This window comes from Salvia splendens, chromosome 1 (genome assembly GCF_004379255.2).
Source record: "Salvia splendens isolate huo1 chromosome 1, SspV2, whole genome shotgun sequence".
Taxonomy (NCBI): domain Eukaryota; kingdom Viridiplantae; phylum Streptophyta; class Magnoliopsida; order Lamiales; family Lamiaceae; genus Salvia; species Salvia splendens.
The window spans coordinates 40,748,899-40,891,445 of record NC_056032.1 but is presented as its reverse complement, the minus strand read 5'-3'; the positions used below and the strand labels follow the sequence as shown (position 1 = coordinate 40,891,445).

Genomic DNA, 142,547 nt, shown 5'->3' with positions numbered 1-142,547 from the left:
TGAATTCTATGCAAAGTTTGTCCAATCCAATCTCTTCATTTTCAATCTAGTTTGAACATTTTTTTTATAAAAACTAGACATTTACCATATACTTATGAGAGTGGATTTTTCTAAAAGAAAAAAAAAAGTAATACTAGTACTTAAAACTATAGAATAGGAATCAGTTCTCACTCCAAGCATATAGTGTGCGCGTATCTCCGGTGTATGTCTCCTAAAAATAGTTTTTTTTATTAATCTTTGTCCGTCCACCAAAATTAGTAAACTTCTATTTTTTATTTTACAATACATTATATCATTTCATTTACTAGAAATTATAAAACATAAAAAGTGAAACATGAATAGTAAATTATACATGCATTCCCAACAACCCCTCTCTCTTAATTCTAACATTTTGTGATCCATTGCCTTCGCATACCAAAAAAATTCTCTCTACAAATCATCATCCTCCAACTTTTGTTTATTGCATTTATCGTCAATCATCTAAGATGCAGGCCATGGAAATTTAAAAATAAATCAGATTTAGGTTATATTAACCTCTTGTTCGTTTTCGTATATTTATATAAAGATTTTAAAATTGTCTTCACACAAATATACTCCATATGTTAGAGGATCTAATCAAATAAAAACATCCAACCGTAGCATTACGAAGCGCATAATCTCTGCCAGTGCATCTAAATAAGTTCATACATTCTGAATAGAGTATTTAATAATTTAATTTCTGCAAACATCGACAGCAGTTAATGAATGAAACATGTTTTTAGCATCTCAACCTCATCAGTAGGCTTATCTTTCCTGTGTACATTTACATGCCATTATATATATATATATATATATATATATATATATATATATATATATATATATATAGGGTCTTAATCTACCAAAATACACCCTTAAGTCCAAAAATACAGACTAAATCTGAAGCGTTGGATCTGACTATGGGCGGCCAGGATTTAGGCTTGACCATCATAAATTTATGTCATAATAAGGTATAATGGAGTCATAAAAGGGTAAAATTGGGAAAAAAACATGCCCAGACGATCCGTTTTTCTTCGCGGATTTCATGGAATCACCACTCCATACGCCATTACGCTGATTGTTCGGTTCCCGCCTCTTCACTTCGTCTCTCCCCAAAAATATATCTAACGCCACAAAAAACCCTAATCACCAAAATCAAACATTACTTCTGTAATTTCTGAAGCGGCACAACATTTACTAGCTCCAACCACTCTTTGTTCAGTCGAAGAGGCGACCGATAGTTCACCGACATCAGCCAGCCACAATACACGCTCCAGCACATACAATCTTTCCCGAACCACCAAGCACCGAACGGGAAAATCAGACAATTAGCCACGAAAATGGTGAATACTCGAGCCAGCGGTGGTCAATTAAATATTTATATTATAAGCCTTAGACGACTTAATTTCTTATTATGGCCACATCCATATGTTATTATGACTTAGATTATTGTATTTTCATACCCTGACGTATCCATTTAATTGTTTATATTGTATCACTATTATGACCCAGCAGTGATCAATTAAATATTTATATTATAAGCCTTAAGTGGAATAGATTTCAAGTAATCCACAAAAAATAATGTAGAATAATAGACAACCATTTGGGTCATACTAATCAATGTTATGTGTCATAACAAGAGTATGTTAAAATAGGGTGAAACTATAACTAAATTCAATTCATAACACATGATTATGTTTTATAACTCAAAAGATGAATGTATTCTAATGTGTCATAACAAACAAAAACAGGTCATGGTCATATAATGTGTTTTTAGAGTAATTCCATCATACGGTTTTCTTATTAAAAGTGTTTTTTTCAAAATGTGGTGCTGTAAACAGTAAACCGTATAGATTTCAAGTAATCCACAAAAAATAATGTAGAATAATAGACAACCATTTGGGTCATACTAATCAATGTTATGTGTCATAACAAGAGTATGTTAAAATAGGGTGAAACTATAACTAAATTCAATTCATAACACATGATTATGTTTTATAACTCAAAAGATGAATGTATTCTAATGTGTCATAACAAACAAAAAATAGGTCATGGTCATATAAATGTAACATTACGCATAATAATATGCATAACTACATTCAGTGTAATATGGTATGCAAATTTAACGGAGGATTGAAGAAGAATAATTAAGGGCTATTAAAATCAACTAGAGAGCAGTTAGAGGAGAGAATACAATACAAGATAATAGGAATTAGTATAACTACCTATATAAAGTAATTTACTTAATTAGCCTTTATCGATTAAAAATGATTAAAATATTAATATCCCAAAATTAAATCAGGCCGTTCATTAATCTAATCTTAAGATTAGATTGAATAATCCAATGGACATAATTTGGTCTGCAATTCTTGGTTTAAGGACATTTTTGTTTTGATCAAATACCTATATATATATATATATATATATATATAGCTCGACAAGTACCTTTCACTTTAAAATCTATACATACAGATTCCACACACACACACACACACACATATATATATATATATATATATATATATATAGGGTCCTGTTAGGTTGAGATTATTTAGCTAAATTGAGAAATGAGATGCAATCTCAGCCACTAATCCACAAGATTAACGAAATGTCAACAGCTATCACATTATGTCAACACGGGGGTATAAGTGTCATTTCATGTTTTAATGTGTCGGATTGTTGACATAGCTTGTATGTCTAGTTGACATGACTTATAATTGTTGTTGACATGGTTTCTATGTGTAGTTGACATGGTTGTACGTGTAGTTGACATGGCTTGTAATACAGTTGACATAGCTTGTACGTGTAGTTGACACGATATGTACCGTAGTTGACATGACATGTCAATATTCTATACAATCTCATCTACCAAATTGGTATTTTATGGAGTTGTCTTACGAAGCTCAAGGTATGTTCTCATGCTAATTCCACAAATGTCAGCAAAAAACATCACATAATGTATTCATAAATTTCAAAGAAATGTCACTAGCAACGCAAATGTCAATATGTCAACAGACCTCCAAAGGCACCTACAAAATGTCATCCTAAATTTTCATCTTCAATTCACAATGTCAACAAACCAGCATCTCCTACATTTCAACATGTCAACAGCAAATGTCTACAACTGAAGTTTCAATATAATGTCAACAGCAAATTTGTTCACCCAAAAACCAACAACCAATGCCGCAGATTTTCAACAAATAAACAACATCCGAGAAACGCCGCAGAGACAGAATCAATGCTCAACTCTCCGCAAACTCATCCCTAAATTGCTCAACTCTCCGCAAACTCATCCCTAAATCTGAAAAGGTATTTTCCCTTCTTTCTCTGTCTCTCTCGAATCGAATCAAAATTCTCACGGAATTGACCGATTCCGATCAATATAGATGGACAAGGCGACGCCATTGGGGCACGTGGTGGATCACGTGAAGGAGCAGCGGTAGAGGGCGAAGGAGGCAAGCAAAATCAGCAGCGGCGTGCCGAGCGAGATCGACGAGGTAATCGTCGATCAGATTGAAGACGGATCGGAGCAGATCAAGTCGTCGATCTGTTGCGACGATCGGCCGGAGCTCTTCACGGAGATCGGGAGCGCTCTGAAAGCGCTGGAAGCCACCATTGTTGAAGCCAACATCTCGAAGCACACACACCAGCACCCTCACAATCCCTAATTAAAATATGAAATTACCATTCTGTCCTTTTATAATTAATTAATCTAAAAATATTTTTCATGTGGCAAATTCTGGACCACTCATTTAATAAAAATGAGTGGCTGAGATTGCATCTCATTTCTCAATTAGCCTAAAAAACTCAATTGATCATGGACCTATATATATATATATATATATATATATATATATATATATATATATATATATATATATACCCTATATAGGGAGATGATCAAAATAAGTATGTGTTTAAATCCAGAAATGCAGACCAAATCTCAGCCTTAGGATTAGATGATCTAATGGTCAATAATTAACCAAAAACACGGAAGGTCATAATTAAGCAGTTTTAGGTCATATTATAAGATTTGAGTTTAATGTCATGTTAAGATAATTTTAGGTCATACTTGGTTAATATGACCTAAAAATATACTAACCATGACCTAAAAATACCCTAAGCATGATATTGTTCTGCGTTTCTGTATTTAAATCTAGTTTTCATAGATCAAAACCCTATATATATATATATATATATATATATATATATATGTGTGTGAGAGAGGCATGATTTTGGGATCTGAAACCTCTATTATGAGGATCCACAGAGGAGTCGGAGCATGGTGTCAGCACCACATACATGTTTTCATGCATCAGACATAGCAAAGTCCTTATTTTACAGTGCATACACCATATCTACACTAAATTACATTTAAATCAAGAGTGGACTCCAATCTGTTTGTTTTCCCGGTCAACACTAGCTAAATATAAAAAAAACCCTACTAATTTCCACATTCAGGTACTGTATAATAATGTATTCCACACTTTAATTTAATTCATGAAGAGAGTGGGAGAAGAGAGGGTAAAAAATGAATAACATGTAAATGTAGGTAGCAAAGAGTTTGGGCCAAGGACATGCATGGTACCACCAATTGATTAAAGTGAGGGCATAATAAATGAGCTCTTTCTTCTTTTGTGCTAAGAAACTAATGGAATTCCAATTTAATGAAGGAGAATAGATTCATTCTAATTGAAGGAGTGACGCATAATGGTTGTGCGTCGTTCTTAATGAAACGCACAACCCTTATGCGTCGTTAATTAAAGACGCACAAGGATTATGCGTCGCTTAACGACGCATAAGGGTTGTGCGTCGATCTTGAACACGCACAATGGTTATGCGTCTCTAAGGCGGCTTTTAACTCCCTCCAGGCAGACGCAGATCACATAACGCACCTTCACACACTTTCATTTCCTCTCTCGGCGATTTCCGGCGTTTTCAGACGATTTCCGGCGATTTCTCCATAAGATCCGGTAATTTGTTCATCAATTTAGCTACATTCATCATTATTCATGTTTATTGTGCTTTCATTTGTTAGTTTTACCCAATTTATACAAATTAGGGCTTGTAGGAAAATGTCAATAATTGTCGTTGTTTTATATGTTTTTGATGCAGAAATCATGCAAGTATTTGTGAGTTTGTATTGGGGTGGTAGAGTAGTTCAACTACCACATATGGGTATTGGTTATGACCCACCTCGTGCGAGGAGCTCCATCATATTAAATTCAGGTGTTTCCTATTATGAGTTGGTAGCAATGATCTGTGATGCGATGGGAATAGATATGAACCAACACACAATTGAATTATTATGGAGACAATGTATAGTCTATGGTTCCGGTATGAGTTATACATGTTCTGTGATTCGCAATGATGATAGTGTAATGTTTATGTTCAACAATGCTCAAAATTCAAGTGGGTGTATTGAATTATTTGTTGAGTATTCACCGGTGAGGAGTGCAGAAATCCCACCAGTTGTTGATTATGGTATTGGAGCATCTGCGAGGTTTGAACAAATGAGTTTTGACTGTGGTATTGGATCATCTGCGAGGGTGGACCAAATGAATGAGCAGAGAGATGTTGTAGATGTTGCTGATGTTGGTGTTGGATTGAATGATGAGGTAGATGATGCAGATGATCTTGATGAGCCAAGGCCACTATCCGAGACAGAGCCAGACCCCGATCTCAGTGATGGTGATGGTGCTGATGATGTCGGTGCTAGTTCTGATGATGAGATAGTACCATGTAAACCTGTTATGCAAGGTGAACAATCACTTCCGGAATACAATCCTATTGGGTTTAGATTCTTTCGTGAATTACCAAGTCGTCCTTCTGGAGTATCGGATGATGTAGGTGGTAATGAACACAGCCTTTTGTATTGGAATGAGAATGAGCCGCATCGGATTGTGTTGGGAACAAAATTTGATTCCAAGCTACACGTGAAGACTGCTATAACTATGTGGAGTTTGTGGAATGAAAAACAGTTTAAGGTTGTCGAGAGCAAATTAAGAAGGTGGCATGTTGTATGCAAATTTCCAGCAGGAACGACAGTAACAGGGGCAGGCATCATCAGCACCACCGACGCTGAAAAGGCGAGGGAATGTAAGTGGGAGGTTTCAGTTACACAAAGGTCGCATGACGATATGTGGGAAGTTAGGAAGTGGAAGAATCGACATACCTGTATAGGCCATCGTGCTAATAGAGATCATGCTAACTTTTCATCCCCAATGATAGCTCTGTTGATTCGACATCATGTGCGACAATGTGCCGATTTCAAGGTCTTCTAAATAATAGCTGATATTCAAGACAGATTTGGTGTGTTAATCAGTTATAAGAAGGCGTGGTATGCAAAGAGAAAGGCTATAGAGTTTGTATACGGTGGATGGGAGGAATCGTTTAGGCAGTTGCCAAGCTACATGTTTGAACTCCAGTCACAGAATATGGGCACAATTGTTGAGTGGAAGCATAACGATCTGTTGAGTCAGAGGCGTACAATGGTGTTCAACTATGTTTTCTGGGCATTTGGGCCTGCAATACATGCGTTCCAGAAGGCCGCACCGGTGTTAACAGTGGACGGGACTCACCTCCGAGGAAGATTTAAAGGTAAGTTGCTTGTTGCTTGTGGTTTTGATGCTAACAAGACATGCTTGCCTATTGCATATGCTGTGGTAGATGAAGAAACCAATGACAGTTGGTCGTGGTTTTTGGATCATGTCAGAACTTATGTAGTGAAATACGAGAGGGAGGTGTGCATTATATCAGATAGGCATAAAGGACTCTTGAATGCAATGGAGTCTGAAATCATGACTAGGGCCCCGCAGATACACCACAATTTTTGTTTGCTTCATGTGAGGGCAAATGTGTTGAAGAAGCACAAGGGCCCCAATGTGAAGGCCATTATATGGAAGTTGGGGGTCAGTTCTTAGGAACGTAAATTTGCCAGAAGACGTCGAGCACTATATGATGTCAACAGTGGTGCGGTTCGAATGCTGAATAGGATTACTAAAGAATGTTGGTCACTGTGCTACGATGGTGGACTTAGGTGGGGGGTGGCCACCACAAACATGTCGGAGTGCTACAATAACGTCTTGAGGGGTGTGAGAGAGTTGCCGATTAGAGCGTTGGTTGATTTGACCTTTTGGAGGACGGTAAAATGGTGGGTGGAGAAGAAGACAACAATAGAACACACCGAAGGTGAATTAACCCCATGGGCGAGGGACAGACTTGCTAAGAATGACTCAAAGGGGCGAAAACATTACATCACTGTCATTGACCGAGATATAGGGAAGTACCATGTCCGAACTCGAGGAAGAATCGTACAAGGAGTGTCAAAGGGCAACAATGTTCAAATAGTCAGGTATTTGGAATCGAGTTGCAGTTGTGGTAAGTGGCAGATGTGGAGAATCCCTTGTTCGCATGCTTGTGCGGTTGCTAGAGACAGAGGTCATGTTATGATTGACCTCATAGATGAGAAGTACTACCTAGGTACATGGAGATCACAGTACTATAGTGAAGTTTCATTTGATGCACCAAGACATGAAGAGTATTGGGTTGCACCTTCATGGAAATTGTGCATCACCCCTCAGCAGTTGATTCCTAGAACGCGTGGCCGAGTTAGAAGAAGGAGGATACTTAATCAAATGGATGTCCAGGAGGAAGATGAACCGAAAGCTCCCCGCCGTTGCAGAAATTGCGGGATAGAGGGGCATGACCGAAGAAATTGCTCAGCCGGTGCCGTTCAGTAAAGTCATGGTAGCCATTTGCATTTGTGTTGTGTATTTGAGATGTTATGTATGTATCAACATTTGTGAGATGTTGTCGACAGTTATGATGTGTTTTATTATGTATGGACTAAAAATTTTGTAACATGTTTCAACCCGGCAAAAATGTTTCAAAAATCGACATACAACCCAGCAAAAATGTTTCAAAAACCCACATACAACCCGGAAAAAATGTTCACAAAATGTGAAACGAAATGTTTCTACGAAATTCAACCGGTGACGCATAAGCATTATGCGTCACCAATAAACGACGCATATTAGTAATGCGTCACCAAAGCAATGTCGTTAAGCACTGTTGAGTCCAGAAACTTCGCCCGGTCGGGCGATTTTACGTTCCTAAAACGCCCGGTCGGGCGATTTTACGTTCCTAAAACGCCCGGTCGGGCGATTTTATGTTTCAAATTTTTTTATCTAAATCAAAATACTGTTTTATCAAAATCATAATACTTCGCTCGGTCATATGTTGGTATTCGTTTATATTTGTTTATCAAAATCATAATACTGTTCATTCCGCCATAGAAAACATGGAGCTTTATCCTATTTTTCATCACATAAAAAATGTTCAAAAATACACTTACGACCACAACCTGTTTTTATCCTATTTTTATCCTACAGAAGCCTCGCACAAATAATGATACAGGTATGCTAAAGCAGCACTACCCCAACTGATATTAGCCACATCTTCCGGATCGTCTAAGGCATTTAACCACATAAAGGGGACCTTGCACCCTGTGGTGTCCGGTAAAATAAGCCCCCCTAACAGGATCAGAGCATGTATACGTGCTCTTTGAATGTATGCATACACAGACAGCCCATCACCCAACGGCATCGTCGCTTGGTGGATCAAAGACGTCATCAACAAACCACCGTGCTTCGTTTCGGTTTCTGAGTCAGGTATCCATCCCAACAAATCTCTACACTTGCTGGACCAATCTTCAAATCCAACAGGGTAGTCACGGCCAGTGAAAGCACGACCGTCTGCTCTCAAACCCCACAGGCTTTGCACATCCTGTAAGGTAACAGTAACTTCCCCAACTGGAAGGTGGAAACAGTGTGTCTCAGGCCTCCAGCGCTCGATCAAGGCAGTTATTAGCTCATTGTCCATCCTCATCGGTCTTCCACATTCAACCACGCCTCTGAACCCCCATACACCTAGCCAATACATCACATTTTCATGTATAGGCAATGCCCACACCTTACTCTCCGTCCTACGACTTCTCAACACATTTGCTGTGCCATTCGCCAACAAGGAGCTTGAAATGTGTTCGTTCTGATGAAACAGTAGTGATGGATCCTCAGGTCCATAGCATAACTGTTGTTCGGAACTTGCAGATGCCATCTACTTCAAAACATTCACCCATGCTTCAATTGTTTTCATAACAACTCAACAATCAACAAACTAACTAAATTGCAACTTAGGGGCACAATATATGCATATGAAATACCCAAATTACATAAAATCGCCCACCAAAAGGGGCACAATTACAAAAACTTAATCAATTGCTTCTACCCATTCAATTATATGCATATGAAATACCCAAATTACGGAAAATCGACCAACAAATCCAACAATTTCATCATAAACCCTAATTTTGCTAAATTAAATCCATATGAAATACACAAATTACAGAAAGTCGACCAAAAATTCCATCAATTTCATCATAACCCATAATTTCATCATAATCCCTAGTTATATGCAACAACACAACACAAAAATACCAAAAATCCATCAATTTAATCAAAAACCCTACTTTTACTAAATTACGGAAAACCTGCCCAAATTAAACATTAAAGGATGTATTTAGCCAAATTGAAGAACAATTACCGGAATATGGTTGCAAAATGGTGGTAATTCGCCGGATTTTGCTCGGATTCGTCGGAAATCGCTTGATTGCGTCGCGTTTGGTTTCGTCCCCTGCGAAGCTCTTTCGTTTCTGCCTGATTCTGCCTTCTGCCCGGTTTAAAACTCAACGAACGACGCATAAGTATTATGCGTCGCTAAAGAAAGACACATAAGCGTTATGCGTCGCTAATTAACGACGCATAATTGTTATGCGTCTCTAATGAACGATGCACAATGATTATGCGTCATTAGTTAACTACGCATAATTATTATGCGTAGTTCATTAAAGACGCATAATGATTATGCGTCTTTCTATTAGTGACGCATAAGAGTTATGCGTCACTCCCTGAGGCGGAATACAAGTAAATCTCTTCATTAAAATGGAATTCAATTAAATTCCTTTACCAAAAAAAGAATTTATCCCATAATAAATAGATCATTAATTAAAAGTATATCCGTGCACCTTTTTAAATTCCCATCCCTTGTCAAATGACAACAAAAGAAAAAAATAAAGTGTTTAGTGATGCATTAGCCACGTGACAGTTGTGGGCATAAAGTCATACATTCAAATATCCATCAATCTGAAGAACTTGTAATCAAATATCAATCATACATGACATGATAAGTTGGAATTGATAGTTTGTTTACCCAACTTTAACTGTTGTATATATCAAATGTCACATTGCGATTGACTGTTCCATTTACATGTGGCGATCGTGATCATTTTAGCATCTATATAAACAAAAATTGTATGTATATATTACTCCCTCCGTCCCCGAATAAGAGTCGCTAATTTCCATTTTAGGCCGTCCCCCATTAAGAGTCACTCTTCATTTTTACCATAAATGTTAGTAGGCCCCACATTCCACTAATTCACTCCACTCACATTTTATTATAAAACCAATATAAAAATGTGGGTCCCACATTCCACTAACTTTTTCAACCAACTTTTCTCTACATTTCTTAAAACTCGTGCCCGGTCAAAGAGCGAATCCTATTAGGGGACGGAGGGAGTATTGTATAGGAAATTGGGTATTCACTAAATAGTGAAATTTGATTAATTAGGTCTCCAGCCCACATGCATTTAAAACATTTGTCGTACTTGCTTACAAATAGGAGTAACTATCATTTACTGATCCTTATCAGTATCACCTTAAAGCTAAAGGTCTTTCCTACCCATACCAACACAGTAAATCCCTTACCGCAATATGTTGTTTTGCTTCAAATTTCATTCCATTCACACATGCTAGTGCCCCACATGTACAAAAACATGACATGCAATGCATTAAAAATGGCTAGTTTGATTGATTGTGTTATGAATGGAATAAGGATCTTACTTTTATGGAAGTGATTACAGATATAATTAAGGTCCAATTATAGTGTTGGTTGAGGCATTTCTTTTGGATACAAAGATTAATGAATGAGTGTGTTTAGGCCATCCGCAATGGGCGGACGATGGCACGCCCGATGGCGCGCATCGTCCGCACCCGCCATCGTCCGCCCCATTGCGGGTGCGTGACATAGGCCACGGACGATCGTCGCGCCCTATACTAAGGGCGCGTAGTATAGCGCGAAAGATGTCCATCGCCCGCGCCATCGTCCGCCCCATTGCGGCCTACGCGGACGATGGCCGCAGACGATAGGCCATCGTCCGCGCCATCGTCCGCCCCACTGTGGGCTACGCGAACGATTTCCTGGGATGCTCGGGAGCATCGACTGTATGCACTGGCAGTGGAAGAATTGTCCGACGGCGTGGAGAGGCCAATTCACAAGTGGATACAAGGGCAGCCACCCGACGATGATCCTCGAAGTCGTCGCTGACCATCGACTCTGGATCTGGCATGCTTACTTCGGCGTAGCCGGGTCGAACAACGGCATTAACGTCCTCAACTCGTCCACCCTCTTCACCGAGCAATGTAACGGCAACGGCCCGGCCATCGAGTTCACTGCCAACAGACGCCAATACCATATGGGGTACTACTTGGCCGATGGCATCTACCCACGGTGGCCAGTTTTCCTAAAGACGATCAACTGCCCAATTGGTGAGAAAAGAGGGTTTTATTTGCGCAAAAGCAGGAGTCGGCGCGGAAGGATGTCGAGCGGGCATTTGGTGTGCTCCAATCACGGTGGGCAATTGTGAAAGGGCCGGCTCGTTCCTGGTACAAGGAAGTCATCGCCGATGTCATATATGCGTGCATAATCATGCACAACATGATAGTCGAGAATGAAGGCGGAAGCATCACCGATTGGAATGAAGATGACCGTGCATCTAGCTCGTCTGGCACGTCGACCGAGACACCCGATAGAGGGTTACCGTTAGGCTTCAATGAGGTTCTATCTAGACAGGCCTCAATGCGCAACCAACAGGATCATGCGCACGCAGCTCATGAGCGACATGATTGAAGAAGTGTGGGCTCGTAACCGCCGTCGCTGAGTTTGCATTTTTTTTTAATTCGCTTTGTAATGTATTAATTTTTATTAAATGAAATGAAGTTTTTGAAATTCGTATTTTAATTTATTAGTTTTTTTAAATTCGTATGGATTTTGTAAATATAAAAAAAAATGATGATGTGGCGAGCCATAGGGCGCGCCTTAGGGCACCCCACTGCAGGTGGGGAGGTAGGAGGATAAAACTGATGACGTGGCGCGCCTTAGGGCGCCCCACTGCTGATGCCCTTAGTGAGTTAAGGACAGAATAAAATAAATTCTATAGGAAGAAGGATAAACTAGGAGAGAGAGAGAGTAAAATACAGATAATTACTAGTATGTCTTTTGATCCAAATATGGAGCTTCATACCCTCACCAGTAACCACATTCAAATCAGTGAAACCAAATTATGCCCTTTGGTCTAAATCTCTCATCCAAACACTACATATGTGAAGGCTAAAATCTCAAAGAATGCTCTTGATTTGACATGTAATAACCAAGGCAAAGAAGAAACTTTTAATGAACTCAATATGTTATGTTGAGGCAGAGGAGCTTATACCTGAAGTGAAAGTAACATGTGGGCATTGTCTTTATTAATAACACTGCATCATCTGCAGTTTAAGTGATCGAAACGCATTTCCTCTATTAATGTGAGCATTTGAATCATTGATAAAAAAAACCCATAGACTTCACTAAATATACATGTAAACGGATAATCCGTATGGAAGTCCTCTTCTCTCTCACTCAATTTTAACATAAATCTGTTCACTTTGAGAGCCAATAGATGATAAGAAAAAGCGTACAAGCAGAAATGACAGCAGATAGGATGAGTGTGTCTCTTGATCGTTTTTTTCTGATTGAACCTGTGAGGATGGATCAGGTAACAATACAATCAAGAATGGGTTTTCACGACAAAAGATACGCAGAAAAATATCTATCGAGAAAATTACCTATTAGACCACGAATCACTGGAAATTTGTCTCCCAGTACCTTGACCTTTCCTTGAACGTCTCCAAACAGGGCCCTTTGCGAGCCCAAGACTGCTCTGGTTGATTGAGCTTGACTAATAACATCATCAATCTGCAGATCAAAGATTAAATGTCTTATACAGGCTATATAGAATTTGTGCACGTCATGGCCAAACTATGACAAGAACCTTGGCAAAATCAACAAGAAATTTTTGTCTATTTTGATTAGGAGAATGATCTAAGAGTGACCAAGTCAACCAAGAAAGTTAGCTGAAGACGTACTTCATCACTGGGGAAATTTTTCCAAAACTTCCTTGCAATTAAGAAAGCAGAACTAACAGGGTGTTTGAAATTTCTGATTGCTTGATGTCAAGGAGTTCTATTCCAGTGTCATGAATTAGACAAATGAAGTATGGACTAGTCATTATCACTACCCCAAGAATACCCACACTTGGAGCTCGTGGGAAATACTGCAATGACACTTCATAAAGGACATCTAATAGTTTCCATAGGGAAATCTCTATAAACCCTAAAGAATTTCCAACCTAATCCAATGGTCCCACCAGCTCACTATAGCACAAAGAAACATTTCTCTGCAATATGTACCAAGCAAACAAAATAATCAGGAGTTTAAGTCTTACATGTGACATGCTCCCATGTATAGCAGCTCTCTCCCTTAATAATTGCATTCTTGGAGAGACGCTCCCAGAGGCCTGCATAAATTCAATTTCAGTTCAAAGAAGACCAACATGTTGTTAATATTCAAAATCAGGCGCTCTCACCTTATATTCACTGATATCATCCCGCACAGAACTAAGAAGTTCGGCATGTTCCCTCTGGGAGTTAATATTTCCCTTGATTCGCCTAAACTCCTACAGAAATATCCGAAGATAACTTAGTCGGTACAGACGTACAGTGAAGCAAAATTGCAGCTACAGAAGATACAACTTCTAATTACATTTGTCCAACTGAACTACCGTGGACACTTTTTTTATTTAATTTTTCTTTAGCCAGATTGTATCCTAACAATGCCGTGGGCTGTATTTTATCACCTAGGGCTCCCTGGCAGCAAAAATATCCAGCCAAGATGTTGTCATATGTGATGCAAGCATGCCTTACAAGGGAACTTTTGCCACTTCAGTGTGTCATTTGAAGGGGAAATCATCACATTTGGTAACAACTTGAGAATATTCCACCACTAGGGAGCTCTACTGCTTAGAAACCATTAAGGATGCAGTCCATAGACAAGAGTTTGTGTAGTATTTCCAAGTACGTCATAGAGTTAGGTGGACAGCAGCACAAGTGTAATAGCAAAAATATAATAGAAGCAGAGGCACATAGGTAGACAAAGCCTTGTTAAGATATATATACTGCAAAAGTCTTAGAAAATTTTGGTTTCATACTACATGCGATAGATTCTAACCTTTGACATCCCATATTATTAGTGAATATAAGTACAGGAAAATAACTAAGCACCGAGAAGTTTATTGCATGTGTAAAAAAAACAGAGAGCTTAATTTGGATGAAATCGAGCAACAAACGATTCAAAGAAATGAAGCAACATAACTGGCAGCTTAGCTGATATTTAACCCATTTACATAATAAACCATCATCTAAGTATAAAGATAATAATAATGACATGAATGGCCTACGGTAGTACAGTATAAAGCTTCATGAAGCAAATAATTATTTAAGAATTCTGGATACCAATGCTGCTGAGAATGATTGTAGCACCAAATTGACAAAGAGTTAAATTTAAAGTGAACGAGTCCTATGTACAAAGTATTCTGACTGGAAAATTATTACCATTTTTCTAGTTACTGGATGGAAATTTTATACCAGAAGTATCACAGAAAGAAAAGAAAAACAAAAGACTGCATACTACCTGCGTAAATTCATGCAGTATGTCTCTGTGCCTAGCAAGCTTTTGTGTAACTGAAGTAGTAGGTGCAGCAGATGTAGCACATCGACTCATTGAATCGTTTATATCAAGTAGCTTCTCTAGCAAGGACTGAATCTCCATTTCCATAGACTTCCATGACCTGCTGGATCCAAGAGTTGGTGAAACAACATCTACATTACCTGGAAGCCCATTAACCATAAGAACTGCAAGCCTTGCAGGAATTTATACTACCTATAGGGAAAAAAGACTATGGTTCCCAAATAAATGGGTTATTCAGAGGGAAAAGATCTTCAAAACCAAACATGGCTCCACTACTTTCCTAACCATGTCCAACCATTCAGAAACAGACGCTAGTGCTCAAAGATATACTCAACACGTTACCATGGAAATCCACACATCTGTCCAATATAATAATGATGAAAGCAATAACTTATTCGCATCTGCAACAGAAAAAACTTGCTGATAGTTTGGACAAACTCAGCGACTGGTTGCTAGAATACCTCACAACACCAAGAACTATTAATGTGAAGATGTTCTTTATGAATGTATGTTTATTTAGCATATTAGCTGTTTTGAACATGCTCAAGAACGCTGCGTCTTTCTATCAGAAGGAGCAGCACCAAATGCACAATAGAGTAACATGGGCAAGCAAACTACACTGCAGGCCCAGAGGCTATATGAATATAAAGGTAGTTAACTTGGTTTCACCTTCATTAAGGCTAAGATAAGGAAACAGTGGGAGGGTAACAAAGGTTTACCACATACTACTATATATTAGGCTGACAAACAAAGAGAATAGGTTTCACAAGAATAATTTCCTAAGCTCCAGTTGGGGGGTGGGGGGGGGGGGGGGTGACCTGCCCAGCAAACATGAGAAACACGCATCACACCAATATGCATCAGAAACAATATGCTCATATACAGCCCATTAAGCTCATGTGTAAACATTGCACAGGTATAGCTTCCGGCATTAGAATTTTCAGTTAAGTGGAAGTTCTAAATATCTCTCATCTAGCCAAACAGAACAGGGTCGATATATTCTTCCATCCTACATTACACTGTTAAGATTACTTAATTTCTCTGTCAGTAATTTAGCTAAAATCCTATGGCTCAAATCTCAAATTGCACATAAAATTGACGAAACTTCATCTACGAGTGCTAATAAACAGATCCCCTATCAGCAAGCATCCACAAGTACACCAACAGACACATGCAGTGCTTGCGAAAACAAACTAAGATTGTAACGAACAAATGAAAATCAACGGTGATCTGAACCACAGATCGCAGATTTTCTTCTTGTTGTCAATTTATTCCACCATAACATAGGCAGAGTTGTAAAATCCATCCATTCATAAACTTAATTTCCCAAATGCAAATACACTAAACAAGCGTATCCTCGCATTACTATCAGCAATCGCGAAAACCACATCTTAAAATCATTTCTAAAAATCAAAATGGCAGCATATCAGCCAAGGATGAAGAGAGAGTGTACCTCCGTGAGTGAAGCGAGCTCCGAGCTTAGCATAAGAGGATAGCTTGACATCGAGATCACCTTCGATCTTCCGAGCTTCTTTCCGGAGCTCCTCCCAACCCGATTCCTGCAAAGCGTCCATAATCGGATCGAAATGGATCGGAGAGAACGCTCGGTCAGTACAGCTAGTGCACGGATCAGTAATCCAAATAGGATAATCAGGAAACGGATTATCGGATCCGAGTGCGACAGTTGAGTGTCTACCACTGCAGCAGCAGTTGAATCAGAAATGGAAGAGGACGTTGGGTTTTAGCGATTTTTTTTCTTCTCCTGTTTTTCTATTAATGAGTTTTGCTTATTTACCTAATTTACTTGCTACGACTACTAATTAAATTCAATTACTACATTTAATTTGTTTTAATTGTGTTAATAAGGGCAAATTTATTTTCAAAATATTTGGTCAAGATCAAGATCAAGGAGGTCTCAGCGGAGCTGCTCAGAATTTCATTCCTTGTTGCATCTATACCATCCATACATGACGAGCTATTTGATGAGTTTTCTGTTTTCTATTTATGCCATTATTGTATTGTCTTATAAACCGCCATAAAAATCTGCTCATCCTCATTTTCTATCTGTCACTTCAGCATTTTATCTTCCAACTTCAACACCTGCAATATCGCCTCAAATTCTGACCTAAAAATTCACCCCAGCTTATTTCACCACCATTTTTCATTTTTTTAAAAAAAATTTGTGTTATCAAGCATAAATAGCAAATGACATAGATTTAAAAACACAATTTTAAAATCTTCATGACATTAAAATGCCGAAAAAAGTACAACGAGAAACAAATTTATAAAAGGTACAAACAAGCTTCAATGGTCCAATATGGGTTGCTCTAAGGTAGTCGTAAGATTAACATCGTTGGGATTCATTTAGCATAGAGTGTGGAAAAAATAGGAAGAAATGTGTGATTGGAGTGCATGGGAGAATGAAATGAGATGAGAAGTGAGATATTCTTAGTGCAAAACTGAGAGTACATTTTTAAAAAAATTAAAGGACAGAAAGCCTTGCAATAGCGTCAATTGACACACCCTATCCCAAAGGGCGGGCGGCTCGGCGATTTTATCGTCCAACTCCCTGCAATAGCACCGATAAACCCGTCGATCGCTTAGTGAGGGTAAATCGGCGCTATCCCGAGTGCCTTACAAAAATTTAAATTTGAACAATAAAATCATAAAGAAAAAAGTAGAATATAACAAATCAACAATGTCAGGTGCAATAGAAGAAAGTGGAGGAGAGGGGGAGGAGGCGCTAATAGTAATGGACTAAGAATGTCCACAATACTAGCACTGCGGCGGCCGCCGCAAGGCGCGGCTGCACCTCGACGCCTATTGCTTCCCGGGGGAGCGCCGCGGCGGAAGAGAGAGCGCCGGGGAGGCGGCGAGGACGGGCGGTGGTGGCGGTCGCGCGGCGGTTCCGCGGCGGCCTATTGTGAGCTGCCGAGACCTCTGCGGCGGTCAAAAAACGTTTTTTTTTTACATTTTCTTAATTTATTTTGTGATGACTAGGCGGGCAAGTTTTTTATGGTTGTGCTGACTAGGCGAACAAGTTTTTGTGGCTGTGGCGTGGCGATTCCGCGGATGAGATCCCCTGCTGTGTTAAAAAACACAACATTTAGTGTTGTGCATGAAACGCACATAAAACTAAATGAAATGCTGCCCAAGTTTTCTTTATAATATAAATACTACTATTAAACAAATTAAAACAAACAAAATATAGTTTCATAAATATGTGCGTAACATATTTTGTTAGATTCATAAATTTAAAACATATTTTGTGAATCCAATTTATGAATCTAACCTAATTTAAAAAATAGTCCGTTTCTTTATATATATGTTTTATTTGAAATTTTTATTTTAGTTTTTATCATATCAAATTATGTTTTTGTGAAAAAAGATATATTAAACAAAAATAGTATAAAACATACATATAATATAATAGGGTATAATAATTAGAATCGGTAGGTTTTAAAGTATTTTACTTTATGAATCTAACTAAATTTTAAAGTATTAATATACTTTTTTGAATAAAAAGTCATCCAATAATATAAATAAACTTTTTAACAAAATAAAGAAAAATAGAAACCCTGCGCTGCTTTCATTCTTGAAAATATACGTATATAATTTGTGCATTTCTTCATATATAGTAATATTTATAATTTGTTTAATATTATACAGTATAATAAAGAAATCTTGGGCTGCCGTTTCATTTAGTTTTTTTTGCTTTTCATGCACAACACTAAATGATGGGTTTTAGAGTAGGGGATCTCACCTGTTTCGCCTTACCGTGGATACTCTAATGGAGGAAGGGAGAATAGAGAAGGGAGCAAATGCACCAAAAATTTTGCCATTTCGAAATAGTGACACCTCACCCCCACATACAAAAGTATGGCATGCAGAGGAAATGAAAATGAGTAAAGAAAACGAGGAAGGATCTCCTGCTGTGCACAACAGGGGTTGTGTTTAAAACACAACATTTCATAAATAAAACGCAAGGATACTTTTCTTTTCCCTTTTCTTTTATTTAATTGTGTGTGTGAAAAATGGCACAGCAGGTGCTGTGCACAGTAGGGGATCCATATCGAAAGAAAACATATGATTGTGATTTGGATAGTAGTAGTAATTTATTTTTGGTTGGTGATAGGAGTAAAGGTTGTCACTCAATTAATCAAGCATGAGAAGTGCTCGATTAGATTAAACGCCACAAACCGATTTCTCACACTAACCGCTGGACAAAATACCACAGAGTGAAATAGAATCTGGAATCAGAAATGCTCGGCTTTATTGAAAGAAACTGAATAGCAAAACTAGAAAGGGAAATCCTCCGCAGAGGCCTAATCCTCACGAAGGAGGCCACGAAGGAGGCCTAATAAAATCTAACCAAATCCTAACTAACACTGACTAAGTATGCATATCCTGCTATATGCATATCAACCATATCACATCTTGTTCTATATCAGTTGATCTAATTAGTGGAGCCTGGTAGTTGTTATTCTGGGTAAATTGTAATTATAGTCTAATTCCAATAACATTTTCACTTCGAAAAATCGCAAAGGGCGCCTTCAGCTCACGGATACTAGTAATAAAATGGTATACGAAATAGTTCAAATAATAATTTAATACTACTATTTTTAGTATATAAATACAATTTGTACTTAATATCTAAAACTAGTTTATACTCTATCCGTCCACAGAAAATAGTTTCAATTTTTTTATTTTGATCTGCCTCAGTACCTGTTCTCATTTCTGTTATACTTTATCCATATTTTTTTCCATTCTCTTACTTCACTAATTGTGAATTAAAATTCTATCGTCCATAAATGAGATTAATTTTTTATACGCATAATGAAATATAGTACATTTTCAAAAAACTTTCAAGATAGTAACCACCACTTTTTAAAAGTACTAATGGCATCACAATAGAAGTTAAATAAGGAGTATCTCATTTTAGCTACAACTTGCAATTCTATTTTTCAACTGTTAAGTCAACAAATCTCATTTTTGCCACAACATTTGTTATAAAACCAATTTCATTTTAGTTTCATTTTCAACACAAATTTTAATTTTAATTTTATACTCAAGTAAAATACCATAAATCACTACATTATTAAAATACTAAAAAATGCCTAACACTTCCTCTGTTACACTCCTAAGAGCATTCGCAGCAATGAGCATGACGTTGTCCGTCCGTCCGTGCCAGCGGCACGGCACCTCTGTCTGCCGCTGCGCTCTTGCTGCTGGCTCGGTGCTGCTCGATACATTAAAATTGAATAGAAAAATGCATTAAAATTTTCTATCAATAAAAAAATGCATTAAAATTGAATAGAAATCATAAATAAAAAATTAAAAAAGGAAACTGCTATGCGGTCGCCGCATCACCCAAAATAGGGCCACAAAAATTTCACATCGTTTGGCTTTGAGCGGCGATTGCGACTATGTTAGCGCTCACCCCTTTGATTTTTTGTCTACAATAGAGCCGGCCCCTATATTTGATGACCTAAGGACATCAAATTCCAAGTTAGTTACTTATATTCAGTAAGCAAGAATCATATTGAAGTGTTGGCTATCTAGAACTTCTTATTTTTTTAATTATAAACCATAAATAGGAATTGATTTATTAAACGGAGAAATAGACTTTTAGGAAACGCTGAAACGCAACAGCTTGTAAAGTGAATGATAAGGCAAACAGCTTAATTTTCAATAAACAAATGCAAGTACAAGATAATAACATTTCTCTTATTTTATGAAAATCCATCGCAGTACTTTAAAGTCAACGTTGTACACTTTGGTCCAGAAACACCAAATATAGAACAGACAATTTCAATATATTTAATACTGCTACAATTTATTAAATTCCACCATCAAAAGTTGGTATCAATTAAAATCAAAATTAAATTATTGCATACGGCAACTACTTTTATTATTTTACGAAGACTTCTGAAAGTGAAATATCTATAACATAATAAAGCCAATGAACATTTAAATGGGTTAACGTAATTACCTTAAAAGATGCATTTAATCAGCAATCACAACGAATTTATAATTGTTTTAGTTACAGTATCATCTTTAACAGTTTTGTGATTACAAAACTACCAAAAATTTGTTCAACGTGTCATTAGTTATATTGACTATTTCAGTAATTCTATGCATTCGAAATGTTCAACCAAGACAAATAATTGACTGATAAGGCTTATTTCATGCATCGGTTTAGGGGTAAAATGTATGCTTCTTGATCAGTTTATCGCGCAAAACAAGTGTTAATTGCGCAGGAATGCCGCTTGACCAAGGCAACAAGGCCAAGCTGATCAAGTTGGAAGGCCAAAAATCGGGGGAAATGATCAAGGGGGTGATCAAGTAGTTAGAGCATCCACAACCGTGCTCTTGCCAGCGGCACGGTTGTGGGCCCGGGCGGTACTATTCATGCCTGCTCTCTGGCAAGAGCACAACACCCACAACTGTGCTCTTCCGCAAGGACGAGCACAATTAATTTAATATTCAATTAAACATAAAAATTTCTATAATACTAAAATTCATTAAAAAATCACAATAAATATTACAAAATACAAATAAAATAAAAAAGACATAATTAAAATCCTAAAAATTAAAAATTACATAATTAAAATACTAAAAATTAAAAATTACATAATTATTGGCTAATATTACCCGAGGAAGACTACTCATCCGGCGGCAACAACCCCAATTGTTTTTGGAGACCCACTATCATGCCCTCGTGCGTTTGAAGTTGCGTGGGGGTCATAGTTGACCTATCGGCCATATTGAGTTGGGCCAAAAGGGCCCACAACGAGTTGTTCGGGGGTGGAGGTGGAACATAGGGTTCGGGGGCGGGGGCCGATGGAGTCGCGGAGCGCCGGCGCTCGGCCGCCGCCTTCTTCCTTCCTTGCGGTCGGCGTTGGGAACCGCTTGGTCCGGCGTCGGGGCTACCCAAGTTAGCTCCGGCGAGTTGGCTAGCCACTTCTTCGGAGGCGGAGTTGGATAGGGATACCGACCTTGACCGTTTGGAGGAGCCGCTAGAGGAGGATGTTACGCCTCCCAGATACTTCGGGTGGAACCGCGTTTCCTGCCAAACGTTGAGGTACTTGAACGACTTACCGTTCATGGATTGGTATGTGCTCAGCTCCGCAGTGATGATGTCAACCTCGCTCCGGCCGCTCCCGGCATTCCGCGACTTCTGGAGAAAATAGCCATTGAACTTGCCAATTTCGTCGTTGGCTCGGCCGATGCAGTTGCGCACCATACTCTCGTTGCACTCGATCATTCCCGGCGGCCGGTTTGCATTGTACCGGCGAGATACGCGCCACCAAAAGTGATCGCCCGATTGGTCCGTGCCAACCGCCGCATCTTCGGAGATTTCGAAGTACGCCTTGAACAATTTATCCATCTCCGCCGGCGTGTACGGTGTGCGGACACCGCTGTCGCGAGTAGGAGCTTGCGGAGGTTAGGAGGGGGCGGTCGGCCTAGGCTCCGGTGTCCACCCGTATCGTCCTTCGGAGGCACCTTGGTCGTCGATTGGGTATGGACGGTAGCCACCCGGAACGGCCGAATCTTGGGTTTGAGGAGGGGCAGAATATTCCATTTCCGGACTAGGAAACGGTTGTGAACCGAACCATTCGGGGTTCCAACCGTGGGAGCCCGTAGGGTTATCGCCTTGGCCGGACATAGTGATGTTGTAGGGTATGAGAGAATGAAGATGAAAATGGATATGAGAGATTGAAGATGAGAATGGAGATGAGAGAATGATGATGAGAATTGTGTAGTTTGATGTGAATTTTTGGGAGTGAAATTGAGGGTATTTATAGATGAAAGTGTGTATTTTTGGGGTAAAAAAATTAAAAAAAATTAAAAAGTGGGAAAAAACGGTTATAAACGGATATAATTTTTTTGGGAAGTAAAATTTTTTTTATCGGTTTTTTTAATTAAAAACCGATTTTTTTTAAAAAAAATTATTTAAACCCAACGGCTATGCCGTTGACGAATGAGGGCGCGCCACGTCAGCTGCTCGCTGGCACGGCGCTGCTCGATGCATCGAGCAGCGCCGTGCCAGCGGCGGCGGGTGGCGTCCGTGCCAGCGGCGCGGACGGCGGTGGCAAGCAGCGCCACCGTTGCGGATGCTCTTAGGCGGGGACCACTGGTTTCTAGAAGAAGGACATGTGAGGCTAATGAGCTGGATGGTGATCATCATTCTGTTATCAAGGACGACGTTCTAGAAGGGGACACGTGCTGAAACGCAAGACACAAGGACGGAGCTGAGTCACCATTCTGTTATTGAGGAGCGACGTCATTCTAGAAGGAAGACACGTATCAATCGATGAAACGCTCGATCACAGTGTGAGCGAATATCCTCTTCCGAGATCGTTATCCAGCTAGAGGTCATTGCGGCGAACTTATAAATAGAGGATGTGCCACCATAATGAGTGGGATCGGAGAATCTTCTTTTTAGCATCTTCCTTTTAGTTTCTTTTTTACTTAAGTTTAGTTTCTAGTTCAGAGGTAGCGTAGTAGAAGAAATAGTTAGAGAGAGAGCGACCGAAGGGAGCGCGACAGAATACTCAATATCTGTTTGGCGCCGTCCCAAGTTTCCAACCGAGAGCTCCTCAGCTTTACTCGCTTTCTTAATTTCCGAAGTTGATAGCTTAGTTTAATTCCGAAGTTAAAGAATCAATCTTTTTGTATTCCGCATGTTCACCGCACTGTTCTGAGCTATAAAAGTCGAAGTTGTTTTGTTTACTATTCCAGTTCAGTTTCGCTTTTAAGTCTTCGATTAATTGTCCGAATCTTTATTATGTTGAATGGCAAAGTGTTTGAGTTTTTCGTAGCATGCCTAGGTAGTTAAAATTTTATTTCCGCTTGTTGCTTACTTGATCCATTAAATTGTGAGCATGCCTAGATAGTTTACATTTTGCCTAGCGTAAATCCAGTAGCTTAGAAACTCCCAAACTAAAGCGTGGCAGCAGCCGAACCCTGTTCACTACTCACACACTCAATACACCGGTTTCTCTGTGGGATCGACCCCGTTCTTGCCGCTTTTCTGTTACAGTTGTGCGAGTTTGGAAGTTACAAATTACATTGGTGGTGAGCGAGAGCGAGAACGCCTTGATCAAGTGGCAACGACAATTGCTAACTGATCCATCCGATCGATTATCTTTTATATAACTTGATCAAATTCGAATCGCGTCCGCATCAGCCCGACCATTGACCATGTTGATGATGAAGTGGAAAATCGAGATAGAGAAGGAAATTGAGAGTTTTCGTCAAAATTTTGTAAGTTTCATAATAATAAGTAACCTTGTCTAGTTCATAAACAGCAGCATTGCCTTGAGTTGAGTGTGTACAAGTATAAATTGGTCAGAAATGTGTTGAGATAATTTCAACATTAAAATCGTTAATGGTGTTGATGTTTTAATTAAACGATGAAAGAAAATGTTTAAATTGAAAATGTATCAATATGTCATGATTCCTAAAACAATTAATCCAATTTAAATTAATATATACTTCATATGTCTCAACTCTCAAGTTAGATGCATCATATTTTGTTTTACCATCCACGATAGGAATAGCCCAGCCATAACCTAGCCACAAACTCCTCCTGCTTCATCATCAACACTAACAATCCTCCTGTCACATCATCAAAATAAGCAAATAGTCCAGTCATAGCCTAGCCATAGCCTAGCCACATCACTCAAAATTATATAAAACAAATAATTAACAATCACACAAAATACGAAATTAAATTTACGACACAGATACAGGAAAATTCAATAATAATATTAAAATTTTAAAAAGTATATTAATTAAAAAAACACACTTCATTAAAATTAAAATAACATTACAACATCCTCATTAATGAGTTTGTCCCACATCGAAAGTGGTATATAAAACATTCAACGATGTCTCTATAAAAGAGAAGCAACCAAGAATGAGTTTGTCCCACATCGAAAGTGGAACATAAAACATTCAAGGATGTCTCTATAAAAGAGAAACAACCAAGAATGAGTTTGTCCCACATCGAAAGTGGAACATAAAACATTCAAGGATGTCTCTATAAAAGAGAAACAACCAAGAATGAGTTTGTCCCACATCGAAAGTGGAACATAAAACATTCAAGGATGTCTCTATAAAAGAGAAACAACCAATAATGAGTTTGTCCCACATCGAAAGTGGAACATAAAACATTCAAGGATGTCTCTATAAAAGTGAAACAACCAAGAATGAGTTTGTCCCACATTGAAAGTGGAACATAAAACATTCAAAGATGTCTCTATAAAAGAGAAACAACCAAGAATGAGTTTCATAAAAAAAACATTAAATAAAAAAAATAAAAAAATCGGTTGGGCGATGCGCTCGGCGATCCGGAGCCTGCAATGGCGCCGAGCGGATCGCCCAGCGCCCACACATCGCCTAGCGCTAGGCGATTTTTTTTTTCGGAAACCGGCTCGACGGTTACAATGGTTCGCCTAGCGGACCGCCTAGCGCCGGGGCTCGGCTAGGCGGTGCGCTAGGCGCCATTGTGGATGTTGTTAGACTATTCCAAGCTATTTGTATACACAGCACAATTTATTTTCTCTTATTTTGTGATACTTTATTCTTTCATACTTATTCTCTTTCTAAATCTTTACATATTAATTTTTTAATTTTATATTGAAAATAAATGGTGCAATTAGCCTGAGAAGAAGAGAGTATTTTTTAATGATCGATGTCACTTCCCGTTTCTTCTTCTGATAATCAGTTCGTACTTATGAGGAAGGCAAAAAGCAGCTAAAGCCTAAAACCCAACTCTTAAAATTACCAAAAGGTTCCAACTCCCCAAAATTGACTAGTAATTTAGTTTGAAGTTTCTAAATAGAACAAAATTAGTAGGGCATACCTAATTAATTTCTTCCAAAATTGTTTGTATAAGATTAAATATGAGAGTTGGGAGTTGAGAGTGATAGGTTGGAGTCTTGGGGATTTAAAAAGGAAAAATTGAGGGCAATAAACGAAATTCCAGCCACAAGCTTTGAACTAAATGGATTTCATATGTGGAAGCATTATCAAGTCGGCTATTGGGGTCCTACCCACCTTTGAAATTGTCCAATTATAAACTTTATAACTTAGGAAGAAGAGTACAACTCATGTACGGATTTTTAAGTACTTTGGAAACTTCCAAGAGTTACACCTCACACCTAATATTTTATACTACTATTGTTTTAGTTGAACGAAATTCTATTAAAGATTATATAAAGCTAGACTTAAATCTAAGATTGTTTGTCTACAAAATTAAAGGGTATTATTAGTTGCTACATCAATACATGTACACTTAATTATATACTTATTATTTTTTTATAGGTAATTTATTGTGTTCTTAAAGGGGCTTTAAAGTTGATACGTAATTTACATATTATAGCAATGCCATAATAACAATATATCTTTTTCGTAATATGAAATGTCTAGTTTAATACTCCTACATTTGCTTAACTGACGCAGAGGTGCATTAAATTTTACGATATAGTATATAGATATTACAGATAATTAGGAGTAGCATTTTTAAGATAACGAATGACTTAAGAAAATTATAAAAGTTAACTAACAGCCACATGTGTCTTTTCAGATTAGGAGTGATATATTAAATCATACAGTACACTGAATTTATTTAAATTCTTTTGAAAAAAATCAGAAAATATGGAAACTGAAATATTTTTATTAACGACTCTGTTTAGATACACGATACAAATCATGTGACGAATTAAGTGTATATAGTAGAATTATAAAAGGAGAACTTAGTATCCCAGCTTTTTGCTATTTGTGTAATATTTCAAAATCTACTAAGATAACAAAATTAGTTATACGTGTATAATGCATGTCAAGTGTTAGCAACAAAAAATCTATATTTCGAGGTTTGTTTTAATCACCGATTAAATTCCATATAGAATATTCAAGTAACATATAGTATTAGTATTTTCAGATAGGAAAATAAGTAGTTCTAAAATTCGTTTAAGATTACAATTTAATAAGAGTCTAATTACTTTTTCTTTTTATCTTTTAATTTAATAATTTTGTATTAAAACGTGACGCTTGCTGTCAAGATTTTTAGCAACTATATACGGAAAAGGAGCTGAATTTTGTAAAGGAAAAACGTTGAAAGACTCAGCAATAAGCGTGTGGGGAAGCTTCCTACCTATTTCCACACGACTTGTATATAAATTGCTGCTTCAGTCCTCACCTCTGTACGGATTTCTCAACAAATCCTCCATGATTTCAATTCTTCCCTAATGTTTCTGAATTTTCGTCTCCCAATTCGATCTCCATAGCCAGCGACGAAATCACAGAATTAAAAGCATGGCCAGAACACGAGGCATCTCGCTGAAACACCGCGTCGCCGCAATTTTCCGGCGGAACGCCTCTCCACCGCAACGCCGCAAATCCAGCGGGATGATCGGGTGGGCTCACAAGGTCGGGTCGAAAGTGAAATCGGCGCTAGCGCAGGCGGCGGGCGGGAAATACAAGCGGGATCCGATTTTAGGGAAGCCAGTACCCGTTCCGAAGGGGCACATGGCGGTGTACGTGGGGCAGAGCGACGGCGAATTCGAGCGGATTCTGGTGCCGGTGGTGTATTTCAACCATCCGTTGTTTGGGGATTTGTTGAAGGAGTCGGAATATGAGTTCGGGTTCAATCAGCCGGGCGGGATAACTATACCTTGTCGGATCGCGGAGTTTGAGCGTGTTCAGACCCGGATTAAGACGGGTCACTGTACCCGGAAGTTGGTGAGATGGAAGAGTTTGACGCCTTGATTTTTACTTTTAATACAGATTTGTAATTACCCTAGCAAGCTTTTTTCTCCCTTTTTCACTTTTTGTTACGTTTTCTTTGTTACATAGAAATATACGCACCTTTTTCATGATACTAGTTCCTGGAATTAATGGGTTGTTACATAAAAATATACACACCTTTTGATTTTTTTTTTTAAATATTTTATATTAAAAATCGATTTATAAACATTAATTCATTTAAAATAAATTTCATACAAATCATTTTCCAACAATTCCAAAAAAATTAAAATTTTAACTTAAATATTTATATATTTAAAAAATATATATTTTCTTACTTGTATAATTAATTCGAATCAAACACTAAATTATGTTATGAATTGACATAAAATTTCTAATCACTTCTTTCTTATGGCTACATACTACCTCTCCAGGCTCCATCCGTCCACTTTTGCCATTTAAGTCCATCCCACAATAGGAGTCCATTTTTACTTTTACCATAAATGATAAGTAGGTTCCATATTTCACTAACTAAATTCAATTAAAATTAAAAATTTAAGATATTATATACATCTACCATTTTTGTACATTTATCATTTCTCTTTATTTAAATAGTAGTAGTAGTAATATGAAGGAGTGGGCAAATCTATATTATTTAAAAGTGGCAGTGAGATAAAAAGATCTTAATATCTTTTTTTTGAGGGAAAATGAAAAGTGATGTGTAATAGATGAGGTGTCATTTATTTATTTACTTTATTTACATAATTAATTTGAAGAGAGAGGAAGAGAGAGTTCTTGAAAGTTCTATTGTTGCAATGGAGCTTTCATTTTCTATACTCTATACTAATAGAAAAATGGAAAAAAAAGGAGTGACCAAATTAATTATCCAATCAAATACATTAATGAGATTTCCCAAACAAGTTTTGAAATAATGATAAATAGACGTAAATTGATTGAGAATTCATTTATTCATTCATGTGAACTAATGTAAACTAATTTTCTGATTACAGTGCTAATCTCCTGGGGATATTCTGCCCGGACATCAGCGACCTCTCCGGCGACAAACAAAGGTAGTATCTTTCGATCTACCCTTTTCTGAAAATTCGAACACCAAAATATTGAGTTTATTTTACAAATTTTGAAAACATGAAAAAAATTAAGAGAAAGATATCTCATTGGGAACAAGGGCAACGCCGGCATGAAAGAACAGAGGGTGACGGTGACCACCGAATGCAGTGGATGTCGGGGCTGGGGCGGCAACAACTGGGGTGGAGCGTGAAACCGAGAGAGATATGACACAATGGCAGAAGAATCGGCGATGCAGAGCGGTGGAGCGGCGGCGAGCCAGGGCGGAGGGAGCGGTGGGGCGGGCGGAGAGTCAGGCGGAAGGAGCGGCGGCGAGTAGCTCCTCCGATTGGGAAGATAAAGAGAGAAGAGAGATAGGGAGAGGGAAATGGGGGCGCCGCCTCCAGTGTGTGAAGAAGTATTAGAGTGTCCACTATAAGGCGGACGTCCCCAATAGCCCCGCCCCCTTTTTTGTCCACAGCCCCAATTTTTTTGTCCGCGCCCAAAAAAAGGTTTCCGCCACTATAGGAAAACACTTCCAATAGCCCCGAAATTTTATAACCAATTTTCATTTTAATTTTTTCCTTTAGTTTCAATCAATTATAGTTAAAATCATCGGAATTTAAATAATTAGAAAACGAGGTAATTGAGACCAAATATTCGTTGTATTGGAAACGGTAAAATTATACAATGAACATTTAAAACAAAATACAAATAAAAACGCCGCCACCGTCTAATCGGTGGCGGAGTCGGAATCCCCCTCTTCTTCTCCGTCTCCCTCGCCACCACCGACCGCCCCTGCCCCAGGAGCCTCATCAGCCAAGCCTAGACGGCGCTGGATCCGACTTATGAGTTTCAAGTATATATCCTTGATGAATGGGTCGGTTGCGGCCTCGTATTTGTTGCAGACGTCCTGTAGTTGTTGCATAAACTGTACATCTAGGTTCTCCCTCAAGACCTCGCGAGGACCAGGGACCCTCTGCGGCGGTGCTGGGGCGGGCTGCAGGGTGCGCGATCCAGACGCGGCCGACGATCGGCGGGAGGAAATTCCAGCCTCTCTAGCACGTCGGATAGAGGCCTGTTGTCCCGGAGGGCGCGCGCGCCTAGAGTGTGTAACAGAGGGCTCTTTCGCTTGCTCGTCGTTCAGGCCAAATGATTGCGAGCCGCTGCCGCTAGTCCCCGGCTATGTTGTGTCTAGTATGCTTCGGCCCAGGAGCTCCAACCTGCTCTTGCGCACAGATGGCCTTGAATTTCGGACAGTGCTCGAGAACTTGATACTCCTCCCACATTGTGAACTTCGGCCAGCCCTCCGTGTTGTATTGGCCCATAGACAATGCCTTCACGTCGGCTTCGCTCCGGCCACTCTCAGCATTGAGCAGGTTGTTCTGGTATATGCCCTCAAACCGCTTGGTGGCCGGTAGAATCCTAGACCACTTTTTGCGAAGCTGTTCTCCGTCACGCGGTCTGGCGTCTTGAGGTTTGAACTCGTTGAATGCCAACAGGACGCGCTTCCAAAAGCTCCCCTCGGTCTGATCGGTGCCCACTATGGGTCCGATGTGACGGCATCACACGCCCTTGCCACAGCAATGGACTCCGCTTTGGTGTAGTGCGTGCCCCGTTTGTGTCCGGCTTCCGGCGCCGCTGCATCGCTGCCACCGTCGCTGCCGAAGCCGCTGCACTAGCCACCACTGCGGCCGCTGCGTCTTCCGCCGCCGCCACCGCCACCACCGCCACCACCGCCATTGCTTCCACCCGCCCCTTCGGTCCCGCCGAGTCTCGTCGGAATGGGCGTATCCGGTATGCCGGAACTGAGCAGACCCATCATCGTATCCAGGGCGTCTTGATCTGCATCGGTGAAAGGAGATTGGCTGGATTGGAAAGGTGTCTCCGGACAGGGATGGTTAAGCGCGTCGAGGTTGAGTCTGTAATCTCCAAATGCCGAGCGACTCAGATTCCGCTGAAAAGGTTGGGGCGTGAGAGAAGACCTCCACGGCTGAGATGGAGGAGGAGTTGGACTCGATCCCCACGGAGGGGGAGATTGACTCCAACTCCACGGTTGGGACGGAGAGCCGCCATATCCCGACAGCTGAGAAGGATAGCCGCCATATCCCGACGGCTGGGAAGGATTGCCGCCATATCTCGATTCGTCCGAGCTGGGTGAGTCGTCGTGTCCACCATGCATTTTTAGAGAGTGAAAGAGTAGATAGTGAATGAATGGAGAGTGTGTGAAAAAGGTGTAAAATGAGGGGGGGTGGAGGAGTAGTATTTATAGGTATAATTTTCGGGAAAAAAAAATTTGGAAGGGGGTGGCCGGCGCGCCGATCGCGTGTGCACTGTAGGCCGGCGCGCCTATAGGTGCGGCGAAAGGGCACCAGCGCGTCCTCGCACAAAAAACGTCGGAGGACCTTCCGCCCCGGAAATTTCGTCCGCCTCGGGGCGGACGTCCTCCACACTATAGCAAGGCGCGACGGCAGCGGGAAGGGGGCGGCCGGCGTGCCGCCCCTATAGTGGACACTCTTAGGGTTTGGTTAAATATTATTAATTTATGTAGTAAAATATTTTGGCTTTGTTTCAGGCTTTGTTTTATGTATTTTCTATAATAAATGAAAACAGCAATATAACAGTTTTATACTAATTGATACTCTTTTTAACTAAATGTGGATTTAATTTGGATGTTGGGACGATTAATTTATTTTATATCTGTCAAAATTTAAATAAATTAAACAATATCTATGGCCAAAAATAATTATTAATAAAATATACTATAGAACAATAATTTGTTTTGTAAGGGATAATACTCCCTTCGTCCCTCAAAGTTTATGAACTTTGACAGAGCGTGGGTTTTAAAAAATCTAATGAAAAGTGAATTGAAAAATTTAGTGAAACGTGATCCTACTTTTATATATTAGTTTTATAATATAATGTGAGTATGAATGAGCAGGGAAGGAGGGGGTGATAAACTTAGTCAATTTCTCAATTAATATCACACACTAATATTATTTTTGTGAAAATAAATGTAATATTAAAATAAAGTACATAATTTAATTACGAAAAGTTTCGAATTGTAACAAAAAAGTTAATTATTATAAAATAATAATTTTTTAGAATAAGATTTAAAGATTGTTGATATTTAAGAATTTATTACTACTACCTTTTTGTAAAACTTTAAGTAAAAAAAAAACTTAATTGATTATAAATAAATAAAGAATAATATATTAAAATTGAAAATAACTAAAAGTCCAAACCTAAAATTTCAAAGTTATCTGCTTATAATTATAGTGAGATTTGAATATTCACTTGATGTATTTATGGAGTTAGTTCCCAATTAATTGTAGAAATTAATTATAGTAAATTCTACTATATTACTAATTATGTTCTGTTAGAGAAGTTAAAACTTTAATTATATACAAGTACCAAACCTAAAATTTCAAAAGTAATACGTTTTTAATCATTGTAAATTTTGATATTTATTTTGGTGTAGTATATATGTAGTTAATTTGTAATTATTCGAGAACTAATTTATAGTAAGGTCTATGACACTAATTATATTTAATTATAAAATAATTATAGTACACATGTTAATCTTTACTGAAAAAATTAGTTTGTTAAAAAATTATTATAATAAATACTTATAATTTATACTTTTAGGTATATTTGATTGTGCTTTCATCAATCTTTTTAATATAATCATAAATTTTATTATTTTATTAATATTATTATTTTTACTTTTATATTTTAATTATAATAAAACTCAAAATAAATTCATGTCAACAAACCAAACTAATGAGCAATTTTTATTCCTTTTGGGTTATGCCAAAGTAGTTAAGTCATTATAATAAATATACTTACTATAATTTTGACTTTAAAGGTTTTTATTTTATTGATTGGTACATTAAATTTATTGTGGTGTAATTATATTATTGTAATGAATATTTGTACATCTAGATATTTGTTCATCTAGATATTGACGAGATATAGTATATTGTTTATATATTTTTAGAATAAATGATGGACTTTGAATATTTTAATTAATTAAAGAAAAGGGGTAAAAGAAAAAAGGCTGATAATTTTTAATCCGACACGAATATACGCGAAGTTAACCGATACAGACACGTACGTATAGGGTTTGGGACCTTTACAGGGTCGACCCAATAAGAACTCAAAGATTTCGGGTCGAGTTAGGGTCTGATTTCTTATGTCTCGTGCATAGCATTGGTATTACATGGTTCATTTATTTTTATTTTACTCCACTTAGTTTTTTTTGTCCATCACTTTTTATATATACTCCACTTAGTTCGTAAATTAAAAAATATAGAAATTGTATGCCGAATATGAAATGTTTCATTTAGATTGGGTTGGGAGGAGTATATTTTTCTTTTTATTATTGTTTATGATGTTATTAATTGCTTATAATGTTATGAATACCTAATGTAATTAACACATATTCTTTATCATAAATCTCATTATATTTTTATTATCCTTTTTCTTTAATTTATTTACTTTATAGTTTTTCTTCATTATTTGAAAATCATATGCACGAGTGTCGACACTAGTTTTACAAACGAGATACTCTTACTACTGTTTATGAAAAGCACTATGTTTCCATTTTGAACTATCTACCAAATTAGACTATACTTTTTTTAAGTCTTCTCTCTCTGATAATTTAGTCTTATTTTCACTATTAATATTTTAATTAATCTATACCACTAGTAATTTAGTAGTAGTACCATTTTTTATTTTCTATCTCTTTCTTAATTTACTAATTTATAATATTAAAATTTCATAACTTGTACATCATCAGCAAATAAATTTCTCAATTCCAATTTATATTTTATGGAGTACTTGTATAAGCAATATTTATTTTATAAAATAACTAACATTGTTTGTTTTCAATACATCTTCTCTTTTTTAGTTATTAGACCAACGGTATCCACTAGCGAGCCTATTGACTATTTTCTGTGTTGATTTATGGTAACATCGAAGGATGAGAGAATTGGTCCTATAATTTAAAACTGTTTCATACCCAAAGACAACAATCGATTCTCTAACCATTTTGGTTAAGGATGGACGAGTCTCATGCCAATCGATAATCTTTCAATCTCTCTCTTCAACTTATGAATTACTACAGTATTCCGATACATGGAAACTAAAGCTTATACTCAACAATAAATTTAGCCAAGAACCTTCAAAGATTTGTTCAATGTTTGACTCTGTACTAAAAAATTGTTGGAAGGCAAGTGGAATGACCGCCAAGTGATGGCCTTTCGAAGCTCTTTAGATTTCGAGTTCAATTCATAGTCTGTCTTAATTATTAAAGCCCCACTAAATTGAATGTATAGAAAATTCAACTATAGTTCAAATTTCAAAATAATGTGCCACACGCCTGTCTCCAACTCCAAATATGTAGAAAATTAGAGAAATTTCAACGAATTAATCATTATATGTATATTAACAAAGATATGATGTTCAATGGATGACTGAAGACCAATTAAGTGCACCACTCTTGTTGAAAAAATGAAATAAGCGCACCACTTCCACTTGTGATTAGCAATACTCTAATTGAAGTCGGTTATGAATTTAGAATTTCAATCTGCATTAATAAAAATATACTCCTATACTACTATTTTCAGCAACTATTTTATTGTCAGCGACTATATAATTTTATAAAAAAAATTAAGTAACTCGTCAAAATATAAAAAACTTTCTTAATTTATGAGAGTCCATACATAAACAATCATATCTGATAACTTAATTTGTACTGAGATTATATTTTTCCCTAGAAAACCTGAGGAATCTTCATTCGTGATGGCCAAATAAACACGTATGCGTTTCTAGAAACTAAAATATTCATAAACAAGCATGTTTGTAGTAATACATTGGTAAAAAACAATACTTGGAATAATGATTTTCAGAATCAATAAAAAGGCAAACAAAATTTGTAAATACATAGTAGCTCATATGTTGACAAGGATTCGTTGATACAGCACAAGACGATGAAACAAGGGGTTACCTGAATTAACCTTGAACAAACTTGCATTTTTTGCAGTTAGCTTGCTTCAGACAACCAGTTGATCAAATATGTGAAACAACCTTCACAGTGTAATTGCATTAGGAAAAGCATCAACTTTTTTGTTATAAGAGATGAAAGAGCGGGGCGTGGACACAGACATACCTATTTCTGGTCCTAAAATCCAGCTGATCCCACCAATAAAGAGTAGGACGCAATCTCATCAGCAGAAGCCTGATTTTGATCGACAGCCTTTCCAGATTCTTTCTTAGTTGCATTTACTGTTGCTGCAGTTTCAACATTGGCTATCTTGTACAGCAGCAGCCTTCTCTTCTTTGCTTCTTCTACATCACCTTCCCAGCAAGTTTCAGTAATGGTTTCAGTTGCTTCGTTTAGTTTGTCTGCTGAAATTAGATTCTCATTTTCCAGAAGCACGAGGTATACTTGTTCAGCAGCATATTTTCGGATCTGGAAGGAGAAGCAAAATGCCATTAGCCATTGAGATAAAATCGTTTATTAGTACTGTTGACATTTTAGCAATACATACCTTTGGATAACGGTGGGCCAGGAAAGTCAGTAGATGAGAGAATGCCCTAATGCTGATAGGATCTGAAATTGAAGCAATATATCCTAGTATTGCAATTCCTGCATTTAACTTAGAGAAGTCCTTTGTTCCTCTCAACTCAACAGTGAGAGAATCCAGGACGCCCACACAAAATACTGGAGTCTCATCCTGAGAAATCATAAGTAGCATTAGTAAGAAAAGACAACTTGTGTGCGACTTGCAGAATGGGGCACAACAGATTAACTTGTTGACAGGACAGAAGGTGGAATCTCAGCTTAAAATCTTAATTCAAAAATATGGGGTTAATAGCACCAACAGGAGTAAGAACCATACGCTGTCTAGTTAGATAATGTCAGAAAATACTTGCTTTAACGAGCATAATTCAGTGCTGATGCATAAATGACGAGAAAACAAAACACAAACCATCACCAAATATCGATGAAAGTATTAGATAGACAATGCAGCATCATATAGACGTGTTAACTGACTACAAGCCAATATATGAAGCAACACTGAATAGAAATGCTAAAGAGCAAAACATACTGACCTCCATGTTCAACAACAGCTTCCGACTGAAGAGAATCTCAATAGTCTGAGATAAAAGGAAGGAAATGGTAAGGCTTTCAAGGAATATAACACAGAGATATACACAGTCTAAATCAAGATGAAAAATGGTAGTATCCGGTTTCAGCATGAATGACATTAATAAGATACTTATTTAGTAGGATTTTCTTTGTCTTGATTTGTTTCGTCTCTCTTGTTCTCTCTTTGGCTTCCTCTACTGCCTTCCTAGCAATCTGCTTATGCATTACAAGTTGTCATGTTGTCTGCAGTTATTGATCCTTATTCCTTCATTGCATTGAGTACAGAGAGCTTAAGTGGTGTTGATTTTATTAGTCTGGATCATCCAATCTCATTGTATAATTTTATATTATAACTTTTTCTAACAAGTGGCACACCAAATCTGGCGAGCCACAAGAATGACAGATTAGGCCAAAGATATGAATACGACAATTATTTCAGTACTTTAACAATCATCATGTTTGATTGAATTCAAATATCTAGAAAAAGATGGAAAGGTCTGTTATAGCTAGTTCAGGTTTGTCTTAACGAATTATGACAACAGTGCAATGAATGTAAAGGATCATAATCCACATTGACCATGGTTCAGGTTTGTTATGGAATTAGAATTGAACTGTTTTGCGATCCAGCATAAACAAAATCTACCAGAAACAATAATTATTTCAAATTCTATTCGAATCTTGTCCCCATAAACATTTTGTGGAATCTTGAAACAGAGGATCTTGGGGTAAGTATGTATTTAAACCTCAAAACAGAATAATTCGCAAAGGCTGTGTGTACATAAAATGCACCCAAGTTAGACATATCATTCATGCTGACAATAAAGCCAAATGATAACTTACCTTCAAAGTAGGTACAATGACTCTATCACACCTTCGATATTTCTGAAGGATCCATAGAATGTCCAATGACAAACTGGGTTCTTTATATTTATTGTGGCCTTCAGTTATTTTATCCTGAAGATAATCTAGCAACGCACTGAGCGATGCCTTTCTCAAAGACTCTTGTAGACCACCAATGGAGATAACCAACCCAGACACTACATATTTGCTATAACAACTAACTTTAAGGAGTTGAACAAAACGAGGATATGAAAATGTTTGAACCTGCATTTAAATCAAATTATATTCTCAAATATATTAAACATTCAACATTATCAGAAAAATTTGCTAGTTAACTTACCCCCCACAGGAGCTCAGCCTCATTTGGAACTATATGCTCAAGAATTTCCCTGTGTGGTATATGTGGCACAAAAATGGTTTTATTATGGAGGAGTCTTTGGAGAATCCTTGCTGCTAACTCCCGCAGTTTATCCATCTTCTCCACAGCTTGTTTTACAATGCCTCCAACTAAATTTTTGGCCAAACTAGCCTCAAAATATGAGCTGAAGTGATCATCACCCGAGTTATCACCTTTTTCAAGTTGTAAAGAAGATGATTTCTCTTTATTTAGAGAATCTCTATTGCACAGAATGTATGTACATCTCTCAAGGCCATCCATTGCTGCCTCACGAACCCAAGAACCTATATCGCCCCTGTTGTCAGTGGAATAATCTTCAAGAGCTATAAAAAGACTGCCCATCACTTCATTCTTAATAAGGGGAAACAAGGCGATCCCATCTTCTCCAGCCTCAGATAAAGTTTCGCAAACAGATACAAGTCCTCTGACAGCATTGACCCGTGCTTCAGCATCCCTATCATCCGGATTATCCTGCATACACAAGAATTTCAGTCAAATAAGTGCCCTCATCTTTCTTAATTCAACAGTAGCTGAGGATGTAGTTTCAGATGATCTAGCCCTTCCATTAACAAAAGAAACCATATTTATACCTCAATTTTACATGAACGGCAGAGCTTTGTTATTACAGATTTCCACCCTCTAGACAGAAGCTCGAGAGGTAGAACACCAAGTGCCAGAGCTGATCCTCGTCTTGCAGCCACATTAGGGTCACTTAACTGTTCAAGATATCTTGACATGATATCATTGACTCCCTTGTTCTCCATCATTACAAAGTAAGTGGGAATGTAGTGCTTGAGGGCTTCAACGGCAACATTCTAAAAGCAAGAATAAAAATTTATAATTCAAGAGGCAGGCATATGAAATTTGGCTGGAAGCCTGAAAGTATAATTGGGTGAAGGGAAAACCTGTATGTTAGAACTTGGATGCTTCAAATTCTCATTTAGGGTATCAAGCAAACTTCGTTTAATCTTTTCAGTTAGAGATATTTTAGCTATGGAGATGCACTCAATGAAACGAGAAACAGCAGAACGCATGATTTCTCCTCCTTTACCACGATAAAGTCGTGCTTTCTCAATTGCTGGAACAATACCAGCTACTGTTTTCTGCTTATCTGCAAGAATAAACCCAAAAAGTGAATTAGTCATAATGCAGGTAAACCGCATTGACTCCAATGAAGTCAGTTTAAATTACTCATGCAGAGCTCCCTCATTATAACTACACAACTTCCCTTGCACAGAATTCAAGAGCACAAACCGAATCTCAGTGTTTGCCCTCACTTCAAACCAGAAATGTGATTGGCCCAATTTTGCAACAAAATAAAAAAATCTGAGCTAGCATCACTAACTGTCATCGCCGGCCACGTTGGTTGGGGCACTGATACGTAGCTCGTTTGTTTTCAGCCTGAACCCTCTTTTAAATTTTGACTCAGCTAAACACTCAAAACAATCTAATTTTCTTCAATAAAATACTTAATTTCAGTTCCATCTGTTAGTAACGTTTTTAAAAAAAGGTAAATCATCATTACAGTGGGATTCACAACTTAAATACACATTTTTTCACCCAACCCACAATTCCAACGTAGATCCCAATATCCCATTATAAAATACAAAAAAGTGCAATTAGTCATCCAAACATATCTCTAATTTCCACAAAAACCAATGCATTCTTATGGAAACCTCGTAGAGTGCATTGGAAATAGTGAAATCTGTAAATAAAAAAAACATTCTAAAGGGTTTCCAAAGGGTTTGGCGCAGTTGACTTGATAAACTATATGTATTCCTACGCAATCACTTCAAGCTCAAGCACATAATATTCAAAGAACATGGAGAAAAAAAGATACTCCCTCCGTCCCCAAATAGTAGAGGCGTTTCTTTTGGGCATGAGACAATAAGAGAATAAAGTAAGAGAGATGAAATGTGTTGTTTTCTGCCAAAAAAGGAAATGACTCAACCATAGTGGGACGGCCACAAAAGGAATACGACTCAACTACAGTGGGACGGCCGGAGTATTTCATTTCAAGATTTAATGAAGAACACACTGATAGATTTTAAACCACAAGGGTAGTCATAAAATTAGTGTTGAACAATTGCACATTTATATGAAGGTGAAACAAAGTCATTTTTTTATCTTGCATCGTTGACAATCATGAATAAAACGCCAACTTATGGTTATCTTATCCAATTATATATATTAAAGACAGAGTATCTGCAGAAGCTTAAAGAAATAAATAAATTAATTAACATACAGAATATACTGTCTGCAAGTGGGTACAAAAAGGCTGGACCAGGAGAAAAACATTTCCAAAATATTGAAAAAGGCAAGCAGGGCACTAATACATACCTGTGGGAAGGGCATAACTGTGCTTATGAAGAGCCAACACTACCTCCCCAGTGGCCAAGGTTGCACCGTGCCGCATGCACAAGTCAGATGATAAAGTGCAAGGAACTAATTTATCCAAAATTACATTTGCAAAATATTCAGGCTCAAACTTTACAAGCAACGAAAGGGCAGTGGAAGCAAGTTCTCTCAAACCCTTTTCCTGCACATCCAACATAATTTGAATGAGCATACGACAAATATCATAGAATAATAGGCGAAACAGAAGCAATGAAAAGAGAATCACATCAACATTATCTTTTAAAACAAAGAAATCATTGTGAAAGCAATTGCTAACAAAAAATTTAGATTACATTTTATTGCAACATTAAATCCGTCATAACATTTTCTCAAAAAATTAATGAAGGAGGTTCCTGAAGATAATACCGGAACCAGATTGCACATACTCGATGACAGATTTTATCATGCAATGGTTCATCTACCAAAGGTTGAAGGTAGCAATCATATTGCGCAATGCAAAAAAGCAACACTAAAATACTGAGTTTGAGACGCAGCAAAATAGGCAGTTGTATTTTTTTTGGTGCTAAAGAGTAACATATCAATGAGAAGACACAACAAATAAGCAAAACTGAAAATTATAAGGAAACCAGCTAGCACATACCCAATGACATATCTTATTGTGCAACAGTTCATCCACAAACGGACGAAGGTAGCCATCATATTGAGCAATGAAAACAGCAACAGATAGATACGAGTTTGCTCGAGATGACAGTGCAAAATAATCGGCAGTATTCACTATATCAATGCCATGGGAGAAATTCCCTTGTCGCCCCACATTTTCCTGGAAAGCAGCAGCTGCTGCTCTTCTGCAATTAACCTAACCATTAAGCTCATAGATTCGTCATCACAATGGTAATAGAAAATAAAATCAGCATTATACGCATTGTTGAAAGGTTATGCACCTCACGGTCATAGCACGCCACTGTTAGAAGATGTGGAGCAACCTGTTCCAGCACATTCTTCATGTCTCGGTGGTTGTATGCACGGCCGAAAGCCCAACAAACATAAGCAGCAGCATCACGTACATGGGATCCGACACTATGAGGTCCTCTTCGAATATCATAATGTAAAGCCTATCAAGGAAAGATGATGTTTCATATCTGCTCAGTAGCAAATGAACAATTGTGATTTCTTTTGTCTCAGAGAAGCTCAAAGTTAAGAGTAGCATACAATGGGAAATATAACATAATTCTGGATACCATTTGAAGTTTAAAAAAAGATGATGAATTCATAATACTAAAAGAGGGTGGGCTATGAAGATCAAACTACTTCGAAGAGTGAATAATTTCAACCTTGTCTTATAAAAAACAAAAGACTTAACAGAATATTGCTTTTGGGTAGAAATATGAATCCGCTATAAAGGATCTGATCTAGTATTTCCAAGAGAAGCTACAACAGGATATGAGAGGTGGTATTCTGAACTTCACAACAGAAAAGAGTTGAGCTAAAATGCATGAAGCAAACTATGAATGGAATCAATGGAACAGAGAGTGATGATAATCAAACAGACATACTTATGGAAAATAAAAGGGTGCATGTCATTCTCCAAGATAAAGCTGAATGGCTTGATAAATACTCAAAATACAATTAAAGAGATTTGATATTGTAACTTTTGTCCTGTACCACAGAGAAAAGAAAAAAAGCATACCTTTATGATTACTGGAACAACTTTGGGAAAGCTGATTGGTAAGAGTAGTCCTCTGCGTGCAAGTTCTCCTAGGGCCAAGCACCCACCGTGCCATGAACCATCTCCCTGCAATAAATTATACACTACAAATTCAGAATCAGATATAAATCGTATTTCCATCACAGCCTTTATTGCCTGGTACTCACTACAACACTGCGAGGAGTACCATTCTAGCTAGATGTGGTAAACATCCTGGTGCTGCTTTCTCTATCTCATATGTGCAGGTGCGATGACAAAGTGAACTGTTTTAGCTATCCACAAGAGTTAGGGATCTCTTCATTCAGAGGCCATAGTGGTTATTTCATGTGAGTTTTTCCAGTGGTAGAACAGTCTTAATCAAGTTACCATGTCTTGTGTTGAAATATTAAGTGCAACAAATAGAAGAATTTAATACTATACATTAACACTTTGAAACTGTACCTGTTTTGGATGATTATATAAGCTTTACAGAGTTGTGTAGAAGAAAGTTCAACAATGGGGAACAAGAAGAATGCAAGATTATGTTGCCATACCTCACTAGGAGAAAAGAGTTCCAATACGGATGAGAGGATCTCGTCTGCAAGAGAGTAGGTTAAACGTGAAGCAACACGGCCAATACCTTTTGCAGCAGACCATCGCACAACAGTGTCCTGCATGAGTAAAAATGGGTTATAAATCAAATGTAGCTAAGAACCTTGCTGATCCAATAAAAAATAGTTATTTCCTTCAAACATTAAAATCAACAGAAACAGGGAAGACCACTACAAATGAGATTGCAACTCCAGCAGACAAGGCTCACAAGCTACTGAAAATGTAAATTGAGCATTAAATGAACTGAAAACAAGCCTCTGCATACCGTATCTCTCAATCCTGACAGCAAAAGTTCAATGATATCTTCTAAGACATCTGGAACATCCAAATCTTCTTCTTCAAGACAGTTCATTTCTTGTGATGTATCACAGGTGTTTGTGTCCACGGGATTATTTAGTTGCTCAAAATTTCTTGTCTCATTTAAGGATATGTTTTCTCCAAGAATCTTGTTTCTACCCTGTAATGTTGAACAGTGTACAGAGTAATCATAAACGACAGTACAAGTTTGAACCCGAAGCTACATCAACGAAAATTTTCCACAATCTTTCAAATTCTCTCTTTATATTAAATCATTTAATCAAATAATTGTTCTTTTAACTCTATCTATGATCCCCAGTTATATCGTATCACATATGTACTAAATATAAAGAAAATTGTGGATTCTCTGCTTAGCATCAAGACACACCTGTCAGTATTTATGTCAACCGGTTCTAAAAAGTTTGGAAAAAAAATCTCAAGAGAGCATCAATTAATCTTGCTCGGATTCCTTCCGTTTCCACCCAAATGTGCGTGCAATCTCTTGTTCTTTTTCTTTATAAAGTGAACTGTGAGCCCACAAAAGTTCATCAGCAAAATATATATTTTGCATCCTAGAATCTGTACTAGCTATTATGGATCCTGATATCAGCACAAAAAATATGGAAAGACGGCTACAACTTAAAAGCAACTTGCAGGTTTCTCTTCCAAGAAGCTTTCCTAGGGCAATTAAATTTACTTTACGAAGAATATCTGAATGGCTTGTTCTCAGCAAACTAACCGAACTGTTTGCCATTTGTCTATTAAGCAAATAGACTCATTCACCAAGTAAATACATAAGTGACAATCAAGAAAGAAACTGACCACATAATGCCAAGTTGCTGAGCGAGGTGGCAGGATTGTTAACCCAATCCGCTGGGTTAGCTTTATAATATACTTACGGAGTAAAGAACTTCGAGCAGCAGTATGAGCCTTGATCAAAGTAGATGCATCACTCCATAAAAGTGGCACTACATTCAGCAATACTGATGTGCTACCGATCTGTGTTTTCATAAAAAAGTTAATAATTGCTGAATCTAATGATCAACAGATTCACAAGAAAATAGTGCAAGATGAAAAACATAAGAGATCGGAAATGAAGTTGATATATGATTGATAGTGGTGGAAACAGTCAGCTCAATATTTTTAGCAAACATGTCTTAGAAAGATTATTTGACAATAAACGCATACCTTAAAGATGGCAGCCAAAGCTTCAACTACACCTAACAATCGAAAGTGGTCAATAACACTGTCCTCCACAGATGAAAGAGTTTCATGCGCCCAATCAATAAAGCTGAAGGAAAACAAACAAATAAGCAAGTGGAAAGAACAAGTGCAAAATGAAAGTTCTATCAGTAAAAGGACATGGTGAGGGAACAAAAACTATTGATAATGTTTCCTTAAGAATGTTGAACACAAACATATCCTTTAGCTTTTATGGCATTACATCTTTTTCCTTCTGAATATGACAATGAAAAGATGCACCTGGTGAATGCCTTTGACATATCTGGCCGTGTTAAGAGCCTTGACAGCAGCAATCCAGCTATGCTACGCATAGGACCTGCATTTGATAGATAGTTCTTACAGATCTCTAAAATCCGCCCTACCAATGGAGGAGGCTCATCTTTCCCAGTATAGTCACTACTAGCCATGCTAGTATCCACAGAGGATAGGTCAAAAGGAATCAACACAAGAATAGAAAGCCAAAGAAGTATGACACATTTTGTTTCCATTGCTCCAGTACTTTCTTGCCTTAGTGAGGTATCAGAATTTGTGGCATGACATTTCTCCAAAAGAGATACCGCAAGTTCAAGATCTGAGACCTGATGAGGAAAGAACCTAATAATAGACTTGTAGCCACAAACTGTAACCAAAGAATATATTATTATGCATATAGGCTGGATCACTTCAGTGATCTCGTTGGAGGCTGTCCCTAATTCTACCGCTCTTGATCGGACAATATCCATCAGAGGTGAAATTATAATCTCAAGATATGGCTCTAAGAGCTGGCCTTGCTCCTGATATTTATCCAACTGCACATAAGCATTATAGAAGTCAATGCAAAGTTCAAAATAGATGCCATGTATTATTAAAATAAACCTATTATGGGGAGAAAAAATTAGCAGACTGATAAAAAATATAGAGCCAGTTGCATTTGTGGCTTCCAAAATCAACAAATATAGAGGCATGTTTTGAAGAAGTATAAAAACATACAAAAGATTTAAAAGAAAAGAATGAATAATGAACCATCAGAACAATAAACAATGTGTTAACTTTGAGCCACCATTACAGAAATCATCAACGAAAACAAGATTCAACAGATCAAGAATGGCATTGCTTTCTACATATGCATATGTAAAATGAAAACAGCGATCATAAATTCAAAATGAATCAGCACTGACCCACCATTAACACAATCTTCAGGAAACAGAGATTCAGCAAAAAGATGAAAATAATTGTTTCCTAGAAATGCCATAATACAGCAGCAAAAGCAGCAGCCAAGAATCATAATTCTATAGTAGTAGAAACGGCACTACATTTAACTCCAGATTTTTATTTCAGGGCTCCCTGTCCAGTAACTAAAGCTAGAACTTTGTGATTCACAGACATCATCCCACCACAATGTTCATCGACGGGTTTTTTCTATTTTTGTTCTAAAATAGAACTTAGCTTCCTCGTTTGTTCTAGCGTTTTTTTGTTCCGGATTTGGGAGAGACGCATGACCCTCATGCGTCTCTTTTTAATGAGACGCATGACAATTATGCGTCTTTCATAGAGACGCATGAGGGTCATGCGTCTCTATTTTTTTTTCGTTTTTTTTAACGACGCATGAGGGTCATGCGTCTTAGGTATAGACGCATCTCCCTCATGCGTCTGTTGTTTTTTTAAAATATAATAGACGACGCATGAGCATCATGCGTCTTAGAGAGAGACGCATGAGGCTCATGCGTCTCTATTTCGAATTAAATCAGTTCCGCGAGAGGCAAAAGGCAGAATACACGCGAGAGAGAATTCTGATAGGCGACTTCCGGCGATTCCTTGGCGATTTCTTGGCGAATCCGACGATTTCCTCTCGTTTTCCGGTAAGTTTCATTCAATCCTTCAACATTCCTTCCTTATTTGTTGTTAATTTGCATAGTTTGTTTAGATTTCCCCTAATTTTTGTAAATTAGGGTTTATAACAAATTAGTCAATTTTGTCCGATTTTTTGGTGTTTAGTTAATTGTAATGGATTTTAGTGGCTAAATTCATTCTATTGTATAGTTATTCATATATTAGAGATGCTTGGTGTTGTGATTTTGGTTGTTATTGAAGAATAAAGTATAGGTTGAATTGCATATTTTAATTTAACCTTCTAATTTAGTAGCTATATGTAAATTAGGCCTTATAAAGCATGAATGGTGTTGAATTGGAGTGAATCAATCATTTGGTTTATGATGTGTTGTTATTTTGAAGATGAATTTGAATGGATATGTAATTTGTGCTGTAAATGTTAGTTTGTAATTGTTGTTTCGTGAATATGTACTTAGATTAGATGGAGACTTCAAGTTCTAGTGGGCAATTATTATATGGACCCGAAGACCCGTCCTTGCTAAATTTGCAGAAACATCACATTTCACATAAACTCATGAAAGAGGGCACAACCCAAGTATTTAAAGTCCGAAGGACAGAAAGCAAGACTTGGGACGTCGAAATTCACGAGAATGTTAGATATTGGCTTGACGTCTTTGGTTTCAAAGGCGTGATCGATTGTGGGAAGCCCATGAAGGTGGACAACGAGCTGATCACGGCGTTGATTGAGCGTTGGAGACCGGAGACGCACACTTTCCATCTACCGATCGGTGAGGCGACGATCACCTTGGAAGATGTGCAAGCCATTTGGGGCTTGAGGGCGGATGGTCGCGTTTTCACAGGGCGTGACTATCATGACAACTTTCCAGACTGGACCAGCAAGTGCCGCGATCTGTTGGGATGGATACCAGATACTTCCACAGAGACAAAGCAAGGCGGTTTGCTGATGACCGCACTGATCAACCAGACAAGGATGCCTCTGGGTGATGACCTACCTATGTACGTATACATCCAAAGGGCACGTATCCATGCCCTAATTTTATTAGGAGGTCTCATTCTACCGGACACCACGGGGTGTAAGGTGCCATTTATGTGGTTGAATGGGCTTGGGGATCCAGAAGAGGTGAAGAATATTAGTTGGGGAAGTGCGGCATTGGCCTACCTTTATCATTATCTGTGCGAGGCTTCCATGGATAAGAGAAAAGAGTTGGGCGGGCCTATGATGCTTCTGCAGCTATGGGCGTGGGAAAGAATGCCCACATTGAGGCCTGCGTTCATTGGACCAGTTGTGCACGAGCCATATACACCATGTGGCGCCAGGTATATATCTAAATATTTATTTATTAATTTATATTGGATTATTTGCTTACATCAAATATATGTACAGGTGGAAAGGAACAACGCAGATAGGAAATGCTCCTAAACACTCGGTTGAGCATTATCGTGACCAAATATCTCTGATTAGACCTGGTCAGGTGAGTATTATTTCGGTTTAGACTTCATTTAAGAACTTATTACGGAATTATTCAGTGGCATTTGCATTGCTGTTTTGTAGTTTATCTGGACGCCATACGCACATTGCATACTGCCTGACTACTGCAATGATGAGACTGGATGCTCTCTGTGCGAGACCTACTTGGTATGTTGGGCCTATGTCGAGGCCCATGAGCCTGGACGAGTGCGACGACAGTTCAATCGGTATCAGGATATACCGCAGAATGTAGACAGGATGCTAAGGAACGCCGATCATTTAGGCAAAAATGATCGGCGTGGTAAGAAGGGCAACAACTGGGCAAACACGCATCAGTTCTACATTGGGGAGTGGGACATGAGGTACGAAAGGTTCCAAGCTGCCGAATACGCCGCACCAATGTCTTTGGATATTCCCATGAGCCCGGGTTATATGGCGTGGTATAACAGAATTACCGTGACGTACGTGACTCGGCCTGGGGCACGGGCCAATGCTGGGATGAATGAGTCGGCTGCTTCGATGCGACTATTTGTAAGTTTGTTATATTAAACTGATGTCGAATACACAAAGCAATCATTGGTGATGAAAAGTTAGCATGTCCTCTATCATTACGATGGCCTTCACAACTATGTCGTCCACACCACTTCCTAATCTCCCACATATCATCATGGGCCATGTGTGTAACAGAAACTTTCCACCGACATTCATTCGCTTTTTCAGCGTCGGTCTCGCTGATAATAGCTGTCCCATCTTCTGTCCTCCCTGCTGGATATTTGCACACGGCATGCCACCTTCTTACTTTGCTCTCAACCACCCTAAATTGCCGGTGTTGCCTCAGACTCCACATAGTAATAGCAGTCTTCACATGCAGCTTGCTATCAAATTTTGTTCCCGCATTAATCCGATATGGGTGTTCTTCATCCCAGTACATGGTACTGCGTTCATTACCAACTTCAGGTACCTCAGAAGGACCACTAGGCAGTCTGCGAAAATATTTCAACCCGGTGTGAACGTATTCTGGAAGTGGTTGTTCACCTTGCACGACGGGTTTATACACTACTTCCTCATCACTAGAGTCAGCACCAGAATCATCACTTAAAATCTCATCAGACGAGGATGACGACAATTCTGGATCATCAAGGTCTCTTCGTACAACATGAACATCATCATGCTCTTCTACATTCTCTTGAGTATTCAATCCAACATCAGCAGCATCTGCAACATCTATTTGATCATTCATACCGCAATCCATGCTCAAAGGTTCAAACCTCGTAGATGATCCAACACCATGATCAACAATTGGTGGGATGAAGGCATTTCCAACATACAAATACTCAACAAATAATTCAATATGCCGAGTAGAATTTAGAGCCGCATTGAACATATAAAACACACTTTGATCACTGTCAACCGCAGTACATACATAACTCGTACCGGTACCCAAGAAACAATGCCTCCAAGATATTTCGATGAAGTGTTGGTTTGAATCTATTCTTATCTTAACACATATCATTGCAACTAATTCAGATAATGAGACACATGAATCCAATACGATGGAAGCTCTCGCACGAGGAGGATCATAACAAATACCCACTTGAGGAAGTTGATATATTCTACCACCCCAATATAAACTCACGTATACTTGCATGATTTCTGCAAAAATATATATACAAACCAACAACAATTAAAGACAATTTTTTTCATTAAACCCTAATATAGTAAGTATACAATAGATTTATCAAAACCCTAATAATATGCAAATAAACAACAAATACGAGAACAATGTTGAAAAATTGAAGGAAACTTACCGAAATATGAAGGGAATCGCCAAGAAATCGCCAAGGAAATCGCACGGGTTGTCTTCCTCTCTTTCTCTCGCGTATTCTGCCTATTCTGCCGTGGGAACTGATTTAAGCAAGTTAGAGACGCATGAGCCTCATGCGTCTCTCCCTAAGACGCATGATGCTCATGCGTCGTCTATTATATTTTAAAAAAACAACAGACGCATGAGGGAGATGCGTCTATACCTAAGACGCATGACCCTCATGCGCCGTTAAAAAAACGAAAAAAAAATAGAGACGCATGACCCTCATGCGTCTCTATAAAAGACGCATAATTGTCATGCGTCTCATTAAAAAGAGACGCATGAGGGTCATGCGTCTCTCCCAAATCCGGAACAAAAAAAAACGCTAGAACAAACGAGGAATCTAAGTTCTATTTTAGAACAAAAATAGAAAAAACCCGTTCATCGACGCTTCTCAAACTAAACACTACAAGGTACCAATCAGCAACATCGATGCAAGCATAATGACTCAATAAAGCAATCACGCACAAGCCTTCAGCCGATTACAATCTCCAAAACTGAACATGTACTAACGCCTTATCCATCGCCACTAGTTAAGCATAATTGACAATCCAACATCTATCAATCGAATAAAACATAATTGCAGCTAAAGTAAAACCAAAAATAAACTCCCCAAGTTCCAGCAATGTAAAACATAAACTTCAGAGTCTGAAATTAGGGCAGCATACAATGGATCGAATTTTGTGGACGGCAGAGAGATCGGAGACACGGCGAGCGGAAACAATGTTGTCGAGTAGGGATTTGACGAGCTTCCATTCTTGAAGAAAGTATCGCTGCAAGACACTCTCCTTGGAATCGTACTCGTCTTCTACTTCACCCTGGGGGGATGGTGAAGCTGAAGCTTCTTCCTCCATTGACATAACTTCTCAAATTGTAAACTTTGCTTTCTGCTACTTCGTCACTACTGATTTTACTCTTGCATTTTCGCGTATTTAGGTTTTTATTTGAAACATATAAATAATAAATAAATAATTTTAATAAATAAATAAATAAATAAAACTTACCAATTAAAATAAGGACTTTGGACTCTTTGGAGACATAAAGATTTAGGAAAAAACAGTTAAAGGAGTATTATTAATGGATACAGGTTCATCTTATAAAAGAGAAAACTTGCCGAAAATATAAAGTGTATTTAAATTAAATAAGGAAGAATTCAATACCACTTTCTTCTTTTCTTCTCCCTATTTTAAATTTTAATCTCATTTTATTGATTCCACCTTCTCCTCAATCGTAAACTCAATTCCCCTGATTCACATAGTCTTAGCAATCTCAGACTCTCCCAAATTCTCAATCTCAATCCCAAACCCAAACCCTACCCTCCTCTCACACACCCCACAGCCTTCCTTGCCTTCTCGCCGTTGCCGCCTTGCCACCGTCGGTGTCCCTCTCACCGAATTCATTGTTGACTCTTTCTCTGCCACCGGAGTCTTTCTCACATCTGGTAAATGACTCCTACATACCTCTCTCTACTTAGAATCAGCTTTCAAGTCATCTCCACATCTCTGTCTTCGTTAACCATTGGACCTCCCATCTTTGATTATACCACAAACGTTAATTTCATTAATTTTAATTTACATGCTTGTTTCATTGAAAATAGAAATAGAAAAGGGATTCATCATATCCTGCAATAATATATTTACCTGCTTGTTTTCTTCTCGTTACCACAGCTTGTCTTGATGGAAAAAAGACCGGAAATTTGATCATCACAGTACCATGTTTGCTCTCTTTTTTATGCAGTTAGTGTTGTAGAGCATGTGTTTTTAGAATATCAAACCTTGTCAGCTCCACTTACACACCAATCAATGTTTTCCAAACTTGAATTAATACCTAAAAAAATTGCTTTGTGGTTGAATGTTGGTACCTGCTACAAATAGTAAATTCTTTGTGGTTAAATAGTAGGCAAAATTCCAAGAAAGGAGTTCATGACAAAATGTATCCGCCATATGGACCCTGAAAATAAAACTTTCCAGCCATGGTATAGACGCGATAAGCTCTCGCGTGTTTTAAAGTGAAACACGCATATTCCTCTCGCGTGTATTAAAGGAAAAACGCGTCTTCTTCTCGCGTGTTTAAAGAAAACACGCGACACGCTCTCGCGTGTTTAAAGCAAACACGCAACACGCTCTCGCGTGTCTCCCTTGGTTCAAAATACGTCCAGAAGGCAGAACAGACCCCAAACACGCGAAGAGCAGCGGCGAAACCAGCGAAAATCGGTGAAAGCAGCGGGCTAATCCCATATTTAGCTCTCCCATTCCAATTTGAAGTGTTGTTAGGTAAGTTTGAACCCTTATTTTCGAATTTTATTGGTATTTTTTAGGTGGGTATAATAGTTAGGGTTTATGGGTTAGAAAGTATTTTGGTTCAATTTAGTTGAATTTGGTGTTGAATTATTCAATATGTTTATTTTATGTTGAATTTGGTGTTATTTTGTTGCATTTGATCTTAATTTGGTGAATGTGATTGATATTTTGTTGAATTATTGACTTTGGTTTTGAATTATTGATTTGGTTATGAATTATTGAATTTGGTTGAATTATTGTTGAAATATTGAATATGGTTGAATATGGTGTTAATTTGTTGAATTTGGTGTTGATTTGTTGAATGTGGTTGATATTTAGGTTTTGAATTATTGAATTTGGTTTTGAATTATTGAACATGGTTAAATTTTGATTATATTAGGATGTCCCGATATGGACCAGAAGATCCTTCTGTTTTGCATTATCAGCACAGTCATATATCGCGCAAGGCGTGGGCAGGCCAGGAAACAGCCTCTTTCAATATTCGGCGCTTTGAAGGACATTTCTGGGAAATCGATAATCATCACAGACGCGTGATTGATTATGTCTGTAGATTTGGTTTAGGTGGAGTACTTTTCTGTGGTAAGGCTCTGGATGTAGATCATGCGTTGATCACAGCTTTGGTTGAGCGCTGGAGGCCAGAGACACATACATTCCATCTTCCCGTAGGGGAAACTACCATTACATTACAAGACGTACAAGTATTATGGGCATTACGTGTTGATGGAGTACCCTTCACCGGAAATGGGTTTTGTGAATCTGGGTGGAGGGGTTTATGTGAAGAGCTCTTGGGCTTCTATCCCCTTCAAAGCGAGATGAAGGAAAACGGTATCTTGGCATCCGCGCTAATACATAGGATGGCGATTGAACCGTTAGGAGATGGTCTCGAAGACGAAGCCTACATTCAACGGGCACGTATGATTGTGCTTGTGCTATTGGGAGGGTTGATCTTACCCGACGGCTCAGGGTGTAAGATACCTCTCATGTGGTTGACCCAACTTCGAGATGTAGAGGCTGCCTCTATGATTAGTTGGGCGAGTGCTGCACTTGCTACATTATACCATAATCTGTGTGAGGCGTCTATGGGCAAAAGGTCAGACATTGGAGGTCCGACGGTGCTCCTACAGCTTTGGGTGTGGGAGAGAATGCCCACTTTGAGACCGGATTTTGTAGCGGCACGTATACATACAAACAACACTCCATGTGCCTTAATGTAAGTTTGTTGTTTCCTCTCATTTGTGTATTTAATGACAACATATTTAATTGATAACTTTTTTTATTGTAGGTGGACTGGCTCCTATATGATAAACAGAGCCCCCAAACATTCGGTTCGACATTATCGTGAACAGTTGTCATTACTCCAAAATAACCAGGTAAAATGAATAATGTTTGATATATATTTGGGTAATTTTAATATAAACTTGTTATTGTAGTTTATTTGGATGCCCTACGTGGACCGTCAATTGCCAGACTCCTGCCTCGATATGAACAACAGTTGGAGATCTGTGACGTACATTGTGTGTTGGGCTATTGTAGAAGCACATGAACCTGAACGCGTGGTTAGACAATTTGGAGGCACGCCGTTCATCTCGGAATTGCGTGATTGGGGTTTCAATGAAACTCACTTCAAAACCAATCGGCGTGGAAAGGCTAAGACGAACTGGGCTGTGCAGAACAAGGCCTACATCCAATATTGGGAGAGAAGGTCTGAGTTCGTTACTAACGCTTACATGGAGCCTCTTGCAGACCACATGCAGGTGATGAGGACTCGACAATACATGGAGTGGTATTTTAAAATTACCATTACATATATCACGCAGCCGGGTAGGCTTCCAGAAGTAGGGATGAACACTGTTGCATCAGCATCTACAGTCCAGGTAAGTATTGTATTTTTATAGTTGTTGTTTCATTTTAAAAGTATGTATGTTATTAAATATGCATGTTTTATTTGTTACAGGTGTCTCTTTCCACACATCAGCCTTCATGGCATTTATAATGCCTTGATGTCTGTCACTTATTATGCACACTTCCTGGTCATGCTTTATAATATGCACTCTCACAAGATTCAAAAACCAACTCCAACTCTCGTTTGTTTCTTCATCGACAATAGCAAAAGCAACAGGCAAACAATTCTTATTTGCATCGTAACCTACTGCAGCAAGTAGTTTACCTTTCAATCTTCCACGCAGGTGAGTCCCATCAACTGATAAGACCGGCTTTGCTACTTGGAACGCCTCTATTGCTGGCCCAAATGCCCAAAATACGTAGCGGAACACCTTTGTATTACCTTGACTCAATACAGGGTCATGCAACCACTCAACGATTGTCCCCGGATTTTGAGTTTGCAACTCAGTCAGGTAGCTGGGGAGTTGTCTGAAGGACCCCTCCCACCCACCATATACAAGCTCAATAGCTTTTCTGCGAGAGTACCATGCTTTCTTGTAGCTGATTTTCACGTGAAATTTATCTTTGATATATGTACGTACTGCAGAAGGCTTGAATGCTGCATCGTTTTCAATTTGACTTCGAATGCAGAGAGCAATCATGGATGATGTAAGATTAACATGTTCACTTGGATCGTGATCTCCCATACAGCAATGACGATCAACCCATGAGTTGATAGACCAGCTACCATCACGTTTCTTAAACGTTGCTTTAACCTCCCAATTACATGGGTAGCGTTGCCCAAGGTCCCTGCCTCTTCTTTTCGGACCAAAGGGGTCCCTACAAACTGCATGCCATCTTCTTGAATGACTATCCATAACCTCATACATCCGACCTGTTCCCACATGCCATAATGTGATAGCAGTTTTCAACTGCAATTTGCTATCAAATTTTGTTCCAACATCTATATGTCTCGGATTATCATCATCCCAATACCACATATTTTCATCAGCCAATCCATGGTCTTCTGAAAAGTAACCTCGGCTGCCTTCGCATGGCAATGATCGAAAAAATGGTAGCCCTTCAGGCACATAGTTGGGAACAGATTGCTCCCCACGAACAGATGGTTGTACATCATACTTCTCAACCATCATATCAAGTGCCTCATCGTCTGTAGAATCTTCACATGATTCTGCACTATAATCAAAATCACTTGGTTGAGAACCATCGGAACCATCACAATCAGAGTCATCTGCACCACCAACATTATCTGCACCATCACAATTATCAGAACCATCTGCACCATCACCATTATCAGAACCATAATAACCATCACATGTCAAATTTGGTACATCTAGTGGTTCATCAACCTCTCTCCCAGATGTGTTGAATTCAAAGCTATGATATTCATCATCCCTCCTAGATGTCCCGACATCAAAACTAGGATAACCATCTCTCCTAGACGTTCCAACATTCCTAGACGTTCCAACATCATGATGAGTGATAGGTGGTTCAAATTGCAACGCAGTGGTAACAGGAGTATATTCAATAAAAAGTTCAATTTGACGTGGATTTTCGCCAAACATATACTCCAACAAATTAGCATCCACTGGTGTAGCTATATAATTCACCACCCCACTAAAAACCACAGGATGCCTCCATGTTAAATCAATCGTATGTGCATCCAACTCAATTCCAATTTTTTCACATATCATTGATACAAGCTGATAATATGATATCTTTTCATTCAATATAATAAATGAATTTGCACGAGGGGGATCATAAGCAACACCCAAACCTGGGAGCTGAATAATTTTCTCATCCCAATATAAACTCACAAACACCATTAAACCTGCAAAATAAGTGCGACATAACATCATATACTACAAATTCAACATACTTAGATAAATATTGAACAACATTAAAATCGAAAATTCAATACCAAGTTCAATGCCATAAACCCTAAATCTATACCTAACTAACATATAGCAATGATAATTGAAATTAATAGTCAATAATTACCTAACACCACTTAAAATAGGAATTAGAGCAACAAAATCACGGATTCACTTCGATTTTCGCCGGCTAGAAACGTTGGCCGTCGCTGAGAGTGAGAGATTGAGCGAGCTGGAAGTGAATTCGCGAGTGGAAAGTGAGGTCTCTGCCGTTTGGACCAGAAGTTGTGTCTAGCTGAAACACGCGAGAGCGTGTCGCGTGTGTGTCTAGCTGAAACACGCGAGAGCGTGTCGCGTGTCAACCCAAACACGCGAGAGCGTCTCGCGTGTTTAGTTAAAACACGCAAGAGCTTCATGCGTGTTTCACTTTAAAACGCGCGAGAGCTTCTCGCGTCTATACCATGTCTGGAAACTTTGTTTTTCATGGTCCAAATGGCGGATACATTTTTGCATGGCGTCCTTTCTTCGAATTTTCCCTTAAATAGTAGTACTCTCTATGCTTGCAACATAGCGTGTGGAATTTTGAAATGAAAGCATGTTATAATTGTTCAAGTAGATCCTGATCACTTAGAAACAAAACATTCTTTCATTTCACATTCTTGCCAATTTTTCAGTCATACCAACTAACGTATGTCATACATTTGTAGATGTCCGTAGCTTTCCGCGTTCTAGGTTACCGCCCTCTTTTGCTGACACCTTCCATAGTTGATTCTCGTTCCTTGTTGCAACATTCCAGATTCCAACACTTAAGATTGATGGAAAGTCATCGCGTTGCAGCTGGAAACCCCAGTTATGTTACCTCAGCTCATTATAACAAAGGGTTGGTTACTTGTTTTTTCTTCTTCTTTTAAATTTTTAATCTCTATCATAGTATCATGGAATTTTCTATTTTAAAGAAAGAAATATTGACTGAATGAGCTTCTGTATATTGTTTTTCATGCTTCTCCGTGTCTGATTTTTGGCGTAATGACTTATGTGGCAGTAGTGGAGGCAGAGGTAGAGGAATTGAGACAAAAGATAACCGCCAAAGATCAAGAGGGAATGGCAGCACCTCTTCTGGAAATGATAAGATTAATGCACTTGGCAGACTGCTGTATGTGGTTATATTGGTCTTTCTGTTGGAATTTTATTCCTTTACTTTCTTGGAATGGTTTTTTCATGTTGGTGTAGGATCATACGATCAGTTATAGACAAGCATCCTATATATTTGTATGGAAAAGAATGAAGAGCAGATGCTAGGAAGAGTATCCAATTTAAACATGCGAGATAATTTAGGGAACTCTTTCTTTATTGATAGTATCCATAGATGATTGGGTGTTGTATTCAAATAAACACATTGAAAACTTCGAATGTGTTTGAAAGGGCCTTGATGCCACTTTTATACTAAGAAAAATTTCTAGAAAAGTAAGTTTTGTGATGAAAGTTAATCACCCCATAGTATTATTATATCATCTTTCGTGGTAGAAGTGAATAAACTTGGAAAGATGGGCTACATGTTATGATTTTAGAAGTTGGACTAGTTTGATAGATTTTTTAATTTTATACTATTTGCTCAACTCTAATTCCTAATAGTGTAACGTGTTGAATAGATCTCTTCTCATTCTCATATAAGCTAGTTTGTTGTATAAACTCCAGAACGCGCATATTGAGACACCAGGCCTCTGACTTGAATCTGGGTATGAGGAATGATGGTTATGTCAAGGTCCAAGATCTGCTTAAGTTAAATTTGAAAACTATGGCAAATATTCCATTGCGATCACACACAGTCGAAGAAATTAGAGAGGTTTGACTCTTAATCTTCAAGTTTATTTGCCATCGGTATCATGTGTGGTTTTGTTTTCTTTTGATGCATGCTTTTCTTTAACCAAATCTTTTGTTTCTTTTTCACTTTAGTTTATGCGTAAATACTTTTGATATGTCCACAGGCTGTCAGACAAGATAACAAACAGCGGTTTAGCCTATTGGAAGAAAATGGAGGGCTTTTGCTACGTGCAAACCAAGGTCACAGTATAGTGGTAATATGCCTTACGAAATACTATTGCAAAAGAGGCTGTGTTTTGGTTGGATTTTTGTAAAAGGAATACTAACTGAAAGTTAACATTGTCTTCTAAACTTCTATGTCAAGTTACAGAAATAGATTTTATAGAAAGGTATTTATAATTCATTAGAATTTGTCAAAAATGGAACTTCCTTGATGGCTCGCAACCTAGAGAGGAGCTCTAGCACCTTAGTAGTATTTTATTTATTTTATTTTTGAGGTGCATGTACCTCTCTAGTTAAGTTCATTGACAATATGTGATGTGAGGCATGATTACTAATATCTGATTCTAAAATTCAATTGATTATCTAATAATAATATACCTAACATCGTACTGTGTGCATTTTGAGTAATACTGTTATGGTGTAACCTTTTGTCTGCCTTTGTATTGATATCTAAAATTGTGGTATTTGTGCTCAGTTGGGATCTTCAGTTCTTGTCATATTCATCGTTCTTGAAAATTGTTTTTGTGATTCTAACTCTTAAATGGTGTACTAGCTGTGTCAAATATGTTCTCATTATTCTTAAAAATTCTCCTTCATTGTCATTTTGTTTGACAGACAGTGGAAACAGAGAGCCTGTTGAAGCCTATACTTTCACCTGAAGAAGTTCCAGGTTAGATTTTACATTGATTGCCCTCTTTTTCATCGTCAGATATGATAAACTGTATCACATCTTTCATGCATGCTTGGTTTTGTAAGTTTGTGTGCATGGAACCTACAAGAAGAACTTGGAATCAATCCGAAGGGAGGGTCTCAAGCGCATGCAGAGGTTACACGTGCATTTCTGTAGTGGCTTGCCAAGGGATGCAGAAGTTGTTAGTGGTATGATTTTTCCTTTGTGAAATCACTCTTATAACTAACATAGAATTTTACTAATTTCTCCATATATAAAATTATAACTTTAAACCTTGGTTGCATAGTTTCATAATTACTACTAATATAATAGCCTGGAATAACTATAGATTGGAGGAGCTCAGAAGACTGGCGATAATTTAACATGTGCATTAGAAATCATCATATTTCTGAATGATGTCTTGATATATGTATGATCTGATTTTTCAGGTATGAGGCGAGATGTTGACACGTTAATCTTTCTTGATGTGAGAAAAGCTATGGAAGGTACTCCACTAAACATGGTAGTTCACAACAGACATGATATGGTATTATATTGCATCTGCTGATATTCTTCTCTGTACTCAGAGGGAATGAAACTTTTTGTATCCGACAACAAGGTGATTTTAACCGAGGGTTTTGATGGAGTGGTGCCTGTGAAGTACTTCCAGAAGACAGAATCTTGGCCTCAGAGACGGCCCATACCTTTTTAGATGGCAATGGATATTCCAATTGAAATTCTCTTTCAAGGTAAAACATGATGATGCTTATTATGCACACTTGACGATCCATTTCTTGTACGAAACATCACAGGGAAGGGTGTGTATAACTGCTCCAATGAGTGAGAACCATGTTTCAGCATAATCTTTATTAAATGTGTAAATACTCGAGTAGTATATTGCCATTCCTTTTTTTGCTTCTTTGGAGGATCTATTATTGCCATTGCTTTTTTTGCTTCTTTGGAGGATCTATTGATTTTGAACGATGAGATTTTCTACAAGATACAAGAAACCTTGTTGATGGAGTGGCAGAGTGCGATCATATTAGCATGTTATTTGATGTTTATTAAAATCTCCTTAATGATAAAGTGTCTTATACAAAATCTAGTGTAGTAATATTACATCGTTGCAACGAAAAATCTTAATGGTTGAAAATGACATCTTGTTCGAAGATACTGCAATATTACTGTATCCCTAATCTGACATCATTGGTGCACAAAACAGTAAACCAGACGGCTGAAACAAGCAGAAATAATCACACATAAAAAGTGACAGAAAACCAAAACAATAAGACATTCTTACAAACACTAAAATGTAACATTACCAAGAAAACTGGGCAAATACCCAAACCAGGCCGATATTGTATCGCATTACATTCAGGAACATGGATGGAACACGGCTGTGGAATAAACTGAACTAGCTATGAAGAATTGGGAAGCACTAAGCACTATACGAAAATAGCACGAGACGGTTACAGTTCTTGGCTGATGATTTTACACTTTCTTCTACAGGTACGAAGCATATAAAAAAACATTAAGATGACCACAAACCTAATATGCATACATAATTGATTTGGACCCTTTCTTTGCTTATGCCACAATTAAGTTGTGTTTCCCTTTCTCAACCTACAACTGTAAGCTTTTCAACTAACTCTAAAGAGTATGATAATTGAAGTAAGCTGTGACTAAGAGCTAAGGCAGTAATAGTAACAAAACTCTACACGTATCTTTCTCATAACAAAAAGACTTCATATAAGTCCACAAGTCGGGCCAATCAAAGTTCATAAAAAAGGACCATCCACTACCCCCATGAATGCATATGAAATCAAACAAACAACAGACAAAATCACATAGGTTCGGGAACGACTTCCCTGCCAAATCATGACCCATCAATCTGCTGTAGCATCTCAGGGAAAGAATGAAGATCAGTTATCAGAGTTGGCCAGCCCTGTCTCCAAGGTGTAGCTGCAAGAGTATATAAAACACAGAACCAAAAATATAATTGATTAACAGATGTGTATCATACATGCCTAACAAGAGCAAAGCTGTGAGGGCAATGAACTTGATGAAACTGAATATTAATGTGGACACCACAGCAAGAATAAAATGCAACTGATGAAGTCCCAGTTTATATAAGAAATTTATGTGGAAAGTTTAGCAGACATACTATTCTCTGCTATTTATTTGAATTGGATCCAAATCGTACACGTCCATCAATGAGTAAATTGCTCTCAGTATGGAATTTTACAGTGGTAAAGTTACAACAATCACAATCCTACTGGATACCAGATTTGATTTGTGCTTCGATGTAGGTCAGAACACCAAGGATCAAAGCCCAACAACCAAAAGAGCTTCTTCATCGTCGGATCATGGATATTATCTTTATATGGCATTATCAAGATATGTGATAACAAGATAATCAGAGGAGGCGAACAAAATAGTTCAGAAAACAATCATATCAATCCAAACGAACAAGAATAGAACAATCCTACCACACAATTCGTGAAAAAAAATGTATCACCGAGTGCTCTTCTTGCCATCAACATAGTAACTAAGATACCATTGAACAAATTTCTTCAACCCGGTATGCAGATCTGTTGTGGGCTTATAGCCAAGCTCCCTCTCAGCCAAGCTTATGTTAGCATGCGTAAACGGCACATCCCCATTCCTCGGCATCTTCATGACCAACCTCTTTGCCTTCACCTTAAGCAATTTCTCCAAAATGCTCACTAGATCCCCCACAGGCACAGGAGACGTGTTCCCCAAATTATAAACGCGTAATTGAGCCGGCCCCGTCTTCTTGCCACCGCTGCCAGTACTCTTCTCTGCAGTATCCAGTGCAGCTAAACACCCCTTCACTATATCCTCAATGAAGGTAAAATCCCTCGCCACGGTACCGTGATTAACCGCTTCAAAGATTGGAATAGACTTCCCTTTCAAGATATCCCTAGTAAAGAAGAAATAAGCCATGTCAGGTCTGCCCCAAGGTCCATAAACCGTGAAAAATCTCAACCCTGTCAGTGAAAGCCCATATATGTGGTTATACGTGTGTGCAATCTCCTCACCAGCCTTCTTAGTAGCTGCATACAAACTAGCAGGCTGATCAGTCCTATCCCTCTCGGAAAAGGGCACCTTTGTGTTCAGTCCATAGACTGAGCTACTTGATGCCCAAACTATAGCAGGCTGAGGATTCGCATTCTTGCAAAACTCGAGCACACTAACAAGGCCAGCAATGTTGCTGTGAACATATGAGCTAGGATTCTCCATGGCGAAACGCACACCAGCCTGCGCTGCCAGATGCATAACATGAGTGAAAGGCACGATATCAAACAGCTTAGCCAACAATTCACCATCATTGATATCACCCTCCACAATGTACACCCCACTACGCTCTAGCAGTGTCTGCCTCGCCCTCTTAAGCGAGGGATCATAGTAACTGTTGAAATTATCGAGCCCCAAAACGCCATCCCCTCGCCTCTTAAGCGAGGCGGAGACATGAGTGCCTACAAAACCAGCAGCCCCTGTGACCAACACAGACATGCCATGCCTTGACCTAGGCTTAGCAGATTGCCTAACCTTTTTTTCGAAATTAGGGCCTGAATACGAGCTAGTTCTAAGAGACCTTCTAGAAAGATCTGAGGAGGCCGGGTACAAAGAAGACGGTGATCTATAGAAGAATACGAATATCATTCCAACAAATACAAAAGACCAAAAAGTGAGCTTAGCTATTGAAGATTGCAGCCGCAGCCGATTGTACGGAGCTTTCTCCATCTTGAATTTCCCAGGGGTTGATGGGCTGTCAATGTGCTTCATCTGTGACACAATCCACTGAAAATTTCTTAAAAGATTTGAGAAATCCCCACACTTCGGAATTCAGCCCCTTTTGCCACTCCAATCTGCAGATTTTTCTCCGACGGCGATCGAATTTCGATCTTTTGCTTCGTTCCGATGAATGCGGTATCAAAGATTTGGGGGAAAAGTAAAATAATCGAAAAGGGTTTCTTCAGAAAACGAGCAATACAGTTTTATTGATGTGGAAACAGGTTTCTCGAAGAGATGGGTTCTCTTCGAAGATCATTTCCTCTTTTGTGAAATGCAGAAGAAAAAGAGATTTCGATTTTTGCAGAGAGAGGGAGAGAGAGAATTGAGTGAGTGTAAAGATAAGAATGAGGGATTTGGAGGAGGGAGAAGATGGGTTTCGGTTTGAGTTTGAAAAAGTTTAAAATAAATGAACTAAATTTTAGGAGTTTAGAGAGTGGACTAATGATTTGATTATTTTAGGAGTTTAGTCTTAATTAAATATGATTAGTACAATAAATGCAATTTGGACTATCCTTTCTCCTACAATGACTTCGTCCTATATCATTGATATTTCCTTCAAAGTGAGAGGGTTTTGTTGTTTTACATGTATAAGTCTAATAATTATGATTTGTTAGATTTCTTTTGATTTGATTAGGTCTTCTTATGTGCATGGATAATGGTATTTATCTAATTATCAATATATAATGATGTTATACTTGGGTGCTTGATATTGGGATTATAGGAGTTCATGTTAGGGTTTGTTGAATTTAGGGCTTGTGGGTTGGAAATGAGTGGATGGGAGATTTTGTAGGTAAATAATTTTACTACACTTTTCTAGTCAAATGAAGGTGAGAAATCAGTGGGGGATTGGGATTTTTGATAGCCTCTCATTATCATTAAAACTTCCCTATTCGACTATGTTTTACTCAATATAAACAATGTTTTTATGTATATTACTCAATATAAACCCTGTTTTCGAAACATTAAAGAATAAAAATTCTAAACATTTTGCCAAAACTACTATGAATATTTCTAATTTGACAAAATCGAACTTATTCTATTTCATTTAAATTGTTCTACTCCCCCCGTCCCATAATAATTGTCACTCTTATTGTGAGCACGGATTTTAAGAAATATAAAGAAAAGTTGGTTAGAAAAGTTAGTGGAATGTGGAATTCACTTTTTTATTATGAGTTTTATAATAAAATGTGAGTGAAGTGAGTTAGTAGAATGTGAGACATATCTACCATTTATGGTAAAATGAAGAATGACAATTATTATGGGACGAGCTGAAATGAAAAAGAGTGACAATTATTATGGGACGGAGGGAGTACTATTTTGGTTATCGTAATTGAGTTGAACCTAAATTCATGTACAAAAAGAGAAAATGATGTTTGTGAACTAAATTTAAATTACTTCTTGACATCTTTCTCAAAGAAGTGTGTTATCAATTAATTGGATTTTTAATTATTTGACTAACTGCTTCTCAAAGTAAAAAAGAATGTTGGATTAATTTGTAGTGGAATCATAATTGCTGTAAAACGATATGAGAAAAGGTGATCGATGCCTCTCTTTACCTACAAATTTATGCGTAACTGCGAAGTGATACACTCGAATTAACTAAACCACGTGTTGTAAATTAACGTGTCACTTTCCTAATTGCATTCGTTTCCTAAATGTAAATATATGTATCTGTTTAATTTGATTAATCTAGAATCTCATACGGGGATTTGGAAATAATATAAGTTCATTGTTTACATTTAAAAAAATCCTAGTAAATTTTATGAAATATGATTAAAAACCTAATAACCCACTTAATGATTTAGTTAGGCCCTTTTGTAATTTCAATGTATTTTTTGATACAATGTGCGAGTCATTATAGTACACTTTTTAACTAACTTATTTCAATTTTTTCATTAAGACACCAAATAAGAAAATAATTAACTATGACAAATAAAAGTATTTGCGGCCAATAGAAATGTATGAATCGTAAAATATCTGCCACTAATTCCAAATAGATGTACGCTCTTGAAATTGATGTTTCCATTTAAACGTTGAGATTCTTCAACGGATTTTTCAATGTTCATGCTGAGTAATAATTTAATGTGAAGCATACTTATGATACAATGATTAGGAGGATTATCATTTTACAAAATAAATTAGCATATAGGCCATAATATATTGACATTGTCGTTTCTTTCTTTCTTTCTATTATAACGCCGTTTCAAAATCAAAGAATCCATCTTTAAAAAATCCTTCCTCATATTCAAATGAAGTTGAGGTTTAATTTGCTTGTATTAATTTGACAGATTTATTAATGGGGGTTTGTATCCATAAATTATTTCTAGGACTCTTCACTTACTTTCCACATTTTTGAAATGAAATTATATAAAGGGAGGGGATTATGAATAGAACCACCCAAACCAGTTTTGGGCACAGCGAATTCAGATGGGCTATATACAAAGGCCCATTATTTGAGCTAACAATAATGTAGCCCAGCCCCAACAAAATCATAGATCTGGCCAGATCGTATGGTGTAGCCCAAAGAATTCAGATGGGCTATAAACAAGACCCATTATTTGACAACTGAAAATTTATAGTTATACTACTACTAGTATTCCGTTGTACATTATGGTCCCGTTCGGTTAACCATATAAAATAATGGTGGATAACACTATAGGATACAATAGAGATTGGCTTTTTTGATAGAATGAGCTTTATCTAGGATTGATTTAGTAGGAGGAGGTAAGGCTAGATGAATAGTCTAATTAAAATAGTCAAATTGCATTAGTTATGCCGGCTTCAATTTAAAGGGTGACACCAATTTTTTCAACGGAACACCAATTTAAAGGGTGACACTTAATATTGATTAATAGTGCATACCGAACCGACACTATGTATATGTGACGTCAAAGATCTTATATTTATATATACTAATTCGAAATAAAATGGCATGTATTTCCACATAAAATGGCACTATTCAGTTTCAGGAAGGATATTATATTTCCACATCATATACATATGAATGCGAGTCTTTGAACACATCATAATTCAAGCTCGAAAGGGTAAGTGCAAACCATTTATGCGGACCTTTTTTTAAAGATCGGACTTGAAATAGGATCTAACAATGTGATTTATCTTTCCGTAGCAAGATTTTTTCTTTTCAGACCATTATTCTAATTTTCTTCCTAGTTTGAAATATAAAAAGAAATAAACAAAAATTTAAGAATTTCCCAAGAAAAAAAAGCGAATATTACTCGAAGATAACTTTGAATAGAATATTCGAATCATAAGCCGAATGTATATAGAACCAATATATCGAATTCAAATGATCAATAGTTTTTTAATGTTGAAAGGTAAGACTAATCTTTAATTCATATGGGTAGGGAACACATGGTGGTTGTTGTTGGTAAACTTTGAGTAGTTATGATTATCATCTTCAAAGAGTAATATCTTACCAACTACTTGTGTTCTGTTGTATACCAAATCTTTTAGGTTTTTGGGATATTAATATATTTAATTTACTATATTTTGGTAGGATAGTATTGTATCCCCACATATTATAAATATGGAGTTTATCATATTATTCATTCAAGAAATATCAAATCAATTTATTTTTATTGTTCTTTTATCTTTTCTTCTTTATTTTTCCGCAAAGTTTCTTCCACCGTCAAACCGTTGGCGTGTGAATTTGGTTGCTCGATAAAGATTCCTCCGCAAACGGACCTTCAATATCCGGCGAATTCTCGCCAATTATCATTGATATGGGTTTCTCCCTATCATAGTAGGAGTATACATTTGTCTGTTTCAAGAGCTTATTTAAATAGATTGTTTGAATAACACCCATGTGCATACATGTGAAAAGGATACTAATTAAAAAATGTGGGCTATTATTGGTCACGAGAGAAATTCCGTTCAACAAGAGCATTTGGAAATTTTGAAATTGGTAGACTGAATATGTGCGTAATAATCTTAGATACTATAGTAAAATATTAGGGTTGTTCTTGTTAGGTGAGATTTTGAAGTTAGGTGATATGAATTTTTTAGCAAAAAAAAAAGAAAAATCATATGCGTTTTGTGTTATACTACAATTATTACTTAGTAGTAGAATTTTTTTTCCTTTTTAATCCGTTTCTGAGGAATAGAAACTCTCCATTTTAAGAAATGGACCAAAAAAACCATTAACACTAATTTCACTACTTTTTCTTTTATTTTCCTTTATCTGATTTTATCCTCTGTTATATAAATATGCAATACTATATCGAATTATAAACTTAACATATTAAATGAAAAATTATGGGTGTACTTCCCACTAATATATAAATAGTGTCTGTATGAATATCATTGTAAGTGAATCAGCGATACACAGTGGTGACATGGCTTTCACCACCATAGGAAAAGTCTAAAAAATAGGTGGGATATTCTCAACTAACCAAAATATAAATAAAATACGTCAAAAAAACCGCATGCAACAAACTATCTCCTTGATAGATCTATTGATGACCCCACCTCTTCTTCTTAGTAATACCACACCACTAAGTTAAACATGTGTGACACACCTTCAAATGTCAAAATTCATCAGGATTTGCGCAAAATTAATCGGAAATGTATCAAGTTACAAACTGAAATTGACTTTGTAAAATATCCAGTAGCATTCATACTGACTAATCTCTCTCCTCTTATCACAATTTCAAAAAACAAAACAGAACCGTAGAACAAAATCTGTCTCTTTTATTAGGAACACTCCCTCCCTTGGAGCTTAGCAGAGTTGTTTAGCTGCAGCTACAACAGCTTCAACTGTGAGGCCAAATTCTTTGTATATTTTGGGTGCAGGTGCACTAGCTCCAAATCTATCAATTCCGATCGCCTTCCCTTCCGATCCAATGATCTTGTCCCACCCGAATGTTGTTCCGGCCTCAATGCTAACCCTGGCCTTTACAGCAGCTGGCAGCACACTTTCCTTGTACTTATCGGATTGATCATCAAACAGCTCCCAAGAAACGAAGGAGACGACCCTCACAGCCTTCCCCTCCTTCCTCAGCTCATCACCGGCCTTCGCTGCAATTTCCAACTCCGAACCAGTTCCAATCAATATTACGTCAGGCTTGTTACCTGTTGAGTTGTCTGATATGGTATAGCCTCCCTTCTCCACTCCTTCGATCGAGGTACCTGGCAGCTGTGGAAGCTTTTGTCGAGAAAGGGCAAGGACAGACGGCCTCTTTTTGTTAAGAACAGCAACCCTGTATGCACCAGCTGTCTCATTGCCATCAGCTGGACGGAGCATCAGTATGTTGGGCATTGCTCGGAAACTAGCCAAATGCTCGATAGGCTGATGAGTTGGCCCGTCCTCTCCAAGACCAATAGAGTCATGGGTCATCACGTAGATAACTCTAGCTTCAGACAAAGCAGAGATTCTCATGGCTGCTCTCATGTAGTCCGTGAATACAAAGAAGGTTGCACAGTAAGGAATGAGGCCAGGGCTGTGAAGGGCAATTCCATTACATATCGCTCCCATGCTATGCTCACGAACACCAAATCTTACATTACGCTCTTCAGGTATATTCTTTTGGAAGTCACCAGACATTTTGAGAAGCGTCATGTTGGATGAGGCGAGGTCAGCGCTGCCTCCAAGCAGACCTGGGAGCACATTTGCTAAAGCATTGAGGTTTTGCTGAGAGAGGTTTCTTGTGGCATCAGCTGGACTCTCAGGGGTGTATGTCTGAGGACAGATTATGGAAGTAAAAAACATACTACAGTTGAACAATAATTACTCCAATAAATAAAATTTTATGTGCTACTTAACAGACAGAGAGAAATTGGAGTTAAGTTTATACTTTCGATTCATATCCACTGTTCCTTGTTAATGGAAGTTTTTTTCTCACATTATGTTCATTGCCAACGGTTTATATCATGTGTAATTCGTTAATCAAAATGGAGGATAACCAAAATAGTAAGCACTCACAGGAAGAGCCTTCTCCCAACCAGCCGGGAGTTGACCAGTGATAATGGCATTCAGTTCAGCCGCTTCCTCTGGGTACTTCTTCTCATATTCAGCAAATTTGGCATTCCATTCCGCTTCAAGAGCAGCACCATCAGCCACATGTCTGCTCCAGTGTCTGCCATAAGAACATACAGAATGACTTAGCACTCAACAATCAAACCAAAGTTTTAAGGAAAATGTCTAAATTCCAAACGGGTAAAATAGCCCAGATATCCCTACTTCTTCACATCCTCAGGCACATGGAAAGGTTCATGAGGCCATCCGAGGTTCTTTCTGGTGGCTTCTACTTCCTTGGCACCCAATGCACTTCCATGCACACTGTATGAGTTGGCCTTGTTGGGGGAGCCAAAACCAATGGTTGTTGTAACCTGCTCGCATTATTTTTCCACTAAAGATCAGTAATCTGTCTTGCTACTATGATATTTAAGATTTAGAAAAAAAATCGACTCAATCATCCTCATTGGTGTGACTTCTCATAATTCTATAGAATCTGACCTTGATCAAAGTGGGCTTGTCTTTTACAGACTTTGCTTCCTCGATAGCAACACGGATTTCATCATAGCTGTTGTTACCATTCTTCACCCAGATAACATGCCAACCAAGAGCCTCGAAACGGGCTTCAACAGACTCAGTGAATGCAATTTCTGTATTACCATCTATAGAGATGTGGTTATCATCATAAAAGGCTATCAACTTCCCAAGCCCCCAGTGTCCAGCAAGAGAACAGGCTTCGTTTGCAATACCCTCCATTTGACACCCATCACCAAGGATACAATACCTATGACATGGATATTGCCATCAACTCAAGTAATATAACAATAATCATGGACCACAGACTAATAAACAAATGTGAGAGTAAAGCAATCCTATACGTGTAGTGGTCGATAATCTTGCTATCTGGCTTGTTGTAACGCGCAGCCAAGTGCTTCTCTGCAAGCGCCAAGCCAACGGCGTTGGCAACACCTTGGCCTAAAGGACCTACACAAAAAAAAAGAAACAGAGGATATCACAATCACAACACATTTCTTTTAATCAAATGAGTAGTAGATACTTGTTGGACAATTTTACTTACCAGTAGTGACTTCAACACCAGGCGTCTCGAAATTCTCGGGGTGACCCGGTGTCTTGCTTCCCCATTGACGGAAATTTCTCAAATCCTCTTCCTGTTAGCCAGGTACTTACAGTTGAGTTAAGATATACTATATGAAATCTCCATATCCTCACAAGATTGACTTGATATACCAACTTAAATAAAGAGATACCATCCAATGAAATATAAGCAAACAACAAAACAAAATCGCCCAAATCTGCAGCCCTAAGTTTCTCAATCGACTAGTATAATTTAATCATAAACAGTATCATAATCGAGCTCGAAAACTATGTCCCAAAAAGAAATAAAATACTACAAAATAAAGGAAAGAAAAGAAAGAAAACAGTAAATCAGATCCAAGGAACAAGACAATCAATCACCAAACATAAGAAAACAGATTGCATGGGATAAAAAGTTTGAAGAAATATGAGGTGAGAAGAGTTGCAAGTTAGCAAAGCCTAAAAGGTAAGAAAAATCGGACCTTGACGGCGTCGTATCCAGCGAGGTGAAGAAGCGCGTACTGCAGCATGCACCCATGGCCGGCGGAGAGCACAAATCGATCGCGATTGAACCAGTAAGGGTTCTTAGGATTGTACCTCATCACCTCATCGTACAACACGTGGCCCATCGGAGCGCAGCCCATGGGCAGGCCGGGGTGGCCGGAATTCGCCTTCTCGACTGCATCGATCGACAGGAAACGGATCGTGTTCACGGATTTCTCAATCAGCTCGTTGTCGGTCGTCTTACCTAGGGTTTCGACAGCTGCCGATGCGCGGATCGGGATTGGGGCGTGGCGGCGGGAGGCGGAGGTGGCGGCGATCGAGGTAGCAGGCTTGAGGCCGAAGGAGGAGACAGAGAGGGAGGATGATGGCGAGAAAGAGCCATGGATGGGGAAGGCGGAGCGTGAGGGGACGACTTTAGACGCAGTGAGAGAGGAGGAAGAAGAAGCCATACCGATCTCTCTCTGTGCTTGTTTAGTGTGTGTGTGTGTGTGTGTGTGTGTGTGTGTGTGTGTTGAAAATATGAAGAAGGAAAACCATATTTATGATTTAGGTAGATGTGACAAATTCATTTCCTTCCTTCTATTTTTGAGTTATCAAAATTATGATTTCATTTGTTTCACAATAGATTACGTTGTATTTTTCGAATGAAATCGAGTGTTTTTGTTTGGTGACAATTACAATATTGTTTATTAATTACACTTATTGTTATTAATTTATTATTATTATTATTATATTATTATGTATAGGGAGGGAGGGTGGGTGAGAAAGTTAGGTGAGCTCTTGGTAAGTGAATTGAGGCATGTAAATAACTTGTCATTATAAAATTTATACTCCTATAAATGAATTACGGAGTAATGTGTGACTATTTTAGGGGGAAAGAAACAATTTTGTTAAGTACACATGAGATCACAGCATCCGCCACCAACTTGATAACAATTTTTATTACATATAGATAATGGTATTTTATGTGTTAGTATAGGAAGAATTAATGATGCAATTTGTTTGATTCATATATAAAAACTTTGTATATGGTCCATGAGGCCATCCACGATAGGAATAGCCCAGCAATAGCTCAGCCATAGCCCAGCCACTGCCACATCGGCAGCACTAAAAATCCTCCTGCCACATCATCAAAACCAGCAAATAGCCCAGCAATAGCCCAGCCATAGCCTAGCCACTAATATCCACATCACTATTAACAAATATATACAAAATGAAATAATTAACAATCACACAATATGCGAAATTTAATTTACGAGACATATACGGGAAAAGTTTAATAATACTATTAAAATTTAAAAAAGTACAATAATTTTAAAAGTACATTAATTAAAAAAAATACAATAATAAAAAAAAGTACATAAATTTTAAAAAAAATACAATAATAAAAAGGAGTGACAATTCACTCCTCGTCTCCGTCGTCGCCGCCTCCGTCGCTGTCGCCTCCGTCGCCACCATCGCCGTCGCCACCATCGCCGTCGCCACCATCACCGCCGCCACCACCGCCGCCGCTGCCGCCGTCCTCCCTCCGTATCGCCTCCAACTCATCCTGCAGGCTCAGGAGCAAGGTTTGAAGCACGCTCTTCTCCACGGGATCCGTCGCCACCCGGAGTTTGTGACCCGCTACTTCCGGAACTAGGCTCGTTGTTGAGATCCATTTACCGTTGTTGATCTTGAACAGAAATTAAGATAGAGAGAATACTCGTTAAAACAAGTGGTGCGAATGAAAATGACGAACAAAGCGTGTATATATAGTGTTTCGAAAAAAAAAATTTATTTTTTCGCGCTAGGCGGTGCGCTGGGCGATCCGGGCGCTGCAATAGCGCCGAACGGACCGCCCAGCGCTGCGCGGTTTCTCTCTCCAATCGCCCGCTGGGCGGCTGCAATAGATCGCCCAGCGAACCGCCCAGTGCCGGCGCTCGGCTGGGCGGTCGCTGGGCGCCTATTGTGGATGGCCTGACATAATCTAAATTACTATTTAGTACTAGTATATTTTATCAAGCAAATCAAATTTGACCATTTTTTTCAGCATTTTCGTCCTACACCTTGCTCGAGGACGTAGAGAGCTCCAGAGTCCAGTCAATACATTTGATTTATAAGAGTATTTGCTAAACAGAATCATAAACTATTAATGGATATTCAATTACTAATAATCAACAATTACAAACCATTTCGGTGTACGTTTATTTACCAGTGCATTTTGCAAAAAGCACCCAAAATTTAGATAATACTCTACTTTTTAATTTTTATACATAGACTTATAGAAACCATCATTTGGATCTCCAATAAACAATATTATCAAACTTTTACTTTCTACAAATTTAATAGTAATACAATTTTTCGTCCTTAATTGACATAAACTTATATGCATCTATCTTTCGATTTTTCCTTATTATTTATTACAATAAAATATAATTTCTTCATGCACTTAACATGCTTGACTCATCTTATGTAACTCATGATATTATTTTTATTATATACTTTATGAGTATGTACTTAGAGCATCTGAAATGGATGTTAGAACTTGGAAGGGTGTCGTGCCGTCCATTGTGGCTTGGCGGGAAGTGGCGTCCTTTGCGTGGGAGGGGACGGGCATGGATCAGGATGTCGGGGCAGAGGCATGGTCTGGTGGGAGCACTGCTCGTGCCCAGTGCGGTTGCGCGGTGCCACCAAGATGGGTAAAGTGTGAGGGGATAATGATGAATTGTGGAAGAATATGTGAGGTTTCTTTCCTTTTTTGAATTAATGAGAGCAATGGAGTTTATTAATTCTCAATTAATGAGATATAGATGGAATTAATGTATTAGCTAGATGTATTTAGTATTGCGAAAAGATGACTTTTTGACTTAGCTAAACCTAAAATTACAATTTTGTAGTATGTTAAATTCTCTAAATTCTATCCTACATCGACTTAGTGAAGATCCAATCTAATCTATATAAGTGTGGATAACCCTTCCCCTTATGAGGCCTTTTAAGGGGTGAGTGGCCCATTTCTAATATAGTAGTTTCTACTTTACGTAGTTCAATCTGTATTCAGCAAATTAGTGAAGTTTTGTATTGATCCTCTGAAGCAAAACTGATCTAATGATTTAAATCAAACATTCCAGACAAACTAAATCTGTAAATTGATCGCATGGCATAATTAATAAACATGATTTGAATCAAATTTTGCAGACAAACTAAATCTAGAAATGAATTGCACGACATAATTAAACTTAGGCCAAAAGCAAAGCAAACTTGTCATGCCAAATTTCATGTAGCCCTCCATCATGACAAGAAGTTTAAATTATGAATTAGATTCAATTCATAATGCATTTTTTAATGTATACATTATAAGTAGTAAATTAATGAGTTGTGCAATATCTTCTTACTTTTCACATTTTGAACTTTGTAGTAATGGATTGCCTTTTGTCGAAAAAACATTTCCATGCCAACAGCCTAAGCTCATTCTATCTCTACTCTCAACTCCCAGGCTCAATTCTCCGGTGAGATCTCTGCTTCCTTTTCCACGCTTATGTTAATTAACTGCTATTTGTAGTCATAAGCTGATTGTGTTGAATTTGAGTGGTAATGAAGCAAATTCCAAGTCTCAGTGAAGATTGAAAATTAAGAGATAAATATGTAGATTAAAGGGATGGGTGTAAATGCGAAGAAGAGATTAGGATGCATTAACTTTTCTGGTACTGGAAATGTTCATATGTTAAGAAAGATGTCAAATTCCACCCCTGTTTTTGCAAAGTGCTGAAATTCTTTGTATAACATGCCAGCAAATTCATTGATTGTATCATCTTTCGAGACCTCAAAAATGTTTGTTTGTTACATGCTGCCATTGCCATGGAGTATACAGGGTAAAATCCCTTTGAATTATGTTGCTTTAATTAAGAATGTTGAGTTTGCTTCCAAGATATTTTTTCACCAACTACAATATGATAGGTTTATAAGCTTTATGTTTGGTGTCTGGTAGAATGGAGCATTGGAAATTGGAATCATTTAACTCTTAGCCATGATGAAAGAGCAGGGTATACTCCTTTTGTTTTTGTCTGGTGGTGAAAGGGAAGGGAAGGAGAAGTGGATTATAGGGCAAATCCATTGCACATCACAGCTTTCTCCCTAAATACATTGCTTTCTAAATGTTATTTTCATAATTTTGTACTAGTTTTTTGTTTTATGAGCTGAAAACAGTTCAATTCTAGTGCAAAAATGGGTAAAAGACTGTTGTTGATAATCCCTTACACTATACAAAACTGATCTTACTTGTGCAAGAATGAAGGCTGTTATTACAACCTTCTTCTGTTTGCAGTTGTTGCTTCAACAAGTAATTTGGTGAGTTTTGTCATCAGTACAAGTAGATATGCAACACAGTGGTGGAAAGGATACCCAACTTCGTGAAAGCAGCAACCAAAAAGTTCACCCCCAACCAATGGAAGAGGCAAGAAATCACAACCCTCAAGCTATGGAAACATTAGTATCTAGGATATTTACAAACATTTCGTCCCTGAAGTTGGTTTACATCCAGCTACAATCTGCTCATACTCCTTATGACCCCGACAAAATTCAAGCTGCAGACAAGCTTGTAACATCAGAGCTAAAGAATCTTTCTGAACTCAAGCAGTTATACAGAGAGCACAACCCCAAACCAGTTTGTGTCTCTCCACAAGACTCTCGGTTAGCTGCCGAGGTTCAAGAGCAGCAGAGCCTGTTGAAGACATATTAGGTAATGGTGAAAAAGTTCCAGTCCGAAATTCAGAATAAAGATTCTGAGATTGTTCAGTTAGAGAAGCAAATCCAGGATTCTAGTATGAAACGAGTAAAACTCGAGAAGAGCCTGAAGCTTAGGGGCTTGTCAATGAAAGAATCAGAAGGGAGTGGTGGCGAAACGGGACAGTTTTCATTGGATTTATTATCCCCTGACCTTTTGAGGTCAGCGGTAGAAGCCGCCTCCAGGGCCATTCATGACTTCTCTAAGCCATTAATCAACATGATGAAAGCAGCCGGGTGGGATCTTGATGCTGCAGCAAGGTCCATTGAACCGAACATCGTCTATGCAAAAAGGGCTCACAAGAAATATGCCTTTGAGTCTCATATCTGCCAGAGAATGTTTATCGGGTTTCAGGACGAGAGTTTCTGCATGGAACATGATAATCAGGCCGAGGCAAAAGAGAATTTATATCAAGAGTATCTTAGTTTGAGGGAAATGGATCCACTTGAAGCTGTGGGACAGAATCCAGATTCTTTGTTTGGAAAGTTTTGCCAGAGGAAATACCTTGCTGTTGTCCATCAAAAAGTGGAAGCATCATTTTTTGGGAACTTGGATCAACAGCATTACATAATGAGTGGAGGGCATCCGAGGACGACCTTTTACCAGGCATTTCTGAAATTGGCTAAGGCGATCTGGCTGGTGCATTCGTTCGAGCCTCCAGTTAAGATTTTTCAGGTGAAGCGAGACAGTGAGTTTTCAGAGGTTTATATGGAAAGTGCTGTGAAGGATTTTGTCGTAGAAGCAGGCGATGCGAAACCTAAAGTAGGTCTGATGGTAATGCCTGGATTCTGGATTGGTGGTAGCATCATTCAATCTCAAGTCTACCTAACAGGTATTATGGTCGTAGAATGATCATCGCCTTTCCTTTCCCTACGCAACGTGTCTCAGATACGTAGAAGTAGCAATTCGCTTCTGTTTCATTCGATGAGAAATGCAGGTCTCAATGAGGAGATTGTTGTACTCCAGTATAGAATGTATAGTTCCCCTTGAAACTGAAGTTGGAGAAATTGTCCACTGCTTTTTAAATACTGTAGTGTGTTCTTGTTAATTATGTATTTGGCCATCCTCCACTTCTTTGAATAGCTTGTTTCATTCAATCAAAAGGTTTGGATTCATTTTACTGCATAGTACTGCACTCTCAATTACCCATTGAATCGTTATCATTCAAAATGTGACACATAAAATAAGTGGACACATATTATTACAGCCATATTCTGCTTCTTACACAGCTGTAATAGTACAGCTTCAGAGCCCAGCTCTGTCTCCTATGCAAACCACATTTGACTCAAATTGAATATGCCTCCAATTCATGTAAATTGGTACCCTACCACTTATGTTTATTTTATTTACTCCAAAGTAGAAATTTGTCTGGATTTGGTTTGTGTGTATTTATCCAAGTCACAGAATCAGGAGTATATTTTTAAGCAACAAAGCTCTTTTGTACAATCAAAAGGTGAGAATAGGGTTAAAAAGATTAATTCCAGTACAAAATATAAAATCATTATCGACAAAGGAATGTGAGTCGTGATTCATCCTTGATCATTTAATGATGGGAGGGGGACATAATTTGAAGACAAGGACTGCCCTCTTTTAATCAACCATCGAGGGTTTTTTTTTATTTGGTACAAAACGCCCAATCCAAAATAAAATACTATCAACTAGCATTGCAGAAACAATTTGTTATAATCGGTAGAGGGGATTCTTTCTATTCATTGAATTATTCTTTCTATTCATTGAATTATAATACAGAGTTACAAATTTATAGGCTAGCTATACTCTATGTAAGGTAAACCTAATTTACAATGAATGATACTCTATTCTTGGCAAGATATATTCCAAATCAATTACATATTATTTCCTGATTCTATGCGATATTATTCTAACACTCCCCCTCAAGCTAAGTAACAGAGTTTCCGATACTTAGCATGCACAGTACATCTCGAAAAGACTTTGAGTCCACCGCCTACTTAGCATACACAGTACTTCTCGAAAAGACTTTGAGTCCACCGCCTTTGTCAAGATGTTGGCCAGTTGATCTTTGGATTTCACATATGGCATCTCCACAATTTTTGCTTCAAGGTTCTCCTTTATGAAGTGTCGATCTACCTCCACATGTTTCGTTCTATCATGTTGAACCGGGTTCTCGGAGATACTTATCGCTGCCTTGTTATCACAGAACAATTTGCACGGAAGGATCAAACGAAGGTCCAATTCCGTCATGAGTCGCCGTAGCCATAGAACCTTTGTTAACCCACTCTTGATCCCTCTGAATTCCTCCTCTGCACTTGAAAGTGCTACAACCTTCTGCTTCTTGCTCCTCCATGTAACAAGATTACCTCCTATAAAGGTAAAATACTCTGCAGTAGACTTCCTATCATTCGGATTTCCTGCCCAATCTGCATCAGTGAAACCATGTATCTCCAAATGTCCGTGTTTTTCAAACAGAAGTCCATGCTCCGTTGTTCTCTTCAGATACTGAACAATTCTCAAAAACTGTTTCCCAATGTTCCTCTTGCGGCGCATGCATAAACTGACTGACTACTCCAACTGCATACTCAATATCTGGTCTAGTATGAGACAAATAAATGAGCTTCCCAACTAACCTTTGATATCTCCCCCTATCGGCCAAGTTTGCTCCCTCCCTTATTTGTAATCCGTGATTTTACACCATTGGAGTATCTGCGAGCTTGCAGTCGACCATCCTTATCTCTGCTAGCAAATCTAGTATATACTTCCTCTGATTTATGAAGATTCTCTTTTTCGACCTCAGTACCTCTATTCCCAAGAAGTACTTAAGAAGGCCTAGGTCTTTCATCTCGAACTCATGAAACAAATTCTTCCTTAGTTCGGCTATCTCCTCCTCATCATCTCCGATAATGATCATGTCGTCTACATATATAATCAAACACGTGATCTTCCCCTTTCTTTTCTTGAGAAACAGAGTATGGTCTGAGTTACTCTGTCTATACTCATACTTCTTCATTACTTTTGTGAATCTCCCGAACCATGCTCGCGGGGACTGTTTCAGCCCGTATAGTGTCTTCTTGAGCTGGCAGACTTCCCCATCAGAAAACTCTTCTGACAACTCCTCGTGTAGGAATGCATTTGTCACATCGAACTGGTGAAGCGGCCAGTCCTTGTTGGCTGCAATGGAGAACAACACTCTAACGGTATTAATCTTGGCAACTGGTGAGAATGTTTAAGCATAATCAACACCGTATGTCTGGGTGTATCCCTTCGCCACGAGTCGTGCCTTATATCTCTCAATAGTCCCATCTGGTCTTCGTTTAATCGTGAACACCCATCTGCATCCGACAGTTCTAGCTCCTTCGGGCAATTTGTTCTTAACCCACGTACTGTTTTCATCAACGCTTTCATTTCAATGAGCATTGCTTACCTCCACTTCTTATGCTTCATTGCTTCTTCTGCTGACTGTGGAATTTCCTCTTCTTTGTACAGTGCAGCTTCAAAAGCCCAGGCCATTTTGGTCAGGTTTCCTTGAACAAAGTTTGCCACCCCATAGCGACTCTTCTTCCCTATCTTTTCAGGGGAATATCTCTTCGGCGGAACTCCCCTTGTACTTCTGTGAGGAAGCACATATCTCCCGGTGTCTCCATCCACAGTGTTATCTTCTTCTTGGAGATCTGTATCCCCCAGATTAGCAATAACCGGGCTTTCAATAGTACAAGGTTCGGGAATTCCCTCGGATATCGTCGGAGAAGGATTGCTAGGGAGCAGATGAGGTGACTCTTGTGGAAAGACCCGCTCGGTAGCAGAGACTGTCACTGGATCTATTGGACCCTCGATCAAGGAGCTTGGCAATGGCACAACCCAATTTAGATAGTCCTCGAAATTAGAGTATCTGGACCCTTCTCCCCCGGACTACTAAGGTGGGTGTTATAGAATAACTCGGTTTCAAGGAAGTTACAGTTCATAGTGGTGATAATTTTCCGAGTGTGGGGATCGAAGCATCTGTATCCCTTTTGGTTCACCCTATACCCTATAAAGACACATTTGGTTGCACACGGGAACAATTTGGTTCTCTCATGTTTAGGGGTATGGGTGTAGACGGAACAACCAAAGACTTTGGGCTGGAGGTTCAAGTGTTCGGGTATCTTGGCTTGTTTGGATAGTGCATCAAGTGGGGTTTTCATGTTTAGGATCTTGGTGGGGAGACAGTTTATGAGATAGATGGATGTAGCAATTGCCTCTGGCCAAAAGTATTTGGGGACTTTGGAGTCAATCATTATAGCTTGGGTCATATCTAGGATTGTCCTATTTTTTGGTTCTGCTACCCCATTTTGTTCAGGTGTATAGGCACAAGAGGTTTGGTGGATTACGCCTTTTTCTTTGCAAAACTGGATCATATCACTGTTAACAAATTCCCTCCCATTATCTGACCTAAGGGTTTTAATAGTGGTTTGGAATTATGTCTGGATCATTTTGAAGAAAGAGGTAAATCTATCAAACACATCAGATTTATTTTTCAAAAAATATATTCATGTCATTCTAGTGCAGTCATCAACAAAAATCACATAGTATCGGAAACCATTCCCACCAACAATTGGTGCAGGACCCCAAACATCAGAATGTACTAAAGAAAACATGGATTTCATATGAGTGTTTGTAGGTTTAAAAGACTGTCTGTGGCTCTTGGCCAAAACACAAGTTTCACAAGAAAAATCAGAAGGAATTGAAAGGTTCGGATAAAACAATTTAAAGTAACCAGGAAAAGGGTGTCCTAGTCTTCGGTGCCAGAGCCAAGTTTCCTGTTTTGTGGATCTGTGAGCCAACATTGCACTGCCAGTTTGAGCTATCTCGTCCACGTAGTAGAGTCCTTGTTTCTCAGTGCCACGCCCAAAAATCCTCATCGTCGGAATATCCTGCAAAATACCAAAGTCAAGCTGCATTAAGAGTGTACAATTCAGTTCTTTAGTCACATGACTAATAGACATCAATCTTTGGGATAATGTGGGAACATAAAAATAATTCGTGAGCCGGATAGTAGGTGATATTTCAATAGTACCCGCCCCATGACAGTAATAAACTCCCCACTTGCAGTCTTAATACAAGATTTAGCAACATCATGTAGATCAACAAAATCACTCCGATAAGGTGTCATAGTATCAGTTGCCCCGCAATCAAATATCCAACCCGTAGTACTTGTATTACTAGAAACATGAAACGCAGCGGAAATATCTCGTACGGGTGCAAATTGATTAACATGCACAAAATTGGTGCAGTTATGTAATTTCTGGATATTTAGAGTTTTATTTTCGAATTTCAGAAAGTCAGGGGGGTTGGTTTTAATAGGATGGGGTCTATTTTCATAATTCTCATTTTCTGGGGGATCCAATGTTAAAACCATATAAGTTATGCACCAAACCCGTTGCCTCCTTTTTCGCCGCCAATCGGCTCCATCCACTCCGCGAAATTTCTGGTGCCCTGTACGTTGCCGCCGGTCGGCGAACTCACCTGATACTTCCCAGAGCCCGGTCCTGTCATTTCCCCATGGTTGCCGATTTCGATTCGTCGCGGTGCCCCATCGTCGTTCACCCCGACGGCCATCTTCGCCTGAGCTTGGGTAGCCCTAGCCTTCTGCCTGTCCTCCCACCATTCGGGGTAGCCCAATCGCTTAAAGCAGGTCTCCCATGTATGTTTTTGCTTCCCACAGTGGGAGCACTATAACTTCGAGGTGTCTAGGCGATTTCCCGTCGGTCGGCTGGTGGCTGGCTGTTGCTTGTGACGGGCGGTTGCTTTGTGCGGCGAAGCCGTGTCCAATTTCCTCCCCAAATAACGAATCGGTGTCCCCACCATTGGCTTCTCCGGTGGGTGAGGACGACGTCGGTGGCATGATGCGACGTCGAGCCACCTCCGTCTTCACCCACCCATATGCCGCTTCTACTGATGGGGTTGGTTCTTCTTTCAGGATATCCCGCCGGATCGGGTCATACTCTTGATTCAATCCGGTCAAGAACTTGATCAGTCATTTTGAGTTCGAATGAGTTCAAAATTGATCGATCCCCTTATCACAGCAGTCGACAGGTTGCTTCTGACAGCTATCTACATTGATCTATAGTCCATGAATCCTCCGGTAGTATGTTTCCAGATCGAGATTGCCCTTTTTGATATTGATCGCCTTTTCTTCTAGGTCGTAGATGAGGTAGCGGTCTGCCTTGTTTTCGAACGTGACCGCGAGGCTGTCCCACAAAGCCTTTGATGTCAGGTGATGCGCAAAGTCGGCGACAATTTCGTTTTCAATGTTGTCGACGATCCACGAGAACACCACAAGGTCGTTTTCCTCCCACTCGTCGAACCCCTTACGGCCCGCTTCTGGAGGTTCCTTCCTAATGTAGGAGTAATCTCCTCTGCCCCCTATCTTGACTTTCGTTAGTCGAGACCATTGAGGGCAATTTTTTCCATTCAATTTGAATGCTACAGTGATGCTCTTGCAATTTCATAGGCTTTTTATCTGATCTGGATTGGGTTTCGTCTCCTCCTCTGTATCTGACATGTTTTTGCTGTAGGATGTGGTTTCTGGATTTGATTTCTGGCTGGAAAAGGTCGAGAATTGGTATTGGCAATGATGAAATTTTTCTGAGCCTAGGATCGTTTTTTCTGCTCTGAAGCCATGTTATAATCAGTAGATGGGATTCTTTCTATTCACTGAATTATAATACAGAGTTACAAATTTATAGGCTAGCTATACTCTATGTAAAGTAAACCTAATTTACAATGAATGATACTCTACTCTTGGCAAGATATACTCCAAATCGATTACATATTATTTCCTGATTCTATGCGATATTATTCTAACACAATTCAAGTAAACGATTGTAAAAATGTAACAACATTGTAGGGATCAAACCAATCCGGGTTCACTAATACAGAGACCTCTTTATTCTTCTTATAAGAGAGCTCAGCCAAACTCTCAACCAAGCGGTTGATATTAATCTAGAATTACAAGCTTGTTTACAAGGGAAAATCAACTAGCTATTACAACCAGAAAGAAACCCTAGCTAGCTTCTTGATTCTAATCAGCCTGCACACTGAATACACTTGTTAGTAATACCAAACAAGATCCTCTCGGATCTAAAGTAAGTACACAAGTGAACCAAACGACAAGAAGAACACAGAGCAGATCAAGGCGATGGCTCAGCCACCCGCCTATAGAACAAATCTATTATCCAGAAACCAGACCCAAGGGAGCAACGTTGAATCCACTAGTGATTCACCTCACACCGCAGATATCAACACCACACAACTCCTTCACACCGGATCTAGAACCACAAAACACAACCTCGCACCAGTTCTCTCACACACCAAAACCATAGGTCTCACAAACATACCGGCAACCGAAGTAGTTGCCTTCATCGGCTACACCACCAGTCAATCACACAAAGAAACAGTGAAAGACTCGAGAGAAACCGCCGGAGAACTCATCGGAGAAGAAGGGAGAAGAGAGAGAGAAAAGAGAATTCACTGAATCGAGTGAGTAGAGAGAGAGGGTATTCAGAGTGAATGAGAAGTGAAAGGGTCGCCTCTCACATAACAAACACAAGACTCAATCCAACGGCTCTAAGCCATGATCCGGGTGAGAGTCCACGTGGCACAATCTGAAAGTAGAGGGAAGAGATTTGGGCTCAGCCCAAATAATTCTGCATGGGCCAAAAAAAAATAGACAGCCCAAATAAGGTCTATGACAAATATTCAACAAACATCATAATAGAAAAAAGAAAACAAGATTTAAGAGGCAAATCGTAAGGTCGTTATATGTCCATCTTCATAAATTAGAAAGTAGTGACTTCATCGCATCTCTAAATCAAATACAAAGCTTTGATAGAATTTAAAAACAATTTATGAGTGACCCAAATATAAAATGCAATATATTAGGCGTTGCCTACCTAAACATAGAAGAACAGAGATATATAATGAGTGCCTCCTACCCAAATATAACAATGATCACTGACAATTATATTTAAGAAGTAAATGATAAAAAATAAAAAATAAAAACTTATCAAGATAATAAAAAATCAACCAAATCTGTAAGCTGTTGCATCAATAGGAAATTAAAAAGCGGTACCTGAAATTGAGAACTTGTTTTATGGAGAAAAATATAACACTATAGCAGTTTTGGTACAGAATTGAGAAGAAAATAAAATTCTATCACATTCTTCATTTAATAATATCCTTGAAAAGAACATAATATGGATAATGAAAAAGTATCCACTAGTAAAAGTGAAAGTGCAATTGATGAGGTTGAGGAAATGTTTTTTTAAGTTTGTGTGGTACTATGATGGAGATGCCTGGAGTTGGACAACTCGTGAGCCCAACAATTATTTTTCTCAAAGTGTTATAATACGTGTGTGTAATAATATACAATATGGTTGCAAAGATCTTTTCTGCCCCAAAGGTCACACAAAGTTGAACATGATAAGGACTATTATCTAACAATAGGACCCCAAATTTACAAATTCATCTACTTTATATGTATGTCAGTATTTACAAATAAATTTAGGATAACATCCAACATATATGTAAATTTGCACATTGCATTGGGTTGTATACACTAACATTCATTTATCATCATATATGCTTTTACTTGCTAAGATTTTATCAAAAATGTATCGTGTCAAATGGTATATGTGTGAATAATCAATTTCAATGTGAAATTCCAAATTATAAGGGATGAAATTAATGACATTATGAAAATTATGATGTGTGTATATACATTTAGGAAATTGATCAAATAAAATTAGATTCGAGTGTTAACTACGAAATGATAACAACTATTCTCTCTTAATATATTATGGATTGGAGTTGAATAGTGTTTACCCTTTTTTAAGCCGCTGGTAACAACAAAAGATGCCTGTTATATTAGCATTTTGTTTTGTTTAAATCGTGTTGCCTGTTATCATCGTGTAAATAACATTATATATGTTGTATTAGTAACAATACGGCATATTTTTAAATAATACTTATTATATACTTGCAAGAAAATTAGCCAATTAGTGCTTCGGTCGACATTAATAAAATATATAGTTTGTTGTGGATGTTGCCTAGCTGTTTATTGTAAAATGTCACCACCACATTTATATTTTGATGTGTACGCGAGTTAACATGTTACTATTATATTCACGTGAGAATGGATATGTGTTAATCACATTCAACATTGGTATCGAGTTATATATAATTGCCAAGATTTTTAATATTTTATATTTTACCTACATGTTCACGAGCTTAATATAGTAGGAGTACTACATATTTTATATATATGACTTGTCAACAAGGTTAACATATTTAAAAAAGCCAGAAGTATTATGACATAAACAATGGAGGAACAAGGTGCATGACCTAGTGTATGGGCATTGCAGGAGATATATATTACTTAGTATAGGTAGATAAGATAAAGTATTTGAATAGTATATTAGTAATATAGAGAGAACAAATATAATTTGAGAAATAATGAAGGGAGATAAAAAGTACTTTGAGTCTATTAACGATAGAATTATATTTTTTTAAATAAAAATGTAACGTCTTTTGTGGCAAATAAAAAAAAGTATTCCATCCCGTCTTATCATATTTGCGACTTGTATTAATTGCATCTACTTTATTTTCTCTTCACTTAACTCTCTAACTACGGAGTACAGTAGTATTTATTCAAAAGAAACACCTCGTTTATAGTAGGACGAATGAAGTACGTACTCCTATATGACATACAGTATTTTCTAGGACATACAAATTAATTTTTTTAGTTTAAATGAAATTCGTAATTTTTTTTTATTATTCACATCTAAGTAATGAATAACGAGGAAAAAATAAGGCGTGAGAACCATGGTTAAGTTAAACGTTGTTTTAATGGATGTGATTACTAAGATATCTCGTGTTTTTGGCTAGAGGGTCACAGGTTACTCCACTTTTTACCTTGGGAGGCCTAAAAGGCTCAAAAACATCACTTTCATCAACTAAATAAAATTTTCTTCATCCAACATGATTGATTATTATCATATTGGTAATGATAATCATTTTTATGGACTCAAATATACTTTGAATTAACAATAATTTCAGTACTACGTTTTTAAATTCAGACTATTGACACCTCCTCCTGCTTACAAAAATATTTGTACATATTTTTAGGTATATTGCGACGCCCGAATTTAATCAAATGCAAACTCTAAATATTGTACAAACTCCAAATTATAATCTGAACAGTTAGAAAATGTCAACAAATAACAAAATAATAGCAACAAAAAATGTCAACACAATGTCAACGGTTGATGTTGTGTTAACATTTTTGTTACCGTTATTTTGTCATCTGTTAACATTTTCTAACGATCCAGATCATAATTTAGAGTTTGTACAATATTTATAGTTTGTATTTTATCATTGCCATATATATTCGTATTTAATATCAACACGTATTCTATTCTATTTTCAATTTTTTAAATTATCATGTTTATAATTGGGATTGACACTGTCAGAAAAATATCTTCCCAATAGAGCATCCGCAATGAGGCGGATGTCCCGACGGACATCCCAAAAACAACTCATGTCACGTCACAAGGACATCCCATTTCACAATAGCGGACATCCCAAATGACATCCACAATAATAAAAATTCACAAATTCACAAATATGCAATTTACGGAATTAAAATTTCAACACGAATACTGGGAAAATGCAACGATTTTATTTTAAAAAAGCATACATATTTAAATTAAAAAAAGTACATATTTCACAAAAAAAAACCATCCCAAACCAAAAAGCGATTCAAACAAAGTATATGTTAGAGCATCCACAATGGGGCACCCTATCCTCCGCCACATCAGCATTTTATCCTCCTAACATTCCACCTGCAGTGGGATGCCCTATAGTCCGCCCTATAGTTTTTATACTTCTATTTTGTATTTAATTTTTATGTTTGCAAATATGTCAACCAAAATAAATAAAAAGCACCACAATTTAAAGGCAAATCCTATATTTACTTAATTAAAAAAGTTACAAAAGTGGAAATAAAAAATAAGTGCACTACATATAAAGAGGCTAGTCTAAAGCATTCCCAACTGGCGCCGGAGATTCTCGATCATCTGCTTGAGGTATTCGGCTTCAGCTGGGTCGTCCGTCTGCCTGAGGGCGTTGTGCGTGTCCAACAACGTCCTCTGGTTGGCGGCCCTCACCAATTCCCCGTATGCATGTGTCGCAGCCAAAGGCGGGGCTGGGGCTGGGGCCAGGGTCGGGGCCGGGTTCTGTGAGGTCGTCGCCTTCGCCTTGCCCTTGTTCTTGGCAGCCTTGTTGCCAATGGGACGGCGGGAGGACACCCGTGTGCCGGAGCTCTCATCCTCGTACATCGGCTGGTTGAGGTCCATCAGAATTGCGCCGTTGTCGCTGCTCGTATAATCACCGGTAGCGGTGTTCTTCGTCCTCTTCCTTGCACACGAAATGGACATAATCCATCCTTGGAACTTCTGCTTCTCCTTCACGACGAGGCAGGAGGAGTAGTGCTCGAACTCGCCGTACAGTGAAATGTACGACGCGAGCGCTTTATCGCGCACATAGTTCAAATTTTCGCCGCTGCCTTGCCCCCTCAAGCACTTCGTATACTCCGCCGAGAACAAATTGAGTTGCTTCTTGATTTGATCCCAATGCTTGCACAACTGCTCCCTCCCTGTGGTGCTTGTACGAGGCCGACGGCTTAGCTTCATTGTAGTGCTCGGTGATGCGCTCCCAGTACGCGATTTGCTTTTAGTTGTTGGCAAACACTGGATCCTCTGAAATGACAACCTAGCACTTCGTCAAAAGAACGCTTTCTTCGAGGCTGTAGTTCGTCCTCCCTGGGGTGAATTCTTCGTTCACCTCCGGAGGTGGCAACTTCTGGGCTCGGTGTCTGTTCCTCTTCTTCCGCTCCTTGGGCGCGGATGTTGAGGCGATGGTGGGGGAGGCGGGGTTGGCGGCGGTGGCAGCGACGGGGGCGCGACCGCGAGCGGAGGGGCGAGTGGGGGATGGCTCCATGTCTGAGAGCTCGTACGAATCCGTGCTGAAATCCAGATCGTACTAGGTGTTGTAGTCGAAGGGGCGGTATTGGTCAGGGTCCGTACTCGGCCACCGTGCACTACCGCCGAACATCAGTAGACCGTCGGGACTATTCAGATTTGGGAACTCACCCGAATTCATATTGAAAATAGAGGAAGAGAAGAGTGAAGATAGAGTGAAATATAGGAGAGTGAAAATGGAAGTGTTGAATTGTTGTGTATATATAGATTTTGGAAGAAATAAAATAAAAAAAAAATAGAAAACGCGTTCTATCGTCCGTGTGACCCGCAATGGGGCAGACGATACCGCGGACGATGCGTGTCAAGAGGCCTATCGTCGGCGGACGATGCATCGGTCATCGTCCGCATAGCTACAGTGGCCGACGATAGCACGCCCGATGCATTGGGCGGACTATCGTCCGCCCCACTGTGGATGCTCTTATGCCTTGAATCTCTATAGTTTGTCGCTAGCCGAACGAGGGTCTCGCTGTATATATAGAGTTTTAAAAAAATCAAAAATCGGGACGTCCGTCGTGGAACTGCAATGGCGGACGTCACGACGCATGTCCCGACGAACGTCGCCGGAAGGCCGTGGATACCTCACATCCGCGGCAGACGTCCGCATCCGTCTCTTCTCGCCTAATGGCGGACGCCCGCGCGGACATCCGGCACGCCGGTCTAACGTCCGGCGGGAAGTCCGTCATTGCGGATGCTCTTATATAGAGATAGATAGTACTCCTATATGATATTTTCAAAATGTCTATGAATAGGAGAATCCTAGAAATTAATGGCATACCATTTGAGGTTAGTTGCTGATGAACAAGGAATTGTATACATGAATACAGAAACGACACATTTATTGCCTTTCTTGAATAGCTACACCCTACAAGATTCAAATAATACGAAAGATATCCGATATAAATTTGCTGAATCTTGCTGCGAGTTTACGCTACATGTTTCTCTCAATACAGCTAGGAGTAATTAAAAACTAAAATAATTTTTGGTCAAAATAAAAAGAAACCACTTTGATATTCATGGACATTTTTCAAACGCCCAACTGTGACATGGTATATGTATTAATCGTAAATTAGACTGGACATCGGAATTTAATTATAGATGTCAGACAAATCCATATATCTCAACATTTTATTGAATTTTGCATTAACAATAATCAAACTGAACTAAATTAAAAAAAAAAAACTAGAATTTCAAAGGAAAAGGAGATTTTGTATGAATTTTAATTAATTGTTTGTTTACTTTTTTTTATTTAATTAGCGGACGTTTATAGAAAAGTGACGCGACTTGTGAGATAGTGAAGGAAAGAAACGATTAAAGAGGGACTATACTAATTACTCTTATATACGGAGTAGAAAAGTGTCCATATCAACGCATCTCTTAACCGTCTCGGTCTCGTCTCGGAGAGACGAGACGGAAAAGAGACGGCGTTGCAGCCTTCCGTCCCGGTCTCGTCTCGTTCCGGAGGGACGGCTCGCGCGACAGCTCGCCACGTGGCGAGCGCTGGCGCTAGGCGTGACGCCCCGCGAGTGGGCGTCGTCACGCTGACGCAATAAATCATTTTTAAAAAAATAAAATGAAAAAAATGAAAAATGGTAATATTACCGTTTTATTACCGTTGAAATTTTAATTTTTTTCTTTTTTTATTCTATAAATACTCCTCTTTCATTCTCATTTATATACACAAACACACATCTACTCTTCTCAAATCATCTCTCTTTCCTCTCTAATTTTCATCTCAAAACATTATTCTTCTCCCAAATTTAATCCATTCATGGATCCGTTAGAGCAAATGCGTCGAATAATGGAAGAATCGCTAGAAGAAGATCGACGTGGGGAGGAGGAGGAAGCCGCGGCGCCTCAACGTCGATCCCGGACTTACATCCATCGTAACCGGGAGGAAGCCGCCGCAAGGTTGGTACGCGATTACTTCTGTGAGAACCCGGTGTGGGGAGAGACCTACTTCTGTCGCCGCTTCCGCATGCGGAAATGGTTATTTCTGCATATCGCAAATACATTGGCAGCCCGAGAAGAGTTCTTCCAAGAAGGGTTCGACGCAGTTGGCCGTCCCAGTCACACGACGTTCCAAAAATGTACTGCAGCAATCCGTCAGCTTGCTACTGGACAAACAACGGATTTGTTCGACGAATACCTGCACATTGGGGAAAGCACTGAGAGAATGTGTTTGATGAACTTCTGCAAAGGCGTCCGGGCAGCCTACGCCGACGAATTTCTCCGGAAGCCAAGCACCGCAGATTCCCCGGGATGCTTGGCAGCGTCGATTGCATGCATTGACAATGGAAGAATTGCCCTGTGGCGTAGAGGGGGTCATACACGAGCGGCCACAAAGGCACCCACCCCAGCGTTATACTCGAGGCCGTTGCCGACTACCGGCTATGGATTTGGCATGCGTATTTCAGGGTCCCCGGATCGAACAACGACGTCAACGTGCTCAACCAATCCGACCTCTTCACCAAAGTTTTAAATGGTAAAGCGCCGGCCATCAACTTCATCGCTAACAACCGGCGGTATAAAATGGGGTACTATCTTGCCGACGACATCTATCCGAAATGGCCAACCTTCGTGAAGACGTTCAACAGGCCGGTGAACGAAAAACAGGCTCTTTTTGCGCAGAAGCAATAGGCTGCTCGCAAGGATGTGGAGAGAGCGTTCGGGGTTCTCCAAGCTCGCTTCAACATTATCAAAGCCCCGGCTCGTACGTGGTTTATGGAGAATATGGTCGACATCATGTATACGTGCATAATCTTGGACAACATGATTGTCGCCGACGAAGGACCTGAGGCGGGAAATTGGTTCGACCCTGAAACCCCGGGAAGCTCTACCGCAAGTAGTCCGCCTCGCAGTGGAGTGCATTTGTCTATGCAAGATCGGTTGTCTATTCGGGTAAGGACACATGGTTCTACCGCTCACGCCCAACTCCAGGAAGATCTAATGGAGTATATTTGGGTAAAATTTGGCAATCAGTAGACGCACATGATCGCCATTAGACAACTATTTTTTATTTTTTTTAGATTTTATTAATGTGGTTTTTTATTTTTTTAGAATTTTAAGTTGTAATTTTATTTTATTTAATGAAGTGTGTTTTTATTAATTGAATTTGTTGGAAATAAAAATAAAAAATGAAATTGAATGAATAGTTAAGGAATGAAATGGTTAATAGACAGTTAAGAGATGGAGGGTTGCATGTGATGTCTCTTAGTTAAGAGATGAAATGAAAAATATAGTGGGGCCCATGAATAGTGAAAAGATGAGACGATTAAGAGACGAATAAGGGACAACGTTGATGACCTAATTACTCCCAATTCCATTCAACGAAAAATAAACATATGGAGTACTGTAGTACTAGGAGGAGTATATCACAGTAAAAAGGCTGCAGTAAAAAAAAAGTCAAAAAGGCTACCGGTCTTCCCGGTCACCGCAAATTCAAATTTGTCCCAACAGTAAACAGTAACACCGACAAGTATCTCTGCCCACTCTTTAGAGAGAGAACCACTTCTTCAACACCAAGGCGAGAGGAGAGGAGAGGGAGGGCGAGAGCTCTGCAACTCCATTTGTTTCCACCAAAAGAAGCAAACTTTACACACTAGTGGGCTTAGCAAAATCCTCAATTCATAAAAAAGCAAACTTTGCTCACTACTTTGGCTTAGCAAAGAACACAGAGGTCAGCTTTCTTCCAAACTAACTTTCCCACTACACATTTTGCTTGGAAGCCTGAAAATGGCTTTCCTCCCCCTTTTCACACTCTTCCTCACACTGCTCCTACCATTCCACTCTCTCTCTCAACCCTCAACAACAACAACCACCACCCCTCTCTCTCTCCTCATGACCATCAAATCTTCACTAGATCCTCAAGGCCTCATTCTGTCATCATGGTCACCCAATGCTACTGACCCATGCAACAATGCCTCTTTTGAAGGGGTTGCCTGCAATGAACATGGCCAAGTGGTCAACATCACCTTGCAAGGAAGAGGGCTATCTGGAACAATCCTACCTGAGATTGGCCAACTCAAGAGTTTGATTGGCTTGTACCTGCACTTCAACAAGCTTCATGGGGTTGTACCTACTGACCTTGCTAACTTGACCAACCTCTCAGATCTGTACCTCAATGTCAATGATCTCTCTGGTGATATTCCTCCTCAGATTGGTGATATGGCAAATCTTCAAGGCCAGTTTTCTCTTGTACTTCACGATTATAAAACCTTAGTTGAAACTACAAATATTAAAAAGAATCCATTTTTCTTGCATTTTATCACCTTATTGGTGGTGAGATGAGGGTTTGAGCTTGGAAGAAAGATGTAATTTTGTTCTAGAAAATAGGACACTGTTAATATACTCCACTAATGCACCAAGAAAGCTGAAAACTTAGTAGTATAGCTTTGCTTCAGATTTATCTTTCAGTTATATACTTGTGTTTCAAAACATGATTATGCATTAGCATTTGCTTCACATAAGTTTTATTGCATCTTTGCAATAGATTTGTGCTATTCTCTTGGGGGGGGGGGGGGAAGGGATCTGAACCAATTATCAAACATCTAATAGGGAGTGATGAAGAATAATGAACTTACTCATTGATGGTGGTTTCTCTTCTTGCAGTGTTGCAACTCTGTTATAATAAGTTAACTGGCAGTATTCCAACACGGCTTGGCTCTCTGAAGAAACTCAGTGTTCTAGCTCTACAGTCCAACCAGTTGAGTGGTGCAATTCCTGCCAGTTTGGGGGATCTGACGATGTTAAATAGGTTGGACTTGAGTTTCAATAGCCTCTTTGGTTCGATCCCACTGAAATTGGCTGTTCTGCCCTCGCTCAAAGTTCTTGACATTCGAAACAATACTCTCTCTGGCAATGTCCCTCTAGGTAACCAACCATTCCTTCGTGCCATTATCTTTCTTGTTTTCGATTTCATAACATTATCAATCTGTTTTTGTGGTGTAACGAATCTCAGCCTTGAAGAGACTGGATGAAGGTTTCCAGTACGCAAACAATGCACAATTGTGTGGGCTCAGTTTTCCTTCTCTTGGAATCTGCACTGCTTCTGCTCAAAATTCCAATCAGCCAGAGCCTTTTGGAGCTGCCTCAAGTCATCTACCTTCGAAAGACATCCCAGAATCAGCCAATGTCCAACACAACGGAGGGCATCAGTCGAGGAAATCTCAATCTGCTGCTGTGGTTGGAGTGGTTTGCCTCATTGTTGCCATTGCTGTGGCGGGGCTGTTCTCATTTTCATGGTACCGTAGGCAGAAGCAGATAATCGGAAGTGCATCTGATTCTTGTGTTGCTCGTTTGAGCACTGACCAGGTGAAGGAGGTTTGCAGGAGAAGTGGCTCGCCTCTCATGAGCCTGGATTATTCAAACGGTTGGGATCCTCTGGCGAAGCACCAAGATGTGAGCAGCTTCTCGCAGGAGATGCTCGAGAGCTATATGTTCAACCTGGACGAAGTTGAGTCTGCGACACAACACTTCTCAGAGATGAACTTGCTGGGGAAGAGCAGCTTCTCGGCTGTCTACAAGGGGACACTGAGGGATGGATCGACAGTTGCAATCAAGTGCATCTCGAAGATAAGCTGCAAGTCTGATGAAGCCGAGTTTCTCAAGGGACTGAAGTTGCTTACCTCGCTGAAACACGAGAACCTCTTGAGATTAAGAGGCTTCTGCTGCTCCAAGGGCAGAGGAGAGTGCTTCCTCGTGTATGACTACGTGTCAAATGGGAGCTTGCTGCATTACTTCAACACGACTACAGGGAAGGCTCTTGATTGGCCAACCAGGAAATATATAATCAAAGGAATTGCCAAAGGTCAGTCAGTTTACCTTGAACTTGTTTCTTGCTATATTTGCATACTATGCTTCGATTAATCATCGAGTGTCGCATTGTTGAAGATGATGTTATTGATATCTGCAGGCATTGAGTACTTGCACAAGAACCAGAATAACAAACCTACATTGGTGCACAGCAACATATCAGCGGAGAAGGTGCTGATCGACCAACACTACAACCCATTGCTCTCAGACTCTGGCCTTCACAAGCTGTTGGCAGACGACATAGTGTTCTCGACTCTCAAGGGTAGTGCTGCAATGGGGTATCTTGCTCCGGAGTACACCACCACAGGGAGGTTCACTGAGAAGAGTGATGTATACGCCTTTGGGATGATCATATTCCAAATCCTGTCCGGCAAAAGTAGAATCACGCAGCTGAACTGCCACGGGGCAGAGATCTCAAGATTTGAAGACTTCATCGATGCAAATCTTGCAGGAAAGTTTAAAGAGTCCGAGGCTGCCAGGCTAGGGGAAGTCGCTCTTCTCTGCACCCACGAGTCTCCCAACCACAGGCCTGACATTGAAGCCGTAATGCAAGAGCTAAACGACATCCCTTCGAGCTCCTGCTGAGTGTGGTATAAATCTACTAAATTCGACTCATGGCCGAGTCTGCAACTGCTTGTGTTGTGTCTCACATGAGATGTATCTAAACCAGTTTAGTTAACTTGCATCACTGATCTTATTGTTACTCTACTTTTTTTACTCATCTTACTCTTGTAAGATTAGCTAATGCAACTAATTGCCTTCTAATTGTGAATCAAATATCATTTGCAGTCTAATTTTGATTTCAAGACTTAAGTTGAAAGGCTATTGAGTTATTTCAAGGAAAGAAGAGTTTGAGCTACTAAACATGGCATGATTTAGGTGGTGAGATTGGTTGTGTTTTAAACAATGTGAAGAAATGGAATCTAAGGTGATCCATTATCATAGTAGTGTCTCTGCATTTTTGTCTTTGTTTCTTATGAGTTTGTCCTATTGTATATTTTACTCTCAGCTTGGCAAGCTTTTTCATTGCTTTTAAGAGGAGTTTGGTTTGGCAAATAGGAGTATTAAATGCCCAAAAACAAACCTTTTCTTATGCTTGGTCCTGTCAAATACCCTTTCAAGATGGCCTGCAAAAATGTCTTCGGCCAGCCTCATTAGTGCCCATTTCATTAGTTAAGGTATCTCCCAAATTTTGAAAGATACATTTTCTGGCTCGGAGTGTTCACTTTATTGAAAATCTGAAATGACCAAAATGTCCCCATCTTCTTCATTCACATAAATTTCACACCTCTTTTTATGGTTTCAAGCCGCTGTCTGCTCTCGTTTTCTCTCCGCATATTAATCAATTGGCATTGACTTCTCCTGGGACATCGAATTAAATACCCACGACGACCAAGGTAAGCTTCCACCTGCGTATTTGAATCCCAAATTCGTGTTTGAAGCCCACAAATTTATCTTGTGGATTTCGATTCAACAGTTTCAGATTTGTAACGATAATCTGTGTTTCGTCCATTCAACTCTCATAATTGACTATTTCTAGCATTGTGCTACATATTCCAGCTGTGGTTAAAACTATTCCAGATTCATATTTAGGGTGACAAATTAAGGAATAATCGAAGTTCTCGGGTTCTACAACAAATTGAAGTGAAATCGATACTCAAGCCTGCGAAGAGGCGAAATCTTGATGAAGAGGTCGCGAGGAGGCTGTGAATATTGGCGGCTCCTCAATAATTTATTGCTAGGGTTAGATGAGGATAATATTGGAAATAAGAAAAATATATGAGGATGTTTCAGGTATTACAAGCTATTCTTAAGTGCCTAAAATCCAAACCAAACATCCGAATTTAACTATAGAAACCATAGAAGTCAAACCAAACAATAGAAATATTTCTATGCTACCATGAAAAGGGAATAACTAACAAGAGCCATTCCTTTTCTTGAGAAACCATAAAGGGCAAACCAAACTAGCCCTTAGATTAAAAATAGATGGCACACTGCAGATTTAAAAAGATCTATCTCCCCAATTAGAGACCCCAACCAACCATAAAGAGATTCTCTTGAATTTGCTGTTTAATAAATATTAACATGCCAATTTACAAACAACTAGTATTATTGAAATGTTACATGAATATACAAGAAACATACCATCAACTCAATCTGGCTCTGTCCATGCTTATTGCAGAGGAGCTGCCATCTAATTCAAGATCGATTGCCTTGTGATCAAATGTGCTACCAACGAAGAACTCGTGCATCGTGCCCTCGAGCTCGAGCCAGCTGCAGCCAGGAACTTTGTTTACCTCCCTCTGTTTCATCAATTTTCTTACCTTTCTAACTAATTCCCAAAGCCCAAAATGAGCATACATATTCGACAAAAGCACGTATGAACTTGCATCGTTTGAATCTAGCCCGATCAGATGCTTGGCAAGGGGCTCCCCGATGTCCAAGTTCTCATAAGTTGAACAAGCGCTTAGCAAAGTCCTCAAAACCACATCATTTGGCTGAATAGGCATTTGCTCAACAAACTTTGCAGCCTCTTCTATGTGCCCCGCTCGGCTAAGTATGTCGACCATACAGCCGTAGTGCTGCACCTTTGGCACCATCTTGTGCAGTCGTCGCATAACCTCGAAGCAAATCATGCCTTCCTTCATCATCCCGGAATGACCACAAGCATGGAGAACTGCAACGAATGTAATGTCATCTGGTTCGAGAGAGAGCCTCTCCATATCCATGAATAAGTCGAAAGCTAAATTGCCTAGCCCATGAATGGCCAAGCCACCAATCATGGCATTCCAATGATCAATGCTTTTCTCTTGGATGCCCTCAAACACATCAATGGCTTGCTCTATGCTCCCACACTTTGCATACATGTCAACTAAGGCAACACCTAGTTTTCCACGCGTGGTGTACCCGTTTTCCTCCATGTATCCTTGAATTCCCATGCCTTGATCGATGCATCCCAACTGCGTTGCTGCTGAAAGAGCAGCCAATAGAGTAACACTATCCGGAGCCAAATCAGAAGCCCTCCCTAACATGTCACGGAACAGTTTTAGTGCCTCCTCATAGCATCCATTACTAACATAACCAGCCATCATCGCATTGCAGGAAACCACATCACGTCGAGGCATGGCATCAAAATAGCCTCTTGCAGCACCCACATCTCCTAGTTTAGCATAGCCATCAATCATACTAGCCCAGCTCACAACATCCCTTTTCGGCATTCGATCAAACAAGTCACTTGCAATCTCCATCTTCCCACTCTTCGCGGAGCAATCAATCATGAGATTCCAAGAAACCAAGTCCCTCTGCGGCATTTTATCAAACAATTCCATAGCACTCTCAAATCCGTTCTCTCTTTTCAAGTAGCCACTAATCATAGTGTTCCAAGAAACCAAAGTCTTCATCTCCGACGGCATTGCATCAAACAATTCTCGCGCAGAACTCACCATCCCGCGCTTCACATATCCATCAATCATCAGATTGTACGAAAAGGAATCCTTTAACATCCTGTCGAAAACCTGCCTCCCCAATTGAACAATCCCGCATTTGACATACATGGAAATCAAACAGTTCTGCAGGAATAAATCAGACCCGAACCCGAGTTTCAACATCAGCCCATGAATCTGGATTCCTCTGCTCAATAAACTCAACCTAGAACAAGATTTTAGCACCAACGAGAACGAATACTCATCCGGCAATATATCTCTCACAAGCATTAGCACAAACAACTGGAATGCACTCTCCGGCTCATCTCCGTGCGAGTACGACTTGATAATTGCGTTCCATAGAAATGGGTCTCTGTAATTGAAATTGAAGAAAAGATTTCTGGCAAAATCGAGACTCGGTTTGTGTGGAGAAAAGGCGAAATCGAGAATAATCTTTGAGGTGATAGAAGGGTTGTGGATATGACCTGTAGTGATCAGATTTGCATGGATTTGGTTTATTTCTGTCCGGGTTTTGCATTTCGAAGCAATGTCAAATGCGGGAGAGGGGGGATTCCACGGGTTAACTGAAGTTGCAGAGAACAGCATCGGTTCGAGATTGAATTCTTGATATTTTGTTGCCAGAATTAGATACTCCATACAAATGGTTTGGGGTGAAATGTCATTTGACTTCGATTTCGTTAGCTAAGGATCACATTCAATTCAACTGTTTTAACTACCCAATCATCATAATAATAATAATACTTAATAATAATAATCATTATTATTATATTACATGGAAAATTGTATTCTTGTCGAGCGCATAAAGGAATCTTAGAAAAAAAAGGTTTAATCATTATTCTTAATTTGATTATGAGATATCATATGTATAAATTTGAGAAGGTTACTCTGTCTTAAATACTTGCAAAAGAGTAGGTAACTATAACAATTTACTTTAAATTGATTAATATAAATTAATTGAATTTAAATGTAAGATACTTAAAATTCTAATTATGTATACTTTACAAATTAATATCTATATAATTCCTGTATGCGTTAATTGAGTCATGTTATGTATGACCATATAACAGGTTTTCGAGAGAATAATTCATAGCAATTTCTCATCTCTGATTATTTTTGTCTCCAATATTTCCCCCTTCTCTCCATTAGTTGGATTAGGATATGCACTAGGATCTTTTAATTCTTTTATTTGTTACTCCTTCCTTCCGTTTTTAAGAATATAAACTATTTTAATCTAATTATGTATTTTTCTAAAAATTAGTACTCCATTTTTTTTTTTATCTTTTTAATAAGAATGATAATAAACTCATTATTTTTATTAATTAGAATGATAATTAACTCACTAAACTGATTAAAATATAATTGCCAATTAATTTTCGCAGAACTATTAATTATGGACCAAAGTCCACAACATACTATTTGAAGCTATAAACTATAACTCTTAATATGTATGACCAAATTTTTTTTGGAGGCAAATACAGAATACCAATTTTGAACTTTAGACATTAATATATTAAATCCAATAATACAAATACGAATAAAATAAGCTTCTACAACTTTGGGATTGACTACAATCTTTGTACCTGTAAAAGTGTTTCTTTTTATACTGTAGAACAAACAAAATGAAATTATCAAAGAATATCAACATTGGATGTAATGTTGTGCGCCTCCACAAACAACCACCTTCTCTTGTAAAACGCTTATCCCATTCCAAGTTTCCCACTCTCTCTCACACACGCATTGGATTATTCAAAAAGTTGACCGTTGATTTAATCACCGCCGGTGCAGCTACGAAGCATGCTGGTTTCCGATTCCGACTTCTCCCGCGGAGGAAATTGGAAGACCTTCCGCCAAATCGGCCGCGATAGTAAGTCTCTAACTCTCCCGCCAAAATTAGATGAATCAAAGAGCGCTATTATTAGTTTCTGAAACCAGATGTTTGGCTCTGAGTTCATTCAAAATTGTCGCTCCTGGATAATTTTAAGTGTTGAAATTCTTTATTGTCTTGTTCATAGAGGAGAATGAGATCAAGTTTTTTTTCTCTCTCTCTTTTACTCTGTCTAGTATTTGGATTGATCGCTCACTTAATCTTCTAGGATTGTTATATGAAATGCTTCAAACATCTAAATCAGGAGATTCGAGATCATCATGGAAGGTATTTCTCGCTCATTACGAATTAGTACTATCTTTCAGGTTTTTTGAGCTTTTTTTTGCTGTTAATTGATACTCCACTTATCAGTTTGATTTCATTCGTTTCATTTATTTACAACCTACATAGCATTTTCAAGGCTCTGATAACCTACCTAGAAAATAAATCATGCCATCATGTTCAGTGTATTCCAGCACAAGAAATCCATAATTATCTTGCTCATAACAAGTTAATCTCAAAATTTTTTTTTTGTGGGAAAATGAATTAGACATAGCAGAATAGCGTGAACAAACAAACACTACGAACTTATCAAGCCTGAATGTTATGGGACAAGTTGGTAGAATATCAATTGATGTTCTGTTATAGGAAGGATATGTTGTTATATATTTGTGTAGTTTGTCCTTGCTGAGAACTGAAGCTTTTCTCAAGACACTGCTATAGTTTCTGAAGTGGTTATACTCCAATCTGTCACTCAGCTGCATGAAGTAAGTTTAGTTTGCCGGCTTTATCATCTCCCAGAAAGTTTCATGTAGCATTTAGAAATAAAGTTAATATATCATGGTTGCTTAGTAAAGGCCCCTGAAATGGTTGTACTAGTATATAAAAATTTATAGTATTTGATCAATATGTTATTCTGATATATATTGTTGTTCTATCTTTTTTTATCTTCCTCTCTATTTTTTTTGCAATATGCTTGTCTTATCTGCCTGGTTTTCCATAGGTTCTCATCATGGATAAAGTTACAGTAAAGGTGATGTCATGCTTGTGCAAAATGTCTGATATCAACGAGCAAGGAATTTTATGTAAGAATTTCTTAAAATTCTGAATTCTTTGCAACTGTATTTGCTCTTCACTAGTAAGAAATTTTTATGTATATGGAGTATTTCTTATAAGAATTTCTATACTCCAAATTATGGAATTTAGTTTGGTAACAAGACCTTTATTTCATTCCAGAGAGCTCTACTTTCACGTTTTAAGTTTTTCATACCTCAGTATACCGCAGTCCTGATGTAATATAGTAGTTTTATTGAGTGAGTAGTGAAGTAATATGCACACTTTTGATAAGATACTTTTATACAAACATTTGTACAGTTTTTAGCTTAATCTTAATAATGATCTATCTATCTACTCCTTTTATCAGTGGTGGAAGACCTTTATAAAAGAAGACAACCATTTCCTTCAAGGGATGCTATATATTTTATTCAACCTTCCAAGGAAAAGTATGTTATCATTTGATATTTTTCTTGATGTTTGTAATTAAAATTTTCATAATTAAATGTAAGTAATATGTGTCTCACTTATAATGTCTACATTTGACAATTTTATAACTAGTTTTCAACACTTCCAATGGTATACAATTAACTCTTGTTTGAAACAACTCAATGAATACTACTGTTATAACAGAATGCTTTACCATAGCTTCACTTATTTTCTCTTTACATAGTTTGTATGGTTTCTCCTGACTAGATAGATACACAGATGGATTTGTAGAGAGAAAGATAGAGATAAGTATCAGATAATTTCTGTTCTACCACATGCTATCACTTTGGCTTGTTGGCTGGAACCTGTAAGTTTTACTCTGTTCAACTAAATACGTTATCAAATCTAACATATCTTTGTATTTTTTTCAGCATCATTATGTTGTTGTCTGATATGTCAGGAAGAGAACCTTTATACAGGAAGTATGCCACATATATATATGTATATTCCCCTGTCAAACTAATTCATCTTGTCTGAATGGGTTGTATCTTCTTGTGGTGTTCTTGTTGCTGCAGAGCATATGTATACTTCAGTTCACCAGTACCAAAGCACCTTTTGGCTCACATAAAGAACGATTCCAGTGTGGTACCACGTATTGCTGCATTAAGAGAGGTTAGCAAAGCAGTCAGTATTTAACTGTAAGTGCCTTATATATTACTCCATTTATTTATTTATGGATCTTTCAAGCTGCAGATGAATTTGGAGTACTTCAGTGTAGACAATCAGGTAACCATTATTTATTTTCTTTAAACCACATATACAATGTACCAGGCTTGCTTATCCCACTGATCAGACACTAAATTTGTGCAGTGACATGTTCATGGGGATTCTATTCTCTTAGCATTAGTAGTACAGTTCTTCTTACGTTTCCAGTATAAAATTTATTGCCAGGGGTTCATCACGGATCATGAAAAAGCACTTGAAGAACTCTTCAGTGATGATGCTGGAAATTCTCGCAGATTTGATGCATACTTGAATGAAATGGCTACAAGAATTGCTACTGTTTTTGCTTCATTGAAGGTATCGAAAGTTCATATTTTATGGCATACCCTGATGCTTCAATCTATTCCCTTATCTTCTAAAAAATGTAAGAACTATTAGTCCAAACAGTTTTTATGTACCTCTTTTTTGTCTCATTTTGGAGCTAATTTCTGTTGTTTCCAATAACCAAAGAATGAGTAGATATTACTGTTTTTTTAAGAAATTGTTACTATTACCGACTGACTTTAATGTATTGGATTTCTAGTTGTCTGTGATTATTATATTGATATGATGCATTCCGTTAGATTCGGTTGGTAAAAAAAAGAATACTCTTCCATATATTTATCTATTACAATTAATTAAAGTACCATGGATTGCATTGTGTATTTCTGGGACAATTTGTTTTCATAATTCTTTCACAGCATCTTCTTTTTTTTTGGATCAGCATTCTGTGCTACTAAAAGTCTACTTCATTTTATAGACTAATATAGCATGTTTACCAACAACAGGAATGTCCTATTGTACATTATAGAGCAGCCAAGGGGCTTGATGGTACCACAGTGACTACATTCGGTGACTTGGTTACAACGAAACTTGCTGCAGAAGTTTGGAACATTGTTACAACATATAAATCTTCTATTCCTGACTTCCCGCAAAAAGAAACATGTGAATTACTAATCATAGACAGATCAGTCGATCAGGTGTTTTAAACATTCTAATAGTAATTGGAAGCTAATTCATCAGTTCATTTTTTTAATTCTTATAGATTTTAAGGTATGTTTGCATTGTTCAGGTTGCTCCAATCATTCATGAATGGACATATGATACAATGTGTCACGATCTTTTAAATTTGGATGGGAACAGATATGTGCCTGAGGTAACATGTTTCTATCCATATGCTATATGATAAATCTGCAAACTCTTCTGGTAACGCTGAATGTATTTCAGGTTCCTAGCAAATCAGGTGATACGTCTAAAAAGAAGGAAGTCTTACTGGAAGATCAGGATCCCGTCTGGCTTGAGCTCCGGCATACTCATATAGCAGAGGTGTATACTCTTGCATGGGTTTTTTTGCCATGCGCATGCATCTATTGAAAGACTTATAGTTTATGAGATCCTGGCATGTCATTTATTGATGGTTCTTACCTTACGATTTCCAGGCAAGTGAACGATTGCATGAAAGGATGACAAATTTTGTTTCCTACAATAAAGCAGCACAACTGCAACAGAGGTTTGTGATTATGAATGCACGTGTGCTAGATCTACTATGAGTCTTTACAATGTTTCTTGCCAAATAGTCCGCACATCAAAGCAAGCACGAGCACATTGCTCCTTTCTCTATAATTATTAGGAAAATTGTAATTCAACAGGCTAGATGCAGTGAAAGCACATTGTGAACTATACCAAGGTTAATTGTTAGGCACATTAACTAACTAGCTTCCTGCGGGATTATATCTCCAATGAGGACCAGAAATTGACAGTATGAGTTTGGATTTTGTGCATGATTCCTTCCTGCTTTCACTCTTTGCGGTGGCTCATTTTACAAAGAGAGAAAAGTGTGATGTATGGAATCACGATTTGCATATTTTGTAACTGAGTTTCTAGAACAAATTTCAATAGGATTATGCGTAAAAATATTCACAGGAACAGAGTAAAATTTGAAAATTGATTCTGTTTCCTCATCAGTTTCTTATATTATCATCTAATTTTTTGTAGAGATGGTAGTCAGCTTTCCACAAGAGACCTTCAGAAAATGGTTCAAGCTTTGCCACAATATAATGAACAGATGGAGAAACTATCTGTCCATGTTGAGGTTGTTTATTCTTCCATAATATCTAATGATCATCAATCAGTGCAGTCTCAAGAACTTAATATATTACTCTATCTTGCTCTGGAATTCAGATTGCTGGAAAACTTAACAAAATTATCAGAGATATGGGTCTACGAGAACTTGGACAACTTGAGCAGGACCTTGTATTTGGTGATGCAGGAACAAAAGAAGTTATAAATTTTCTGAGAAAGAACAAGGTTCTATCTTGATTACTACATTCTGAACATTTTCTGCCAATTGTATTCTTGGTTCTTCTGTGAGATGAACTTTCCTTATACCATCCAGGAAGAAAGAAGCCAGAACATATTGCGGCTTATGATGATCTATGCTGCTGTATATCCTGAAAATTTTGAGGGGGACAAAGCATTAAAACTCATGCAGGTTTCCAAGTTTCTCTCCACCCTCCTTGTACATTTCTTACACGGATCCAATCTGAGCATGAAACATATAGGGATTGTTTTAAAATGTTTCCCACTCCCATTTCCTATTATTCTGCACAGGAATCAAGTGTTGAATTTTAATTGGCTTACACCTGATCCCGGAGTTCAAAGAGTTACCTTAACTAACAGTGAAAATAGCATTTTGTAATTTAGCACCACGAAGTAGAGTGAGAAAGTAACTAGGGCTGTAATGCAGTTTGATATTGCATTGCAATAGTTTGACAAAAGAATAGATACAAAGTATTTTTTTCCAATGCACCTTGAACTAATGTTAGCATCATTTACCTCATCATGTTTAGAGAAATATAGTTAACAAGAGTACAGATTTTCTTACTTCGACGTTTGGCATGTCTCAAATTTTTAAACATGAGATCATTAAATGAACCAGCCTGATCTTATAAAATTATGCTTCCAAGTGATACAACCAATAGGCTGGCCCCAGCCAAATTCTGATCTGGCTATTCGCGCTTCTTCAGTTGGCAAGATTATCTGATACAGACATGAAAGCTGTGAAAAATATGACCTTGATTGGTGGATGTGATTCAAGAAGTGTTTCTAAAGGGACCTTTTCGCTTATGTTTGATTCAGAGAAGGTGAATTTGTTTACCGAACTACAATTTTTATGACATTGGAATCAAGTTAGGATAAAAATTAAGAAGTGCTTTTTTTCATATCAGAGGAAATCCATGGTAAGGAAGGATCGAACAGGAGAGGAAGCGATATGGGACCTATTTCGGTTTTATCCCATGATAGAGGTTTGGTTGAACTGCAAAGCTTCTGATATTTGTTTAGTCGATACAAGGAACCTTATTTTCAAAAAGTCCATCCAGATAGGTTTTATTTTATTAACTTTGTTTTTCTCTCAGGAGCTAATTGAAAAGCTAAATAAAGGAGAACTGCCAAAAGACGAGTACCATTGCATGAACAATCCTACAGAACCTTTTAGTACTACGTCACAAAGGACTAACGGAAGGGCGCAGGTTGCATCAATAAGAGAAGGTCAATCAACCACTCCACATTCTATGAGATCAAGACGTACTGCGACATGGGCTAGGTCACGCTTTTCTGATGATGGAAGTTCAAAGTAACCACTCTTTTCTTTATATCATATTCTGTTGGTTTTCATATGAAGGTTTTGATTGCTTGTTTACTTCGATGATCGATCATCACTTATCCTGCACTGCACAACTTATGATAGCATTTTTTGTCCAGCGATTTGGTCTTAAACACTGTACCCGTCAAGAAGATGGGGCAGCGCATTTTTGTTTTCATAATCGGCGGGGCAACTAGATCCGAGGTAAAAACTGTTGGACTGTTCCATTTCCAGAACATAGATCTGAAACTTAATCATTGGTGTTCTCTGCAGCTTCGGATTTGCCATAAGCTTACTGCGAAATTAAGGAGGGAAGTAATCCTTGGTGCAACTAGCTTTGATGATCCAGCTCAGTATATTGAGGTAAACAACGGATTCCCCTCCCTCTAATAATCATTCCCCTCTTCCTTCTATCTATATCTGTCTATAGATTTATTTACTCACGACCAATTATAGATATTACGTGATGTTCTTCACATTTCATTTCAGTGTCGTCACACATGTAAGTATCTTCAGATCATTTTAACTTCAACTTGTTTGTCTTGTCTCATTTCATGCAGAAACTTAAGCTCTTATCAGATAAGAAGGTTTCAATTAGTGATCTTAAGATATGAAGGTATTTTGGGATCATTGTACAAATATAATCTACAAAATAGTCGTATTTAATTCAATATTCATCCAATTTTTTACCTCTATATATTTGAATCGGATGAGATATTATCATATTATGAACAAATCCAGGAATTTGAAAAAAAGAATGGGAAACTGGATATCCGCATTCTGTATTGCATTGTAACCGGACTGTTTTATAGTAGTATTAGTTTTTGGGGAATGATTTTTCAGCATATGACATGTATTTTTAATTAACATAATAAACTAGTAGTATTATTCATTTTTTATTCCATTGCATAAGGCAATTTCCAACCATTTACATTATATATCTAAATTTATTTCTTAATTAATATCACATTAAATAATAATTTTATTTTAATAATTTACACCAATCTCAAATCCAAAATAATATCAATATTTATTTTTTTACCTTTCAACTATATCTATATATTTTTTTAAAATTACATTTAATCTCATAACATTTATCAATAGTTTTTATAAATTAAATAAAAGATTTACTTATAAATAGATTAACTATATTATTTATTCAATAAAAGTTACACAACTTCAAATTTAAAATACATTAAACATATTCCAATAAATTGGTGTTAGTTAATTAAATTAACTCATTTGTATTATGGACTAATTAATTTAATTGACTTTACAACACTAATTAGAATAACATTAATAATAATAATAATAATAATAATAATATACTCAATACATAAATCCTAAAAATAAAAAATAACAAGTCAAAGTACATAAAATAAAAACATAAAACAAATAATTAAATTACAACATCCAAATAAAAACACTATCAAATAATCTGATAAATATATTCTACAGATGATTTCAAAGTTGTAGCTGATTATGATATTTGGACAAGTCAAACTTATTTTAGATTGTCCGTCAACAACAACGATATCAATATGTTAGATACATCTCATTTTTCTATAATCTCACACAAGGTATTGCTCCTCTAGTTCATTATGTTATTCAAGACAATGAATATAATATGAGTAGTACTTTAGTTGATGGTATATACCCAAAATGGTCTATAATTGTGCAAACCATTCAAGAGCCTCGTGCTATAAGACAAAATATTTTGCAATAAAACAAGAGGCGTGTGGAAAAGATGTAGAACTTGCATTTGTAATAGTTGTAGGTCCAGTATTGGGATACATAAGTGTTGTGTGATATACTCCCTCCGTCACATTAAAGATGACCCACTTTCCTTTTTAGCTTGTTCCATCCAAGATGACTCATTACTAAAAGTAGAAACTTATTTATCTCTACTTTATTCCCTCTCTCTTACTTTACTCTCTCCTAACACACAAAATAAAAGTTCATAAAATCTCGTGCCGCCCAAGGAAGGGGTCATCTTCCTTGGGACAAAGGGAGTAATTATTACATGTATAATCTGATATGTTCAAATTTAAGAGTAACTCGATATGACACAACAATATGTGATGTGAGCCTCGCTGGCTCGCCAAGACCTCGCAACACCTCTCCGAACAAATTAGCTTCTCATCGACCATATGGCCTGCGATATCGGTCGCAAAAGGGCTCCGACATGACACCCCTAGACTTGTAACATCAATAACACAAACATGCCTCGAAATATGGATGAAAGTTGCAAGAACTCGTTGTGGCCATGACATTCCTACAATTTTACAATATGGATATTTGAGAAGATAATTATAATATGATGGATGTGAACTCGACGTGAAAATTGTGGTGAGAGTGGAATGAATGACGCCACAATCGAATATGAACGTTCGATTTATCAATCGATAAATGCCTTGAATAAACGAGCACTTTGCTACAAGAAAATTCAAGACGAAGAAGAAGAATCAAAGACTCTAAATCACAAAATATTATTCATCACAAAAACTTCCCCTTACTCTCGTATACTACACGCCTTTTATAGACAAAATAATAGAGTAAAATCTTAACATATCCTACTAATGAGATAGCTACTAATAAATAACTAATCTAAGATAACTCCTAATTCTAATATGTAAATAAACCGAAAACTAATATATCTACTAAGGTGAATCTTCCAATTCTATCACCAACATAAATTAAGGAATAAAATATTCACAAGACATCTAATAAATCTCCTTATAACTAACGTAAATCATAGGAGATATACTTTAACTAACCTATAATTGAGATAGAATTAAATCTTAATTAATTTAACTAGACTTATCTACTCCTAAATAATAGTAGTAATCCCCAACTTCTCGTTTCATCCAACTCAAGACTTCTTGAAACTTCTATAAACAGAAATATAAAAAAGAAATCCACGCCCACCGTGGGGCTCGAACCCACGACAACAAGGTTAAGAGCCTTGCGCTCTACCAACTGAGCTAGACGGGCTGGTTGCCACGTTTAAATATAAATAAGTTTTAACTGTTAGGGTATCCACTATAAGGCGGACACGCCCAATAGCCCCGCCCCAGTTTTTGTCCATAGCCCCAATTTTGTTGGCCATAGCCCCAAAATTCTATTTCCGCCACTCTAGTGGACACCTCCAATAGCCCCCAAATTCCAAATACAAAATTCTACATTTTCACCGCCGTGTCCTCGCCCCGAATGCGGCTATCCCGCGTCCGCCGCCCCAATAGCCCCCAAAAGTTGTCCGCCCACCTTCCCCACTATAGCCGCCCGCCCACCGCCCCCAGACGCGGCTATAGCCGCGTCCTACCCATAGTGGACGCCCTTACTATTTGTCAATATCCAACTATGGAAACCAAGGACAATAATATGAGAAAACACTGAAGAGAGAACGACTAATATGGAGTAATATTTTTTTCAATTAATAATGCTAATTTATATTTTTAATAGATCATCATATTTAAGATGATAGCATCTAGGCCTGTCAAATAGGGTATCCGCGTATATCCGATCCGAAAATTTCGGGTACCCGATCCCGAATTTCCCAAAATCTAGTACCCGATATCCGATCCGATTTTGATTTCGGGTACCCGGATACCCGACTCATGTATCCAGTCCCGAATAATCGGGTATCCAATCCCAATTTCAATTTCGATTTTGATTTTTTTAAATATTAACTACAAACTTTTAGAAATACAAACATGTAGTTCGCATTAATACAAACTTGAAGTAGTATTTAAGAGAAAATAACTACAAACATTTAGAAATACAAAATTCATAAGTTACCTATCACAATTATCCTAATATTTAATTACTTAAATTTTTAAAAATTAGAATTAATACATTATTTTAAAACCCTATGATTACGAGCAGTTAAAAATTAGAATATAAAGTGGACAGTTGGGTACTTGGGATTGTAAATAAGTAAAAATATCCTCACTTCCCCAACCACTATTACGCAAATTAGAATAAATACATTATTTATTAATTTTAAAAAAAAATCGGGTAATTCGGGTATACCCGATCGGGTACCGGGTAACCCAATATTCGAAAATCCAAAATTCTCAATACTCGATCCCGATCCGAAACCCGATTTTTCAGATTTCGCGTATCCAATTACCTGACTTTTTCGGGTTTGGATATCGGGTATTGAATACCCGATATCCAGATACCCGATATCCATTTTGACAGACCTAATAAGACCTAATTTATTTGATCAGCTAAGCAAATCATATTTGGACGGGGGCTTCCACCCGGTCCGAAGAGAAAATAAACCTCACTTACCAAACACATAAAATAGGCGGTTATAACCACTCATCATGTTAATTCGTTGTTATTAAATGCAACCTTACTAAATTTAGAAAATAAGCCTCACATTTCTTTATAAAAATAATAGGAGTATATAAATGTACAATTTATATTTTACGCTTTTTTCATTCACGTCTCTTTAATTTTTTCATTCATGTCCCTTTAATTCTAAAATTCATATCAATTTTAAATGAGACAATTAAAAACCGACATATAGTACTTATGCCCACAAAAATAGTCTTATTATATGACTTTTGGTTGCTATGAATAATTATTAGTATATGATAATCCATATATGATTAACTTGTGATAGCTCTTTAGATAACAAAATAAGTTTTAATGTAAAATTGTAATGATTGAAGTGTTATTAGTGGAAATAAGACTTACCTTATTAGAAAAACAAAATGGTTAATAGTCATTTAAATCACGAAGTTTGGTCAAATTCCGGTTCGTCATATGAATTTTGAAATTGGAATATTAAATCACGAAGTTTCAATTTTTCTCAATTGTCTCATCTATGCACAAATTGTCGTCTTTTAACAATAATCAAAACAACACGGTTCATTAAAACTGGTAATTTTTTCTTTTATATTCTTTATTTTTTTCATTTCTCCTCTTATTTAATCATTGGCTTGCATTACTTTTGAAAATTTGATCATATATTTATGAATCATAAATGTCATCTTTTGATTTAAAAAATGAAACTGCAATGATCCGCATTTTCCTTAAATCTCGGCCACTTATATGTGATTGCATTAGGGTGAGACCACATTCTTAAATTCTTAATACAAAACTAAAGCTAAATGTCATCTATTAACTTAAAAATTGGAAGGTTGAGCATCATCATAGGGATAAAATTAAATTATAGTATTAACGTTGCATTAATTAAAGATAGTTGCGAACTATCAACATAACACAAACGGTAATCACATCATATATATAGTCGGAATCATGCTATTTTCATAATCGACAAATTAAAAAATCTACTTCACCATAATATTTAATTTAATTCACATAATAATAAATTCATGCAAATGAAGATATTTTAGAAATCTAAACGATCATTTAAATTATATTGCAGCATAATAATAAAAAAATGGAAGGATGGAATGTGATTTAATGAATCCCGCGGTTCAGGTTCAGCACTACTATAAAAGAAAAAATATTTGAAGATCCCTATCATATATAACCCCTAAACCTTTGCCTCTCTCTAGGGTTTGAAAAGCAAGGGAACAATAATTTGCTCAATTCAAATCTACGAACACTGATGGCTTTCTGGGGTGAACCTTTCTTCTACCAACGCCCCTCTTCTTCAAATTTTCTTGTTTTCTTCTTGTATTTCATCTTATGGTTTTTTCATTGGCTCAAAATCGATAGTTCTAATGTAATTTAAAGGATTAGAATTATTCAATAAAGTGGAGTATTTATTTTCCTAAACCTGTTGGTGAATTTCAGGTGTTGAGGTGAAGCCCGGAAAGCCTGTTATTCATTCTTGTGAGAAGGCCATAGGAAGGCTGCGGATTTCCCAGGTATTAATTTTGAATAGCTGAAACAACACATTGTCTAAATTTATACTAATTCATTATATTGGATTATGATGAAATTTCAAACATAAAAAATACTAGCCTTTTGAGTGGTTGTGCTCGTTCTTTTATCTGTAAAGAAAACAATCTTTTCAGATAAAAAAAACAATCTTTTCAGAAAAAAAAATAAGGATAGAAATCATAGGAACATACTTCGCTTCTTGTGTAAATTCTGTGTATTTTTCATCATTGTGTGTATCTGGTGTCTGAATTGCTTAGGCAACTCTGGGGATTAGTGATGCTACCAAGAAAAGTATAGTGCAATGTAATGTGGGTAAGAAGAGTCCAGTTTTGCTCTGTGCTTTGCTGCCCAACCAGACAGAGTCATGCCATTTAGATTTGGAGTTTGAGGAGGCAGATGATGTTGTGTTTTCTGTTATTGGCCCTCGGAGTGTCTACCTCACTGGTTATTACATTCGTCAAAATCAGCAGTCCGGTCATCAAAGTGATTCGTATCCTTTTTGTGTGATTGATATAAGACATTTACCATCACTATGTCCTCTTTATCATCATTTGTTTTTTCTCTAAAAATGCGTGATCTTATCACACCACCTGTACAGGTACACTGATTCTCGTGGTGGGAAACTGATTTTATTTTTTCTAGTGAATATTTGTTTGCATGTTAAGAAATGTATGTCCTTCACTTATGTGCAATAGAGAATCATATGGGGTGGATATTCAAAATTGCCAGACAGAGGAATCTAGTTATCAAACAGATGACGACGAGTATGAGGACAGTTTCATTGATGATGATGAAGAACCACAAAGTTTTTCACCACCCCCTGTTTCAAGAAGCAAAGGTATTTTCTACATACACCCAAGGGTTATTGTTTCTGTTTCTTATAACTGGATGTTCACCTGCATCTTTGTTAATGTGATATATAGATTTTTAATTATAAGGTTCGATTCTTGTAAGAATGATAGATAGGATTTTATTGTTTATAATATATTAAAAAATATCAGTACTTATTCACTTTACCTTATGGTCATTTTCTGTTTATTAAATTATTATTGTAGAGGATGAGACTGCATCAGAAAGTGACAAACCAAACAATGCAAAAGGTCGACGCGGTCAACTTATTAAGAAACGCCAAGTAGTTGAGTCTGAAGATGACAGTGAAGATGACGATGGCTTCCTTCTATCTATTTTTAAAAGTAAAAAATCTGAGAAGACAACTTCCACTGGTGTAGAAGGCAATATTGTCAAGCAGAATGTACCTGCAAACAATGGGAAGGACCAGATGCATTCCCTTGATCGGTTAGTAATTAGTAGTATATCTATCAAGAGGCTATGCAAATATTTAGACTCCCTACCAGTTACCATTAACATGCCTCTTACTTGACACCCAATATTTCTGGATCAGTGAAAAACCAAGAAAAAAAAGAAAAGAATGGGCTGAACAAGAGAAGGCCAGTAAAGATCAAAGTAATGAGGGTTATAATGTTCACAAAGAAGATAAAATGGATGGAGTTGAAGCCTCTAAAAATCTGTAAGCATTTTATCTTGTATTTTTTTTACATGATTTGACAGTTGGATGGTGTAACTCTCTTCCTGCTAGTAAAACCTAGATATGGGTAAAACTTTCTTATATTAATGCATACTCAAAGCAGGGATATTGAAGATCATCAATTGGCTCCAGAACTGGCCTCTGACAAATGTAGGAAATCAAAGAGAAGAAGGAAACAACTTCAGTCTGAAGTGGCATGTAAAGAAGAGGTTGATGTGAAATCAGAAAATGTTGCTGAAGATGATTACCTTGAGCACAATTTATTACATACTGACAGCAAGAAGGATGTGTCAGCCGTAAATGTAGTTAAAAAAAAGCAGATTGACAAGTTAGTATCGAATCTTGATTGCTTTTCTGTTTTCTGATTTTTTTCCGCAATTATCTCTCTTTGGGATTTCTGTCAGAATTGTCCACAGAGGTGATGCATGATATTTTCTCGTTTTGTTTTACACTGAAACTTCAAAAATTGAACAAGACATACATTAGTGGTTCTTTCAATATGAATGCTAAATGCTAATATTTCCTAACGATACGATTAAGGACAGAATATATTATGTTGTAATGTTGGTAGGGGTGAGCAACCTTTTCGGACTCATTCAAGATCACAAGATCCATAATATAGTTGAGCACATAAGTTATCGTTTGGCTATATAAACCTAATCATGTCAATTTATAAAAAAGTTTCTAGTTGCAGTGACATCAGCATAAAAGCTGGTTTACTGGATACTGCTAGTCAACCGGAGAAGAAAATTAAGAAGACGAAGAAGAAGAAGAAGAAAGATCAAGGCAATGGAGACTCTGATATGGGATTGCCTGATACAATGAACCATCAAGAAATAAAGCCTGTGAAATCCGAGAACTATACTTCAAATGCAGAACCAACACAGAACAGGACCCTATCAAATGGACTCGTTATTGAAGAGGTGGCAAATGGACCTCCTGATGGGAAAGTAGCTTCTCGTGGGAAAAAGGTAGATATGAGTCAGTTGACCACTTAGAGCTGCTCCATTTTTTATCTGTTAGTTATATTAATGATCTTACTACTTACCACTCTGCCTAAATTTACTACGGATCAGGTCAAGATTTTTTACACTGCCATTTTGAAGGAGAACGGTCATATATTTGACTCGAATGTGGGCAAGAGCCCCTGCAAGTTTCGTTTAGGTATTAACTTTATTTAATTGGAGCAGTGTGGTCTCTTTTTATTTTGCAATAAGGATAGCTGGATAGGAAACTGAGTCTATATATTTTTCTTATAAAATCACCCCTCCATCTTTACTCAGGCAATGAAGGAATTATTGATGGATGGAATCTTGGCATTGAAGGTAGTTATGCTTGAAACACAAATATAGTCCTCCCTCCTTTCTACTTCCCCATATTATTTTCTTCACACATAAGTCGCATGATGTTCAGGTATGCATGTTGGTGATGTGAGGAGGCTCATCGTCCCACCATCTAAGGGGTATGGCTATGAATCACTTTACCAAGTCATGAATACTTATATCTTTTCTCTCCATGGCTGATGTCCACAACATCTCTGTTCTCTGGTAATGCATATCTTATCTTAGTTATCATTCATCGTGCAGTTTTGGGAAGCATGGAGCAGGTGAAAATGTTCCACCGGACTCATGGCTTGTATATGATGTTGAACTGGCTGGTGTCTCCAGATGATTTGATCTTTCGTATGATCTGCTCCTCCGTTCAAAACCTTCAATTGGAAGAAACGAGGACTGAAACAGACAATGACTCATGAATGGTGGTGGTCTAACGCCCGAGTCTCCAATTGAGATTTATATCCATGGCAAAGCTGTTTCTGTACAGATCTGCATCGGGTGTTTACGAGGTCTTTGTAAACAAGGATATAAGTGTACCTATAACTCAATGCTTAATCTCCAGTTTTGATGATTTATAACACTACAATCCCATAGCCACCAAGCATCAATGTGGGAATATAGACATTTACGTATGTAAAATATCGTATCTGCTTTTATATTCCTAGATGTGTGCGTGTAATTCATTTTATATTTATTAGACAGATCTAACATATTCTAAACTTTAGTAGAGTTTACGAGGTTTTTGCTCCATTGCATTTAATTGTAATAACATACTCTTTTGGTTTCCACCGGCCAACAAATCCATCACGCAGATTAAAGGGCATACAATCTCTTCCATTTTTGTCCCAGACCACAATTCCCATGATGCACACTCTCTCCCTACGCTCTTCCCCACGCTAGAACATTTAATTTACTTGTTTTACTTCTAAAATTAAAATATGAGACAATATATACACAAACTCACTTCAGTAAAATATTACAAATACTTTAAAATTAAAATTTAAAAATACTTAATAATTAAAAATTAAAATAAAAAGTACATCAGTGCTGGAAAAAGTTGGTGCGTACACAAATTTCTTTGATCAAGTCATTCTCTCTTCATGAAAAATCATTCTATCCCTTTTTAATTTATCTTATTTTTTAAGAAGGTATATTTACATTTTTAAGAAGATAAATGAGAATGCTTTTCTTTTGAAGAAGGGAAGCTCATCAGAAAACATTTTTTATTTATCACCTAATTTACTTCAATTTATTTCTTGGAAACTAGTATACTTATACACCATTCCATCTAAAATTAGGATTTCCAACTGAAAACAATTTTATAAAATATTAAGAGAAACGAGTTAAAAATGTGAGAGCATCCACATCCGTGCTCTTCCGCAAGAGCACGGATGTGGGGCCCAAACCCGCTTTTTTTCATTTTTAGTCCACTGCTATTTTTTGCAAGAGTATAACACTCACATACATGCTCTTCCACAAGCATGCTCTAAGTGAATGTGAATTACACTTTAATATACTCCTATTAAATTCATAGTAAAATGTGTGAAATGAATTTGTAGAATGTAAGGTCTAAACCCTAAACCTATTTACCATCCAAAATAGCTAAACTCATAGTTATAGACATAATGTAAGACTCATATTTGCTAGACAGAGGTACGTACATTTATAAGTACTCCCAATATAATCGATTAATTAACATTAAGGATTATTCACTAATAAGACAACTTGATGATTGAAATGAGGAAGATGTAGAATATCAAGAAATATCCACGTCTCGAACAACTGGTTTCATTTAAGTTTCATATAATTAAAATTCTTCCAGAACTACTACGGTTACAAACCCACGATCCATACATTTGCCACAAACTAAGATCCAAATACAAGCAGAGAATACATGTGAATGGTGGTTAAATGAGGAAACTGATGGTGCCCCAGCAAAATTATGTGTCCGAGTAAGCCCAAGTGCGCATCCTCGGAAACTATCTACCTCTAGTTTCTGGGAAAGCTGGAGCACAACAAACAGGGAATGAATCTAATCTTTCCTGAGTTCCATGAACTCTCGACGGATACCACTAGCATTCAATACGAGCATCTCCACTTTGTCTCCCTGCAATCACCAAAAGATCGAGGAAATAAGAATGGTCCTCGGTGACAGTTGATCCTTCAAATATCTAAGATGATTGATCCTTGAATCTTTAGATAAGAATGGTCAAGACCCTAGTGAATAACGAATATTTATGGCAAATGTGGTCAATCTCTCAACATGACAGTGAGCAAGTTACTTGCAATAGCTTATCTTATGATGTCATAACATAAAAAAACATATTACCCACTGATCAAATCACACGTTAGTTACCACCTTAAACCTAAATTATTACTCTCTCCATCCCTTGCTAAGTGATTCGTATTCCTTTTTGGGATGTCCCAAGATAAGCCAAGATAAGTGAGTCATTTCCTTTTTTGGCATTCTCCCTCTCTTACTTTTCCTCTCTACTCTATTCCCTCTCTTACTTTATTCACTCACCACTTTACTAACAAACCTCATTTCCTTAAATCCCGTGCCGAAAAGAAATGTCTCTCTTAGCAAGGGACGGAGGGAGTATGTTATAGGGCACGAGTAAGACAACATTCATAGAGAACCCCCCCCCCCCAGAGAACTTTAAAATACCGATAGAACCAAAGAAAAATCATTACACTTGGTCTTATTAACTGGAATGCTTGAGAGAACACAAACTTACTGTGTATATATCTCTTTCGGTTGCTGATGCAAAACAGGTTTTGACCAAGTCGATGGCTTCTATCTCTGAAAGTGGAGTCACTGCGTCCTGCAGTTAACATCGTTCATTCAGACATGCAAGGGGAGGCCAGAAATGAGTCACACGGACATTGCAAACCTTTGCAGGCAACAAAAGAGGACTTGGAGATTTCAGCTGGTTGTCCAAGAAGGGAGTGATAAGAGTTGCACCAGAACCTTGGGCACTGTATCCCACTCGTTCGTAAGATCCAACAGCATCATATGTGAAGACACAACCCTTTCCTTTGATAAATTTCAGAAGGTAGGAAAAGATCAACAAACTAACACAAAAGATTTGGGATAAATCAAACTAAAGTAATCTTTGCACCTACCCTCACTGTCAAGGCCCCCCAAGACATTGAAAGAATAGTAAGGGAAGAATCGCTTGAAGTAGAGGGTATTTGAAAGTAACTGAGCCATTGCAGGGCAGCTCATTTGCTTGTTGTGCTGGTGTTGATAAAGCTACACCAAAGGAAAAAAGAAATGATAACTTTTTCGCCTGTTATAGCCAAATTAAAGAACCATTAATATGAAAGCTGTCCAAAACATATTTTTAAGAGTCATCTATTATTGGTGGATGTTAATATATTTATAAAGTCTATCGAGCAGAACATGATAACCTGGTCCAACTTAAGAATCATAACCTAATCTCGGAGTCATCTATTATTGTTGGACGTTAACATAATTATACCATCAGAATAACCCAAAAACGAAAAAGAAAAAGAAACAGAAAAGAACTACTGGCATAGAATGCTGGCAACATAGAGGTATGTTACCAAGCCCATGCAGCTAATACAAACATATTCAGCAAGAAAAGATGTAAATACTCATAAAAACATTAATAGCTTGTACATTGCATGTTTCAGCAACTCACCAAGTGTCTAGCTGCTAAGACCTTTTGCAGTGCTCTTACATCAGCCTGAAAACCTGAGGAGGCCATCACAGATTTATCCGCTCTACATGGTAAAATGAACCAAAAAAATATTATTACACATCATATGAGTGACAAGATATACAATAGTAATTCAACAAGAAATCAATCAGTATACACAATAGGCATTACTATGAGAAATCTATGGGCTATGCTCGATCAATGAAAATTCCAGAAGAAAAAAGAGAAAAACAGAGAAAAAGGCTAATTCCCCCAAGGGAAGGTTCTAGGCATATGAAGATTAAATAGATGTGGATTTTATGAAGCAATGGAAATAGCGATGAGAGACCACTTTTACAATAGAGGGATATAACATGCACAATATTTTCAGATTGTTTAACATCAATGACGAGACACCTCCATGTTGCATTAAAAAGCTAATTCTAATAGAACTCGCAAGTTCAGCAGAAGACATCAAACTTTTAATAGCTAAAGAGACATAATGTTTTATATCAAGCACATGTCTATTCTCCAAGACGCAAATACTTCAATCAATAGAACTAAGTGTCAAAATCGAACCATGTATGTAAATCTACCAGAGAGATAGAAGATACTAACAACTTAGCTCGTAACCTTTCCATTTTCTATTAAATTAGTTTGGCAAGCCCAAATTCTCATTTCTAAGAGCTGACTTGCCAGAGGATGAAAAGGTGAATCAAGATAAAATAAATCAAACCGTTTTTGGCCACCCAGTGTTATGTTCTATTCACAAAAAAAATCAACACATTCACTCAAATGGGGGATAAAAAAGTTCTTTTTCTTTTCATTATTTCCCACTTGATTCTCTCGAATGAAAAATATACAGGCACACCTCTAGGTCTGAAGAAAAGCTGGTTACAAAATCGTTTCACAGTTATATGTTGCCCTTTCATTTAACACCTAACAAATGTGAGTACATTATACCCAATTCAGACTACTGATGGGGAAACATCAAAATCGACTCAGCGGTCAGAACACAGTATGAATCATAAGGATTTACAGCTGAATAATTTTGGAGTAATCGCGGGTAAGGATACTGTAGCCGGTGGACATTCTAGTATCGGCCGCAATTACACAGTAATCAGCTCCGGCAATCGCGACACAGGTCCTGCATAGAAAACACAAAACATCCAAACACATCAGCAGTTAGAATTCGGAACCGGCATTCACCTTGCTGATGAAAAAAAATATAAACATAGGGTTTACAATACCCTCCATTGTTGTCGTAGGGAGACCAATTTGCTTGCTGCTTTGGCATCGTGACCTCGAATCAACTAACACGAACAATCAATCGTAGAAAGAGAGAGGGCAGGGCGAGTGAGATAGATGAAATTATACTGAGAGTTGAAATCGCACTTCCCTTTTCTCAAGCTTGCCTTTCCTCTCAAGAAAGCAATTCAATGACCCCATACGACGTCGTTGCATAAATTATTTGGGCCTGATATTGTAGTTGGGCCATAGGGCTTCATAGTAATGTGGGCCAAAATGGGATAGTTGGGCCGCCTTAAGGTCTTCATAGTAATGTAGGCTAAACTGGACGAATCATTTTTTTGCAAAATTCGATTTAACATAGCCCCTTAATTACTCGCTGTAGACTCTAGTTATTAAAACAAATAATGCAAATAATGAATGTGTGATTCATCCTAATAGTCTCCAAATTAAATTACTAAAATTAAGTAATTTTAATAACTACGAAATGTATAGCACCCATGTCACTTTCTCTCTTCATCTCATCTTCTTCCTTCACCTTATGCCTATCATCTGCAAATCTAAGAAAATTCTTATCTTAATTTTTCTCATGAAACTTATACTTTAAAAGTGTAGTTTCAGTGTAAATACTCATTTTAATTTCATGGATGGTATGGGTTGATACTGAGTTATCATTGATAAGGGCGTACGTAGAAATAAACATGAGTAGGGGCTAAATTTTCAAATTTTTATAAAAAATAAATTTTCATGTAATTTAAAATATTATTAGGAGTTTTTATATACCAATATGTTCAAAAATATGAATAAGTTTTAAAATTTTATAATAGAAAATAATTAAAAAATTGGATTCATTAGGGGCTAAAGTCCTCCCCTCCTTACATGTGGGTCCACCAATGATCATTGATCTGAATATCAAGGAGTATGTAATATGCAAATGGAATTTGAGATTTAAGCAAGAGCTTTTAATTTGATGTGATTTGTGATATATAAAAATGGATTTAAAACAATTCTACCATTGTTAAAAATTATGAATTGAAATACATATTAATTATATACACATAAATATAAATAATTTTCATATGTATGATATGTTGGAAACATATGTAATTGATGATGATTGATGAACATAAATCGTACGTATTTAATATGATTTGATTGATAATAAAGCGGAAACGTACTTGAATTCGGATTCTTGATGCTCCTAATGAATTTAGAAAATCGTTTTCCAAGCGTCAACATTTCTAGGGAGAATATGTTTTTCTTTATTTGCATGCATATATGGTCAATAGGAATGAGATTCTATTGATATCCTTATATGTTACTCCCACATTTGAGGACCATAACCTCATATTTAGAGAATTGAGTCTCTAACTTTATTATTGTCCACTTTGATTCTGGCATGAGTTTTAGAGAATGTAAACGAAAGTGTGTTGAAAAAGTCAATAGAATATGTGTTCCAGTTTTATATATTTATTTTATAATAAAATGTAAATGAAATGATTTAGTAAAATATAACATCTACTTATTGTTTATTGTTTATGATAAAAACTGAAAGTGAACAATTAACGGGGTATATTGAAACGAACCGTTGATATTGAAAACAAATTTAGTCGACTATCAAATGTTATAAAATTGAAGGCCACACGGAAATAGTCAAATAGTGTACTAGTACAAATTTAGTGGACGTCGCCAACGCAAATAGTAGGCGACGTGAAATGAACAGTGCAATTGGATTTCCAGATATAATAAGTATATTCAAAGTCCAATACCGATTTTGTCAAATTAAGGGCTCCAGCAACAACTATTGTTGAAATTAATCAAAAGTAGTATGATTAATCAAAGATAGGTCGCATACTGGCTAGGTTTGAAAGTGGTTTAAGTATAAACAAAATTTGACCTTAAACTCAGTTTTCAGTTCACTTTACACAAGATTGTTCAAAGAAAACATTGTAACTTTGTAAGTCGTCTCTCTTATGATTTAAAAAATGAAATATATTCAGTGTGTTGCCATGTTATAAATAAATAGCTCGTCAACATAGCCAAAATCCAAAAATCTCGACTTCTTACGTGTAATCCATTTTGCTACTGTACTTCACATTTTAATAGTGTGTGATAAAAAAAAACTCTACATTAAACTAGAATTTGGTAATATTTGCATAATGAATTGATTTATCACATTTGGTGTTCTATCACGAATATTTTGTAAGCACTTTTTAAGCATCTACATATATTTGATCTCAAATCTATTAGTAAATGTGCCATGTGAATGTTGGAGGAAGCATGTCATTACATAATTCAAACCAGTCTATGACATCAAGTACTCCCCCGTCCCATATTAATTAACACTGTTTGACTTGACACATATTTTTAGTAAATATAGTGAAAAATGAATGACAAAAGTTAGTGGAATGTGGTCATATGAATCATATTTTTATATGTTGATTTTATAATAAAATGTAACCGAAATGAGTTAGTGGAATACGAAGTCCATTACTAAAAATAGGAGTAAAAAGTAAGGATTGTATTTTAGTTTCACTTTATAAAAGTCTAAATTTACTAATTTTACTATTTTATACCACCTCAATTAGTTATCACAAAAATATTTCATGGCAAATTTCATAACTTTTTTGAAATTTTATTAATACTGTATACGTATATAGATGAGTCGAAAAATGAGATGAGTGGAAAAATGAATCCACATCTATTATAAGAGCATTGTATTTTATGCTGATTGTGGAAATGAGTTGTTGGCTTTGGTCATACTTGACTTTGAAATAGATAAGTTGACATAAGGATAATAGAGTAATTCCAATTTTTGATTAATTAATCTCAATTGTTAGTATTAATTTCGATATTATAAATTGAATATAAAATAATTATAATTTCTCATTGGATTAGTGATCTAATAATATTAAAATTATTTTTTAGAATAGTACTCCATCCGTCCCATAAAAATATGTGCGCTTTTCATTTTTTTTCCGTCCCATAAAAATATGGGCATTTCCATTTATGAAAAATTATCCCAATTTATTACCCCTATATTAAAATTATCCCAATTTATTTACAACTTATAAGGAGATCTTACTATTCACTAACACTACTTTAACTACATTTATTCTCCTCTCTCTTACTTTATCAATTTTATTTTAGTTCCCGTGCCATATCATATATCCACATTTTTATGAGACAGAGAGAGTATAAATTTAGAAATGACATGTACTTTTAGAAAATGTGGAGTATAAGATATTTTTAAATATATTAATATAGAGATATTAATTCGCATTATAGAGATATAATTAAAGTAATAATGAAAAAAAGAAAAAAAATGTTAATTGTATTAATGATAATTTACCTTTTTTTTAAATGGAAAAACAGTTATTTGTTTTAATGATAATTTACTTTTTTTAAATGGAAAAAAAACAGTTAATTGTATTAATGATAGTTAACTTTTTTTAAATGGAATAAATAGTTAATTGTATTAATGTTAATTTACTGTTTTTTAAAGATGGAAAGAAGATTTTATGGGATGAATCAAAAGAAAAGTATGGCAATTTTTTTAGTGATAGAAAAAGTTTTTTTTTTAAAATTAACTCCTATATAAGGGAGGAACTTACAAATAAACTCCTATACTATAGATATGAGGAAATTACAACTGATGTCAAGAGGGCTCGAACTCAGCACCTTATGCAATAATGTCTAAGCTCCTTGCCACTAGGACAAAGGCTCTGGACAGAATAAGTTAAGATAGAAGGATTTCAGGAAAATAAGTTATACTACCCATGTTCACGAATAATAATCATATTTGTCTACTTTGAATCGTCTATCAATATTAGTCTCTATTTATTTATAGCAAGTTTTTACTCTCTAACAAAATGAGTCTTATTTTTCATTAATAGCATTCGAACCACTTGTATATTTCTCATACCTCACCAATTTTGAATTAAGTTGTGACATTAGACTATTTTTTGTGGCCGAATGTAGTAAAATACTTAAAGTTACGAGAGAGATGAGACTTGGGGTGTTATATCATGTGAGTTGGATTGTTATCGGGTCAATTTCATAACGGCTCAACCAAATAAGGTCTAACCCGGCTTGTTAGAGTATAAACTCAGGAAATTCTCAATCCAAACACAAATTCGTCTAGCTATCTTTAGACCTAAACCTGATCACCCATACATGACACAAGATAATATGAATTGATACGACATTATAACAATATGATAATGACCAGAACCTGATATATATGATTGATATCACACTATTGAACCTGATCTACACAAATTTAGAAAATAAAAAACAATAATATGATGGCTCTTAGAATTAATGATCGTGCAATCAAGAATACGACAGATTTGCATGACGCGCCTCATCAAAACAATGGTAATTCTAAGCAGGGGCGGACGCACTTGGTGAGAGGGTAGGGCTTAAGCCCTTACCCAATTTTCATTTTTTGTAATTTTTTACTTCTAAATTTTTTAAAATTTTAGAAATTGATGTTAAGCCCTTACCAAATAATGCTACTGAAGAACAAATTCTCTTGGAACAAAATGATTGTAAGGGGCTGAAAATTTAAAGAAGAAAAAAGTGAAAAATTGCAGAGAAAATGTATAACAATAGCGTTGCTGGATGTGAGGAAGAAGAAGACTAACTTAAAATTAAATTAACTAATATAAAAAAAAGTCAAATTGACCCACATTAATAACTTTGACACGTATTTTACTTTTTGAAAAGAGACTTTAAACTTATAAAGTGCTATCAATTTTGTTCCCTTTTCAATTAAATTTGTCTTCTTAATAAAATTTAAGTACTCTACTTGTATATTGCAATTTAAAAAAAGCAAAGGGTTTAGAGGAGCGGCATACAAAATGGTGAAAATGAGGGTTTAGCCTTTTGAGACATTAGAGAATTAAATTTCAAATTCTACACAAATTGCGGGGTAAAGAATTTGTTAAACTTGTTAATTTTGTATTCCATCTCTTATTTTTAAAATTTTGAGAGAATAGTTGCAAGCTTGTAAAACAATTATAAGAATGGTTATTTTGAAGTTGAGTTTTATTTTTTTTAGTTAATGATAGTCTTTTTGTTATTTTTATTAGATATATTTTGGACTAGTTTGTAAATACACATGCATTTTTTTATACAGTAGTAGTTAGGATTGGGATTGATGATTTTTTTTTCTCCTTCTCTTTTACTTTATTATTTATAGGTTCCACTATCTATGACATAGTTTCAACTATTTTTTCTCTCTGTCTGTTACTTTATTAATTACGTGTTAAAACCCTTGTCAATCATAAATGACTTATTTATATGGGACGTAGGGAGTATATATATAGTGGAGCCCAGCCCCTACAACCAATTTTTTCTGCGTCCGCCCCTGATTCTAAGCACCCAAATCAATCTGAAGATAATACTCCCTCCGTCCGCGAATAGGAGTTTCATTCATCTCTGACACGGATTTTAAGAAATATTAAGAAAAGTGAGTGAAAAAAAGTTAGAGGAATATGAGTCCCCCTTGTATATAATAGTTTTAAATGATATGTGAGTGGAGTGAGTTAGTGGAATGTGAAACCTCTTTTTCATTTATAGTATAATTATGAACCGGGACTCTTATTTGCGGACGAACCAAAATAGAAAACATGGAGTGTGGAAGGAGGCAGTGAGTAGGATTCTGGCAAGGGGGCAGGGCACGAGTTGTTTGGATTGAGCGTGGAGGAGAAAATGAAGCTATAACGTGACCAAGGAGAGTGTCCGCGATTATCTCCGCCTCCATTGCTACCCCTTGGACAAATACTCCTCTTTCAAGTAAATAATACCTTTTGCAGGGAGGTTGTTACCAATTACAATTACTGCAAGCAAATCAGGGAGCTGAGGCTGAGGCTGTCGGTGGCGGAGGAGGGGAGAAAGAATGAGTTCAGCGACGTTTTGGAGTCGGGATTTAGATGAGAAGAAGCACCGCCTCGAGTTATTCAACTACTAGCTAGCTTCCTGCTTCTTTATTAATAAATAATACTGGAGTAGGAGTACTACTTCTAAATTTAGTTTTTGTTTTAGTTCATGCCATAATCTTTCCTACACCAATTTTTATACCAAAAGACATAATACCATTGGAAAAATAAAATAGATATGATGTTGAACTTTTAATGGGGCCCATGTCATCAGCGAAAAGATGCATTATTATATTCTCTCTGTATGCTGATAATTGAATTTGTATGATGCATTGCGGTCTGTGTTTAAGAATTTAATGAGAAGTGAATGAGTTATATTTTTATAATAAAATACTATAAGTTAATATTAAGTTAGTGAAATATTTAATTTATTACTAAATATAGTAAAAATTCAAATGAGTATTATTAGGATTGAGATATTTAATGGGGAAATAGTAGTGGAGTACTCCCTCCGTCCCATAATAGATGTCACACTTTCCTTTATAGTTTATCCCACAAAAGATGTCACATTTTCATTTTTAGAAAAACGTTCCCTCTCACATTATTATAAAAATTATATTTTTCTATCCATTTAACACACAAAATAAAACATCCTAATATCCCGTGTCGTCTTACAAGTGTGACATCTTTTATGGGATGGAGAGGGTACTTGTTATAGAGCTTGACACGGACACATGATTGTACTATGTTGTCAATTCAAGTATCAACACAAAATTCTTTTCCCCTTTTTTCTGTTTTGTCGACGTACATAATCTCCAGCTTGTTCGAAAATGAATCTAATTAATTATTTCTTTTATTTTAACAAAGTAGTAATAGATAAATGTTCGTTGTAGTAAATATGATTTATATTATTAATACTCTCTCTATCCCAAGTTATTCGAGTCTTATTTCATTTTGGATTGTCTCAAGTTACTTAAATCATTTATTTTATTTACTAAAAATAAAACATCTAATCTCACCTACTTTATTTTTACTTTTGCTTTTCTCTATTTTTTCTTTTACTTTATTTAATTCACTACACACAACTTTCTTAAATCTCGTGCCGAAAAGAAATGTTTCAAGTAACGTGAGAAGGAGGGAGTGCATGGTATCTTAAATGTATTTTAATTTAAGTTTAAGTATTTATTTTTAATGTAATTAAGTTTTCAATGTGTTCATTTTTTATTCAATAAGTGGAGTAATATATATAAAAATATAATTAATAAGCAAATTTTATTAGTATTATTTATTTTTATACTGAATAAGTTATAGATATAATATTGTTATATGGTTAATATACAATTTAGGTGAAAAAATATGGTAAAATTGATTGTAAAAGTTAAAACGTAAATGAATGTAGCATATTCTTTTGAATTTGATTTGTGTAATTAATTAGAGTAAAATTATTATTTAATGTAAACATTAAAATGGATTTGGTTTTGGTATGAATGGCTAAGGATACTCAAAATAGAGTATTACTTTTTTCTTTTTTAAAATTTTTTTTTTTGTCTTCTTTTAACTTTTGTTGTGATTGTGAGTAAGTGTGATTTGGTCTACACTAGAATACAATAAATTTTGAAATTAGTCAAAATGAAAAAAAATGCAAAATTATTAATTTGTTTTATAAATAAATGAATATAATTAAAAGGCTATGTATAGAAGACTCGAAGCTAATAAACAGTATCATTTTCAAGAGTATAATATAATTGAAATGTACCAGAAAATGCAAACAATATTAATATGGAGCAGTAAAAAATATAACCAATTCAGAAATGTTGGAATACAAATATAATAGCCAAATCACGTCAAGCAACATATTTCAGCTCTAGACACGTCTGACCACCGCTTTCTAGTTAAATGCCAAACTCTAGAGGTGGAACATGACTCTACATATAACTTTTCTAGCATATAAATAGAAATTTGCCTAACATAATTTAATACTATGTCTTGATCATGTACATGAATTTTGGAACAAAGGTCGATATAACGTACCACGTGAACTCTAATTTGGAGAAACAAACTATAACAATTTTGAATATTTTAATAGAAGTGTGTTAACGTCAAAAGACTCAAAACTATTCTTACATATAAAACGTTATTAATATACATTATACACACTAATAATATACTTCGGCCGTCCCCAATTAATTGTCCATATTTGTCATTTTCGTTCATCCCCATTAATTATTCACTTTTGTCATTTTTGTTGGTCTCATTAATTCTATATCGTGTCACTGCCACAAGGCACCACATATGTAGCATGTGGTACAACTGTCATAAGACATGGGCACACGTGTTGCAGGAATTCGAAGCCATGGAATCTCCATATCTTTTGAAGTTAGAACTACGTGCAACAAGATAATTTAATTTATAATTTTTTAATTTTTAAAATATTTATAATTATGAACATGCCATTTATAATAACTTAATCTAAAACAATCACGACTAGTTGTCTAGACTATTTAATTAATCTCTCTTTAATGTTTTAATATTTCTCCAACTCAATCATATTATATTTTTGATAATTTATCGATCACCACTCAACCATACCAATATACCATAATAGAATTATATCTTTTTATTTATTAATTGTATTAAATGTTTTATTGTTATAAAATTATGAAAAACACAAATGTCAAACTACAAAATATGAAACAAACAAACTAAAAGCATAAATTATTGTGTCAAATGATACAACCTGCATGCATTAAGAATTACTACTACTATGTAGTATGGTTTTTAAAAATAACAATTAACATAGGAATATGACACGAATCTATACGAAAATATGGAAAAATGGCAACGCAAAATGTTAGCTTCACATAATCCGAAACAAGATGTTTACTTAGAAATCTGAATCGAGGGACAAAGAGAGTGAAATATTTCAAGCTTGAACTCAGATGTTTTGAATTTTGACAACTCAAAATGATTAATATCAATCCAAACAAGAACAGATATGAAGGAAAGTTAATCTTTATGCATCAATAGTAGACTAGTAGTAGAAGCCATAGATCAATAGCCTATGCCAATACATGCACAAACAAAACCAAACCAAACCTAACCTAAACGGCATGGGTCTAAACGTCAACGAGGGAGAGTGCCTTAGCAACAGCAAAGCCAGCTCTTCTCTCCTCATACGAGTACTCCACTTGTTCAGTTGCACGAACGCTCGGCGTGAATGGGGTCATAGCTGTCCGCATTGCGCTACACGCTGTTGGAGGAGTGGCTGCCACTGGGATTGGCATTCTCTTTGGTGTTCTGTTCTCATCATTTGCAGTATACCTCTTCGTTGGCGTTGCTGCCGCCGGAGTTTTGTAACCACCACTCTCAGAATCTTGGACCGCCCCATTCTTCGCTTTTTTATCCTCCTGCTGAATAATCACATTGGAACATAGTGAAGACAAGGGAGAGAGGGCCTTCCTCAATGCTGCTGTTCCACTCTGATGTGAGATTGATGCATTGCTGGAATGCTGTTTAGCTGCCCTACTATTCATGTTTTTCTTACCTGTGCAGTCAAGACTAATCATAATCAGCACATACACACTTATTGTAGAATTGGTTAATAAAGAGTTTGTAACACAACTTTACCAGAAGAGGGAACTGCAAGGCCAGTGTGGTGATTATTGTTCAAAGTCTGGCGTTTCACGGACTTATTCTTGTTAAGGGAACGAGAAGAGGGAGTAGCTTTGTCGAGTGCAGTTTGGAGCGCGGCTCCTCCTAATGAAAACCTCTTACTAGCCACGCCTCCGGTTGAAGGTCTTAAACTCTTGGCCCCGCTCTTGGATGGACTCGGTTTTGAACCATAGATTGCTTCTTGCTCAGCCACCAACTGTCCCTGCAGCTTCTTCTGACCCTACACATGACCCATCGAGTATATTAATATCTATCACTTTCAGACTTTCAGTGAATCCCACACACGTTCTCATGTTCAACAACATAAACATACCCTCTGAATTTGACGCTCTTGTTCTTTCAAGCGCTTTAATTCGCTGTACTGATCAATCATGGAAATTAGACCAACCTAGATCACAAAGATAAAATTACCACTATGAACCATGTTATTATGGAAGTTGCATTCAACAGTTACACAAGAATGTCACATAACAAAGAAGATTGCTTACACCATCGTAGAGGAACTCTGCATTTCTTTCTTTCTCCCAAGCTTTTACCTTTGACTTCAGACCATCTACCATTCCTTTGATACCAAGAAATGAAATTAACGAATAAAGAACATACTTTTCACTTTGCAATCTATTAGTATGAAAATGAGTAAGCATTGTTACCTGGGATTTTATTTACAAGCACACGAGCCTTCTCAGCACGCTTAAGCATAAGATGCGCACCTCGTCCAGCATTATAACGATTGTCATCCTATGAAGTATATACCGTAAGAGATACACTTAGAGGGACCAGATTTACGTAGTGAAATGTCAACATTATAACTAACCCTACTGTACTCTTCCAGCCAGCCTTCCTCTTCGCATGCAGCCAACCATTTCTGGACCTTTTCAAGAATCTCTTTTCTACTTAATGCTTCCTCTTTAACCTTGGAAATCTGTGCCTCTAATTCTTCAAGTAGATAAGATGGACTGATTGCCCCTGCAAGATTGAGAGAATAAGGGTAGATAGAAATGACTCTTTTATCACCTGCTATTCTTTTTTAAATCCCAGGTCACTGGAAGTTGCCCCAATTCAAACTTTAGCTGCCTTTTATTCAAAATTTGACATAACAAAAAAGGAAACGAAAACCAAAACAAAATAACTCATTAGCTGTGAATTTAGTAGAAAGGAGCCTTACCTGACTCAATAGATTCTATAGAGAGATCTTTTCCATATTTTCCTTCAACAATCATGTGTGATCCGTGGCATATATCTTCTAAAATCAATCTCTTTTTTAATAGGACTTCTTTGATTTTACTCATTTTCATTTCTTGCAGCCTCGAAAGTTCTGCCTCAGCCTATGGACAAGAAATGTTAGTATGTACATCACTGCAAATTATAAAAACATGGCACCAAGGATATAGACAGGAAAAAGATGGATAACATCCACATATATTGCCTTCTTAATAACAAACAATACGAAACGGAGATAGAAAAGAAGTACATTATTGATTATCTCCAAAGACAGACTGTTGGGCTCAGTTATTTCATTTTCTGCAGCAGCAATAGTAAGTGTTACATTCTGGAACATTTGTTGCTCCTCAACTGGTGTATCCATCAGAGTCCAGAGTTCTATCATGGTCATTGCAATTTCTTGAAGCTGAAAATGCAGCCAATATGAGAGAAAACAAAATTGCAAGAAAGAGAGTTGACTTGAAAATAAACATACCTTTTGCATGCGCTGCAACTTAACATTCTTAAGTCTAAATATCATAGCAGATAAACCCTGCATTGTGTCCGCACTTATACTTTTCTTCTTGCATGTGTTGTCTAGAGATGGATGAACACTGCAAATTTTTGATTTGAAGTCCATCCCAAGCACCGAGCATAGAGCATTAACGATGTTCAATAGGCGAAGAAGCTCATTCATGCGTTCATCCTGCACACACATAGATTCAGTGAATTCAATAAGAAAAGGAAGTCGGTGTCAACCTCAGTTGAAGCAGAGGGCTCCCAGACAAGGCGAGATTTGTGCTTGTACACAAACTAGATCTTCCAGTCCTTCCAGACAAAGTAGATCTTCAAGTCATTCAGGACTGAGACACATTTTATGCTGTGTTTATTTGACCCAAATGACAAAGTAAATCTTCCAGTCTTTCCAGACTAAATCTTTTAAGTATTTTGTGTAGTGTTCTAAATTTATTTATTCATCATTTTCATATTGTCGTCCCTAAACAGTTTTGTTAATTAAGTGGCAATTAGCTCTGACGTCAAACTAAGTGATATGAACATTAAGAAAAAGTGAAGAATGAGGACAGCACCTTTTCTTTTTGCAGCAAAAGCAACTGATTACGTAAATCATCCAACCTTTTCATTGACAAATCACTCTCATCAACAGACATCTCATCAAGACGTGTGTCCGTAGAACTAGAAAGCTCTATAGAGATGCTATTAATTTGTTTCAGAACCTCTGAAAATTGGTTCTTCCTCTCATTTCTTTTCGCTGTCATATCTTCCAGATGAGGCATAATTGTCTCAAGCTCTTGCTTCAGGCTCCCGGAACTCTGTTTCAAACAGCAAACTCACTATTTATCAAGCATATAAAGGATCTAAAACCTCTCAATTATAATTACTTAAGGCTTTAAATGTTGCTTCTTTTTTCCTTTTCCTGCTGTGCATTTTCACCTTCTTTATATGAGCTGGTCGGTCTCCCAATGCAGCGCTAATGTCCGCAAGCTGTGCTTCAGCATCAGCAACTGCCTGCCTTAGATGAGCTCTTGAACGGTTTGCGTGATCCACTTTCCTTCTGTATGCATCCAGACATTCTTGTTCAAGTTCAAAAAGCATTCTGTCCCTTTCATTATCAGCCTCTCCAACTTCATCCCATATTTTCTGATCGCGATAACCATTTCAAAAATGAAAATATTAGTATGTCAGGTAACAAAATGCCATGAATCCATATCACTCGTAGATATACGAGAAAATATTATCTGAGATCACCTGTAGCTCTAACAAAAGAGAACCACAGGTTGTTTCCATTAGCACAGTCCTTGATGAGTATACTGGTTGTCCGTGAGAAGCCTACAGAGTTCCAAGAGTTACAAAACAGAAAACTATGCTACAATAGATAGAGAAAACAAAAAAGGCCCAAATACCAGCTAAAATCCGAGACAGGATTACACTTTCAAGAACACCAAAGATAGTGGCAAAACTATATGAACATGGAATTCCCGTTCCATATACTGTGCAAACATATAATACTATATGATCAAAGAGGCATGAGATTATCAGACAAAACAGGGCTAAAATTGGAAAAGCAATGTACAAATCAGCGAAATCAATTCACGACGCATATCAAACCAATATATCCACACAAAACAAAAACATCCACTGAATCAACCGACAGTTACAAAAACACGACACTTTTACGAAATCTCCATCATCAGAAGCGAGACATAACTCATTCGTTCCGATGATCGACTCAAAAGAAAGAAAGAAAAAAAGATGATAAAATGGGAAACCTGAACTTGAAAGCGGTTGATCACAGTTGTAATTCGTGGCTGTTCTTACGAACTTGAGGCAGATTGATCAGATATTTTTCTAACCTTAAGCGAGTGTAGATTGGGGATGAGGAAGCATAGAAATGTAGAGAAATAAGTACGTAACGCTTGTTTTTGAATGAAATATATTGAGAGGGAAAGAGCGTTTTGGTCGTTAAGTTTTCTGTGTTGTGGGGCCCGCACGGTTTTTTGAACTTTCAAAGAGGATTTTTGAATTATGGTAGTAATTCAATTTGGGTGAACTTTTAACTTTCGAAGTAAATCATTGCTTATATTTTTCATTCGCTTTTCTTTTAATTAATCAAAATTTTATTATATGGGTTCTCTTCCTAGTCTATCTATATGCCTTTAAAAAGATTAAAAAGAAAAGAAAAAGAAGCGATTGTATGATTCTTTAGGAAATACGTATGAGAATTACATAGATATGGAAAAGAAAACCAGTTAGAGGCCACCGGATAATTGTAAAGTGAGACAGTTTCCGTATATAGACAAATCCAATCTTAATAATCATTGATCGGCAATATTTGGGAAAGTTTACACAACAGTATGCATTTAGTACAGCTAAACAACTACACTCACAAAACCCTAAGAACGGAAAGGGATTTCAAATTTATAAGTATAAATGAGATATTGGGTCACTAATCATGGCAAGTAGGCAAATAATCATCAATCATTACCTGTTACTCATTATATTCGCTGCCATAGTGGAAGATTAATATAATAATATGCAATAATACTATACTTAATTCACATTATGTGAAACGCCCTTTTCTGGAGTTGGGACAGACGCTGCAGAGCACTTGGGATTGATCCCGCTACACTATTAATAATAATAATAATAATAATAATAATATTAAGCATAAGAAAATTAGAAAATAGACCATACCATCAAATTTGCCATCTCAAGGAGCCTTCTTGTAAGCTTGATATACAGACATAATAATGGAGATGCCCACCAACTACTTTAACCACTAAATCAAGCCGTTCAACAAGAAATGTCCATTTACCACAACACATTACTGCTTTAAACCACAGACACACCACATTGTTTTCTTGAGAAAAGAAAACAACCGACGAGAAGACAAAACACGCACAAAAAAATTATTACGCCAAAAAAACTAACAAACTGAGACCTTTTCACATAGTGCCTGGTGCCTAATTCATGGAGTGTGGATGGACTACGCGAAGAAAAAAGTATATCACATATTCAGAATAGATTCATGGAACTCAAATCAAGGTGCTCGGCATAGATTTAGTTTGAGTGCATTTATCCAACAGAAACCATTAGCAACATCAGCAGTGGTCCAAGCACTATTGCACAGAATAGGATGCAAAACTCTTTTCAAGGTAGCTCGCTCGCCTCTCTTTGCTCTATCCAAGAGGCAAGGGGAATTTGTTGATTCCTGCTTCTCAATGTAAAATAAAGCTGCACTTTCTCAACACGGACACAGTAAGGGATGGGAGATTGAAATAAGGATATGCACAGTTCATTATATTAGTCACCTTCTCCAAAATTATGTCAATGCTAATTTAGGGCGGACTGAATCACTTAGCCATATATTCATTTTCTGAGGACAGCAGTTGCTAAAAGTGATTCTGGCTCATCGTTTACGTCATGTACAGTAGATACATGACAATGACATATAGCTCACTCATGTTTCTTGTACAAAGAATGGCACGCCACACATCCAATGAGCACTTGAGGTGGATATGCAACCCCAAGGTCATATAAATAAGTAGGTGGATATGCATGCTGAAGCCTGAAGGTCAAATAAAATCTTCCCTCAAGCGTTAGGTGTTGTAAAACAAGATTTTCACATCTTCAAGAGGCTGATTAGTCGCATAGAATCTACAATCATATCCCGGAACATTCAGCTCAAATTACTTTTGTTGGTTTGCAGACATCATTACATATCATATATCAAGTCAAAACCAGAATTTACCTCATGAACATTAAATTTCATTAATATCATAAAACTAAAGTATGTGAACAAAATAGATTCGTAAGCCTCCTTATGTCTTCATACAATATTCCATCTAAAAACTTGATCATAAGTTGCTACTCTACCTTTAAACTAAAGATAAAGCAGCATATTGTACCTGCAGAGACTGGGCATGTTATGTATGTACTTAATCACCTTTTTATGCCTCCACTGGCTGAAATGCCACCACAGGAGATACTACAATAAATAGAAAGCAGTGGATGAGAATTGAACTCAAGCCAGTAAACATTGAGATTAAAGGGAAACCATAAATATTTGTTCAACTCTTCAAACTGTGTCTCAAATATGTTAAATTTTGACAAGGTTTATGATTAAAATCCCCTCACCAACAGGAAGATTTCTTCTCCTATATAAGTTCCAACTTAAAACAATAATTTTCAAGATCATTTGAGATTTTGAATGACATGCAAAACAACATAACATATCCAGTAAATTTACTCATCAATCAAAATAGGAAAGTAAAAATATATTCTTAATTTGGCATCAACCACATATCATGATTGCTATATTTTCTAACAGAGGTGAAGAGCCCAAAAGTTACTCAACCAAACGTACACCTTAGGCCTTAAACATAAACTCTGTATAGTTCTTTACAATTTTAGTTCATAAGAAAGAGAAAACACTTTAAGAGCAGGGTACCTATTCTACATTTTGACAGGCATTAAATCTAACAAATGGAAAATGATGCTATTATCATAAGGCCTTGAGTCTCTCGCATCTATAGAAACTTAAATTTTTAACAAGCTAGCTGTTGCAGTCTTGCCCTCGTTTCTCCACTTGCAAGCTTCAAGTCCTTAACGCCTGAGAAAGAGCAAAATTCTGCAAAGTAAATGTTACTTACAGAAAAACTATTTATTAAGAGATAAGCCTGTAATCACACTTCAACTGTTCAACACAGAACCATATTCTTAAAATATTTACCAAATGATGTTTAATGCATGGATTGTAGCTTGGGGGTGCTAAACAACAGGTTGATATCAAATACTACTATCTGTTAGGAGAACAGGGATGTAAGTTTGGTCATGCTCATAATTATTTGTCACGTACTATGAAACAAATTAGCTGTTTTACACAATCAGCATCAGAAGATTCAGAACAATAATTCTAATACTTCAGCAAAGATCAATAGCCCAAGCACAGATAGGGCCTTCGTATAGATATGAGGAGCTCATTACAATGACAAGCTTTGACTAATTAATGTTGCGCAGAACAAGAAGAGAGATTCTTTCTTGAATATAACTTATCTATACAATTAGCCTCCAACTAGAAAATCAATGCACAACTCACCTAGGATGATAAAGCCAACAAATGATAGCTTAGGGCAATGTGGGCTGAGTGACATGCAAACAATTACAAACCTAGCAGAGAAGAAAATATAGTATCTAATAGTTACAAAATCAGAAAGGAACAATAGTAATATAAAGAGATGCACATGCGTTTGGAAAATCAGATACAACATAATGAAAATCTTTGAATCTTCAATCAAGCTTGCAGCGTCTCAACTAATAAGAGCAAAAGGTCATTTTATTGGACCAGAAAGCATGAAATCAGCCTATCATACTAGCCACAAAGCGTACAAGCATATGCCAAGGTTGGCAAAAGATGTTTTCAATAACAGAAGTAGTCGTATACAAAACACAATACACATTATAAAAAAATGGCCATGAGCACCAATTCTACACCCAGAATCTGAGACACATCATAAACAACAAATTTAAGGCTCATACAATAGGATACTATTACAATAATTAACATAATTACAAACTCAAGGTTCATACTAAACCACCGAAAGTATTAGTTGGATTGACACTCGAGCTATCATATCATAAGTATCTACCATATAACTATATAAGTCAATACAAATGATTACGTATTATATTTAATGACTGACTACAAATACTTGACAATCATTAAGTCCAACTTCTTGTAAAACGTAAAAGAAGAATACAATGCTACAAGCAATACAAGTGATACACGTTTAGACTATATAAGTATCTCTACTGAACAGCATAAATGCCAATGAAGGCTGAATAGCCCAACTTCCATATGCAAAAAGCATAGGATTAAATAAAAAATAGAAAATGCCAGCACAGCGTAGATTAAAGTATATTCAGAGAACTATACTTTACAAATTACATGCAATACAGACACCTAAAAGGTTGTTACTGTGATCGTAAGAGGCTGAGAGCTTTCAAGCTGTGTACTTTGTACAAGTACAACCCACTTCCATCAGTGAATTGAGGTGAATAGAACCAAAAAACTAAGAATTTAGTTAGAGTGGGTTCACCAAATTTCTATACAATCTCCCCATGCCTGAATCCACCATCTTCACAGTCAGCACCCGGGTCCAGTCCACAAGGAGAATCTAACCATTTAGGATTTTCAGAGTAGAATCCATCTACCTGTATACCCGCAAGACCAACATCTGGATCTATTGATTCAGCATGCCTTAAGGGCTTGGTCAGTTTATGGTTACTGCAGCCAATAATCCCCTTCTGATCAAAACCGCCACATTTTAACCACTTCTCCTCTTTACAAGACTCACCAAGCAGATCCTTCTCATTCCTACACTCTGTCCTCATCCGTTCCCAAGAAGCAACCTCACCAAGAGTTCTCCCAAAGCTGTCCTCATCATCTTCTATAACATCTGCATCCTTGCCATCACCATAGATCCTAGTGTGGTGGTCATCCACCCAATCTGGCAAATCATGCTCCACCACCAACACATCATCTAGATGCTGATGCTGCTTCTCTGAAAGCAACCCAACAGACTTGGAACCATCATCAGCAACATTTCTAAGCTTATTCACGATATCAAAGAGTTCACGAGACACGGAACCTACCAGTGAAGGTGGAATTTTCCCAAGCCTAACCTCAAGCAACCCCAATTCACTCCTCACTTCCTGCACCTGCTGGAAAATTGAATGTTGCAAGTCTCCAGAATCCTTCCCTAAGAACCTAAAACTCTCATTTTCCCCATCTTCAGCCATCCCGTATACATTCTCTTGATCCATCAGCAGTCCCCCTTTATGTCCAGCCATTCGATGCATAATCCTAGCATTTCCATCCAAGGGCCCTGGCTCATGTCCCGAATGCACCGCATAAAGCTTAAAGACCGCTGTCCCCTCTTCCTCATAGACAAATGTCTTATCCTTCTCATTATATTTTGATATTGGAACTATTGCCCTAATACGAAAGCCACACCCACACCGCTTAGACGTATATGGCTCTCTCTTCAGCATCCGTGATTTTTTTGAGGAAGCTGGCTCTCCTGCTCTATGACATGCGTAGTCCTTGACCTCTGCCATAAATGGTTTAAACCTAATATATTTCTGTCGTATGCACAACACAACCTTATGCTTGGCAGCCAATTTTTGCAATTGTGATGGGACTTCCTTGGCGGGCACATCAAACGATTCAGTGTATTCAAACCTACGCCTCTTAGACCTTGGAGCACAACCAGAAGACTCATCTGAGCAAATAGGGCAAGCAGAGACACAAGTCCTAATGTAACTCTCAGGTATGCCATAAAATTTTGCCCCTACAGTCCACACCTGCTTAATTCTCTCTACAGTTTCTTTCAACCCTAAGTGTTTGAATTCTGTATCACCGTGATATAACATGACTATGTCCTGCCACTGATCAACATGCGAAACAGATTGACTAGTATTGTTCTTGAAACAAAGAAAATGGCTACTATTACCGGTTATGCTAGTAGCGGATTCCGACACGTGGACATTGAGCTTGTCCTGAATGCGCTTCCACGCCGTCAGGTAGGCTGTGTCCTCGTTCCGATCCTTCCACACCGACCGCCAACTGGAGAGCACAGGAGGGGGAGTCGCGGCTCGGATCTCCTCCGGCGTGGCCAATCGGCCATCAATTAAGCACCGAATCATAAGAGCATGCGATTCCTTGTTGAAAGTGTAGAATTGGGAGGAAATATGCGGCTCGGGGCTAATGCAAAACGGAGTCTGGTTAATCGGCCGCTTGCTGTGGTTAAAAGAGGGGTGATTCGGCAAATTAGGGTTCTGAAATAGAACGGTGCCGTTGGATGATGGGAGAGGGATTTCGGCATCGGACGAAGAGTGGCTTCCGCCTTCGTCGTCTTCGTCGTCGCGGAAGAGGTCGATTTCGGCGAGGGAGAAGGCGTCGTGGTGGATAGAGGGCTGCGATTGCGGGTCCATGAAGTGGTGGTGGTGGTGCGGCGAAGGGCCCAGGTGGTGGAAGAGATCTTCCTCAATTTTGCTTGGATTCATTTGGGGGAACGAATTGAGGGACCAAAAGTAGTTACAGTAGTGGAGTTTTTGACAATGGAAGCTATGTCGTCAGTGATTCTGAGATTATGAGGTGTCTGCACTTTATTAAATTATACTACTATACATATATCAATTGAATTAATTTAATATATGGTCACAGATGGGGCTAGGGAAAAATATCGAACAAATGATATATAGGTCGTATCGTATTGAAAAATATCGAATTTTCGATATATCGTAATTTTCGATACGATACGATACCGTATCGTAAGTTTTCGATATTAACGATGTGAATTTCCTTATATCACGATATATCGTTTTATATCGAATATACGATATATATCGTATATATCGAAACATTGAAATTCAATACATATTAAAATTTAAATTATAAATATATATAAATCCATTTAATTGTACTTGGTTGTGTTGTATTTTGATTATGGAGATAAGAACACTATTAATTTTATTGTGTTGAAGTTTTATTAATTTTGGTGTGAATTTTAAGTTTTGAAATTATAATTTTCGATATACAGGTATTCGATACGATATCGATATTTCGATATATCGTACCGAAATTCGATATATTGATATATCGAATTTCGGTACGATATATTGAAATACCGATACGATAACGATATTGATATTATCCATATCGAAAGTTCGATATATCGAAATTCGATATATCGAAACTTTCGATACGATAACGATATGAAATTCTTTTATATCGATATTTTCGATACGATATACGATACAACGTTTTCGATACGATATCTCGTATCGACCCACCCCTACTCACATAGAGGAACTAAAAACTGCAAGTTTTCAAGCACTTTGCCTAATGTGTAAGAATTTTTTTTTTGTAAATCATAGGTACATTATTTATGTAGTACTCAATTAGTTGTGTCGTCGGACTATAAATACCGATTATTTTGGTTTCAAAACGATGATTCCGATGTCATGAAAATTTGAACGATAAGTCGCAGTGAAATTAACGGGAGGGGATCCCCTGCTGTGCACAGCAGGTGCGGTCCCCTCACTGTACATACACTATTCATTTGTTTAATAATAATAAAAAAAATTAATAAAAAAGTGAATAGTGAGGGGACCGCACCTGCTGTGCACAGCAGGGGATCCCCTCCCGAAATTAACTGAATCCGGAAAAAATAAGAGTTTTGCCATTTATAAGAGATACATTTATCATAAATTTTGCATGATGTACAGTGGATATACAAATTTTAACTTTATTATCATGAAAATAAATAGACATATTTGTACACACCATGGTTTTTAACCATAGAAAATAATATTTGAACGAGCTTATGGGCCTCGAATATATATTTTGACTTAAATGGATGATTTATTTGGTGGGAGGACTTGTAAGTTACTATTGGGCTATTGCTCAGATTATCTGGTCCGAATGAAAACTTTATCTTTTGAATTTTTGCATCCTAAACATTTCAACTCGGATCACAATCGGTCCTACACTAACTGTTCCGTCTATATTTAACGATCTCCGTCAAAAGCCGGGTGGCTGAGAATCCAGCTGAGCAGCTGCGTCCCTCTCAACGCATTCGTCAGCGGCAGATTCCCCTCCGGCGGCCCCTCCTCCATCTCCCACATAAACTCCACCGGAAAGCTCCTGTAATTGTACTGCTCTACCTCCGAGCTCTCTAGCTTCTTCATCCACCCCACCTTGATGAAGAACGCCGTGAAATCCCCATTCAATTTCTTCCAGATCCTCCGCTGCACGTTGTAACCGAACTTTCCGTTGCTGTGCTGCCGCCACAGCGCGTCGATTTTCCAAAGCCCCTCGGCAGGGATGAATTGGACCTCTGAGAAGAAGACGTAGCCGCGCTTCACGGAGGCATCGCCGGCGAGCGTGATGATGGGGCGGCGCGTCTCCTCGTCGACCTGCCGGTGGTCTTTTCCAGCGAGGTGCTGCCGGAGGAAGTCTAGTGAGATTGAGTATTTTGACGGAGAAGATGATGGGTCAAATTCGGGTTTAATACCGTTGACCGTTAAATATAGACGAAATAGTTAGTGTATGACCGATTGTGATCCGAGTTGAAATGTTCTGGATGTAAAAAGTCAAAAGATAAAGTGTAAGACCAAAATCACAAAATCATAAATAAGAAATAGGCATGCACAACCACTCTTACTAGTACATATCAAACTCACAACAATATGCCAGTGGCTTGCTGTAAACTTTATTCAAGATCTTAATCTGCTACAGGAAAATTTAGTTAGTATAAATAACGTGACATATCGATTGGAGGCCATACCAAAATTCACTTAAATTACTAATATGACTGTCCATGGGGGTCTATGAGGGTTGCTTATTGGGGGACTTGCATGCACGGTTTAGCCCAGATCTCAAATTGCATTTTCGACTTGGCTATAAAGACAAAAGCATTGATTAAATTTGATTTATTTAGATCCCAATCATCCGGGAATTAGTCGATAAAATTGGGGCAATAGACGACTTAGGTATTGGATTTTGGATCTAGCAACCTCATTCCAATTCAATTGGATCTTTCACAATCATCCCTCAAAAGGCTTTACAAAATGGAGGGATGTTACGATTATTATCAAGTCGATATAGGATAAAATTTAAGAGATTTTAACATGCTTCCGAATGTGTGAACTGGAATGAGTATTGGACTTAAACGCGTGGGTTGAAAAGACAATAATAATTTTTGCTTTTTTTATTTTTATAAGATTTCAAGCGTGTTTAGCCCTAAATTTTGATTTGACCTCGGCCTTACCCCAGGTCACATGAGTGCGATCAAAATATGTAATTTGAGTAGGATTTAACTTCTTGTTTATATTTTTGGGAATAAACGGCTACAATAGAAATTGGTATGCATCTAAGACTAAAATGACGACTTATTCTTTTTTTTCAAAATTACGGTGGGCCATGTGCTCGTCACGTGCTAGTGGCTGCTTTCATAAATGAGGTATTGATTCTTGAAGATGCATGGATCGGTGAAATGTACATAATTTGATAGGAAGAAATACAGGCACTCATATAGTCTAGTTTGTTCTGTTGAACCAAACTTGATTTATATACCTATCATTTCAGTTTGCTTTTGCATTATCTAAGACCCATCAAAGTTTCCGAAATAAGGTGTTAACTAACTTGAATTAAAAATAATATATAATCGACAATAAATGATTCATTAATGGACGTTTAAATAAATTTTTGTTTTAAAATATAGTCTAAGTTGGGCAGGTGCCGCAAGTCTAAGGGGATAGGCCCAAATACCATGTCTTGCTGAGTTGTTATACTTTTAAAAGCCTGTAATTATTAGTACTTAATTAAATATTATTAATTACTAGTAGTATTTATTAATGGTTTAGTAATTTTATATTGAGATTTATAGATCAAATTACAATTTTATTCAGAATACATGGTGGATATAAAGACATGCGTAGTATCGAGAAGATTGGAGGGAAGTGTTATATTCCTAACTCAATACTTGATTGCTAAATACAACTAAATAATAGTCATTAGATATTTAAATTAAGAGGCTGGTGATACCATTAGATATTCAAATTAAGGGCCTAGATCATCAGCTCCGAAATGTCAATACGATCAACAAAAAAGTATATTAAAGTCAATTTACAACAAATTAGTTGTAACTAACTTTTGAAAAATATCTCATAACTTTAAAACACATATAACTTTCTCAGTCTAAATTATTTTTTCACACAATATATATCAAATTAAAGATAATTTTATAAGGATTCTAACGAGATCTCACTTGTATATGTTCCGATGTCAAAATTTGAAAAAAAATTCAAAATTTTTCAATTTTTTCGGACAACAACAAATATCAACATGATATATAAAATATATCAATATAATACACGTAGAATGTCAATATTAGCAATGTGTTGACATTCTCACAGCATTGTGTTGATATTTTCGAAACACTATATTGACATTTTCATCCAAACCCCTGATTTGGTAGTTTTTTTATCTTTTTCAATTTAATTAATAAAAACAAAAATTATACGTGGCAAATTGTAGATCACAAGTTTTCTAAAATCATGTAGTCTTAAATTAGTTGTAGTTAGCAATTAAATGAGTTAGTAATTGATCACTCTAAAATATATCTTAACTAATTAGAGAAAAAATACTACTACTATGTGACTGGATTAAAAAATAAGACAACGGATCAAAGCCACAAACACCCAATTTTAAGAATGCAAAACAATTTTTCTCTCACTTGTTTTCTGAACTGCCAAACCAACAGCAACTCAGCTATTCAACAAGACAACAATGGAAACTGGAAGTGAACATCAGAATACGGAATTGCCGTAGTGCCGTTAATTCTAGAGATGAAGAAAATTTATGTATTGGTTATTGGAAAAAGATGGAAGATTGGTAGCGGCGCCGGGAGTGAATATTGGCCGAGAAGGTTAATTATCTAGGTTTAACTATAATTTAATATAAAATAATATTTAATTTAATTTAAATGTGAAATTACTAAAATACCCTTGGAATTTTTAAAAAATATTGGGGGTTCCATGGGCCCTCCATGGCTCTTCTTATGTCCGCCTCTGCTCATGATATTAGTTATGACAACCGAACTCAACCGAAACCTATATAGTAGTTTCAATTGTGTTTCTACACTAATGTTTTCAATTGCTAATAATTTTACAACCACAAAACACTCTGAAACACAAAAAAGGAAAGACAACACGATCAGTCAAGACAAAATGAATGTTGCTACTCAAGGAGAAGGACCAACAAACACAACAAAAAGGGGGGGCATTCATGATCCAGCCTCACCAAAATATACACTTATTTATCCGTATGAGAGTATTATTGTATTTAAATGACTTGGTTTCTGATACGAGGGTACTCGTATCGGTCCCGGCAGCGCGAGGTTGCCTGAGAAGGGTTAGGTTCGTTCGCGGGATCCTCCCGTCGAGCAGCCTAGGGTTCTCGGTCAATTAAGGTTTGACGAGATGAACTTGCGGAAAAATAAAGTACGGAAAGATAAAAGAACGATAAAAGATAAATTGATTTGATATTTCTTGAATTAATCAAAATGACTAACAATGTCCACTATTTATAATAGTGGATACTAACTTAATAAGCAAGATAAAAGATATGAAAATGATATGCAAATCCATAATTAACTAATAATAATAATAATAATAATAATAATAATAATAATAATAATAATAATAATAATAATAATAATAATAATAATAATAATAATAATAATAATAATAATAATCGTATCAGTTTCTCCATGCGCTATGCAAATCGGCAGCAGGGTTTTGTACTTTTGTCCCATAGTATAAATAAATTGTTTATTTATTTTATTCTACTTATATATACGAATACATATTCTAATCTCATAAGCAACATAAGCATATTAAATTATATTTATAAGACATTCAAGAAAAATTTGTTTTTAATAAATCATAAATGAGTTTCAAATTCAGATACTTGTGCGTAAATCTTGTTTATCCATGCTTAGTGGGACACTATATATTTTGTATTTTGTGCCATTCATGAATAAACAACCGTATATTTTCCTAATATATGCCATATGTGTGTATCAAGGAACAGCTGCACCATTAAGGCATTAAGATTAAAGTACAATATAAGTATGAGAATTAGGATTTCTTAAGATTGATTGTTTTGCATTAAGATCTATGAATGTACGGAATTTCATATCATATCATCTGATTGTGTATTTATATTATTTTTCTTAATCTCACCAAAAGAAATTGTTATATATACTCACTGAATTTTATTCATTTATTAATTCTAATTGAACTACTTATGTCCACAGCAATTATTTTGCTCTAGTTGGTCGATGTAATTAAGTAATTTTCAAACTATGGAATTCGGTTCACATTATGATTTGGCATGTTTCTTCGATCTGTGACCTGTCAACTCAAATGCACAGCTTTTAGTTAGTTATATATTAGCCATCGCCTCTATGTTGGAAAAGGTTAGCGAATATTTCGAGATTTAAAATATGTATAGTACTCAACGAAATAATTAATTTATGGTCAAAACGATGATCTGATTAGTGCACATTAATGAATTTTAATTAAAGGGAAGTAGCATAAGTTTTTTTTAATCAAAATATATAGGTTTATATGCATATGGTGATATTATTATAAGTTGTCACTTACTATAAAATGATTATCCATGCTATTAAAGGACATTTGATGATATTTAATACTCCCTCCGTCGTGGACTACTTGCACTTATTTCTTTTCTGGGCGTCCCAAGTTATTTGCACTCTTTCCATTTTTAGTAAAAATTATCACATACAGCCGCAATTGTTGACTTTGCTATACACTCATTCCTTAATCTCCGTGCCGAAAAGGAAATGTGCGAGTAGTCCGGGACGGAGGGAGTATATGCATGAATAACTTTAGAGAAAAACAGACCCATATGATTGCTGCCTTTTAAAATAGAATACTACAACATACATAACAAGTGTGCGTTGATTTAGTGGCAGTTTGATTCGCATATACATCTTTAAATTATGTTCATATATCAATAGAAAAAAAAACAGTACATAACAAAATAATTGAATTTAAGGATAGCTTGGGATGAAAGACAAATCAGTTATCCAAATAGTTTTAGTAAATGTATTATGTAGTACTAACTTCAATACGTACAAATTATTATAGTATCAATATAAAACGATCATATTGATCGATGAGGCATATTTTAAGTAGCTAATGGCTAAGTTGAGATATTTGATCTACTCCATAGTTTATATTGGGTCCTCTTCTATCGCTTTTAGCACCATAATCCAAAATTATGACCAAATCTACACCCTTAGATTTTAAAATAAGTAGATGAGAATTTAAACCTTACGAATTTTAATAAATAGTAGACAAAATATCAACAAATGAGTAAAATTGTCATTTAGTTAACATATTATAATTTTCGTGATTTTTTTATATCAACATAGTGTATTACAAATATCAACACAGTGACATGAGAATTTCAACACAAGTA

At 37.2% G+C, this 142,547-nt stretch overlaps 15 protein-coding genes, 1 non-coding gene and 1 pseudogene across 28 annotated transcripts; 7 read left to right on the top strand and 10 right to left on the bottom strand.

Annotated features, from left to right (window-relative positions):
* Positions 1-12,642: 12,642 nt before the first annotated feature.
* Positions 12,643-16,763, bottom strand: LOC121800396 (Golgi SNAP receptor complex member 1-2-like). Its single transcript, XM_042199972.1, has 6 exons — positions 16,430-16,763; positions 14,920-15,116; positions 13,817-13,906; positions 13,676-13,747; positions 13,017-13,146; positions 12,643-12,929 (listed from the first exon to the last, which is right to left on the bottom strand). Exons 1-6 carry the CDS (start codon positions 16,548-16,550, stop codon positions 12,832-12,834), a joined length of 708 nt encoding a protein of 235 aa, XP_042055906.1. The 5' UTR covers positions 16,551-16,763; the 3' UTR covers positions 12,643-12,831.
* Positions 16,764-27,114: 10,351 nt separating this feature from the next.
* On the top strand, positions 27,115-27,868 carry LOC121800387 (auxin-responsive protein SAUR36-like). The gene has a single exon (XM_042199961.1). The coding sequence runs from the start codon at positions 27,301-27,303 to the stop codon at positions 27,751-27,753; it is 453 nt and encodes a 150-aa protein (XP_042055895.1). The 5' UTR covers positions 27,115-27,300; the 3' UTR covers positions 27,754-27,868.
* A 6,819-nt stretch (positions 27,869-34,687) lies between these two features.
* Positions 34,688-49,586, bottom strand: LOC121751849 (tubulin-folding cofactor D-like). 2 transcript variants are annotated; one of them, XM_042146652.1, is made up of 19 exons: positions 49,547-49,586; positions 49,211-49,446; positions 43,621-44,168; positions 43,327-43,429; positions 42,961-43,137; positions 42,107-42,298; positions 41,784-41,900; positions 41,233-41,337; positions 40,487-40,657; positions 40,186-40,401; positions 39,528-39,726; positions 38,093-38,298; positions 37,778-38,002; positions 37,131-37,658; positions 36,791-37,054; positions 35,914-35,958; positions 35,349-35,534; positions 34,967-35,269; positions 34,688-34,884 (listed from the first exon to the last, which is right to left on the bottom strand). In XM_042146652.1, exons 2-18 carry the CDS (start codon positions 49,400-49,402, stop codon positions 34,979-34,981), a joined length of 3,765 nt encoding a protein of 1,254 aa, XP_042002586.1. In that variant the 5' UTR covers positions 49,403-49,446; positions 49,547-49,586; the 3' UTR covers positions 34,688-34,884; positions 34,967-34,978. The 2 variants fall into 2 exon arrangements, with proteins under 2 accessions (XP_042002586.1, XP_042002581.1); XM_042146647.1 differs by having other exon boundaries at positions 49,211-49,564.
* On the top strand, positions 45,666-46,703 carry LOC121751892 (serine/threonine-protein phosphatase 7 long form homolog). Its single transcript, XM_042146704.1, has 2 exons — positions 45,666-46,527; positions 46,595-46,703. The coding sequence occupies exons 1-2, from the start codon at positions 45,671-45,673 to the stop codon at positions 46,701-46,703; spliced, it is 966 nt and encodes a 321-aa protein (XP_042002638.1). The 5' UTR covers positions 45,666-45,670.
* A 156-nt stretch (positions 49,587-49,742) lies between the features above and the next one.
* Positions 49,743-58,250, top strand: LOC121751863 (serine/threonine-protein phosphatase 7 long form homolog). 4 transcript variants are annotated; one of them, XM_042146672.1, is made up of 13 exons: positions 49,743-49,983; positions 50,439-50,815; positions 51,222-52,052; positions 52,125-52,212; positions 52,273-52,716; positions 55,326-55,498; positions 55,664-55,771; positions 56,314-56,461; positions 56,604-56,693; positions 57,277-57,331; positions 57,418-57,540; positions 57,781-57,837; positions 57,919-58,250. In XM_042146672.1, exons 3-13 carry the CDS (start codon positions 51,223-51,225, stop codon positions 58,041-58,043), a joined length of 2,241 nt encoding a protein of 746 aa, XP_042002606.1. In that variant the 5' UTR covers positions 49,743-49,983; positions 50,439-50,815; position 51,222; the 3' UTR covers positions 58,044-58,250. The 4 variants fall into 4 exon arrangements, with proteins under 4 accessions (XP_042002606.1, XP_042002597.1, XP_042002616.1 ...); XM_042146663.1 differs by having other exon boundaries at positions 49,744-49,983; positions 50,442-50,815; positions 55,661-55,771; XM_042146682.1 differs by having other exon boundaries at positions 49,744-49,983; positions 52,273-52,596; positions 55,661-55,771.
* A 1,218-nt stretch (positions 58,251-59,468) lies between these two features.
* LOC121751883 (UDP-glucuronate 4-epimerase 3-like) lies at positions 59,469-61,562 on the bottom strand. The gene has a single exon (XM_042146694.1). It carries the CDS (start codon positions 61,139-61,141, stop codon positions 59,846-59,848), a length of 1,296 nt encoding a protein of 431 aa, XP_042002628.1. The 5' UTR covers positions 61,142-61,562; the 3' UTR covers positions 59,469-59,845.
* A 4,133-nt stretch (positions 61,563-65,695) lies between these two features.
* LOC121751840 (transketolase, chloroplastic-like) lies at positions 65,696-69,265 on the bottom strand. The gene is made up of 7 exons (XM_042146639.1): positions 68,702-69,265; positions 68,203-68,293; positions 68,003-68,108; positions 67,626-67,908; positions 67,350-67,498; positions 67,092-67,245; positions 65,696-66,848 (listed from the first exon to the last, which is right to left on the bottom strand). Exons 1-7 carry the CDS (start codon positions 69,170-69,172, stop codon positions 65,889-65,891), a joined length of 2,214 nt encoding a protein of 737 aa, XP_042002573.1. The 5' UTR covers positions 69,173-69,265; the 3' UTR covers positions 65,696-65,888.
* A 2,863-nt stretch (positions 69,266-72,128) lies between these two features.
* On the top strand, positions 72,129-74,535 carry LOC121803152 (annotated as a pseudogene).
* Positions 74,536-89,007: 14,472 nt separating this feature from the next.
* Positions 89,008-92,137, top strand: LOC121751830 (LRR receptor kinase SERK2-like). Its single transcript, XM_042146629.1, has 4 exons — positions 89,008-89,712; positions 90,141-90,401; positions 90,490-91,338; positions 91,444-92,137. The coding sequence occupies exons 1-4, from the start codon at positions 89,265-89,267 to the stop codon at positions 91,926-91,928; spliced, it is 2,043 nt and encodes a 680-aa protein (XP_042002563.1). The 5' UTR covers positions 89,008-89,264; the 3' UTR covers positions 91,929-92,137.
* Positions 92,138-93,344: 1,207 nt separating this feature from the next.
* Positions 93,345-95,452, bottom strand: LOC121800376 (pentatricopeptide repeat-containing protein At2g45350, chloroplastic-like). Its single transcript, XM_042199950.1, has one exon. It carries the CDS (start codon positions 95,420-95,422, stop codon positions 93,491-93,493), a length of 1,932 nt encoding a protein of 643 aa, XP_042055884.1. The 5' UTR covers positions 95,423-95,452; the 3' UTR covers positions 93,345-93,490.
* Positions 95,453-96,440: 988 nt separating this feature from the next.
* LOC121751796 (protein transport Sec1a-like) lies at positions 96,441-103,384 on the top strand. Of its 4 annotated transcripts, XM_042146592.1 has the most exons (21): positions 96,441-96,650; positions 96,880-96,938; positions 97,654-97,735; positions 98,074-98,152; positions 98,564-98,614; positions 98,708-98,804; positions 98,886-98,918; positions 99,084-99,212; positions 99,683-99,874; positions 99,967-100,050; positions 100,122-100,220; positions 100,334-100,404; positions 100,890-100,986; positions 101,076-101,201; positions 101,290-101,385; positions 101,921-102,037; positions 102,122-102,199; positions 102,311-102,528; positions 102,657-102,741; positions 102,811-102,900; positions 103,098-103,384. In XM_042146592.1, the coding sequence occupies exons 1-21, from the start codon at positions 96,581-96,583 to the stop codon at positions 103,149-103,151; spliced, it is 2,007 nt and encodes a 668-aa protein (XP_042002526.1). In that variant the 5' UTR covers positions 96,441-96,580; the 3' UTR covers positions 103,152-103,384. The 4 variants fall into 4 exon arrangements, with proteins under 4 accessions (XP_042002526.1, XP_042002536.1, XP_042002542.1 ...); XM_042146602.1 differs by lacking the exons at positions 96,441-96,650; positions 98,074-98,152 and having other exon boundaries at positions 96,882-96,938; XM_042146608.1 differs by lacking the exons at positions 96,441-96,650; positions 96,880-96,938; positions 98,074-98,152 and having other exon boundaries at positions 97,654-97,683.
* A 2,074-nt stretch (positions 103,385-105,458) lies between these two features.
* Positions 105,459-105,531, bottom strand: TRNAK-CUU. Its single transcript has one exon. It is a non-coding gene; the product is annotated as a tRNA-Lys (tRNA).
* Positions 105,532-108,001: 2,470 nt separating this feature from the next.
* Positions 108,002-112,066, top strand: LOC121751818 (peptidyl-prolyl cis-trans isomerase FKBP43-like). Of its 2 annotated transcripts, none has more exons than XM_042146619.1 (12): positions 108,002-108,137; positions 108,313-108,386; positions 108,660-108,892; positions 109,098-109,240; positions 109,458-109,698; positions 109,805-109,930; positions 110,052-110,276; positions 110,643-110,919; positions 111,025-111,112; positions 111,232-111,273; positions 111,362-111,410; positions 111,535-112,066. In XM_042146619.1, exons 1-12 carry the CDS (start codon positions 108,125-108,127, stop codon positions 111,617-111,619), a joined length of 1,596 nt encoding a protein of 531 aa, XP_042002553.1. In that variant the 5' UTR covers positions 108,002-108,124; the 3' UTR covers positions 111,620-112,066. The 2 variants fall into 2 exon arrangements, with proteins under 2 accessions (XP_042002553.1, XP_042002548.1); XM_042146614.1 differs by having other exon boundaries at positions 110,637-110,919.
* A 980-nt stretch (positions 112,067-113,046) lies between these two features.
* LOC121800368 (proteasome subunit beta type-1) lies at positions 113,047-116,358 on the bottom strand. Its single transcript, XM_042199942.1, has 7 exons — positions 116,198-116,358; positions 115,987-116,094; positions 114,951-115,032; positions 114,409-114,538; positions 114,177-114,319; positions 114,021-114,107; positions 113,047-113,389 (listed from the first exon to the last, which is right to left on the bottom strand). The coding sequence occupies exons 1-7, from the start codon at positions 116,242-116,244 to the stop codon at positions 113,315-113,317; spliced, it is 672 nt and encodes a 223-aa protein (XP_042055876.1). The 5' UTR covers positions 116,245-116,358; the 3' UTR covers positions 113,047-113,314.
* An 8,636-nt stretch (positions 116,359-124,994) lies between these two features.
* On the bottom strand, positions 124,995-135,119 carry LOC121751755 (65-kDa microtubule-associated protein 3-like). 5 transcript variants are annotated; one of them, XM_042146550.1, is made up of 15 exons: positions 134,986-135,119; positions 131,922-132,640; positions 129,241-131,459; positions 128,720-128,800; positions 128,405-128,611; positions 128,041-128,283; positions 127,449-127,658; positions 127,224-127,379; positions 126,918-127,077; positions 126,567-126,718; positions 126,403-126,490; positions 126,241-126,314; positions 126,066-126,140; positions 125,708-125,972; positions 124,995-125,624 (listed from the first exon to the last, which is right to left on the bottom strand). In XM_042146550.1, exons 4-15 carry the CDS (start codon positions 128,756-128,758, stop codon positions 125,197-125,199), a joined length of 2,097 nt encoding a protein of 698 aa, XP_042002484.1. In that variant the 5' UTR covers positions 128,759-128,800; positions 129,241-131,459; positions 131,922-132,640; positions 134,986-135,119; the 3' UTR covers positions 124,995-125,196. The 5 variants fall into 5 exon arrangements, with proteins under 5 accessions (XP_042002484.1, XP_042002489.1, XP_042002495.1 ...); XM_042146555.1 differs by having other exon boundaries at positions 131,922-132,083; XM_042146561.1 differs by lacking the exon at positions 131,922-132,640 and having other exon boundaries at positions 134,986-135,113.
* LOC121751785 lies at positions 133,183-135,621 on the bottom strand. The gene has a single exon (XM_042146582.1). The coding sequence runs from the start codon at positions 135,536-135,538 to the stop codon at positions 133,577-133,579; it is 1,962 nt and encodes a 653-aa protein (XP_042002516.1). The 5' UTR covers positions 135,539-135,621; the 3' UTR covers positions 133,183-133,576.
* A 1,423-nt stretch (positions 135,622-137,044) lies between these two features.
* On the bottom strand, positions 137,045-137,545 carry LOC121790207 (tetrapyrrole-binding protein, chloroplastic-like; the record flags this gene model as incomplete). Its single annotated transcript, XM_042188506.1, has 1 exon — positions 137,045-137,545. A coding segment is annotated over one exon (501 nt), but the record flags the coding sequence as incomplete, so codon positions are not given.
* Positions 137,546-142,547: the final 5,002 nt, after the last annotated feature.

Bases quoted from the DNA above. Each gene is read 5' to 3' on its own strand.
- LOC121751849 (XM_042146652.1), bottom strand. From the start codon at position 49,402: ATGTCAATGGAGGAAGAAGCTTCAGCTTCACCATCCCCCCAGGGTGAA. The intron at 41,338-41,783 runs GTATGGCAACAT...AATTTATTGCAG, and splicing joins AACTCTTTTCTCCTAGTGAG to GGAGATGGTTCATGGCACGG. The intron at 35,270-35,348 runs GTATGTATTGCT...TTCTCCTTCCAG, and splicing joins TGGCCCACCGTTATCCAAAG to ATCCGAAAATATGCTGCTGA.
- LOC121751785 (XM_042146582.1), bottom strand. From the start codon at position 135,538: ATGAATCCAAGCAAAATTGAGGAAGATCTCTTCCACCACCTGGGCCCT.
- LOC121751863 (XM_042146663.1), top strand. From the start codon at position 51,223: ATGTCCCGATATGGACCAGAAGATCCTTCTGTTTTGCATTATCAGCAC. The intron at 55,772-56,313 runs GTATGTGGTTAT...TATAAACTCCAG, and splicing joins AATGCACTTGGCAGACTGCT to AACGCGCATATTGAGACACC. The intron at 57,332-57,417 runs GTTAGATTTTAC...TGGTTTTGTAAG, and splicing joins TTCACCTGAAGAAGTTCCAG to TTTGTGTGCATGGAACCTAC.
- LOC121751892 (XM_042146704.1), top strand. From the start codon at position 45,671: ATGGAGACTTCAAGTTCTAGTGGGCAATTATTATATGGACCCGAAGAC. The intron at 46,528-46,594 runs GTATATATCTAA...ATATATGTACAG, and splicing joins TATACACCATGTGGCGCCAG to GTGGAAAGGAACAACGCAGA.
- LOC121751883 (XM_042146694.1), bottom strand. From the start codon at position 61,141: ATGAAGCACATTGACAGCCCATCAACCCCTGGGAAATTCAAGATGGAG.
- LOC121751796 (XM_042146592.1), top strand. From the start codon at position 96,581: ATGCTGGTTTCCGATTCCGACTTCTCCCGCGGAGGAAATTGGAAGACC. The intron at 99,875-99,966 runs GTGTTTTAAACA...TGCATTGTTCAG, and splicing joins TAGACAGATCAGTCGATCAG to GTTGCTCCAATCATTCATGA. The intron at 101,386-101,920 runs GTTTCCAAGTTT...GCGCTTCTTCAG, and splicing joins AAGCATTAAAACTCATGCAG to TTGGCAAGATTATCTGATAC.
- LOC121800376 (XM_042199950.1), bottom strand. From the start codon at position 95,422: ATGGAGTATCTAATTCTGGCAACAAAATATCAAGAATTCAATCTCGAA.
- LOC121751818 (XM_042146614.1), top strand. The intron at 109,699-109,804 runs GTTAGTAATTAG...TTTCTGGATCAG, and splicing joins CAGATGCATTCCCTTGATCG to TGAAAAACCAAGAAAAAAAA. The intron at 111,113-111,231 runs GTATTAACTTTA...ATCTTTACTCAG, and splicing joins CCCCTGCAAGTTTCGTTTAG to GCAATGAAGGAATTATTGAT.
- LOC121800387 (XM_042199961.1), top strand. From the start codon at position 27,301: ATGGCCAGAACACGAGGCATCTCGCTGAAACACCGCGTCGCCGCAATT.
- LOC121751755 (XM_042146550.1), bottom strand. From the start codon at position 128,758: ATGGAAACAACCTGTGGTTCTCTTTTGTTAGAGCTACAG. The intron at 127,078-127,223 runs GTACTTCTTTTC...TCTTGTCCATAG, and splicing joins CTTTGGAGATAATCAATAAT to GCTGAGGCAGAACTTTCGAG. The intron at 126,491-126,566 runs GTTAGTTATAAT...TATACTTCATAG, and splicing joins GGCTGGAAGAGTACAGTAGG to GATGACAATCGTTATAATGC.
- LOC121751840 (XM_042146639.1), bottom strand. From the start codon at position 69,172: ATGGCTTCTTCTTCCTCCTCTCTCACTGCGTCTAAAGTCGTCCCCTCA. The intron at 68,294-68,701 runs GTCCGATTTTTC...CCTGGCTAACAG, and splicing joins CTGGATACGACGCCGTCAAG to GAAGAGGATTTGAGAAATTT. The intron at 67,909-68,002 runs GTATAGGATTGC...TCCATGTCATAG, and splicing joins AAGATTATCGACCACTACAC to GTATTGTATCCTTGGTGATG.
- LOC121800368 (XM_042199942.1), bottom strand. From the start codon at position 116,244: ATGCCAAAGCAGCAAGCAAATTGGTCTCCCTACGACAACAATGGAGG. The intron at 115,033-115,986 runs GTAAATCCTTAT...TTTACCATGTAG, and splicing joins TACTCCAAAATTATTCAGCT to AGCGGATAAATCTGTGATGG. The intron at 113,390-114,020 runs GTAAGTTTGTGT...TGGTGATTGCAG, and splicing joins CCGAAAGAGATATATACACA to GGAGACAAAGTGGAGATGCT.
- LOC121751830 (XM_042146629.1), top strand. From the start codon at position 89,265: ATGGCTTTCCTCCCCCTTTTCACACTCTTCCTCACACTGCTCCTACCA. The intron at 89,713-90,140 runs GCCAGTTTTCTC...CTCTTCTTGCAG, and splicing joins TGATATGGCAAATCTTCAAG to TGTTGCAACTCTGTTATAAT. The intron at 90,402-90,489 runs GTAACCAACCAT...AACGAATCTCAG, and splicing joins CTCTGGCAATGTCCCTCTAG to CCTTGAAGAGACTGGATGAA.
- LOC121800396 (XM_042199972.1), bottom strand. From the start codon at position 16,550: ATGGACGCTTTGCAGGAATCGGGTTGGGAGGAGCTCCGGAAAGAAGCT. The intron at 15,117-16,429 runs GTACACTCTCTC...ATGGGCTTCCAG, and splicing joins AGCTCGCTTCACTCACGGAG to GTAATGTAGATGTTGTTTCA. The intron at 13,147-13,675 runs GTAAGACTTAAA...TTTGATCTGCAG, and splicing joins TACATGGGAGCATGTCACAT to ATTGATGATGTTATTAGTCA.